This window comes from Pagrus pagrus, assembly GCF_965226575.1.
Source record: "Pagrus pagrus genome assembly, chromosome: 20".
NCBI lineage: Eukaryota > Metazoa > Chordata > Actinopteri > Spariformes > Sparidae > Pagrus > Pagrus pagrus.
The window spans coordinates 21,255,986-21,391,225 of record NC_140207.1 but is presented as its reverse complement, the minus strand read 5'-3'; the positions used below and the strand labels follow the sequence as shown (position 1 = coordinate 21,391,225).

The window sequence follows — 135,240 nt, the reverse complement described above, 5'->3', positions numbered from 1 at the left end:
ATGATGTCGTGTTGCTTAACTGGACTAATAAAAACTGCATGGTTTGCTTCGTGAACGAATTGAAGCCGGTGCAGTTTCAACAAAGAGCTCCTCTGAATGGAACAGAAAACTGAGGAAAGGTTGTCCTGAACAAGGTGAGATGAAGATTTTCAGTTGACCTTGTGTCGTGACGATGGACCTGGAAATTGTTCCGAAACACATTTTGAAAACAGACGGAGTAAGTTGTGAATCGACAGAAACAGAACAAAGGTGAAAATGGTTTGGATCAAATTAGTAGAGCTGTCGGATCATTTTGATGAAACATTTCTGCAGAGAGAAAATTACGGTTGAGGCTGCTTTTAATGGTGCAAGCCCATACAGTGTTCCAGTATGAGATGTATGGATGAATCATTGTGTAATGTAGACTGAGAAAGGATTTTTCATGTTTCCGCCTGCAACTGATTTATCACTGGGTGTGAAAGCTGTCTGTAACATGGAGGGAAAGCGGATGTGAAATCAGTAGTGGGGGACATGCTCACACAGAGGAACACATATTTTATATTTTATCTTATTTTTTTAAAATAATTACATTTGCTAATAGTTACTTAATCAAACACCACCTTTCTGCACTTTAACATCTGACAGCAGCTCCGGTCCTGTGCAGACAGTCATTTAGTGGGCTCAGTTATTTTCTGTTTATGTTCCAGTCATAGAAAGTTTTACCAAAAGTCATTAAATCGTGGATCTTTTAGTGTTAAGGTTTGGCAAACAAGGTGAGGACCCAAATGCAGACAACACATGGGAGGCAGGATTAAGGAACAAAAGGAGAGCTTTAATAACTAAAGCTGAAGAAATCAAGAAAAACCAAAAACGAGTCACAATGGACAAAGAGACAAAGTAGCAACTAAAGAGCTTAAACAAAGTGCTAACAAAAGCAAAGTACGAATCAATGAAAACACAAGGAACAAAAATCAGAAACATACCAACGGGGAGACACTGGATGGCATCACAGGAGAACACAGCACAAACTGACAAAGACATGAGGGAGAACAAAGACTATACACACACACTAACGAGGGGATGAGGTGCAGGTGGAGTGAGGAGGGAGAAGGACAGGTGAGGGAAGGAACGGAGAAACACTGGAAGGAGGGAAAAACACAGAGAGAGGAACTGAAAAGCAACACGCGACACATGAGGGCAAAATTTCATAATAAAACGGGAAATAAGACAGCACAAAAAACTGGGATCATGACATTTAGTTGAGCTGATAACATCTGGGTTATTATTTCCTCACATCTTTTTTCTTTTGGGATGAGTACACACCTGCACTTCCAATACTGTCTCCTCTTTAACAAACAATCCAAGTCCAACAGCAGAAAACACGTTCTTTTGCAGTGAAAACAGTCCGACAGATCATATTTAGCAAAACTACATGTAAATCAGATGAACACTAGCTGGCCTCATTCACACCTGTGACAAATATTACACAGGGGACAGACTTAATGAATATACCCTGATGTTCCACTGGAGCGTCATCAAAACATCATGTTCTGAGTTCAGCTGAATGTAAAGGCAGTCATTTCCATCCCCTGGATTAGCGACAGTAGCTAACCACATCCCGATCTACTTCTGGAGCTACTTGCAGGCTGTGTTAGGTGTTAAGTGTTTTATTTTTTTACTGTCCGTGGATTCCAGGCCATGGCTCCCTGAGTAGCAGTTGAACACAAAATGTCTTAAAATGGTCTGGTACACATCCAGAAGAGAGAGCTATTAATAATAGAGAGCACATTAGAGCGTATGGCCCCCATTATCTCTCTGGACAGTCTTGTGGGGATAATGTCACGGCGAGTGGATGAGGGTCTCCTGTGCAGCTCAATATTCATAAGTGCATGCAGTGATAGTGGCCTGAGGCACTTCAGTAAATTTAGACAGGTGCCGCAGAAGTAGGTAAGAAGTGTTTTTCACAATTAGAAGCAGAGGAAAGCTGCCGGCCTGTTATTGGACTTGAGTTCTTCTGCAGGTTCTTTTTAAGGCTGTGGATGTCACCCACTGTGTGCTCCCAGGTCTGTTATATGACCTTTATATGACGAATATTTATCCTACATGTGCCCTTTTAAATGAGAAATAATGTAAATGATCAAATTCATTCATTCATTATAAAAAAATAAATATTTTACACGATGTCTGATGCATCAGAATTAGGACACGCGTAAGTAGATTTTAAAAAACGGAGTACTGTACATACACGTTGATATAGTCATACCTACCTACACACACACACACATATAGTCATGATATAGAAAAATACAACTGTACACATTCTGAGTTTAAGTTTCACTCTTTTACCAAACTAAAACGAGTTTAATTTGCTGAGTTTATTCATAAAACACACTTCATTCAACTGGACATAAACTAAATCAACGTCACTGGAACAGTGTTGGTTTGTCTCCACAATCACCTCTCTGGTCCAAATGAATCCTCATCTCACAGGGTAAGATGTGAAAATATTCTGGCTCTACACGTCAGTTTTGCCCACCATTCTTTTTGTCACAGTCCTGGTCAAAGACGCTGTAAATCGCCTCCTTCTGTATCTCCAAACTGACCTCTGCTGGTCTCGGAGGCTGTGTTCAGTCCCAGTTTAGTGTTCACTCTCGAGCTGTTAATCCTGGTTGAGCTGAGCCGTGTTGCCAGTGTGGTCGGAGGTCTCGGTCCAGACAAACTCCAGGGCCACTGGCTCCACAGCTAACTGAGCCATGAACTAATTTACTAATGGAAGCTAGCAAAAGCCGAGGATAGCTTACAAAGAGCAGCATTTGTCGGTTACTCTGGTGATATGCTGCTTTTTAAGCTATGTTTTAATTCTGGCCATATTCTATAATTATAACTTTGATCAGTGTTTATATCACACTGTAATGAAAGCAGATGCGAGGACACTCTAAGAGTCAACAGTTCTAACTTGTTCTCTGAAGACATAAGCAGGATCTGCAAAATAACACAATATACTGCAGGTCAACATCATAAAGTCAACGCACCACTGAGTCCTATACTTTATACAGTACACAAAAAAACATGAAAACAATAATATGCAGGATGCTGATATAATGACCAATATCTGCCTCATTTACAAGTAAATTGCATCTTATCTCTTATTCCGAACACGTCGAACATGTGTTTTCCAGCATCTCACTATCATCCGACATCTGACATTTTTTTCTGTTCTCTAACTCATCGCTGATCATTGTTAGATAATGGTCCTTCCTTCCACTTTTAGATTGAAAAACAGGGTTCAGCTCAGGCAACCTTGTCAGATTTCATTGAATCTATTCTCTAAAACTGGTTCATGGAGAAACTAGAATTCTTGTTATGTCGGTTAAAGGTGAAGTCATGTGGTTTGGCATGATTATTTGCAGAAACAGAATACCTTCCTGATCCTGTAACCAGTTACTGATACTGTGTGTCATAAAGGGAATAAAGCGTGGCGGCAACTTTTGACCTCAGATCCCCTTACACCTGAACCCTGGTCCACTGGGATTTGGCCGTCTTTTCCAGAACGTGAAGGGTAAGTGTTGTGTATCCCTCCCTGCAGCTCATGTGTACATATTAGAGCTCGACACCACTCCCTGTCGTCCGTGGCTGTCTGCAGATAGACATGATGTGTTGTGTTGACTTTAGCTGATACTATACGCTGTATAATTAGGATTTTTAGTGGCAACTGTAGCAGTCAGAATGAGTCATGGTCCCTGTGTACAGGAGGTGAGCTGAGGTGACTGCAGCCCCCCCCTCTACACTGTTTCCATCATCTAGCGCTAACATCATTGTTTACCCATCGACAAATGAAACGCACCTCCACGCATTCATCTCCACATTCATTATTGACACACTCCTAATTGAAGTTGTGGGCTGTGGGCACTGCACTGATACAACTAATTGGCTGCTCATATAGCTGCAGGAAACGAATGGCTGTCTTAAATTCATGCAGAATTTACATCAGGGAGAGGCCGCTGTAATATACTCAAAGTGATGTAAAGCAGAGAGGAGAAGCAGAGGTATAAAGCTCATTACAGTGTGTGCACAGGAGGTAGTATCAGGTTCCAGCGACAACAAGTTTATCCTGCCTGAGATAACAGGACGGCCCTCACAAGGCATTGAGACCACAGTGGATTCAGGGGGACCAGTGACTTTTTTCGGACTCTGTGGCTTCATTTTTAGTGCATGTGTGGAAGTCTGTAGCACCAGGACTCAGGCAAGCAGCAGACTCTGTAGAGAGGCGCTGGGAGTCTGTCTGGACCTGTCTTTCCTGCATCACAGGAAACTAAGGCACTGTTCACATTGGTATCACCATCTGTCCTGAGTGGACAGCTTTAAGTACAGGTGTGAACACCCCCAAGACACATTGAGGACGCATTTTGATCCAATTACTCAGCACACGCATGTCCTGGGCCGCACTGAAGGACCGCCTACTCAACTGACGTCCTCCGCGAAACAAGAAGGAAGAAGAAGAAACGGCAGCAGAATGGATCACACACTGTCTGATCTCACTGTGACGTAAATGACGTGTTTGTTAACCTGACAGCGTTAGCAGCAGATGTTTGTGAGCACACTGCCTGTTTCAACTGATGCAACCATTTACACTCACTTATTGAAAGAAGACATTTTATTGACGTAAACATGTCAAATTTTACAAGTGCAGTAAACAGGAACTATTAAAAGCTACTTCTTTGTTGTCTGTGGTGAAATTCCCCAGACTCCCTTTAAAAAAGCTCAGTTTGAGACTCGATGAGTCAGGAGAAACTTTATAAACGCTGTCTATGACACATTATTAACTATTTGGGCCTGTTTTTTAATTCTGCAAATGTTCTACATGAAAGTATTTCTCTCGTTGTGTGTGAAATATCACATTTGTTTGTCCCAGTGATGGACGTTTATTTTTGCACATCACAAGAGGTCACACAAGACGTATGTCGAGATGCAGGTGTGAACTGAGGGATGGAGGCTGTCCACTTGTGATCAGATCATTCAGGACGGATGGTGATAGAACTGTGAACAGCCTGGACGGACCTAAGGCATGTCTTTACAACCCATCACCAAAATAAATGTTGGCTATGTATGTTTCTGCAAAGCACAAATATGTTGAAACCTTACATTTCTTTATGCTGCAACTGTATGTTTTTATGTTGTGACAAGGCTGTGCTTATGATCTGGTCAGGTTTAGGCACAAGATCACTTGGTCGGGTCAGGAAAATATACCTGTTTTGGTCGCCACAAACACAGCTGGAGATGTCAAAAATATCAGTTATTTGTTCTGTTCTCTACAGAAGCCCTGAGGGGCAAGAGAGAATTTGTCCTGGTGATCCATTTTCTAACTTCTAAAAGAAAATCTTTTCATGTGTGAAACAGAGTGAAAGAAAAATGTATTTTTTCACAAGAAAAATGTTTTTTGTTTGTTTCTGTAATACTCATTTTGACCACAGGAGGCTGCGTACGAACATTGACAGTGACACAGAGGTGATACATTAAAGCCAGATTGTAGAAATTAAACCAGAGAGGCATTATTTTACACATAATGATGCATCTCACTTTTAATTTCACTTCATATCAAATGTTAATCGAAACCAGTAGTGTCACTCGTGTACTTGCACTTCCGTATTGGTGCTCGTAGTGAAGTGTAATAATTATTCCATGAGCACATTTCAGTTGTAAAAATATCAGACAACTCAAATCTTAAATCTTCGTCCTCGCGATGCTAAAGGACAACTTGAATGGAAGAATTAATAAGTGTTTTCAGCCTCCATCTCAGACACATACAAGTCGTTTTCTGAACCTTTGTCTTCCTCTCGGTTGTGGAGATTCACTGTTCAATTGAGTGCAGAGAGAAATGAAAACTCCCCTGGAGGAACATGGATGCTTTTCATCTTATTCAGGTCATGAGAAGCCGTGCACTTCAGCCTCTTGTGGTCAAAATGAGTATTGCAAAAGCGAACACTAAGAAAAATGAGCCTTACTTTCCTCTTGAAAAAAAATCTATTTCACTCAGTTCCACACATGAAAAACAAAAATGTTTTCTCGCGGAGAGAAAAAAAAAATTCACTCCGTTTCACACATCAGAACTTAACTACTCACTTGCCCCTCAAGGCTTCTGTAGTTTTCTTAATTGATTAATAAAGTTTATAATGTATTTAATTGTAAAACAACTATTCACTGAAGTTTTTTATAAATATTACATATTTTTTTATGACAGTTCAGTCTAAGCAAGTCGCCAAAAGACAAGTCTTGAGTTCTCTGCAGCAGTCTGCTGTGAACAGCTTACAATGTGCCAAACACACACGTGCAGATGTAGGTCACACAGTGTAAAATGAAGATGCCGCCATGCTTGAGATATCATATTTAAGTCCATATGTGATTAGAGAGTAGAGTTATATCAACCTCAGCCATGCATAAAATTAACTTCTCTACTCCTGTCAACAGTCAGATTGTCAGGCTCATATCTTCCTCCTGCTGAATGCACAGAGGTTAGCACATTTAGGGCTCTAATATTCAGTTAGTAAAATATTGACCGGGGCAGCATTCGGGCCAGTGCACACAGCTGTGTATATGCAGCTGGATCACAGCAGCACTCTCCAGGAAATAAAAGGTATTAGCTTTGTCACATGTGCAAAGATATACTGGAGTCTGAACAGAGGTTTGATGACTGAATTAAAGAGGCACTGCTTCTCCAGACCGCCCATCAACACTGATGAACCCAGTGGAGGTTTGAGTCCAGGTCAGGACTCTCGTTTGATGTCAGGTTCCTGGTCTTACCTGTAAAATACTCCCCATCATTGGTTGTCCAGGCAGAAGTAGCAGCGTGAAGCTGTATGGCGATGATAGCTCTTCATTCTGATGTTACCGACAGCTGTATTAAAAAATAACTTTAACTTATAACACGTATCTCATCAGTCCATCTGCATCAGCAGCTCATCAGCTGGCTTTCCAAACTGCTGATAGAACAGTACCATGACGTAACCACTCTGCAACTAACTCTGCAAACTGGGTCGTCCCGTATAAAATCTTTTTTCAATTCAGTTCAATTCAAGATACTTTATTTGTCCCCGGGGGGCGTACAGTTTGTATCCAAAAGGGCATTTTTGGTACAGCCCACAATGTAATGAGTCTATCCTCTGTGCTCACAGTGTGCCAGTACAGTACCACTCCAAATCTCCTCTACAGATCATTTCAGTTTAACAATTTGAGTGAAAAGTTGAATATTTGAATGAATTTTAGGATATCTCAGTATCTGGTTTCTCCTTTTTTTGTTTTAATGGCAGCATGCACTCGAGCTGCATGGACTCCACAAGTTTGTGAAGGACACTTTGTAACAAACTGAATTTCCATCTTTTGTTTTGAATTGTTAAATCCGAAGGATTTAACAATGAAGGATGTTTTTTTTATAGAACTTGCCAAACCTGCAAAAACCCGCCATGAAAAAGTCAAGCTGTTGTAGTAAGTGCTGAAAAATACGAATATAATCATGACCTGACAAGTGAAGTCAAATCAAATCTTGGATTTTTGGAGAATTGTTCTTACTCCTTACACATATCTGCAATCACAGAGAACAACATGAGGACAGTTTGATTCCTTTTTACTTGTCTGGAAACAAGAAAGAACAAACTAAATTAACTGCACAGTTTGCAGTCTGCATTGTGACTCACACCGTGTGTGCTTCATCTTGCTATATTTGTATTTATTATTCTCGGATGAGAGGAGGCAGTGCACTGAGCTGAAATAAGGTAAGCCCACACCTTGAGGAGCTGTAATGATGTTCGAGCACGATGCCGGGGAGAAGACTTTCAACACTTCCAGCAGGCTGGTGAGGTGAGGGGCGGCTGAGACAGCATCCATGACATCACACCGTCCCCTGGACACATGAACGTCTTGTTATTATCAACACCATCTCTGTCTCACAGGTGGTGGCGGCGCCACTTGTCACCACCTCTAACTACCTCTTGGCTAGTAACGTTAGCCTCCGGGCTGATGTTCACCTCTTCAGCCTGGCTGGGAGCAGCTTCTTGAGGTTTTTTTCACTTGTTTATTATTTGGGTCTGCCAGCTCCCAGTTTTTCTTCTCCTTTCTTAGCTGATGTCAGAGTAATTTTTCCCATCCTGGTGTCGTTAGTTTAGATCAGTAAATGGTAAATTTTCAGGACAGTGTCTTGATCAAACAGCAGGCTACCTTAGGGCAGTGAATCTCTGGCAATCTCACGATTCACTTTTGATTTGGATACGATTCAGAATTGATTTCTACTTTTTTCATTCAAAAATTGATCATTGAGTAAATGAATAGTAAGTGGGGCTCCATTTTCAGTCTGTTTGCTCCAGTTTATTGTGTGCTCAACCATTAACTGGGGTCCTTAATGTGAGCAGAGACGTCGTAACATCTCGTGACGGCATGAAAAGTGTTCACAAACACATGGCCTGCTTGATGTTCACCAAGAAACGCTTCCAGCTGCTGCCTTGTTTGAAGATTTAAGGTAACTCTAGCATGTGCGCACTGTAAATTGCCCAGGTGCTGCACTTCCCTCGCAGTTTAGTTCCCCATTTTTCGTTCCGTCAACATAATGTTACTAATTAACTTAATTAATTTTTCAAAACATGTGAATAGATTCTGAATCGTAGGAGATAAGAGTCGCAATTCTCATGTGAATCTATGTTACTTTACCCACCCCCAGGCTTCATGTTACTAAAGCAAGAATAAATAATGTTTATTTTTTGTAACACTTACAGGGGAAAGGGAGGACCCAAATGCAGAAAACACTCGGGAGTCAGACAGGATTCAGGAACAAAAGGCGAGCTTTATTAAACAAAAGCTGAATGAATACACAAAAACCAAGAATCCAGGTAAACCAAAACTAAGTCAAAAGACACAAAAAGACAAAGTAGTAACAAAAGAGCTTAAACAAAGTACAAATCAATGAAGACACAAGGAACCAAAAACATACCACAGGCAGACACTGGAGACAACGCGGGTGCGAAACTCAGCACCAACACAGAACAAAGACTTTAGACACACACACTAACGAGGGGATGAGGTGCAGGTGGAGTGAGGAGGGAGAAGGACAGGTGAGGGAAAGGAACGGAAAAACACTGGAAGGAGGGAAAAACACAGAGAGAGAGGAACTGAGAAGCAACACGCGACACATGAGGGCACAGTTTCAAAATAAAACAGGAAATACAAGAACAACAAAAACCGGGATCATGACAAGTTTTATTGTTTTAATAAGTAATGGTGGGTCTTTTGGTTCAAAATAAAACTAGGATTTTATATTGCTTATATTAGGATGAACATAAATATAGCTGGGACCCATTTCCACTTTTCCCCCTGTCTGGGCAGCCCTGAACAGTAGAAGCAGTAGTAGTTACAACAGTAGTAAACCAATGATGGTAGTAGAAGTAACAGCAGCAGGAATTCAGTAAAAGTACTAGCAGTAGCACTAATAGTTTAAGTTGTCACAGCAGTAACACAGAGTATTGGTAGATTAGTAGTTATAGTGGAAGTTGTTCCACTTGTAATAGCAGCAGTTGTAGTAACTGTGCCTGAGAGTAGCAGCAGTATTTTAGTTTAGTATTACCAGCAGAAGTACTGATTGAGTAAAACTACTGAGTAGTAGTGGTAGTAGTAGTAGAAGCAGCAGCAGGTTTCCTAATATTTAAAGCAGTAATAGATATTATAGCAGTAGTTATGCTATTAGAGGTAGTGTTAGTACTAGTTCCAGCAGTAGTACTGGTTGTATTAGTAAGGGCAGCAGTTGCATTAAAAGTGACATTAGTGGTGGTGGTACTTACAGCAGTAGTAGTTGTAGCGACAGTATGAGCGGCAGTGAGAGTATTAGTAGTCAGCCATTCAAAGTGTCAGTATAAAAGTACTGGAATGAGCCCTGTGAGCTGGTATCAGTGGAAGCCCGTTTGATTGTGTCACCTTCACAGAGACGCAGGGTTTGAGACGGAACAAGACAAATACAGAAGACAGAGCGCAGGGAGGAGAGCGAGGTGAAGCTGGTGGCACAACAAGATGTTTTTGTTCATTGCAGCAGATGCTTTGCCGTGCTGCCGCCGGCCAGTACAGACAAGGCAAACCAATACTGCGACGAGTCACACTCACGCACGCACACACACACACACACACACACACACACACACTCACACTCCTCCTTCTTATGTAAATACAAGATTGTGCACTGGTGTGAGAGAGATAGATAGATAGAACCACACGATGTTACAGAGAGCACACAGAGATCCTTTTCAATACTTCAAAAACAGAGAGGGAGAAGCTGCAGCCCGCTGGCTGCGCAGAAGGACCACACTGCCCTCTAGTGCAGGAGGAAGGTACGACGGTGGGAACACTGCAGATGACTTCATCCCTCCCACTCCAACGAGATAACAAGTGGTTTCTCTCTATGACACTGTTTTTAGTCCGCCTTGTTTCTCTCTCTCTCTCTCCGCAGGCTTATCTTCCGTGGGTTTAACAGTGTGGCATCTCTATAAAGGGATGCTTCTATAGTCGGATACGCATTCTCCAGCATGGCACGTCTGAATATACACTATAGAAGTGTCACAGGCTGCCCGCTTCATTTAATTGTATTTACCACATGGCTTTATGTAAGAGATATGTGGGCATGCAGGCGAAGAACTATAGTGATGGACACAGATGAGTTAATTGTGTTGAGATCTGGAGACTGTGAAGGTCATCCAACAATTAACCCTCATGACCTGTGTACAAGTGTTCAGTGTATTTCTACAGTCATTACGTGTATCAGTTAGTTTACATGCATTTATCACTTCGTCCATATGTGAGCAGATTGTAAAGCAACACGACAAATAAGATCTTCCTGCCTTCTCTGTTGTCTATACAAGTCCGTGGGCGACGTGGTTAACCCTTCTGGACTGTGGATTTCTCTGTGAAGGACTCGGGTCAGATTTTCTTCCACAGTCCAAAGGATGTGACTGCATTTGTGTTCTCTCCGCTCCGCTAATAGAGAGCTAACGCTAGTTTAGAAATGGAGTTCCACAGAGAACCTGTAAAGCTGAGCTATGTATCATCCTGCTCCTAATACGATCTATTGCCTGATTAATTAAAAGCTGCACTCATCAATATTTTTCTTGTTAACTATGGATCAAATATGTAACGTGTAACGTGTCGAGCATAGACTGGATCACTGTTTTGCTTTCTCCAGCTTACAAGGCAGCAGCAGGTAGCACCTTTTAGTGAAAAGCTCAATAACTTACTGTCTGCTCGCCTGGCTCCAGATGTCTGAACCATCGCCCACATCTCCAATTTGTTCTGCAAAATGAGTTCTTTTCATTTCTACTACTGGAGACACAGGCAGCAGATCACAGCTTTGTAGGCACGATTAAGAATGGGACATTGTCTTCCCACAAGATAGCAGGCTACCAAGCCACGTTTCATTAAAAAATGCCAACAGGCTCGGATGAAAATACTCTCAACTTCTGTGTTGACAGAAAATGATGCTGGAGGGACGGATACATGACTTGTTACTGATTAGCAGGGCTGCTGATAGGGCAGGGGGGGCTCAGTCATTATCTCATCACCCCCGTGCTGATAGAAGTCAGGTGAAGTCCACGAGACATTTCTGGAGCTTCACGGCTTCTACTGAAGAAGATGGGGACTTTTTTTAAAATGCAAAGAAACAATCAGGGAAGAAAGACGTGAATTGGCTCAATACAGCTCTTCTGGTAGAATCCAAGTCCGTGGAAGGCCTGAGATTCCAAAACACTCAACTTGAAAAGATAATATCTACACCCTGGACACATGGTCGAGCTCGTGCAGTCTAATGACGGAATTTTACTTTGTGGGTGAACTGTTCCTTTAATGCTAATGTTGGGGGCCACTGTTTTATATCTTCATTCTGTATTACAGTTTCAACCACATCCTCAATCGTGCTGAACAAAGAAACACAGCACGCTGTGAGATCATTTTTCCATGAAAACAAAGTCTACGTCCATGTCAGTCTGTGTCGGAACCACCAGTTTGATTTACTTCAACTGTTTAATTCGTTCACAGTGAGGTACACAAGCCTGTGCTCCCACCTGACAGCTCTGTTGGGTGATGATGTCTCAGTGTTGTGTATTCAGCTTGTTTCAATTCACTCAAGTGGCCAAAAAAATATCAATCAGTGCATCTTTATATAAAAAAAATATTCAAAATCCCCAAAACACCACAAAAATCTAATATTAACATGAAATGACACAACTCATTACTGCCATGATTAATTACGCAGCTTTGAACTTTTTCAAAACCCCCGAAAAATAAACCCGAAGTTTTCGACTCGAGAGCCCACGTCTGTCATCAGTGTTCGGTTGAGTGTATCCCCAGGTGCCACCCGATGGCTCCGCGAAACCTCTGGAGAACTGACTCTCTAATAAGGAAGAGAGAATGCGTTTTAATTACCCTCCACAGTGCTTTGCATGGGCAGCCCAAAGCAGAATTTACAGACGATAGTGTCAGTTTAAAGGTAAACAGCTGCGACTGCTTTGACTGCGCTCACATTACTGTCACTGCTGTAATTAAAGCCAAAATACCTCCACGGTGGTCACATCAAGGGCCCTCTCCACCTCACTGCCGTTAAATCGGGATTTCAATGAATTACAACGTAATATTTAACTGTCAACAAAAGCAATGAAATGTGTTTTTACAACTTTTTAATGAGACTGTATCGCCCACATATGCAGTATTAAGTATTTGGATCTTTTTCATGAATTATTCTTTTTTTATTGGATAACTGACCAGCAGGAGACGGTGTGACATCACTTGTAGCTACAGAGGAGTTTAATAGCAGGAAACGTTACATTAATAAAACATTATGGTAAATGGCTGTTGAAAGGCTCTCTGGGAAACACTCCCTTTGGAGTAGATGTGTGAAGCAGGTTGAGGAAAAGAGGGCTCACCATGTAATTATCCTACTTCATCACAATGTAAATCCTACAGTATGTTAATGAGTCATAGCAGCGTGCACTAAGTTTGCCTTTAACACTCTGCTGGCTCTCTGCAGGAAACTCTGAACATTTAAGGAGATGTATTGATCTGATTACATATAAATATGCATGAATGTGTTTTATGAGCAGAGGTACAGTGGTTTCACTGGTAGAAGTGATGGCGGTCACCGCGATGTTAATCACAGCGCTACCGTACCGGTATTAATTAGCATTAGTAATTGTTATTTACCAGGAATGCACCGCACAGTTGTTATTAAGGAAAAGGCAGACTGGCTGAAACATTCAAGATCAAGCCGTCAATATGCACTAGACCAATGTATAATAAAGTGTTTACTAAGAACATACAATAAAAGCTGCTCTGCAGTCTGCTGGTAGAGCAGCAGATACTTCTGTATCTGTTGTCAGACAGCAGCAGGGTTTTTATTGCAGCCACACAGCTGCAATAAAATATAATATGATATAATGGTAAAGGGACTCTACAGTGCTTTTCCAGTCTACTGACCGCTCAAAGCTTAATGAATATACCCTCCTGTTCCACTGGAGCGTCATCACACTCAAACCCAACATGCTGCTACTCACTGTGTGTCCATTCATACTGCTCACTTCTCACATTCACACACACACTGATGGCAGAGGCTGCCATGCAAGGTGGCAAATGCTCATCACAATGTTCACACATTTAAAATAGTAGTCATAATATTATGAGATAAAAGTTGTAAAATTCTGAGAAAAAGTCATAACTTTGCAAGTAAAAATCAATATATTGCAAAATTAGATCAGAGAACATTGTTATTAAAAAAAATCTTAGGAAAATGTTTACCAGCAACCAAAAATGATGTGCTGCTGATGTGCCAAAAGATGAGGTATTTCCTTCATTGTGAATCCTTACTACAGTACAACCTCACGAGACACTCCATATTACTCGTTTTAAAGCAGATGGAAGAAGAAGAGCAGGAGAATCTTTACTTACGTCACACGTCATATGATTTACTGCACAGTGAAACTGGTGCTATGCATTTAACCCGTCCCAAGGGAGCAGTGGGCAACGTTCGTGCCGGGGGACCAACTCCAGCTCTGAGCCCGAGACTGAAGAACTAACCCAGTGCACATGTTTTGATGGTGGTGGGGGGGTCCTATGCAACATGCAAAGAACGTGCACAGAATGACACATAGCCTAAAACTACAACTATACTCTCGTAAAATTACAACTCTCTTGCAATAATACAACTTTTTTTCTCATAATATTACAATTTTACTCTTGTAAATGTATGACTTTATTCTCACATTATGACTTTTTATTGTAAAACTATCCCTTTATCATTATAATAAAGTGATAATTGCACTTGTCACAACTGTAATACTCTGAAAGTCTTAAATATTCACATACATTTAAGTTTAAGTATTCATTGTTGTGTTGTTGGAGGTGTTGGAGAGGAGTCAACTGTCTGTTTGTTGAAGTACAAGTCCAACCTCCTGATCAACACACTGTCTTTATCTCTGCTCAAATCAAACCCAGTCAGGCAGTCGCAGTATCGGGTGTGATTGTGTGGCTATTGGACATCATGAAAAAAGTAATCCTGACTTCCCCTCCTCCTCCTCCTCCTCCTCCTCCTTCATGTCTCCGTCGGTGAAAAGATGAATAGGCAGCTGTTGCTCCTTGTACTTCAATGAATCAGCCGTAATGGAGAGGAGCTGGCTGAGGGGCCGGGGAAATGAAACACATAACTGGAAGTGGGAGGAGGAGGAGGTGACGGTGTGAGCCTGAGGAAGAGAAGACTGGGAAGAAGACAGTGAGTGAGTGAGAGGAGGTGAAGAGGAATGAGCGGCAGTAGCAGATAATGTGAGGGGGTGGAGTGACAGGGAGACGGGCAGATTTCTGAGGACAACGAGCGCAGCCAACCAGGAAGATGTAAATGTTGCTCACTCATTTACATTCATATGAGCAGATTCTGTCTCTCTCCCGCTGTGTCCTCCTCGAGCTGCCCCCCCCCCCCCCCCCCCCTACACAAAGGCACAGGCACAATGTAAACCCAGTCTTCACACAGTGATCCTACATGATTGTAAAGGTCATCATAAAACAGTATCTCTACTGAAAGAATCCAGCTACATTTAGAGTCACAGACAGTGTTATAAACCGATCCTGGTGGTTTCAACAGAAGAAAAGATGTTCAGTGATGTCATACAGAGGCATTAACAGCTTCTGTCCAGCAGATGTCACCAGAGGAACAGTCCTCTGTCTCTCTCTGGTCTCTGCAGGAAAGGACTACAGTGGTCAAATCTCCTCTTGCAGTCGTCTGAGGCCGTGGCTCCCAGCACGGTCTGATCACGGGCTGTATGCCTTGTAAGCAGTCTAATGTTTACATATTTTACAGGCCTGGAGATGTGACCTAAAGAATGGCTCATTGACATTGTGATTTACCTGAAAGATTCATGGAATACCGTCTGAAATATTATGTCACATACAGGAACAGTTTAAATTACTCTGAGTCGCTAGGAAAGATTTTTTTTTTTGTGTCAAGATTAGGACAACTTGAAAATAACCAAATGTTATACTGTAATAATATTATACTGTACGTGTATATATACAAAAATATTACATTTCATGTGTTTATTTTCCACATAATCTCTTTTTCTGCTTTGTGCTCTATAAAATTACATAAAATAAAATAAAAAAATGAAATGTATTGTCATTTTTAAAGCTAACTGTGGTTTTAAATGTGCAGAACTAGTAAACTATGACATCTGTGTGAAGCAGAAATTATCAGGGTGACCAGGCGTCAGGGGCCCCACCACAATTTTAGATATCTGGAATTTTTACATTCCTCTAATTATGTAACAGATCATGTCATGTCCCTATCTACCATGGTTTTTCCAAAAGTTGCCAAATAGGTTCTCAACAGCACGCTTACACACAACATGGTTTCAATTAACAGCATTTACCCTGATTGGAGATTACTGAGCTACAGAAGCTGATTCATTGAACTCTTACAATAATCCCCCATTATATATGTCATATCGCATTATTATTTTCTTTTCTTTCCCCACATGACGCCATGGTTACAGGTCACCATGTATCCACCCAGATCATCATGGGGTACGACCCCCCACTGCAGTATTGTTAGTGGCAGTCAGTCCTGACAGTGTTGCTGCTTTTTGGATGTGGGCTAATGGTTTCACCATTTACACACTTGCATAAAGCAATGTACTGGATTACATCCGTCATGCTGCCATGCTGAAGGGCAATATGACTGATGACAGATGCATGTGAGTCATTGAAGTAGTCTTTAAACTGGCATCAGCTCCTCTCTTGTCTACCAGGTCCAAAAACACACAGGTTTCCAGCTGTCAGAGATAAGACTGTCACTGTCAGAGCTTAACAGTACTGAAATAGAGCAGGTTCTTCTCTGTGGTTCTTTTAGGATCCATCATCGACACCTCTTAACTGTACACTATCTATTGGAGGCACAAGAAGGAACCCTCCCCTTTAACTTATTAAACTGTTTGATGTGGTTTCTGAAAGCAAATAGTTTGGAACAGATTGACTGCTTTCTTCTGTCCTAACACAAAGAATAGCAGACACTTGAGTAGATTCAAGTGCTTTGTGCTTGTGTTCATTTCCTCTGTAAATGATCTTTCCATTAAAGATGGAACAAACAGATGGAGCCACAGTTTGCTCAGAAGCACCTCTCTTGATGCTCTGCCTCTCTGGGACTCTGTCTGTCGCTCCACCATGTTTCTGTTTGTCTGTTCTGATCCGTTCTGTTTGTTTCTCCATCTCTCCTGGTTTCTCTCACCCTTCTTCTGGACTCATTCCTCCTCCTCCTCCTCCTCCTCCTCCTCCTCATTAAAATTGATTCAATCATTCAATTAATTATTTTTTCCGTAACATTATTACTCTGGCCTTGTCTGAACATAACTGATGTTTCATGAGTTGTCTTTTAAAAGGCCTAACTTTCTGTGACTAACTTGTGTGTTTGGTTCTTGAGACACATATTTTGTATTAAAAATAACATGTGTAATTGATGGTGTCCGATGTGTTTGTGTGTGAGATTCATTCAAGTATGGATTTGAATCAATTCTCCGTGATGGAGGGCCTGATAAAAGTGGGAATAAAGTCATGTTTCACAACATTCGGAAAAAATGCCTCCTGCCTCTTGTCTCCTGTCTCTTGTCTCCTGTCTCTTGTCTCCTGTCTCCTGCTCCTTGAAGGAAAACAGGCAGGAGAGGGACAGTGATGTGGAGAATGACTGGCGCGTGACACTACGTGCGCGTGTGTATGATGCGCGTGCACGTGCGCGTGGTAGGTAGAGGGAGGCAGAGACGAGGAGGCAGCGCAAGCGAGGAGGAAAGCGCGGTTTCTGATTGGCTGTGAGGCATTTGGTACCCAGCTCTGTGAAGTACGACAGATTTAGCGCCAATGTAACCGGAAGTGACGCCTTCAAAATACGAGCGTGTTCGTTAAGGAAACAGCATTTCAGATGAAGCTCGCCCTCACCCTTGTATTTGTCACGTGTTAATAACAGTATATGTATTTTACGGTAAAATATCGACCCAAACGTGTTGGAAACGCTTCCAGTCACGATGTTGTGGTGGTTTATTTTGGCAGAGGGCGGAAGTGGGTGCTGTATTGTGGCCGGCTTCACTGTGGTCCAGAGACCGAGGAGACGATGTGACTACAGCCTCCGTCGTGTGCCTCGTCGGCCCTCTGCTCGCTCCGCTGGTTTGTTTGTGTCCCCCCCTGCCTTTTTTTACCGTCGACATGGAGCTCGGTGGAAACTAGCAGGCGTGTAGCTTCAAGTCTTCAGCCTTACATCGGAGAATGATCCACCGGCAGGTTTTTTTATCCCAGGTAGGTGGCCCTCCATTGTTGCTGTGTACCGTCAGGTGATGTAGCGTCTTCGGTCAGTCTCAGCAGCGGCCCAGCGCTCGGTTCTGCCCCAAACATCGACTGACTCACTGAGCTGGTCGGTAACAGGGTTAAGGTTAACCCACGACTGACGGGAACACGGTTCCGTTCTGCAATATGGAGCTCCCTGCATCACTGGAGTGAAATTGCCTTAACACGGTTCTCCCGTAGCATCATTTATAACGTTGCTAGCAACCACATAACCCCTAAAAGTTGGCATTATCCCGGATAAAAAGGGTCATTTGAGTCATTGTGAGCTATCAAATGTGTGCCGAAACACAGAGTCGAGACAAATCTGAGAAAATCTCGAGTCATCTTTCATGTACAATTCTCATCTGTCTCAGCAAGACACGCAACATGAACGTAGTTAATTTTGTGAATGGTGTTTGGCGTGATGTATGGGCGCTGTAGACGTCAGGGCCATGCAGCTTCGCCCTAGTTCCTCTTGATTTGGGGATGTACTACGAGTCCCAGAATGAGGAGAGGCTCCCCCTCCCTCTTTGTGTTGGAGGTTCCCATCCTCAAAATCCTCTTAAACACTGGAGCGGCACGGCACGGCTCTGTTTCCTTTTGTCTCTCTCTGTGGAGCTGTCATCAGTATAACCTCACGCAACAAATCACTTTTAATGTCTGTGACTTTGGGTGACATATCACCAGTGATGGGGGCTTGTCAGGTTGTCAGGAAGGTGAGTAAATCATAACGTCCTTCAGCTGGTGACCATCACACATCACTGTCAACACACACAATATAACACTGTGTTTCCACATATGGAGCGTTTCCTTTAAATGCCTTTTTGTGTAATCACACATCTTGTTAATATTTTAGGCTGTATTGTGTTTCTTATTCAGCAGAACTACATAAAAGCTTAAGGTGCATCAACTCAGCTCCACCAACAACAGGGAGAGTAATCTGGGTTTGGTGGTTTCCTGTCCCACTCCATTCCTGGATGAATTCCCACTCTCTATTTTTAACCCTCTTATAAATATGCATGCAAATGTTCATTTGGTGCCAGTTAAGGGTGATAGCATCCAACGTATGCAGAGAAGCTGTAGTTTTGGTGTTTCTGAGGACGTATAGCGTTGTGTGTGGAGCTCTGCAGTGGTTGGCTAAGGTCCCTGAGGTGAGCTCAGGTAGTCTATGAGGACTTTAAAATACGAAGAGCATTTTAGCAATCTGCTGTTCAAGTAACAGTTTATCTCCCATGTAACTCCGAACAGATGCTGACCTTTGACACTGCTGACATCATATGTGAATAGAACCTTTCGGCACACGTAAATCTGGTCGACTTTTAAACGAAATCCATTTTAACTAAATCATGACGCCCTGAGCTCTGTAGATTAGATTTGTGTGCTGGTGCTGCCTTCTCTGTGAGCATTGTTCAAATTGAAGCCAGCAGCAATTTGACATTGACGGACTGTTTTCTTTGAGTGACTCAGCCTCCTGCAGAGAAGATATGAGGCTGTGATATTTCTGCCACACTGGCCCTGATCAGACAGATGCAGACCAAACTGACAGCGCTGTTTTCCTCTGTTAATCACAGACAAATCAGACTTCTTTTTCCTACAATCGCTGACAGCCCCGAAAATCTGAATCTAAATCTGTGAAATGACGAGAAAACTGTAAAACAGTGTCCGACAATGGCGACCACCAGTCCAAAACTCAAACATACTCATGTTCAGTCAGTCGATGTTATTGGCCCACAGTGGCATATCAGAGAATTTTTACAGGACATAATGCAGAAAATGATGCTTGGAGAAATTCATAATTATTTAATTTCCAGTAAGTTTATGGTTTCAGTGCACTGTTGTAATTTCGGACAGTAAAGTTAATGGTTAAACTGTAAAATATGCTGCATCCCTTACATCTGTACCTTTGTCAGTAACCTGATTTGAAGGATCATTGTTTAAAAAAAAATGTATGTGTACATTCTGTTAAAAGAAGACTGTTGATATCAAGACTATATTAATTTTGATTTTTTTTTACTCCTCAATAATGATGTCCACATTGGCCCCAAAAATCCAGTATCGCTCCGGCTCCCTTCTAAAAATCAGCATTTTGACTCCTTTGAGAAAGGAACAAAAAAGAAGAAGGGAGCTGTTTCCAGCAGTAAAGTGCTTCATGATGTAGTGCTGTGATTACAGGCTGAGATGGATGACATAGGATGGCTTCATACTGAGCGCATCGGTCGTCACTGTTGCTGAAATGTACAGATCTTTGATTTTCTCCAGCAAAACAGTTCCTTAACACTAGACAGAGGAACGCTTTCAGTGTGCCCATATAACTGGGTGGATTTTTCTTCCAGGTCTGCCTCAATGACACCCGACAATTGCTCACTGTTAAATCACATGTTAGTGCAGAGCCAGAAAAAAAGCACTGCAGAGACAACAGATGAATTTTGTAGGATGCTGTCAGTGCAAAATCAGCATTGCCTTCAGCTGCTCCAGAAAAGGTTTTCCAGGGAAATAAGTGGTAGTCATCTCAGAGAGTTTAGAGTGGTTGGGTTTTCACTAGCGTTAGAATCTGGTCTAAATCCAGACATGTTCTACTACTTTTTGGCAGTGTTTTAACTCAGGGTCCTGTGGATATCTGCTGTAGTATGGGTAAACAAGCTCAACAGACACATTTAAGTGAAGCAGCAGCCTTTACTGAACAGGAGAAAACACTCTCTGGGTCCATCCTCTGAAATAAGGTCATCTGCCACATTTGTCTAATATGATTATATATATATATGTTTATATGACAGTTTATATAGCTGCAGGCAGCCTCACAGTGCACACTTTCTGAAGTGATAGTGTGCATCATCTCTGCACTGAAAGTGAACCACAGCACAGTCTGTTGAGAACTTGCTCTGATGCTGTTGAGACGTGACAGAGTCGTGTTACAGAGAAGGCTAGCTACTGTAAGCTGCTGGCTGCAGTCATCACACAGTGCTGGATATAGAATTTGTATTGATTCACAACACAGTATGTCGGTCTGTGGAGAGACAGACAGGAGACAATCTGAAGCAGAGTGGCCGTCCAGCTGGCTGCTGGATGACTGATGAAGTGTTACTCAAGTGTTTTATGTTTAAATTCATTAACTATTCTTTGTTATTTTCAACAACAGGGTCCCAGATTTGATTTTACGTGATCTCAGGTGGATTATTAACAGGAAATACTTGCGTTAGCACCTGTATCTCTGACTACTTTTTCCCCCCAAAGGTATCCTCTGTTCCATACTGGGAAACAGCACCTTTTGATTTGATTTAATTGACTTTAAAGGTGCAATATGTCTAAATGTAAGCTGACTCTGTCCGGACTTGGAGCTCGTAGCATTGCAGAGGGGTTGGTGTTGTTTACTATCAGACCATCACATCTTTAGGTCGATATCTCTGCAACACAATACATAGACGTCTTCAAAATAATGTTCAGACTGTTATTTCTTGATATTGTGATGATAATTTCTGTTGATTTTTAATGTTTAAACTAAAATTCTTACATGTTGCACCTTAATTATGATTTTATTTTACTTTACTTTCTGCGGAGGTGGCCAGGCTGAGACCAGGGGTGGCACAGAACTGTGTTTTTATTAGTCATGCTAGCAACATGTCTCTGGGATTGGACATGTCCATTTGTGAGTCAGTCCACCACTCTGGTCCAGACTGAAACATCCCCATGACGACTGGAGTGATTTCCATTGATGTCCTACATTTTTAGGATCCCTTAACTTTCCACAACATCATTTCTAAATTGTCCACTATTGTCCAATATTTTAGTCACGACTGATAACTGCAAAACCACTGGCGTTCCCATCAGCTGTCCCCTGTGTTCTGTGCTCTTTAAAAACGTTGGCATTGTGACACAGTGCAGACTCACAGAGCTGCCAGCATCACTGTGGTCTTATTTTTACTGCATGGTATGGGACCAAAGGCCAAATCTTCTTCTGTAGGCAGCAGTGTCTGCTACATGAGAACTTGCTAGCGCTCTATTGGTATTATTCTGAATATAATGGGCCTTATGATGTCACATTATAGCCGCCTGTGTTTAAGAAATAGTAGTGATGACGAGTTTGTCCATTTGAATGACTTGAGTCAAGAACTTGATGTATGTTGTAGTGAGTGTTGTCTACAGGTGATCCTGCTCTGTCTCTGTCTCTGTCTGTGTCCTCTGTTAGTCTCTCTCCCAGATGTGCTCTCAGTTACTATAATTTGACAGCATTAACTGCTGGTCAGTAGTTCTCATGTAATTCTGCCGGTACCCTTAAAAGAGTTCAGTACTCAACCCTGATGCTAGCTTGTTTTTGAGGATTTTTTGTACTTTCAGCTGTCATAGTTTACAGGGAGGTCATTTGATATTGAATTAAATATAATCAATTATTAACATGGTCTGTTACTATATGAATTAAACTGCTTTTTGCTGCCAGCAGCTGATGTCCCCTCTGCAGCTGTGGTGGTTGCTGCTAGGCTGAGCACTGCATTAGATAACAGTTGGGGCAGAGGGGTGATTTTGGCAGATGTTCATGTAAAGCTCTTTAAATGCAAAAGCATTTCTTTTGATAAATGAATCCATCCTCTATGCATTGAGGTCTCGCGCCGTGCCGGAGGCTGTATGTCTAGATATCAGGCCCCTGACGCGGCGTCTTTGGAAATGTTGACTGTAAAGAAATCAGTTTCAAAGCAAAGCTAGCTTAGCTTTTAGCCACTTCCTAGCTACTGCAACATAACTGTTTGATTACATCAACCAGTACATTTAATTTTCCAGGCTTCAATAAATGTGTCCAAGCTGTGCGCTGACATTTTAGAATTCATTCACACAGTTTCTATCTTATTGAGTATCAAACAGCAACGTTAGCTAGAAAGTGGAAGAATGCTAACGGTTGCTGTTGTCTCACAGAAGTTAAGGGGATTTGATCAAATATGTTGTTTCAGTTCGAAATACGACCCGATGTCAGTCAGGATCTTCAGTTATTCAGGGTTAAAAGATTGGGGTGTTTTTCTATATGATCATGAAAATGTGTATGATTCTATCACAACACTAACTACACAATAGATGGACTACCAATGATCCAACTATCTCAGCAGAACCTTGCTGAGGGCGGGAGCCACCACTGGCAGCATGTTTTCATCTTTTTCTGGGGGATTTTTTTCATGAAACACAGAGTGCGTTTCACTTGAAGTGTTCCAGGGTCAAGGATTCATGAGGACAGTAATGATGCGATCATACAGCAGCGAGGTAAGGTGAACAATAAGCGTGAGGGGCGGTCAGGGGATCATTAGTGAGCCACAGTACTGGATCATTTCATGTCTCTACTATTCTGCCTGCCGTGCATGTGTGCTGAATTATGAATCCTGTCGTCTTGAACACAATTATAGTGGTTAATTATGCAAGTGTCAGAACAAGTAGGAAGGACAACTGGGGAGATCTCCCTGGAGATTACAATGCATGTCTGTTAGTGTAGATAGATAGGGCACCATGCTAATATGGCACTTCACGACTAATGAGGACTGTAGGGACTGAACATGAGTGTGAAACATGAGTTTGTTTAGTTTTTGTTTTTGTGCCTGTGCTCGTAGATATTTGCATATGAGTGTAATATTGTGCACACAGCTGTGCCTACACAATTCCCACCTCCTCTCTTAGTAGTAGCTACAACAGCAGCACTGCTGGAGTCTGTCATAAATTAGCTGAGGGGACGTATTCATGCTGGTCACTCTGTCACAGTAAGCTATCACAAAAAATATGAACATGCGGACAGAAGTCAGAGCAAGGTGATAAAAATCTGACATTCTAGCTGTGTTGTTTGATGAGATTTGACCTGATCAGTTCACTGGCATAAGACTGAGTTGGTGAAAAGCAGGGTAGCAAGGTGATGTGTCATTATACAACACAGGGTTGAAAAACAAAATGAGAGTCTGTTGTAAGACTCAGTAATAGGGATTGCTCAATTGCCCAAGGCAAGTTAAACAGAACTAAACAAATCATTTTTTTCCAGAGCTGAGCCATCTCGCTTCCCTCGCTGGTGAGAGTTGAATATGTGCTGTACCGATCAAGTGTTTGTAAGAAAATGGTGGCGGGTGAAGACGTTTATGAGCTGAAGCACAAGAAATCATTTCAGTTATACTATAAACATAAGTGTTGTTGGGTGGCGTGGTTTTAGCTTTTGAGTCTTAGCTTTTTTGCTTGAAATGCTCATCTCTCTTAGGGCCAAGTCAAAGTGGACTTCTTCTTTCTTACCCACTTGCTCCACCAGACAAGTGAACAAACATAACGTTGAACCTGAATAGCAATTTCTACCACATTCTATCGCAGTTAAAGCCCAAAACATTAAGGTAAGCTACCCCCAGCGTTTACATGTAGCAGCTCCATTTTGTGAAGCACTGTGGCAGTGATGAAGTGAAGGCAGTGATGGTATCTGCTGTTTGCAGCTGTGATCAACACATCTGATGCCTCTCTGTACGAATGGTCGGCCACATGATTCAGTTATTTTAATGTCAGCACTTTAAACCTCTTGTGTATTTTGGGATGACAGACAGCAGCTGTGTTCTCTTTTTAATCTCTGATATTAGCAGTATTGGTGATCTACCAGGGCAGTTGTTGGGAAAACAATAACTGGATGAATGGACTGTATTTATTCTGCCACTATGATAAAATACATACAGTGTTATGGACTACTTTCGTGAAAGGCTGCAGTCTTGTACAGTAGTTGGGTATTTTGTTACTGCATGTCATAGATCAGAACACTGCTGTTTGCTCTGTATTAAGTTTAAAAGTATAAAATATACATCTTATTCTTAAAATATGATTCTAGCTGCTCTGAATGAACTAAGAGTTAAGGTCCTCTGAAAAACAGCCAGTGTAGTGTTGATGAATGCAGCCAGCATCATGTCTTTCTTCCAGAGGTGAATCACACTCACTGAAGGACATGACATCATATTCCTGCTAATATGTTCTTCCTTTGCAGGCATGTGACCATCCATAGATGCACATGAACACCGATGAAACATCATCAGCTGTGTTCTGATGTTACGTGTGTTCATCGCTGTGTGTCTCTGTTCTCCATGTGTCTGTGTGGAGGTCACGGTGTCTTTGTCTCTCTGTGTCGGTCCATCAGTGCCTCCGCTCCTTCTCAATAATTCATCTTTTTATCTGACAAAGATGAAGTATGAAAGTATGATGATGCTGTTTTTTTTGTTCCCCGTCTGACATGAGTGCACACGGATGCCATACTTGATTTCACCTGCTGCATTCACTGCGTCTGCTTTTTGTTTCTGGTTTGTAACCCACCGCCCTTCTCCTCCCACTTCCCTCAGGTTTTGGTCTGCTTTGGGTTGACTGGTCATTATGCTGATGCAGCTCTGTAGTATCAAGGTCAGTGCCCCCCCCCACCCTCCATCACCATCATCCACCATGTTCTCCATTTGCCTGCTTATCAGTACCCATCAACCAGTTTATCTGCAGGAATATGGGATTTTGAAGGCTTGTGACGGTACAAATATATATTTATGGACAGTGTAGGCTTAATCAGTAATGGTGCTGTCTTACACTAACATTCGTATCATCGTACAAATTACACTGTGCGTGCAGAAAGCCCTTGTTCGTCACTAACTGCACGAAGCGTTTCAGCATTTAGACCAATGCGTCAAGGCTGGCTGAGCGGTGCCCTGCAGCTCCTTTCTAACTGGAGCATCCCCTGATCTGATCTGAGATCCCAGGATGGAAAACCCTCCATCCAATTCGGACCTGCTGGTAATCACAGGGCCCATGCTCAACAGACACCGAACTCTTAGTGGATCAGGCTGCACCTTTAAACAACATTTGCAGTTGCTGAGAGGTTTAGAAATGTTCCTATGATGAACTGAATCCTGATCAATACAGTTTCTTCAAAGCAGGACCACCAACCAAGAAACTGAACCTTTTTTATAGTTCTGTGCTGTTATGGTGGATACTATTGTGTTAAAGTTATTCTGCCATGCTGTCCACCCAAATTCGGAAAATGAAAACAACAGAAATGCCTTTTTTTATTTGTACTATCAGGTGTTTCTGTTGGTGCGTTTCTGGTCTGGTCTTGTATTTCAAGGTGTTTCAGAGTCATCCTACAACTCTGTTCTTAATTTATCTATATCTGCTGAAATGATTGTTAAGTTAACACAGTTAACATTAACTCAGTGTGTTAGCTTAAAACTCAGATTTTAGATGGCCTTTAAATATTTACATGGGACTCTTTTCTAAGTGCTATACCGTAACAAGTTACAGGAGACTAATTTGAACACATAACTACACAAAAGGTTCTCAAATATGCATATGATGTCTATGATGTGATGGTAAAAGGCTGAAGGCACATGTTCTGTAGGTTTGAGGAGGAGGACAAATTTAATGCTGTCCTTGGTAACAGGTTTGGCTGTGAAGTGTAATCCAGTCCTGACCCAGGATTTAACCTCTAATCCCTAAATATCATGTAGCTAGCTAAATATAAGTAATTATGCTCTTTGGCTTTTGAAGTAATACAAGGCAAAGTCTTCTGTCTTTATGTGGTCCTGTAAATGTCTAGTTAGCTTTCTAACGTTAGTGCAGACAAGCATGCAATTAAATTAATTTCTTTCACTCTTCTTACAAACAACACCCTTCAAGTCATTAAGAGTTTCTGTCTGACAGCAGCCCCGTGCACAGCTGCAGTATGTGGACAGTCCAAACCCTCGACAGACCTTCCTGCTGGGTTGCTGTTGTTAATTTCTGACTGGACAGTCACTGTTCAGAGGATAGTTCTGACTTAAGAGGATAAGTTTCAACCCTGTGTGGAAAAGGCAAACTGAAAACCACTTTGTAGAGAGACAATTACAATAAAAACACACTGAATATCTACTGCTGAAAAAGTTCAAATGATGTTTAATATACTGACATTTTGTGGGATTCTTACCTTTGAGCTTATCTGTCAAATGTTGTAGTATTTTGTTGAATAAATTAGGATATGCACTATTAAGTATGTGAACCAGTCAAAAATCTACTTTTACACCGGTCAATTCAGATGTCCTGCACAATTTGAAAAGTCTATCAGACTGTATTGTTAAAGGACCGATACAGCAGAGGTACATTTACTACATTAGGTAACATTAATGTTTCTCAGTGCAGCAAAAGGGAAACATTCAAAACTAACAAATTAACGATAATGAACAACTGGATCATGTGGATTTATGTTTCATTCCTCCCTCATCCTCATTACTCCATTCCACTTGTGTGACTCTACGAACAGGCCTGAACTAGTTTTCTTTAAAGCAAACAAACTTTTGGATGTTGTAAAGTGTGATGTACTAACGGTTGTTGAAATCTCCATCTTCTCCCTCAATATCTCTCATCACCACCACGTCTCTGAACTGTCTTAACGATGGTCCTCTACCCATTTCATATCTTTTGTGTGCATTGGTCCAAAAGATGTGTTGATGCATGTTTGTTCTCTGTGTGTTTGTACAATCAGAGTGATTGTCCAAATGATTTCTCTGCCAGTTGGTGCGAATGCTCTCTTTGCTGGCTCTTATTTTAGAAATGATATTTTTTTCACTCCTTAGAATGAGTTGTTCACGTAGCTACATCTCCATTTGATGTTGTTATTATGCTTTTCAAACCTTTTACCCTCAAAGCATCAAGTACCAGCAGCAGTGTCATTGTGAGTGTCTGGAAATGATACCGCACTCGAATAATAGACCTTTCCATCGAAAAACAGTGTACAAGTACAAGTACACAATGACAGTGATCTCCTGGTGGATCAGCGCAGGGTGTCAGATTGATGGAAGTGTATCCCTGTAAACATTTATCACTTATAAAAAGAACTGTTACAGACATGAAAGTAGAACTTCATGGTGACATATTTCCAACGCATAAAAGATGAATTTAATAGAATGTTTTTCAAATATTGTAAATATCAGCAGTGAATTTGAGAGACAAGAAGCAGACTTTATAGGTCCAGCAACAGTATGTAAACCTGAATAGGCTGGGAGGATGAAAAGATGTCAACTATTACCAGCATGTCAGCTACTGATATCATGAACCATCATGACAGACCTTCTCCTGCAATACATCAGCCTCCAGACAAACCAGACAAACAAATATCTACTTCCAGCTGCTGACACAAATCTGAGGAGAAAACAAACTCCTCCAAGGACGTCATGTTTTCACCCGTGTGCTGGTTGGTTGGTTTGTCAGCAGGATTACATAAAACCTACCAAACTTGGATGGAGGATGGGTCTTGTCCCAGAATAGACCACATTAACTTTTGGTGCAGATCCAGATTAAGTGGATCAGTGATTTTGATTTTATTTTAAAAATGTATAATTATTACTAAATATTAAGGATAATCCATAAATACTGAATGTTAAAATCAAGTTCTTACTTGACAAAGGATGCAGTGATGTGATCGTCCCAGGGTACATCATATATTTCCCACTGGATTTTCTCAGGAAAAGGAAAATAACGGTTGCAGCGTACAATGACACCAGGAGTGTGTGGACATGCAATGTACTAACTCTCAATGTACTCACTCTTTAACCTATAATGGGCCGGCATTGAGTCGAAAAAATGTGGTCAGAACAAAATTGAACTCTTTGTTGGTCTAAAAGCTTTTTGCCGTGTATTGTGTTGTAGAACTTGTACCAGAATCGGTTCCTGGGCCTGGCGGCCATGGCCTCCCCAACACGCAGCAGCCACACCCGCCAGCGCTGTAAGGACGCGGTTCGTCACAGCTACGGCCCAGAGAGCTACGCTGTGAATGGTCTGAACCAGGAGGCCTTCATGCTGGGGCTGTCACGGTCTACCAGCGACACCGATCTGGTGTCCCCAGATGCCCGCTCCACCCTCACCATCAGCTCTTCCCACTACACCATCGGCCAGTCTGAAGACCTGGTGATCACATGGGACATCAAGGAGGAAGTGGATGCTGGAGACTGGATCGGAATGTATCTCATTGGTAAGTGACAATTAAACATGTTCTGCTTGTTTCTTTTGAACGATTCAGATTGTATTTAGACACAGTTTGTTCCACTTTGCAATGAGCTGACACTTGAGTTTGTAACAGTAAGTGTAAAAGAGTGTTGAGAACATGACGTTACAACGTTTAATGATTTATTTTATGTAGAGTGGTTGAAATGACCATCTAACAGATTTACAAAGAGTCTTTATCCTGTAACATCTTTAGACTTTTTTGTATCCTCGCTGGAAAATGGTCTTCTTAGCACAAAAACCAAGACATCATCCCTCACTGACTCCCCTCACTGCTGGCATCCTCCAGCAGTGTCAGTTGTGGTCACCACATGGGCAGACAATGTTTTTTAATTCATCTGGAAACTACAATTAACACTAAACAACTTCTCTGCACTGCCAGAAGCTTAAGCACACACACACTGTAGATCAATCTACTGACTGAAGGAGGGTGCACACACCGAACAGAAGCATGGACTCATGGCTCAGTTTTTTCCTGTGAAGAATCCAATGCTGTTTTACCATTACATCTGCCGGCCTGGCTCTACGCGGTTTGACTTGGCGAGGCAGCCTGGCGCGACCAGGGTTTTGCTTGTCCATCACAGCTGGTCCACCTGCTTGAAGGTGTGTCTTAAACCAATGACAAGCTTGTCACAATCCCAGCAGTACTATCAAGAATCACCGCTTACAAGAAAGTGTTTTCAGCAGCAGTAACTAAACATGACTCCTGACACAGCTGAAAGTGAACACGGTGAAACAGTAAAGCAAATCAGGCACAAGTTTACTCAAACAAGATGACCGTGTTGTCAACCAAACTGACAAAAAAAACACCCACTCCAGCCTCAGTCTGTTCACCCTGCTGCCATCTGGTGAAAGATACAGAAGTATCTGCTGCCAGACTACAGAGCAGCTTCATTTCTCAGGCTGTGAGACTCCTCATCAACACTTTTTACAATCTCACAACATTTCTTGTGTAGCATAAAGGGACTACAACTTACATTTAGTTGCACAATTAAATAGACTCTGAACCTTGAAAAAGAGACAAGTAACAAGAAAACAACTACATACGTTGCAACTCACTTTCATTAAAGGTTCAGCTAGATTTTAGCTGCAAAATGTCAAATCTATTCCAATAATGTTAAACAAGCTCACTAAAGTATCTCTACCACTAAATATCACTAAGTATTGGACCTTTTGACAGCAGCCAGGGTAGGATATTCAACCATCCACTTCAAGTGCAGACAGCTGACAGCTTTGTCCAAAATTGTCAGAGAGTCAGATCATTGATGACGAGGTGATTAATCTGATCCCCCTCATACTAAACTGATGATTACCTGATGTGATCAAATTTATATTTTTATTCCCTGTATTCAGTCAGGGGTCAATGGTGAATTTAACACAGGTTGTTATAGAGGATCAGACGGAGGCAGATCTCTCTGATTAAGGTCACTGACATGAAACAGACCTGTCAGCTGAGTCCGGCTGATCAATGCCAGATTTCAAACCAACATCAACTCAGTGCACACCAGCAAAATGTGTCCAGCTGCTGATGCTTATTGAATCCTGTTGTTTGACTGACAGCTGTCTGCTTCTGCGGAACGTTTTCCTCACACCCAGCTGACTGTGACTGACTGCACCACTCACTCTATTTATCCCCACTTTTAAAATCCAGAGGGTTTTACATATTTATTTATTCATTTTGTGACGTCACTATGCGGTGCTCTGATTAAGTACGGCAATGTAAACATTTTATGTCATTGTCAGATCCTGACTCGATCCATCTCAGAGTAGATTGTGTGTTGCGGCTCAGATTTTTTTTTTTCTGGGAGTTCATGTGATCAGACCGCCTCTACACGACTGATGTTGTTCCATTGTTGAAACTCCTTCACAGCAGAGCCAGCAACATCGTGACGTTCACCGTCACACATTGTATTTCTGCTGCACAGTCATAATGTAAATACCTTAACACCTTGCAGTATTGGAAATATTGATATATGACACTTTTTTTTTTTTAGCACATTAAGATTTATACCGATACAATTTTGACATGGCACACCTGTAGATCATTGATGTTTCTACGTGGAGAGTAAACTGCAGTTGTTTGTTTCTCTAATGTAAAGTGTAACTAGAAGAATTGTGGAGGGTTGGAGTATTAGTGTGGTTTCACCAGGTTAGTCTCTCCTCCCAGATGAGGCTTTGTCTGAGAACTTTCTGGACTATAAGAACCGAGGCATCAACGGCTCTCACAAAGGACAGATCGTCTGGAAAGTCGACTGCAGCTCCCACTTCAGTGACTGTAAGTAACAAAAACTCCTGTTTCCGAAACTGTTACAGTTCTTCAGACAAGTTATAGCAATGATATACAGTCACATCAGAGTTTGCATATTCATAAGCCATTAAAACTAAACTGCCAGTGCCTTACTCTTAAAAATTACAGTGTAATTGTCTTCAGAAATATGGAGACACTCACTCACTCTGCTTAAAGGTGCTGTACAGTAAATGTAATGATGGGATAAAACATCTCTGATCTCTGTGTGGAGCAGCTCAGTGGCACAGAGCTGCGAAAAAACAGTAAAAGCATGTAAGAAACAGCACTAAAATAATGGGGGAAAAAGCAGTTCACATTCACACTCACATATTACAAACAACAGAAGTAAACATGAAATTGTCTGTGTTTTAAGGGGCAATACGTCAGATATGGCCAACATTTTTGTTTAAAACATTCAACAAACGAACCAACATTAGAACATTTAGAAATAACAGTGTTGGCTTTCTGCCAAAGACGTCTATGTATTGTGTTACAGAGATGTCTACAGAAGTTAGCATGCTAACCGGCTAGCCCCAGCCCAGATGTAAAACAAAATAAACTCAGGAAAATGTCAAGAAAAGAAGTATTTTTATATTGTCCAAGCTAAACATAAAAATACACCGTCCGAACTCAAGTTTCTTAAACTAAAGCGGCTGCGGGAGATAGTCACAAATGGTTCACAATCGCTGTGTTTAGGGACACACACAGTTGTGTGTATGAGTGAGAGAGACGTGGCACGTGGCAAGTGAAACAGAACACATTCATCGGTGGAAAGCCTCCAGCTTATATCAGAAGCTTTAGGCTTTATAAGACCAGAACTGTGATGTTGAACTCTTCCAAGTATTCATTCTTCCCTCAAACAACTAAACTATTGATATGATATAATATAATACAAATGCCTCTCCCTGTTTATATCCATGAGATCAGATTGAACAAACATTCAGATGAGTTCAGTTTAAGGCCCTCCAGTAGACAGAAGTTTTCTTTCCTTTCCAAACCAAAGTGCTGTTGTTGTCTGAACATAGCCGCAGACGGAATTTGCCAACTCTGGACCGCCCACCAGTCACCTGACCACTTTAGTGCAGTACATAAATGTACAGTAGAGCTTTATTCACTCCCAACATAGTCCAAGTAATAAGTGAAGGTAATTTAGACGAGACAGGGTTGCCCGGTGCTGAAGCTGTTACGATGATTATTATCTTTAATGACCAGAAGCAGTGAACCAAACTGCAGTTATGACTCGTACAAACTGTTCTCACTGTTGTACATTTAATTTATTTCACTTTGTCATCAGCAGGTAATAGGATCCCTGTTCTCATTTAAAGGGTACTTAAACTAAAGACTTTAATTGTTTTCATCATGTGAGTGTTAACAAGACATTTAGGGCTGTCCAAACAGAAGTGACAATATTTTTGGCCCTCTCTCTTTTAGACTCCAGGCACACTTGTGTTCATTCAGTCAATTAGGTGCAGTGCTGCTGTGTGTTCCCCCTCTTCTGGCCAAACATGTAGGAAAACATGGAGCTTTAGGATGACCTTAATCTCCTCGTGACCCCCAAGCCTTCTGCTTTTTTATCTCTACTTTCCCTATTCACCAAAAGACCCAGAAATGATAATTTTTGTAATTTAGGTGCACCAGTACATAATTAAGATGCATCCAATAATACATTTTAATTGAATTTCTAACAGGAATAAAGGTCCAAATAAATGTTTTGTCTACATTTAAATCACAGCTCAGGCAATAACAAATTTCGACAACCTAATTTTTTCTGGAACCAACTGTTCCATTCAGGCCAAACAGAGTCAAGGTGCTGCTATTGTGCATGTTGGCTCACTACAAAAGTCTCCGATACCCTAAATGAAACGGAGCCTTCATTAATTGTCATTAATTACACCTGTGTTTACCTTCTATTTCATGTCAATATGGCTGCCGTCTATTCCATGGGATAACAAGCAGGAAGTCACTGCTGCAAAACCATTCTGAATGTAAATAAATGTGACGTAAAATAAGATTTAAACAAAAAAAAAACTTTCAGTATCTTGTTGGGAAATAAAATCAACACCATCAATCATGGAGGTGAAAGGAAAGTAAGCCTTTGATTTTCTCTCTCTCTCTCCCTCAGCTGAGACACAGGTCTGCTTCAGGTACTATCACGGTGTCACCGGAGCACTGAGGGCGACCACACCCAGCGTGACCATCAAGAAGGGCTCTGCACCGGTGAGTGTCACCACACCTCACAGCTTTATGTCGACATATGCACCTCTCTGGCAGTTTTGGGCTTCATTGGGCACTCCTTCGTGGTGAGGATACTTAGTCATTTGTAATAGCTGTTCTTCAAGTGGGTATGCTGCAGCTACACCTCTGATGAGAAGACACAGAGTATATCTCAGTCAGAGTTGCAAATAGTTATACAGTTGGAATTGGTAGAAAAAGACTCTCTGCTCTCTGAGGGAGCTTTCAAAGAATCTGAGCAGCGAGGAGGATTGAGCCGAGAGCTAATCCCTGAGGATACAGTGTCAGATGCAAAAATTCACATGAAGACAGAGCTCAGAAAGATAACAATGCTCCAGCTTCAGTCACAGGAGGAGGAGGTGGGGACGGTGGAGGGAGAGAGGGAGCAATCAGTGTTGGCATTAGAGAATCAGCACAGTAATAATGAGCTGACAGGTTGTAAAGGCTGCCTTTAACACTTACATGAATGTGATTGGATGATACTGGTCAGCTGGTAGCCGAATATATGATGCATCAATAAGATAATGACATTGTGACTGCTGATGCTGATGAGCTGAGGTGAGCGTGACTTCAGTGATCTGCCACAGCTAACACATCACTCCAGTCCTACACACACATACACCACACACCCCAAACCCAGAGAATCAGCTGTGACATCGATGCAGCACAAATGGGTCTTGGTCTTCCACTGGTCCATAAACCTCTGACAAAAACAGTCTTGTTACATTCCCAAAGGTCCACTCGATCTAGTCCAGTAAAACACAATGTTACATCCATAAACAGTGAAGAACTGCAATTGTGTATGTTGTTATCTGTCCAAATCTGCCAGTATTTTGCTTTGTCACTCTGTGTATCCATTGAGTTTCAGTCATATTTCTGGCTGAGTAGAAAGGAGGGCAGCTCTCTCTTCCTGAGCCACTCACAATCCAGTCACTGGATGATTGACACATTGCGTAACCATTGAAATTTCAAAAACAGCAATATATAATTTTATTGGGTTGTCTAAGGCCTTAACTCTGACTGCTTTGTATGCACAAAGTTAGTGTAAATCGGGTAATTAAAGAACTACAATGTGTTTTAGCTTCTGTTAGTCTCAACATGGGTATTTATTTGGGGTCACAAAATTGCCTTTGTTGCCAGGACCATACATATTTCCTTAGATAAACATGTGTAAAGTGTTCATTGATATTGTTATCAAATTAGAACGTGGACCCTGTAAGGCTATATAATGTGGTCCCATCATGTTTTTCAGTTAATAGGTCATCTTCAGTCATATTTTTGCATAAAAAAGACAAGAATAAAACCCTTTTATTTCTGTGTTCAAACTGCTATAGCTCAGTGCCAGACTTCAGAGTGTAACCTTTCAAAAGCCCAAAGCTGCTCCAAATTCAAGAACAGCTTTCAGTTTGCTTTGGGTATGACTGGCATCAACGTTTTAGGATAATTTAACATATATTTCCAGGAATGGGTGCAGGAAATGCAAAACAATGCAGGTCCTTTGTGAAATGTTTGAACTAGTAATCATCTTGTAATGAATGTCACTTCAGTTCTACTTTCTGACTGAGTATGAATTATCATAAAGACAAAGAATATGTAAGCACTGTAAAAGGTTTTGCCACACTCAACGGACTGGCTTCTCTCCTGTAGGATTTCTCATGAGTCTCTTCAGACCTTAGAACTGTGCATGAACTATGTGTGAGCTTCTAACTGCTAATTGAAGCTGTGTGTGACCTTCTAACTGAACTCCGTTCCACAAATTGAAAGGAAAAACTAAAAACAGTATAAAACACAAAAACAGTAGGACTCTCTCAAACAGTGCAAACAGAGACTGACCAAATTTCTCTTCAAGCATGACACAGAGCTGAAAGCTGGCTACAACTACAAGATATTCTAGGCTATTACGTGTATTGTCAGTCGCAATAACGATGCCATGGTTTGGCCTTTTAAGCTCTCGGCCAGTGACAGCTGCTTGTAAAACTTTGGCTCTGTTTGCCTTTGTGTGGGATTCAAAAAGGGGGCGAGTCTACCATTTCCCAGGCATTTGTCAGTGTTGTCTGGTGCGGTTGATTTCAGTAGAGAGCTGTGGTGGTTGTGTAGGTGTCTTTGCACAGTGCTTGTGTTAGCCACAATGTACGGCACTATTTCGTGTTTGGATGCTTTCGACCGGGTACCCAGAGTGCTGCCACATGTGCTTTCCACCTCGACGAGAAATATCATGTTTTAATATTTGTCACACCCCTAGTAACTACAGTATTACAGTTACATCACACAGATGTAAATGTGTTCTCACTTGTCAAGGAACATGAAGGTTGCCATCAGTTAAATTTGAATTGACCTTTAGGGCTTTGGCTGAACTGTCCCTCGATAATTAGAGTCGATGTGTGGAGACAATAAGCACTGCCACAAGTGACATTAAGAACCTTTTACATGAAAATTAAAATTGCGGTGTATCGTAAGAGGGCTGCTGTTGATCACTATTGAGGTCAGGAATTCCCACAGGTAATGTGATGCACTGTAGTAGTGTTCATGCAGTGCCTGTCAATAAAAATTGCACCTCTGATATTGACCTTTAACATACAACCCATAATAACCAAAAAATAAGATGAAATCAAATTGCAGCTTTGACAGCCTGTTGACACTGATGTTTCTGTTCTATTTTTAAAAACCTTTAGCTAGGTGCAGTCATTTCTGAGTGTTTAACCCTCAAGAGAAAACAAGATATCACAATGTAGCTTTTGGTCATGTTGAGTGCAGCATAAAACAATCTGGAACACTTAAAGGGTAACTCCGCCAATTTTACACATTAAATTGTGTTTACAGGTGTTGGGGAGTACTGCTGCATATGTGAAAAGCCTTTAGTGGCTCCAGAGGAAGCTGCATGTGATCTGATAAACTGCCTCCAGTGATGCCACTCAGTGTCTCAGTTGCATTGTGGGTAATGTAGGCTTCAGGTTTTTAAAAGGAAGAAGGCTGTGTCGTTTGTTTTTGTGCAATCACAGACCAGCGGACTGCTTTTCAAAGCCTGTTGCCTACATTACCCACAATGCAATACATTAGGAAACATTACATGCCGCTTCCTCTGAAGGCATACAGACTACTTTTTAATATTTTAAAAATGATTTATATTATTTTTTAGCATTATGTGTTTGGGGTGTCCGTCAGTCCATCTGGGCCATTCTCGTGAATGCGATATCTCAAGACCGCTTTGAGGGATTTTAAGGATTTTTAAGGCTTGTATTTTAGACATTTTTATGCAGAAATGTTCCATATTAGATCTTTAAATGTATCAGAGGTATAGCCTGGTGGCTTGTGCCTGGCCTTGAGGCTGTGTGTCCAGTGTCATCTGACTCTTTCATAACTCCGATGTCCAAACCAATCAAACCCAAACCTCTGTCTGTAACCCTCCCATGCTGGCCATTGGGTAAGCAGGGTTCCCAGTGCGTTCACATGAACAATTACGATGTGGAACTCTTGAGATGAAAATGTTTTTGAGCAGAGTTACATATCAGCATATCAGTGTTGTCATTGCCCTTCTGAAGCCTCTTTCAGTCAGACAGTTATGAGGAGGGTGTCCAGCTGAGCGATTGTATTTCAGTGTTTGCCTTCCCATTCTGCTGCTGTGGGCCCCTGGAAATGCTGATGGGCCCAGAACTTGATCTGTACTTGCTTCCTGAGGACAAAGGAATAAAAATAACTGGCATTAGGAAGGGAGAGAGGGAGGAGTAGAGATAGCAGAGGAGAGTCCACTCCAGGTAAGTCATTCAGGTTTATGGAGGTGAGGGGTGGAGAGCATCAGGTCAAACTGCGGGAGGCAGACCCAACAAAGAGAGATCGAAGGAGACTAACGGAGATGGACAGACAGGAACGCAGCACAGGGAGATTTGTCTGCTTCGCCTGCTGTTTACTGTAGCTCAGACGCTGCAGACAGAGAAGACAGCGTTTTTGTTTGTGTGTGATGGACGGCATGTGTTTCCAGCTTGGACTGTTGTCTCCCAGTCATCCTGAGAGAAGGAGCGGCAGGAGGACGAGGCTCAGCTGGATAGCCTGGGTAAATGTAGATATTCACTCAGTCATCGCCTTTCTCTCTCCTTACACACACGTGTAATAACTCGTTCAGCCATCTGTGTTTTCTGTTGTTTTCCAGCAGACAGACGGATTGAATAGGTCATCAGGTTTACACTGAATCTGTTGACTGGTGACGTCTCAACTTTAATATGCCACATGATTAAACACATTGTTGATAATTGCTTTAAAAATATAATGTTACCTTTATGACAAACTGGTGCATTATTTGGTAGTATCTACTTAACTTGATCATTCTGATAAATCTCCTTGCAAATATAGAGGAATTGATAAAAAGACCAGATTAAACATTAAAATGAGTAGTTCAACTTTTTGCCAAATTTCTAGCTGTCTCTACTAGAGTGAGGTGAGAATGTCCATATCAGTCACTGTGTGTTAAATACAGAGCTGGAGTCAGGACATGGTAAGATTAGTTAGGCACAATGACAGTAGGAGCAGCCTGGCTCTGTTCCAGATAGAAAAAATGCCTGACAACAGCTCAAACACTCACTGATGGACATGTTTAATCATTTCTATTCTTGAAAACAACAATTTGTTGGTTTAGAGGGAAATGCGTGAACTTTTCCTTGACAACAGCAGGTGCAGTGACTGTACTTGTCATGAATTAGGTTCCCAGGTTTGGCTTTTACAGGGAACTTTCGGTCATTAAATATCAGGCAACAGAGACTGAGATGTTGAGCAGAGTGCTGGACTGATAGATAAACTTCTGCTTACCATCACCTTCATAGATAAATAACGATAAATATTGAATGGCAATAGATTTCATTGTGAACTTGAGTAGAAATGTAATGAAATGAAAAGAAATGAAATGCATCATAAAAGTTGTTGCACACTGGGTAGGAAACAACCAATAAAAAAGTCACCACCTGAATTTAACTAAGCAAATAGGTAAGAGGCTTCCATTGGCTCATTACTGCAGTGACTAATATGTTTCAGCTGGCAACAAGTTATTTAACCCTAACTGATGCAGTGTGATATTTAAGAAATGATAAGCTACTCTCTCATTTCTTAAACAACCATGTTGGAAGACAAACCCTGTGGTCGTGGAAAAGATGTTACTCTGTTTCAGAAGGGTCAAATTACTGGCCTGCATCAAGCAAAGAAAACAACTAAGGAGATTGCTGAAACTACTAAAATTGGGTTCAGAACTGTTCGACACATTATTAAAACCTGGAAGGATAGTTGTGAACCATCATCTTCCAGGAAGAAATGTGGTCAGAAAAAAATCTTGAATGATCGTGATCGGGATCACTTAAACGTTTGGTGAAATCAAATGGTAAAAAGTAGAAAAAAAGTAGAGCTCACGGCTATGTTTAATAGTGAAAGTAAGAGCATTTCCACACACACATGTGAAGAGAAGTCAGGGGATTGGGACTAAACAGCTGCGTTCTTAAGAAAACCACTTATCAGTGAGGCTAATCGGAGAAAAGGGCTTAAGTTTGCTCTTGAGCATAAAGATTTGACTCAATGCAATGGAAAAAGGTCATGTAGTCTGATGAGTCCAGTTTACACTGTTCCAGTGATGGGCTCAGCAGGGTAAGAAGAGAGGCAGGTGAAGTGATGGACCCATCATGCCTAGTGCCTACCGTACAAGCCTGTGGGGCAGTGTTATGATCTGGGGTTGATTCAGTTGGTCAGGTCTAGGTTCAGCCATGTTATGTGCCGAAAAAATGAGGTCAGCTGACTACTTGAATATACTGAATGACCAGGTTTTTCCATCAATGGATATTTCTGCCCTGATGGCACGGACATATTCCAAGATGACAGTGCCACAATTCATCGGGCTCACGCTGTGAAAGAGATTCCAGACCTGAACCCCATTGAGAATCTTTGGGATGTGCTGGAGAAGATTTTCCGCAGTGGCCCAACTCTCCCATCATCAATACAAGATCTTGGTGAAAAATTAATGTAACTCTGGACAGAAATATATGTTGTGATGTTGCATAAGCTTATCAAGCTTATTCGCCACGGCAAATGTGTGCCGTAATCAAAGCTAAAGGCGGTCCAACCAAATATTAGAGGGTGTGACTTTTTTTTGGGCCAAGCAGTGTTTTTTGTTTTCATTTAAGCAAAAAATACAACTCATGTTTAGGTCGATATCCATCAGAGTTCCTAACCTGTGGTTTATATACACCCGAGCAAAGGTGGATGATTGGTATTCCATGGCTCTAATAAGATTTGTTCTGTTAAAACTTTTTTTTTTCTTGTCTCTGAACCCTCTGAACATGTGTTGTAATTTGCCATCGTGTTGTCCTTGTCTGAAACAAGTGTGTAGATGCTGGGCTTGTCACAGCCTGTCCTCATCAGAAAAACAACCAATTATGTCGACTATACGAGCAGCTTATTACAACCCATAGTTATGTTCATTGATAGGCAGTGACCTCTAGTGGCTGTAGTAGTTATTATGGCAGCAAAAGAGGAAGTGAGGAGAAATTGTATAAAGACAGCAAAGTTTACAAAGGACGGAAGTTAAGGTGGATGATTGGGTAAAACAAACACAGGTTCTCACCCAGGAGACCACAGTTGGTGTCCAGTGTGAAACCAGAAGTCAACAGTGAGTTCTTTTAACTTTGTAACATAATCAATCCGGTATGTACATGTAATCATGTTAAGCTATGCCATAAGCACTGTAGTTATTTTAACCCAAAATGCATTCCTTATTAACCCTATCCAAGTAGTCCCTTGCGTAAACCCAAGCAAACTGTGTACATACGAAGAAGGTGCAGCACACCTGGCACTGTTACGCTGCAACTGTCATGTTTTTTCAGGAACAGTGACAGATGTTGTTTTGGGAGTCACTGGCAATCACCCTGTTGACATTTAAGTATGAGGATGTGTTGCTTGTTAATTAAATGAAAGCAGTTTAGCTTCATATTATCTGTTCTATTTATAATTAATTAAAGCTGATGATACAAAGTTCCCATCATTAGCCCAATACATCTATCATCCCGACTCCTGTTCTCGTCATTCCCCTTTACGTGATGACTTTTGTTTCATGTGTCATCCTGTGGTGATGATTCAGAGGATTCATAAAAGATGATGTTACATAGGTATGGTGATGAACAAACTCACACTGTTCCCTCATCCTCTGTCTCATGAGGACATTTAACCATCAGGACACCTAGAAAGTAAATGCTAATGATAGTTTATTTAAGATTCTAGATGATAAATACTCCATGTCCCAGACTACCCCATGGTTATCTCCACTGAATGACATACAGCACCTGGTCCATGACTGCTGGTGACTGATGGACATTAAATTAAGACATTTGACAAAGCACCCCGACAGACCTCCTCTTAACACTGAGCTGAGTGTGACATAACCTCCTCTACGCTACCCTGTATCTCTGTCCACCACTCTAACTCAGTTAGATCACTCAGCCTCTCAGTCTTGAGAGGCACTGACATGTATTGAAATATCTTATACCCACTCACACAGAGGTGGAAGCCTCGGTGTATCTGACCTGTAATCAGATGTGGATCCACTTTGTACATGTAAGCTGTCTCTCTCAGGCTCGTCGTGGTGGGGGGTGGGGTGCTTTATTGTGTAAAATCCCTCTCCTCTTACATCATTTAAGATTCTTGCAAGCCTTGAAGGATGCTCATGAATTGAACATACAGTTCCTTCTATATTTTAAAAGTGTCTGTCTCTACTTCCTGCAGTAGGATTGGAAGATTATATAAAGTGTGTTGCAGATGCGTGAAGTTGTCATTTGGTTTATCTGTGAGATTAGAATCATTGAGAAGACCCACGCAGGCACTTTCCTCTCTGACGATACTCAGCAAGAAAGATTAGCATCTCATTAAAATGAATTGGTCCAAACATCTGTCACTTCCTTTATCCCTTTATCTTGTTGTTTCCACCACCAGATCATTTTTTTCTTCCCAGCCAGTTGCATAAGCATTCAGAGCTCATGTGGAGCGTTAGAAGGAAATACTGCAGCATTTCTGAAAACTGTGACACACTGCCTGTTTACATGTTCTTTTACTGGCTGCATTTAGCTGCCTTGACTTCCTGTGTCATACTGCTTTACATCGGTAGTTAACAGAATTATCAATGGGTCCAAGATGATTCACTATGAAAATAAAAGACATCTAACTCTAAATCTTCTTTTCAATAGAAATGAAAGCCTGTGTCACATGTATCATTTTTGTCTAGTTTTAACCTGGGTGAGGATGTACCAGTACTGTATGTACATTTGTACGTGTAATGGGCTACGTACGTAACGTAATGTGTCATATCCTGTTAACAGTACATGTTTATGACCTGTCATATTAGGAGCTGGAGGGGATGTGGGTGGAGTTACAGGCTAGAAGGCTGCCAAGCCAGTGACCACAGTTGAAGACTGTGTTTTGAAAGTGCAACACCACTAGATATTTTTAAGTAGACCTCTGGACAGTTTCCACATGTGTCTGTGGCAATAAAAAGCAATGTTTTGACAGAAGGTCTGGACATCTCCAGTAGAGCCCGACCGATATATTGGTTGGCAGATTTTATTGGCTGATATTGGCCAATCACAGATACACCAGTTGTGGTATAGTCAGGTCATTGACTTTGTATGTAATCTAGTCGCGCAAATAATTTGCGTCGTGTTTGGTCTGAATGCAGCATTACCAGACACCATCATCATGATTCTGAAGCTGTTAGTTTAAGGTCAAAAAGTTACATCATGTTGCTTTAATGTTTCAGCGCACTGATGCCATTTCGACCAATAACATTTAAACTATAAAATATCCTGCCTCCGTTACATATCTCTGGTTGCAAAGACTGTCTCTTTGTATATATTCTGTACATAAACAGTCTATATTATATATCAGGATTTGTTCCGGTGCCAGGGTTAGGGTTAGGGATAAATCCAGTCAATCCTGGTCGGGCTTCTAATCTCCACCCACTCGACAACATCATGTTTGTGTCCCAAACCAAGTTGTTTTTGTGGGTAAACCTAACTAAACCATCAGCACAGCACTGTCACAACATTTATGCTGGTGATTGGTTGCAACAGAGTATTTCATCAGAACCCCGGCTAGATTCTGGTGATCTTTGGTCTGAATATTAGTTTCCCCACAGCATCATTTCTAATACTTGTTTATTTTTCCCCTCGCACCACTATCATACCAACACTTATTGCTAATAGCATTTTGTTTCATGAAAAGATATCCACAAAGGTTCATTTGACTTTTTCTCTCACACCAGCAGGTGAATATTGTTTATCCAATACTTTGATTTATGGCCGATCACCTGCAATCATTCCCATCAGCCTCTGCTGTACTTTGTGTTCAGTGCTAATTAGCAAATGTTAGTATGCTGAACACAGGTGGTTATGAACATGGACAACATTAGACCTGCTTAGTACCAGCATGTTAGCATTGTCACTGTTAGCATGTTAGCACACTGACATCTCACTCAAAGACAGCTGTGGTAATAGAGCGTTACGGAGCTGTTAGCGTGACTGGAGACTCTTGTTCCGGATAATTCAGGAAGAAAATTAAATGGGTTATCTGAAGCCACTTTCTTTAACACCATCCTAAGAACATGTATAAATATTCATTGATTTAAGACTGCTAAAGCTCCAAGAAAACATGAGCTCTTGTTTGCGTTGATAAGGCGTGTACTTATCACAGAGGTGAAAAGAAGTCCAGAGGGAAGAATCCATAATGTGCGAGACTGAGGATTATGACTGTAATAATTCAGTGTTTATCCTCTAAGAGATTTGCCACCATGTCTGTTTTTTCTGCCTGGTCATATGCTACTGGGTTCAGTATGTAAGGGACATCAGGCTAAATATTTCCACTGCATGGTGGAGCTGACACATGACAGCAGTATTTCCATCTCCCTCCACCCCACATGCTCCCCCTCTTCCGGGCTGCAGAATCAATGTCAGGATAATGAAGACAGCGTATTGATCGCAGGATGCTGTCAGGCTGACTGAAAGTGGAGCTTTAAAAAGGCTGTTGAAATGAGATTGGATGTTTTGTCCCTGACTCAAACATACATGTATCTGAAATCATGTCTCAGTATCTCTAAGATCAGTCATCTGTCAGTGTTTTACCCTTAAATCAATCATAAATGTAGTCACAGTGTATTTAATTGACGTTTGTTTTTGCTGTTGAGTTTTCACTTGGATTTCTCTCTATTCTCTCTTGACTAGAAGTCTTTTATGTGTTGCTTGTATACCATTATTTGGCTGCAGTGACCCACTTTCCTCCTGGGCATCATTAAAGTTTCATCTTACAGCAACGGAAGGAAGACGGCGGTGTAGAAGAGAAGGAAGGACTGAGCGTGTTTTCATGTTCGTTTCATTTGAGGACAGTTCTTAACTCCTCGTGTCTGTCTGTGTCTGCAGGTCTTAAAGCCAGTGGTTAGTCCTGAAGTCAACCATGGACTGGGCAACAGGAGACTCATTAACTTTTCCCTGTCAGGTAGGAGCAGCTGTCTTCTTCTTTCCATCCATTCCTGTGTTAGTTTGCTGCTACACTCAATGTGTTCAACACACTGTCCTCATCGGACCCGCCTAGTCCTAGTAGTAGTCTACTAGTCCTACAGCTCTCTCCGTCAATGTCTGTCCTTTTACTGTTGTCCCACTATAACCACTGTCACAGCTGGAGGATCCACTATTAGCCTGTTAGCATTTAGCCAGACTCAGCATGCACCACAACAACGTGGGTGTGTTTGATTTGTGTCACTTAGTGTGCTCGCCGGGTGGTGTATTAAACCAGTGATTAATTTAGGTTGATGCAACCTTTCTCTTACTATGTTGAGGTAATAATGCTAACCATCACATACCCCATGATGATGTAATAATGGAATTGCATGGGATGGTTCACGCTCAACATGTACCTTCTGTCTCCTCTCTGGAGCTCAGCCCTCCTGCAGCTGCAGACACACCACCAGCTCCTCTTCTGCAGCTGCAGACTCTTCTGCACCATCCTCACAGTTTATCTGGACTTTTAATATGGATCCTGTCTCTGTAACTGATGCAACTTCAAATCTAGCAACAAGTAAAAGTACAGAATGTTAGCCTTAAGTGAGGAACGATATATTGAAATGTGTCGTTATCACTTTTGAAGAGTTTGGACAACATGTCTGTGTCCTTCCCTGCTCCTTCATTGCTTCTGTGTCCCCCTCTGTCAGACCTTCAGGCAGTTGGTTTGAAGAAGGGGATGTTCTTCAATCCCGACCCGTACCTGAAGCTCTCCATCCAGCCTGGAAAACACAGCATCTTCCCCTCGCTGCCTCACCACGGCCAGGAGAAACGCTCCGGAGTGGTCTGCAACACAGTCAACCCACAGTGGAGCACAGAGGTGCGTGTGTACACACACATGTATTGACAGATTTCCATGCTACATTTAGACATATGAATGTTTCAGACTACATTTTCTGTATCTATACTGTTGCTGTGTGCAGTCAAATTGGAGTACAATGGGTGGACATGTGAAGGGAGGACAAGAAAGACGTCATGAAAACGTGTAGCTGTCTTTTGAAGGTCTATAAATGAAGTTGAAATGACGTCACAGAATCTTTCCTTCCCGCCTCTCAGCGGATGTCTTCTGAATGCTGGACAAAGAGGCTGAATTGACGTCTTTGGATGTTTTGCTCGGTGGGTTGTGCCGTCTGTGTTCGAGGCTTTGTCAAATGCCAACTCAAAGCCTCACAGACCTTTGCTGAAAGTCATCCGCTGTCAATGAGCATGAAGTGGAGAAAAGTTTCACATCACAAAGAACAATTTCCTCGGATAAAAAGTAAAGGTCAGGACTAGAAAATGGAAGGTAGAAATGTAGCGGTAATATATAATAATATATATGTGTGTGTGGATGTGTGTGCGTGCATGTTCTCTATCTGTAGATAAGGATTGTCTCTGAATGTGAAAGGAGAAATTACACAGTGTTTTATTGGTAGTTTTAGCTTCTGTCCTTTTCACATCTACATTGTTTGATCCTGTTCGGTCACATTAGTTTACCTTTTATAAATGTCACTATGCAGGATACATATGTTTCGTCATAGTTTTTGTTTTCATTTAGTTTTTCTTCTGTTTCTAGTTTTTGACATAGTTTCCCCTGGTCCTGGTGTGTCGATGTGATTCCATGATGTGTCATGTGAGGGCAGTTCAGAGATAAGAAGCCAAACCTGGAATAGATGTTTTCTGCTCATGGATGGAAAGCAAACGATGGTTCTTAACAATGTTGTCCAAGATAAATTGTCTCAATATTGGATTTAAAGCATTTTTGGAAGAGACGGCAGGCCGTAACATTCTGTCCATTATGAACCCTGTACAGCAGAGCGCACAACACACAAAGGGGGTGATTGGTGCTTCTTTTGTTTCTGCAGTAGAGTAAGAGGATCAATGTAATCCATGAAAATCATGTTTGCTGTGTGGAGAACAAGATCAGCCAATTGATTTTCTCATTTAGACTTTTTCTTGGAAAAAAACCAGATGTTTGTAGAGAGTTTGTCACCATCAGTCATGTTGTGGGTGCAGCAGATTAGTGGCATGAGCACACAGGCTTATGTAATATTTTAAATATACAATGGTGATAAAAATGAAAACGGTGTCACAACATACCGTCGTGATTGGACAGATATTGCTCTGGTCTTCAAATCAGATTCTCCAGACACCTCATATCATATTTTTAGGTTTTTTTCAGCAAAAATGAAATGAAAAAATTATCATTGCCATGGAAATTGTGACTCATATGGCAATATCTGTCAAATAATGGCAATATGACTTTTTTCTTTGGTACATTAGCACAATCTTGATACAGTCGTGATTTAAAAGCTGCAGAAAAAGAGTTCATTATAAGGAAGAAGGTCTGATTACTGCTGCTGATGACCCAGATCCAAACACAGCCGTTGGGTCAAATAAACCACCTTTATTTTGGCTGATGTCCAATGTTTTCTCAGGGCCTGCTGCAGTTTGTCAGCTGTGGAGTCTATTTTATGGCATTAAAGGTAAAAAGTAACAGCCTTTATCGGTGGCATGTTCTTTATTGTTTGCTCAGATGTTGAGTGAGAGTGTGACATTGGAGGGACTGATGTTGGAGTCTCCATGTTTTGTGTATGAAATGACGTGGAGTTGTTTTGTGTCTGACTGCGGTGTCTCTCTCTCTCTCGTGATGCTTTTCAGCCCAGTCTCTACCGTTCAATATGTCCCTCAGGAGACTCCATACACTGATTTAATGCAGAGTCCCTCCTGGCAGCATCCACTCAGCTCAAAGCCACTTTCCTTTTCCAAACGGCTCCCATGTTGAGTGGAGCTCGGTTAGCTTGGCAGTAATGTACTGTATAGCTCTAATGGGTCTCCTTAGCATGCTGGCTCAGTCAGCGTCCTTCCCATACTGCAGTCCAGTACTGGGCAGATTTAGGAGACGAGTCTGCACCATGATGAAATAAATTGATGAAATATCATTAGTACGATAAAAAAATGAGCTGTGATAAGAATGGATCCCTGGAGACTGCTATAATACAGAGCAGTGCGTCCCATGGAACTGAATTCTTTCTGCAGATTTACTCTATAAATAGTGAGGCTGTAAAGCAGTTTGAATAATAAATGCAGGGTTATATTTGCCATCATGTTAGATCTAATAGCTTATATGGTGTGGTTGATTGTTGATGATGATAATCAGTAGAGTTTTACTCCTCTGGAGTCTGAAAGATGTTAATGTAGACATGGGTAACAGTCTGTAATAGTATGCTATGCTGACAGTCCAGGAGCTGTGGACATGCCCCAGTGGGCCCACTTATGATTGTCTTGTTTGAGCTTCTATCAGTATCACATAGTCTGTATCAGAGAAGCTGTGCTGGTTGGGTGGCAGTGACCTTCTCCCAGTTGTCCCAGTGTCATTAGATTGGATTTGATTAACATCAGTATCACATAATGTTCTGTGTGACTTTTATTCAATATGCTCCTTCTCCTCAGGGTATCTGCAGGCCTAATGGTCATATTTGCAGATAGATTTTTCTGTGAATGTTTTGGAAATTGGTTCAGCAAGAAAAGCCTGCTATTAGATGAAGTTTACAAACTATTGTTATCGGCGGAATTCGGCTCCGATAGTTGCCGATGGCTGCGCAGCCTCCAGTAACCACGCGGGGGAGTACTCGCCATTTTACATGGAGGATACGCTGAGTCACCATCCATCCATTCATGAAATGAAACCGCACACTTTAGGATCCTCCTTACCCCGGGAATATGCACAAACATTAATGGTTTGTAAGAGTGGCATTTAACAATGTAAGGGAACGTGCAACAGAAGTAATCCTGGCCAGTTCAGCCACAGAACAGCTCATCGTCCACTGTAAGTAAAACAGATTCCAATGATGTAATCCACTAAATCATGTTTCCAGATCTTGATATCAAACAGACAGCTACTGCTAGCTTTTCAACTGGAGTTAAAGACTGTGTCCTGCACATCTCTAAAGTTACATTGCAAAAGTTAAAATTATTAAACTTTTAGCAAAGAATGTGCTTGTGTCATGAGGAGAGGGGCAGAGCTGCTGCTCAGAGTTGCCTGGCTCTGGAGGACAGTCGGTGCAGATCCAGACCTTCTGGAGGAACAAACACCCGGAGTCACATCAGATTCTGCTCTGATCCGGAACTGTTTACTGACAGGAGGAGAGCGCAGTGATTTAACTTTTAGGGTTAAAGAGTGAATTTATCTTCTCTCCTGTTGATCAGATTTATACATACTTATGTACAGTAAAGTATTCTGACTGTTTGAGGCAAAACCAATATTACAGTATCCACGAGAATAAACACAACCCAGACAATCAGAATCAGACTTTATTCAGCAGGTACCTGCGTACAAGGAGTTTGTTTTGATGCAGGTGTCAGAAAAGCAAAATGAAGAAATAAGATAGCAATGATAAAGAATAAGCTTATGAATATTATAAAAATATACAAACACACCTAGAGGATACTTACAGCTGGTTTACAGGACATAAGGTTCTGTGTGATGGGTTACATACATAGAGTGCAGAGATACTGCTCATGTTGAAGTTCAGTTCAATCAGTTTTTTTGATAAACACACAGTACAAATATTCAGTGTTCAAAGTATACAAAATGGAAAATGGAATTATGATTTTAACATGCGAGACACATACAGTACATATACATTTTATAACAATCAACCAGACCAGACCACAACCTGTTCACCTTTTATAAATGTGATGTGCCTATAAACATATATATGCATGTCCAGTGAGCAGCTCAATGCAAATGTCTATTCCTGTGTACGGGTCAATACCTCTCATGTGGAGAGAGGCATGATACTGATACTGTGTGTCATCCTGATCGAACTGTGACTTGTGTCAGCTTCACTGGCTTCACATGCACATGTTGTCATGCTAATGAAACAGTGCTCTGTACCCACGAGCATACAGTACAGTACCAACATCAAAAGATGAAAATATAGTGTTAAAATAACTACGTTTGTGCAAAAAAATAAGCGGTAACTGATGTGAAGTGATAACCGAGTGGTGGGCTCTGTTACTACTCAGAGAAATGCGTCCTGAGCTGCGCGCTAGTGTGAAGTTAGAAACAAGTGACCCTGTGGGCATTTCTCAGGCAGTGGGGGTCCAATGAAGAGACAGCTCTGTCAAGTTCTTTTGTCAGGCTGCATTATGGGAAATGTAGGCTCCCGTGTTTCTAGAATTTGACTGATATCAGGGACTGAAAGTGAGGATATACTGTGTCAGCCTCTGCTGCACAGATTTGGACCAATCATCTGTAATCTTGTCTTGCACAACTGTCCCAAATTTGTGGCAGCGGAGGTTCCCTTTTAACCTTGTCTCTGATTGGCTATTTCTGCTCTGAGCATGCGTGTGCCTGATCACATGATCCCATGAGCTGCTTTTAAACGTTACATCTTTACTTTGCTGTCAGTCGCTTGATACATTTGTCTTGTTCTTTATCGGTGAGGAGCTTTTTTTACTCATAAATTCTTAAAGTAAATCTCACAGCTTTTATATGATAAATAGGCTCAGTTTCCTTTATCCCTCTTGAGTCTCTTCTTCGTCCTATCCCTTTGTCTCCTCCCACCCCTCCTCCTCCCGTCCCTCCTGTCCTCTGGTCCTCCTCTACAGCTTCATTACATTCCTCTTCCTACAGCTTCACATTGTGTTCTGCTGCTGCGACAACACACTCCCTCCTCCCCCTGTATCTCCTCTCTCTCTCTCTCTCTCTCTCCTGTACATCTCTCCCTCTTTATTGAGTTTGTTGTGCATCCTCCACTCACAAACACACGCTTTTGCTCTGTCTGCTCCCTTCTGGCTCATCTTGTAAATTATTCACTCCGACTCCTTTTTCATCCCGCACGCTGATTTTTCCAGCCCAGCCTTTCTCCACCTCCTCTTCTCATCCTCTCAGCACCACGATGTCATTTCATTTCATCCCATACAGTTTGTTTTTTATATTTCAGTGGCCTCCTTTCCTCATTTCTTGTCCTGCTCCTCCCCATCCATCTTCCTTTATTTCTCTTTGCATCTGTCATCTAGGATTAAAACCAAACACAGCCCATATGATACATATGATACGCCGACTGTGATGTTGATGCACTGTACATGCACTACTTGAATCAATTGTTAGTGTATATCATTTTGAAGGAATTGGCTGATATATAATTTAAATGAAAGCCAAACTGAGGCTGGTTGAGAAGGAAAACATACAAGAGGAATCGCTAAAAAAAGTCACGTGCATGCAATAAAAGTGTAGCCACTGTCAAGAATGATCTCTTAAAAGCAGAGAAATGCGATATACTGTACAGCTTTTTTAAGTTTTGTCTTCAAATTTTTGTCCAAAATGTCACTTAGTAGTTCAATAAATGATGGTCATTGAGTATCTGTGAGGCAGAGACTGTGTGTTGCACCAGAAACTTTTTTGTGCACGCCACTGAATGAGGATTTATGCTCTTTGTCTCTTTAAAGTACAGATTTGTTTGGCTCAGCAGAACTAATACAATTTACAAGAAAAATAGGGTAATGCAGCCGGCAACCAGATTACAATAATATGCCATAAAGTGAGTTATGTTTTTCAGTTCATAGACACCTGAAAAAACGCTGCTTCCGCTCCAGGCTAGTTCTGTACCAGAGCTGTCTGCTGCTGTAAAGCTTCAGTATGGTTCCCTAAACACCACGCTCACATGTTCACACATTTATGAAGCTATAAAAATACCTTTCATAAAGGGCTTGGTGAAAATACATGTGAGAACTGAGGTGTCCTTTAAATCACTGTAAACAACATATGAAATGGTTCAAGTCAGCTATGATACATGACTTCATTAGATTTACCTATCTGTTACCTGACCTGCTTATCCTGGTTATTTACCAGTCATGGTAACGACTCGGACACAGACTCAAACTTGGTAATTTTTGGTCTTTTCATGCATTTGCTGATATCAAAGTGAAACAATGGAACACAACCTTCTTCTCATGAATGAATAATTGAATTCAACACAACACAATAAACCCCTGCTCAGTTCACTGCACTGAGGGGATTGGCTGCTACAGTCCTACTTGGTCTGGTCTGATCAGTAGCAACTGCATTTCTTCTCAACATGTGCCACTGTACTACAAAACTTCATCTGATTTCCCATCAGCATGGGGGGCAGGAGATAATTACTGAATTTTCATTATTGGGCAAACTGTTCCTTTAACCTGTTAAGAACTAGCCTCTACTTTGTGTCTGGGCTAGATAATTAACAGAGTGTATATCTGCAACTACAAGGTCTATTTGAATAATCAAGGCACCATAATAAAGGAAACATTTGAAATATTTGTTCAGATGTGTGTAAGTATATATGTCACTGGGTCCGAGTAAATGAAGTTGGCACACAGCATAAATGAAAGCATTTTTTTAAAAATTACAGTTTTAGTATGAATATCCCTGAGGAATGATGCAGCTGCAGCTGCAAATCTCCAGCAGCCCACAGCATCAGAACAAAATTAGAGAGGCACTCAGGCAGAATCTCCAAATGTGCCATGTTGGCACATTTTGGCACCATCTGTGCCATTTTAAATTTCTCAGGTACTAAACTATATATTTAACTTATATGTTACCATAGGTGCTCATAAAATAGCCCGCTCGGGCTTAACAGGTTAAAATAAATGCTTTTACACGAGGCAATCATTATGTAATAATTGCCATTGTAACCACAGTGGCCACTGTTCAGCAACAGTTACACACTGTAGTCCAGCTTTAAGGAAAATAAAGAATATGACCATTAACCCCAGTGTTGTCCCCATACTTTACCAGGTATCATGGGGCTATGAATAGTATGGACGAAGCAGCAGTCGCTCACCAGAGCCAGTGGCTATCAGACTGAGCTGTGTTGTGACTCCTGCTTCAGAATGCAGGAGGACGTTTGGAGCAGTCATGAAGGAGAAGTGAGGATAAAGAGACGAGGAACAGAGATCTGTGTGTGGAGACATTCACTTATGTACAGTATATTTGTACTAAGGGTTGTTTCACTATGGATATTTTTGGATTAAAGCTGCTAATAGTTTATAATTAGAGCCGATATTAATTTAAGCGTTAACAATTTGAATGCTGTAAATGTAGAAGCATGTCCCAAAGGCCTTTAAGCTGCACTCAGTGTTTCTGTCTGAATTATATTTTGGTCGGACTGGGAAACGCTGTGGAGGATTTAGACATGCTCTGAAGCGACGATTAAGAGGCTTGGACAGCGATCAGACCCCCGCTCAGAGAGACAGAGGGGCACTGAACGGGAGAACGAGATAATTTATTTCGTCCACACTACAGCTTTAATTAAAGAGACCGTCAGCCAGCTGTAAGACAGGAGATGTGAGAGTAAATTTTACACAGAAGAGGAGAGGCATTATCAGTCATTATCTCCTCTCTCCATGCTGATGGAAAGTCAGGTGAAATTTCGTAGCCCACAAAACATTTCTGGAGCTTCAAAGCCAAACAGCGTTGCAGCATTCTCCTAAACAACTGAAGTAGCTGGGGACTTGGGGGAAAAACAACCAAAAAATATAAAATGGTTCCATACAGCTCGTCTGCTGTAATCCAAGTCTGCAGAAGCCCCGAGATCACAATTTGTAATCCCCAACTGTAATGCAAATGACAGGGGCTCTTTGGGCTCTCTAACCTGCCTGTATTAGCAGCTGATGTTTGAGAACACTGTTTTCACAGATTCAACCGCAGTGTCCCCAGACTCCTTTAACAAATTGCACAATATTGAGATTTGTCGAGTGAGAAGAAACTTAACAAACTATGTGAAACTGCCTCGACAAATTCTAAATCATCGGTGCCTTCTTGTAAATTCAGCATTAAAAACAAAACATGAAGTTGTTTGTCTCCATGTAAAAAGTGTCAGTTTGTACCAGCCTGTCTGCTTCTGTGTCTAAAGTGCTAAAGTCTTACCTGCCAACATTTAGCAGCTGTTTGAACACACTGTTTACACTGATTTCACCATTTACACTCAATTTATGAAAGAAGACGACATTTTATTGATGTTAAACATGTCACATTTTACAAATACGCTAAACAGTAACCAATATAGGCTACTGCTTGGAGAAAGTCCCCAGACTCCCTTAAAAAATGTCTCAATTTAGTGAGTTGTTGAGTAAGGAGAAACTTTATGTACTTGTGAAACACTGTCTCTGACTAATTCTTCATTATTTGGGCCTTCTTGTCAATTCAGCAAATGTTCTACATGACCTTCTTTCTTCTCCTTAGACTTTAAAGTTCGGATTATTTTGTCTTTGGCTGTTTTCCGGATGCATTTGTAGTCATCTTCCTGATCCACTGACACTGAGTGTATCATCTTTACAACGTCCTTTCTCTTTGTCTGTCTGTTTCTTCAGAGGTTCAACTTTGTGTCTCTGCCCACTGACGTCCTGGAGATTGAGGTGAAGGATAAGTTTGCCAAGAGTCGGCCAATCATCAAGCGCTTCCTGGGGAAGCTCTCCGTCCCAGTCCAGAGGCTGCTGGAAAAACACGCCATTGGGTAAAACGCGCACACACATACAGTATACTGCACATTCATGCCGCGGTTTATTGTTGTTTGACTGTGTTTGTCTTCAGAACAAATATTACTGTAGTGCTCGATGATTCAAGTCTGTGGAGCTGTAGAAGGATTCCTACACACGTACATGAGCCCACACAGACAGTGAATGAGTTGATGAGATGAAGGATGTGGGTGTATGTGGCCTGTTTAAGTCTCATGTGACCATCTGATGTTGGCTGTGATATCATCAACCATCTGTACAGACAGTCTGCATCTTCTTCAGCCCAGGTTCTTGCTTGTCAAAACAGATATCATAGCAGCTTCTGCATTTTCAGTTATCTCAAGTCTCTAAAAGCTTCCCTGCTTCACACACTCATTCTCCGGCTCTCTGTCTGTCTCTGTCTTTTGTCCACAGGGATCGGGTAGTGAGTTATTCACTGGGTCGCAGGTTGCCCACGGATCATGTCTGTGGCCAGCTGCAGTTCCGCTTTGAGCTGACCTCTTCTATTCACCCAGGTACATGAGGCGTCATGTCTCTTAGCAGCGTGGACGGGTGTTATTAATCCTGCTGCTGGTTCACAGTGAGAAAGAAATCTGGTTATATTCACACTGGTGATCTTGCTTTCAATTGATCTATTTCTGTTTAGGAAAATTGCATAAACTATTAAACTTAATTACGTACTGTTGGAGACAGAGTTGCATTGTGGGTAATGAAGGCATCAGGTTTTGACAAGGAAGAAGAATGTGTGGAATTAAAATATCTCAAGTTCTGCTGTGTCGATTTTGATCTTTATTTTGTCACTCGTCAGGTCAGAGTCAGGTGATTTGTAACATCTCTGTGTGTTCTTGTCTCAGATGATGAGGAGATCTCTCTGGTGATAGAGGCAGCCTGTCCTGAGAGGGAAAACGCAGCCAATCACAACCATGTTCTCGAAGCACCTGATGACGACACGCTGAGTGTGGGACCTGACATGCCTGACCTCCCCCTGGATGCTCCCCCAGACCCTCAGACCTCCCCGCCACAGGCCTCCACAGCGGAAGCCTCCGCACCTGAGGGGGCTCAACCTGCTGAGAAGGAGGAGGCCGAGGAGACACCCGAGGTGGAGCAAGGGACCGTGGAGGAGGAGAGCACAGTGAGGGAGGAGCCCCCATCTGCAGAGCCCCAGGCGGAGCAGGAGGAGGTGGCCTCTGCTGAACAGCAAGCGGAGAACTGTGGAGTGGCGGGAGAGGAGGGAGAAAGGGAGGAGAGGCAGCTGGTAGAAGACGTGGAGGAGGAGCAGGTAGCAGAGTCTGCGACCCAAGCTGAGGAGGAGGTGACCAGAGAAGAGCAGCAGGTCAGGGAGGAAACACAGCCAGAGCCAGACTCTGACAGTCCTGCAGCAGTTACCACAAACAATGAGACTGCTGCTGTGGAGGCCCCCACAGAGGAGAACGCCACAGCCCAGGAGGCTCCTGTACAACCAGCAGAAGGAGCCCCACAGGGGGTAACAGAGGGAGGAGAAAGAAGCTCCGGCCCCTGCAACTGCCAATCCCTCTTCTCAAACTATAACTCCCAGGGTCCCTCACGCCGCAAAAACCGCCCCTGCTCCCTCCCGGTGTCGGAGCTGGAGACGGTGATCGCGTCAGCCTGCGGTGAGCCGGAGACACCCCGATCACACTACATCAGGATCCACCACCTCCTCCACAGTCTCCCCTCGGCCCAGCAGAGAGCTCCCAGCCAGGAGGAGGAGGAGACCGGGGAGGGAGACACCACCTCCACATCACCAACACTTAAAACCTCCAAAGACGAGGAGGGGCAGGAGGACGAGGACGACGAGGACACAACACTGTCTCCCTCTCAGGTACAGCCTGCAGCCACAGTAGCCAATAATAAGTACATTACACCAGAATAAGTTGAAGTAATGTAGAAACAATATGTAGAAATGATCATGTTGATCAATGGATGGATCAGTGGTTGCTTGCTGCAGTGTTGTTACTCATTCAGATAATTTGGATATAGATGTCCCATTCCCAGCTGGTATCACGGACAACCATGATCGGGTGTGAGCCCACAAAAATCCAGGTCTTTCCAACCAAATGAAGACGATCTTATTCACATCAGAAGACAAAGAAGAAAAGAGTGCGCCCAGAAACTTATTGCCTTGTTGTTGTCTGTGTGTCCCTGCAGGTCCCAGAGTGTCCAGGCTCCTGCTGCCGTCGCTCTCTACCCCGCAGCCTCTCCATCGAACGGCTCTCTGAGCTGAACCAGCTCCTGGAGGGCGGGGGAGTCGGACATGTAGTCAGGAGGATCTCTCCCTCCTGCCTGGAGAGCGAGGAGGGGGATTCGAGTAACGGAGGAGGAAGAAGAGTCGGCGGGAGCGCCCTCAGACCTCCAGGTGAGAACGAGTGTGAGTTCTGCGACACCTCCTGCTACAGCACCTCCTGCTACAGCACTTCCTGCTACAGCACGTCATGCTACAGTAACTCAGGCTACGAGGGGAGGAACCGCTTCTGCAGCCACACCCGCCTCTCCTCGGTGGACAGCAACAGACTCTCTGGCAGCACCGTGTTCTCCTCCCAGGATGAAGACGAAGACGAGGAGAGCGCCTTCGAGTCGGTACCTGACATCGGCCAAACGGCAGAGGGCCAGGAGGCGGGCGGGTCAGGAGGAGAGAGGAGGACGGGCAGGTGGAAGGAGGCCAGGAGAGGAGAGCAGGGGGAGCCGGCTGTGGCGGGGCCCAGCGACAGGAACAGCTTCGGTGAGACAAAACATGATCCTGTTATTGGCTGTCTGCTAGAGTCTCAGCTTCACAATTCACACGTTTAATATTGCAACTTTTAGAAAAACAAAGTAAGAGACATAAATGTTTTCATGTTGGTGGGAAATTAGCTCTCAAATACATAAACTTTTGGCTAGTTTTATCTTTCTTTCTATCTTTTTTTGTGGAAATACATGGGGTCTGACTACTGCCTGGAAACAATCTATATAAATAATTTATAATAATGACCTATTTTACTACTCCAGCAAGTAGACAGAGACGGTTTCTAGTCCCTGTTTAGTCAGCCCTGAGCTGATATTAATGCTCTGGTGCTCTGGTGGGATTTCCCAAACTAAATAAATACCACACGTACAATGACAAAAATGCTTAGCTAGCTCTTGTTGATGAAGGTTCTCAGTCATCCAGGCCATGGTAAATCTAAGTGCTGTATCGTAGGCAGCTGGACATGTTTCAGTTTGTTGAAGACGTTTCAGCTCTCATCCAAGAGGCTTCTTCAGTTCTAACTAACTGGAGCGGAGCTGCAGACTTTTAAACTCTGAGTGGGAGTGTCCTTACAGAGTCGTTAAGGACACCTGTGGGTCATTGACCCAACCGGCCTTCATGATGGTTGCTAGGGCTAGGTGAGCCCAGGTGTGAATGGTTGTTAAGCTGCCTGGGGAGAGAACTCAGTACTGAATTGTAGGTGGGTGATAAGTAATGTCTGAGCCCACCTCCTCTGTTCAAAGAGGAGTTTATGGAGAGGTTGTTTGTCAATATACAAATCTTAGCTAGCTCTTGTTATAACTAAGATATCTGCTGAAAAAAGATAATTTTCCACATCCAGATTCAGCTACTGCGTCCACGAACTTCACATTTATCTTTAACCTAGTAGTGCGATCCACCCTGCTCCCCTGCACAGCTGATGAATGAAGTGTCTGACATCAAGGCCAAACGGTTTCAAAGTGATCCAAACATTTCCAACAACTCCAAACAAAAGTCCAAATTAATTGAAATAAAATGATGTAATCATTTCAAATGTTCACAGCATGTTTCTATATAACACGCTACCTGCATTAACGTGGTGGTCTAACAGCAGTTTAACAGCACCATAAATTACATTCATCAAAGAAAGGTCATCGAATAAAAAATAAGACAAACTCTTTTTACCCAATGAATCACTTTACAGAATTATATTGGAGAGATCCTGCAAATGCAGTAGTTAAGTTCAAGTTTTGAAATAGTTTTAATAAAGATCATAATTCTTCTACACATGTTACTGTATCAGCTGACAGAAACAGCCAAACTGAATGTTAGAGTCTAAATAGTCCCACTGTGGTTCCAGATTTATTTTAATGACGTCCCACTCTGATTTTTTCACAATTCTCACCCTGTGTATCACAATAAATATATTGGCTTTGCCTCCAGATCTGGCATCAAATAGGAAAACTGCAATTTCTCAAATATTAACATTTTATTAAATGAAATGGCAGTGAATACTTTGAAAGGCCTATATTAGAGAGAGCTTCCAATTCCTAAATCTCTGGCTCAATGCAAACTAGTCGTCTTAATAAATCCACCACCTCCATCAGTTAGGGCTAACCCTAACCCTTCTTTATTGGGTTTAATAAATAATGACAGTGATGAAAAATTTATCACTGTTATCACTGTGAGAAGAGAAGGGGGACATTAATTAATGGAGGCCCCTGTGTGAAAGCCCCTGAAGCAATTAACATTTACAAGATAGATGGAGCCAGAAATGTTACATGTTCCAGGTGTGAAAGGAGGTTAAACTGACAGACACGTGGCTGTGAATGTTGAAGCATTTGATCTTGATTTATAAATGAAGTACGGAATACCAGTTGTTGTTTATACAGATGTTCTTTATTAGATAAAAGTGAAAAATAAAAATATAGAAAATATATGAAATAACCTCATTAAAAATGAAATATACAAGCAAGTCAAACAATGCCAGTAGAAAACTTGTTTTCAGCCGCTGTGTTTGTCTGCAGTCTGACTGTTTGACTGGCCTTCCACTGAATATGGCTTCATGTTTGTACATTGAACATGACGACTGATACAGACTGTGATGGAAAAGTAGGTCACACACACACACACACACTCACACACACTCTCTCTTGCAGAAAACAAAATGAAATTTCCCTCCTGTGAAATGCAATCAGCACACTGCCAGACTCCCTGCCAGGTTTATTCTTTCACATGGTTTTCTTCTCTTGTTCCCGTCCCGTCCACGTCAACACGCATCACAACATACTCTAGCTCAAGGTGTTTCATATTGAGAACAATGCTATTTCTCACAATGTCCACACATTTATTTAGCTACTTTTCATTAAGATTCTGATCTGGTTCAGAAAAGGATTTTCCGATATTACTCATATGATTCTGTTAGATTATATATTTTAGATCACTACAGTGCATGTTTATAGGGAGCCCTTGCATATATGGTCTTTTAAGCCAAATATATATTAAGATACAAGACTTTTACTCGTGTTATTTTGAGCATCAACTCCAAATGTGCTGAGTTTAAGAGTCCTTGTTAGATTGTAAATGCAAATGATTTTGAACGTGGGTGTGAGGAGGGTCAGATTTGGGGTTTCCACCTCCGATAGTGTGACGTAAAAATGGTAGAAGACCCAAATGCAGCAGAGTAAACAGGGACGTGTGTGAGTAATGCTGTGGTGAGTCCTGAGTTGTGGCTATTTAAAGACATCTGCAGAGTGAGTGTCATTGTGTAGGAGTTATTTTTGGTCCTAACTGTTGGAGAGTGTGATGGCCCGGTGGGTGTGTGCTGGACTGCAGCTTTGCTGGAAAACATCCGACTGATTTAAAGCTCTGTGCTGAAGTTAGTATGTATATGTTATGTTATGTCTGTTATTATTACATTACTGTCTTTGACTTGTGTTAGTATTAGTATAGGTATTATATAGTGTCAAAGAGACAGTGGCAGATAGTCATGAACAACATTCAGGCTCAGGCTGTGGCTTTATGGTGACTGACCTTTGCTGATACTGGTCAATATGTACAACCTGATGAGGTGACTCACACCCATGAACAACAGTGATCATATTACACCTGGTATCTGTGCTCATTTTTACCTGGTCTTGTGGACGATGCTGGTGACATTACTCACAGCCTGCATTTATTTATTTGTTTGTTTGTTTATTTATTTATGCCAGGCCTTGTGTAGCTGATGTGAACCTTCCTCTGCTGGTAAACATTACTTCAGCTGTTTGGCTTGAGTCATGACAGTCTGTTACGTTGCAGTGGGCGGAGCCTGTGTTATGTTAAGTGTTCATAATGGTGCTTCTTCTTGCCCGCTGTGATCACAATGATGTTTGTGCCTTTTTCAGTCATGCATCTACTCATGAGTAGACTCATGTGCGCTCCCCTTTCACCTCCTGCAACAGTGTCTTTGGTGATTCCACTCAGTGGGCAAAGGGAATGCATCCTCCTCTGTGATAGCGTTGTGTCGATTAAATCTCCAGCAGACTCCAGTTGATCTCACCACAGTCCCCCCCTCAAAACATGTTGTGTTCTTCCATCAAGCATTAACACACATTTCCTCTCATCTGGCAGAGTTAGCATCTTATTAGCGGATGGAACTGTGAGGAGCCAGTGAGAGTGCATGTTACAGTGAGGTGATGTGGCGTGAGTGGAGTATTGTTTCATGTTGAGATCGCTGGTTCTTCAGTTAGTGACGTGACAGCAGACACTATCTGATATCTGCATGTGCAGCTGCAATAATCATTGTTGTTACATTTACATTGGCTCATATGACTTTTGTGATGACGATGATCGTAGTGATGAAGGCACAGAGGATTCTCAGTTATCATTACTCCGCAGTTCACCTCAGCTCTAGTGCATGTGTTAGCCTCTTTCAGTTCATTGTTTTATTTAACATATTGTGTTTCAGTCTCAGTGCTCACATCCACATCTTGTCAGCAGGCAGCTGTGTGTGAAAAACCCACTGTACAGACACAGGTAGAGACCAGCTGGTGAACACAGTGGAGCATTTAGCAGCTGCAGAGCCAGATAGTTTTGTCAGAGCTAGAATCAGTTTTGGACCAACATTCAGTTATTGAACACAAACACCACTCCTAATGACTGCTGTGTCTGCTGGATGTGTCAGTAGGCAACTGTTCACTACAAAGTCATTTGTAGTGAACAGCTTTATGAGGTGGTGATTTGTCAATGTGTTTGCCCCTCGCTCTGCTGCCCCCAGGTGGCTCCAATCAGTCCCAGCTGCTTTACGGTCAGGTCAGTGGACCATGGTTAAGGTGAGGCAACTGAAACACTTCAGGGAAAAGTTAGGGAAAGATCACTTTAATGGTTTAAAAAGGCAAATGTTAATTGTGTTAACTGTACAAATGCTCATGTATGATACAGCCAATGTACTACAGGCACATCCACCACACGGATCTCCACACCCTGGGCCCAGTCCCAATACACCCCCTGCCCCTAACTGAAACTATTACCTCCTGCTCAGCTCGGCTGTACGTAACACTACATGTTAATGTATTTCAATGTTGCACTCCCCCTTTGAGGCAAATGACACCTGAAATGTAACTGATGTCCAGCAGTGAATTTGCATCTCTTGGTTCCACTCCTCTTATAACGCACCACCAGTGGCCAGATACTGAGGTAGTGTTCATTCTATTTGATGACTTGATTGAAGTGTTGATTGTTTGCCTCCCTGCTTTTCTATCTCCACCAGATAAATGAACAATCACAGGATTGCCATGGTAACACAAGAGAAATCACCACAGCTGAAGACGGCATATAAACGCCATCCACGACTACTGATGACTTATGAGGGTGCTGATGGGTTGTCCTACAGTGTATCATAAGGGGAGATTTGAACCACTTACCCCTTGTAACTCTGTGCTGAGAGGCATGACAAACTTGAGGTGTAGGGGTAAAAAATGTAAATGGGATTGAGCATTACTTCCACCTTGCAAACATGAAGGGAAACTCCTTCCTGCTTTGGCATTCAATGTCGTCCGCTAGACAAAAACCTCCCAGTATGTCCATAACTGCCAGGGATACTAGGCTGGAACTACACGGTCAAGTGTTTCCGCATCCAAAGTGTGCGACGAGCAGTCCTCTCCTCGTCTGACAGCTGTTGTAGTGCATCCCCAGCCTTGTAGTGATTGATACCATCCTGTCTCTCTGATGTCCTGTAGGCTCAGACCTCTCCCCTCCTGTTGGCCATCTTCCAGTCCTGCGACCCAGCCATGACCTAAACCATTTTCCTGCTGCCACTGACCCAGCCTTACCTCCAAGTAAGAACCTCCACCTCCCAGTCTTACTCTGGAGTCACATCCATGCCTCGGTTTGTTTCTGTGTTTGTTTCAACCACGTGCATGCTGCCATGTATGTTTGCTCTGCAAACATATTCCATCTCCTCTGTGTTCCCCTCATCATCTCATCCTCGCTCCTGCACACCTCTTTGGGTTTAGATGTGCAGCTCTATACTGCTCCCTGCTCTGTGGTTCATGGTTGGATCTGCACTCAGTATCAAAGGATTCACTGCAGGTCTTTGCTGATTCAGATCGAGATGGTCAGCTGAGGGAATGCCCAGACTCCACTGAGGATCCGTATCCACATAGGGTTTTTTTTCAGACAGTAAAGTACTGGCTGTGCTCTCAGGAGCACTGAGATGAATTATTGTGCACTGAGAGAAAAAACACTGCAGGTGCATCTTGTCTCCATGACAACAATATCTTGACAACCGCCGCTGTATGACAGACACTGATCCTTTGTGGTTTGAGGATGTAGGTGGTGACATAATGGGAGACAAAAATACGGTGAATATTTTCGCCTAGGCCAGGAAAAAGGAAAAGAGCCACGGTGACATCACCAGCGCCTTTCTGAAAAGATGAGAGATTTTCAACTCGAAGCGCTCGGAGTGGCCGCACAAAAAAAAGGGGGAGCGCCCGGAAATAAGACGCGGGACCTGCACCTTTTCTCTGGGCGGCCGCCTGCTGCCACAGACGCTTGCTCCTCATTGAGAACGGTTGTCACTAAGAAAAAAAACGCTATGTGGACGTGGGCCCTTAGCTGTCACATTATCATGCTGTTTGCCTTACATGGGACTTTTTAGCACAAAACATAAAAAAATGTATGTTTTGTGATAAAAAGTTTTTATTTGTAACATTCATTCAAGTTCATTCCTGCTGGACTTAAAGAATGTGGAGGTCAGTAGCAGTACCATTGAGTCAAATACTTTCCATCAGAGAAGCAGTGTGCTCATCTGACACCATGGAGTGGATCTGAGAATACTAACTCCCCATATATGGACTGTGTGTGTGTGTGGGTGTGTGTGTGGGTGGGCAGAGGAGTCGTGACAACTAACAGAGGGTTTTTCTGTCTTGAGTCTTCCTCCTCCATCAGCAGTTAGTCATAGATGGTAAAAGCTGCTACGGTTGCTGTTTCACACATTCACACTGTGTGTGTTTCTGAGCCAACTGAAAGTGTAATTGTAGCACATCCGTTAGCCAAAACAACAACAGCGCTCTAATTTCACTTCCAACCTGCTAATGTTTCTGCCCTTCAGCAACAGAAGTGAACACAGATGACAGAAATAACACTCAGCACTGAACAGAAGCTGCTGTCAGTTCCATTCTTAATCACAAACAGGGATGTAAACAGTATCAATATTTGTTCTTGCACTATTGCTATAAGCTGTTATAGATGTTGTAGTAGTGTGAGGAATCATACTAAGGTCTAAGGGAAATATTAACAATGTGGGGGAGGGAGGGCCTTACTTTTAAGACAGTAAAACATAATGTGTAGCTCTCTGCTTACCCCAACAATCTTCATACTGTCCTGAACAAAAGGTCATTAGTGTCCAAAATCAGATCTGATTACAGCCAAGAAATATAACACATGATTATTGATAACTCTTCGTGTCATGATAAAATATTTGATCATGTTTTTATTTTATAATAACAATGAGTCAGATGTGTTTGTAACAAGCAGCGCTCAGTGATGAACTGACTCCACAGCTCTCCTCGCTTCGGTTTCACAGCTCACACATTTACTGTTACAAGTCTCCAGTAGCAGAAGACAGACACATTTAGAGACAAGCTGGTACACATAGTGGAGCATTTAGCAGTCAGAGACAGATGTTTCCCCTCGGTCAATGGTGGAGACCCAAAGGAACCTTAGAGGGTGAGTAGCTACTGGACTTACATTCATCAGGTGATAACAAAAACACAACTCTGCACATTGGCAGCAGCTGCAAACTAGATTGCCACAACACGTTTATGTCAGGGATAGAGCCCAACGAGGTGTTCATAATCTCCATGTCGTCCATTAATTCCTAATTATGAACACCTCAAAGAGTATCATCCTGCTGTTACCATGGTGACCTAAAACAATAAGACCATTCAGTCATATTTCACAACCAAACCCCCCTGGCAACACCTGAGGATTTGGCTAATACCAGGAACAATAATTAACTCCTTAAAGGTTTTTACCCAATGGAGACGTTGTTCACTACTCCAGTAAATAGGACGGACCCTAAATATGACTTAGCAGCAGGAGATGAACTAGTCCGCTCGGTTGTTGAACCCTTCGGCTCAGCTGTTAGCTGGAAAGCTAAAATTATTCTAGCAAGATGCAAAGCAAATGACACTGTACGGTTGACAAACAAAATATAATCTGACAGTATGTGTAACAACTGTAAAGACTGGCTGACCATTTCATTGTCCCCTGGTGATGTCCATGTGTGCTGTCGGCCACAGCCTGAAGAAGTGAGTTGAATAGTGAATGAGATGTGAGATGATCACAGCTGCATTTTTCATCCACATACTTTTGGTATCGTAGCCTGTACGTAACTCCTGGTAACTGAACCTAAACATGAGATCTGCTTTGTGTTTCCACCGCAGACAGATCCTTTAAATGTAGGCTGGCTTGTTGCCGGCCGGCTACGAGTGTAACCCCTTTCACTTCTCCAGCAGTTGGATTCATCAGAAGCTGCTGATATACAGTACAGGTCACGTACTGCACATTACTGCCCTACCACAAGGCTGCAGACAGAGGCACTAAAGACCGCTTCTACATCAGAGCGCAGACGATGAGACGGCAACATTGTTCCGACTGACCTAACTGACTGGTCTGCCGTGTTTTAACTCCACTTTCTAGTGTCAGGGGTGAAGAGAACAGGAGCGCATGGAGTGGTTCTTTTGGTCTCTTTTAGGTTTCCACATATCAGGAGTTAGTTGACACCCTGCAGCCAATCAGAATCGAGTATTCATCACCCAGGTCAGGTTATGTTTCCAGCATGTTTCAGAATGACTTGATAAAAAGAGTTTGCTGTTCTTAATGATGATGTGTCTCAGTATGCAGGTTTCATCAGTTGTGGACACGGAAAGTGTTTCAGCCGCTCTTACATTTGCTGTTTCTGCACTCACGCAGCAGGTTTAAGATTTATACTGCTTTCACAAAATGCAGAGATAAGCATATATTATCCAATCATTTGCTCCGCAGGCTTGGATCCCACCACCAATCAGCTTGTCAGAACAGACCTGAGAGTCCTGGTGATCTTCAAGGCAGGCATCAGAGCATGCCTGAAGGGATTAGTCCCGCACTCAGTTTTGGTTTTATGATGTACAGCATCAAAGAGGTGGGAATACGCCCTGCCTCCCCATCTCTCTTTAAAGTAGAAACTCAGTCTTTGTGGGAGGATGGTGGTGGAAGCGAAACAGATCTGAGACAAAATGCTGTCTCTGCATGTGCTATTTCTCAATAGCTGTATGAGAGTTTTTTATGTGAACTAAGATAAACCAAATGTTTCAAGTAAAGTAAGACAACAGTGTGCCTCCTTGAAGCCCATGCTTTTAAGTAGTATATATTTTAGTTCACAAAAAGGGAAACTAACAATTTGGCCAAACACTAACCAGTTCAAATCATCCAACTAACTGAAATGTGATGGAGAGTCACATTCCTCACAGTGGACTCCTAACGTAGCTAATAACTTTGTGTAATTCTCCCCCACCTCTCTGTCGCCACAGACTGGGAAGCTCGTATCGACAGCCACGGCAGAGTTTTCTACGTCGACCACGTCAACCGCACCACAACCTGGCAGAGACCGAGCCACAGCGGCAAGTGTCACCACGGCATCCCCCGCTCAGGATCCACCCAGCAGATGGAACAGCTCAACAGGAGGTCAGACTGGAAATACAGAGAGACACACGGACAGAGAGACAGAGAGAGAGAGAGAGAGAGAGAGAGTCAGACAGACAGAGAGACAGACGGACAAACAGACAGACAGAGAGACAGACGGGGTCTTTACAGCATTAAATCTTGACTAGACTAAAGGTTTCTAAGGTAGCAGATCGTGTGACTATGAAACTGTTCACAGAAACTGGATCAGTCGTATCCACAGTGATCGCACCATCAGAAGATCAATACATCACACTCAGCTCACTGAGAGATAGATGTTACTAAATAAACAACACAAGCACCACAAGCTGAACCAGGATTAGCAAACACAAATACGTCATTTTTAATGTACAGTGAAAAATAAAATATAAAGACACATACAGTAAACAACGTGTGATAAACAGGTCAGACTGTTTCTGTAAATTGTAAGCACAGATATATAAAGTGCAAAGGTGTGTAAGAGTGCACAAACTGCTTTGCACAGTGCATGTACATGTACAGTACATACAGCCTGCTTACATGTCCTTCTCACACTGATGGACTCAATAAGTATTTAATAGAAATACAAATTATATATTTCACACAAATGGTTCTTACATCACATGATGAATGCAACTGTCCCATGCTAAATACAAAAAAGAAAAGAAAACTGAATATCAAATAACATAATGCCCCAAATATAGAATTTAGTGTACATGTGATTATTGACGATCATTTTGAAGTGAAAGAGCTGAAAAAGGAAGATGAAGCAGGAAACAGGATGGAGTGGATGCACAGTGTCAGTCAGTAGTCTGAGCTGCATACGTATAATGAAGTGGTGTTAGGCTGACATCTGCTGACCGGAGAGGAAACTCAAGTTCAGTGCAATGCAAATCAAAAAATACGATCATAAGAAATACAGTTTGTAGTAACATTATGCAAAAAACCTCACGACTACAAGTAGCACTGAGTTGGTGAAAGCTGCAGATACCCGGCGATACTTCAAACAAATAAAACATGTTCCATCGTCTCCTTGCTGTGTGTGCAGGTACCAGAACATCCAGAGGACCATGGCCACAGAGGAGGACGGTGGGGGTCCGAGGTTAGAGCGGAGCAGCAGTACAGAGACTGACTCAGATGGTCCTCAGACAGGTGCAGAGCTGAGCCTCCTCAGTTTAAACTACATCATCGTTTTCTCACTCTGTCATTTATAACATAGTATGATATTTATTAATTGTACACACTGTGTCATACCTCGCTCCAAATCTCCCTCAGTAAACTGTTTAAATACTAAACAGAGAGAGTGATACACCTGCTGTCTGTGTGCAGGCCCCGCCTCTCCTGTCAATCACCAGAAGATCAACCATCTCCTCCAATCACCTGCCGTCAAGTTCATCACACACCCTGAGTTCTTCACTGTGTTGCACAGTAACTATGTGAGTACTACCTGCTGTTACACTGGGAGACATGTCCCCCGTACAGCATCTGGTTCAATCTGCTGCTGAAAATAGTCCCAAACAAACACACCACTGAATATTTCTTTTTTTATTATTTATTTATATTGTCTTTTTAATAGAGAAGGACCCTCTCTATTAAAAAGAAACCGTAGGTGTTAGAGTGTCAAAACGAATACAATGAAGACTTTTAAAACGTTTTAAAATGTTTTACAATACAATGTGATGAGATAAGATATCTTGACAAAAATAAAGTTGTGACAAAAACAAAATGTTGCCTGATGGGATCCATTTTGAAAAGACTGCCTGCATTAAGTCAACACAAGATAGACGACAACTGATAGTCTCTCATCATAAACTAATAAAATTATGTCATGTAGAGGACACTGAAGGCTTTCAGTTTTGTGTGTTGCGGTCTCTGTTCAGTTAAATGGTAAAAACGCAGTAGTGATTAATATTGTGCCAAACCAGTTCATAATAAAGAGACACAGGCACATCAAGAGTATTCACTGTGGGAGTGGTGTCACTACAACATAACACTGATTCATTCACCACAAAGACGTGAATATAACAGATGATTATAAATTCACTGAGGAGCACTGTCTGTTCACACAGATACACTCACACACACTGTGACACATGCTCACAAATCCATAACCAAAACACGGCAGTACTTTATTCACTTCTATGATTGTAAACTTGGCTGTTGTGTCTCCAGGCAGCCTACCGGATGTTCACCAGCAGCAGCTGTGTCAAACACATGATCCTGAAGGTGCGGCGCGATGCCAGGAACTTTGAGCGCTACCAACATAACAGAGACCTGGTTGTTTTCCTCAACAAGTTCGCAGACACTCAGCTGGAGCTGCCGCGAGGCTGGGAGATCAAGACTGACCCCCAGGGCAAGGTGGGTCACATGTGTGGAATGACCCTTGAATGGATCTGTTGAGAGGACCTGAAATGCCTCCGTAGCTAAGGACAGAACACTGACTGACAGACTGACACCATGTTCAGCTGTTTGTTAATGTCATGTTGAGGCAGTGTGAGCCCCAGAAAACACACTGTACATACAAACATACAGACCACAATATGAAACCAGTACATGCACTAACAGTTTTTCGTCTTCATTTTGGATTTAAAAGCAACAAACACATAATATGTGTGTATTATGTGTTTGTTTAACCCTTCACAAAAAGACACTGGATATTCTTGTCATCTTTTACTTCTCTCTGTAAGTCCTGCTCTGCTTCAACAGTTCGCCTCTTCAAGAGGAGGATGACTAACATGAGAGGTCATGTGTCATGTACATGCTCTACAGTGTCCATCCTTTTTTTCCTGTCTTCCAGTCGTTCTTTGTGGACCACAACAGTCGAGCCACGACCTTCATCGACCCTCGCATCCCTCTGCAGAACGGCCGGCTGCCCGGCCACCTCGCCCACAGACAACATCTGCAGAGACTACGCAGCTACAGCGCCGGAGAGGTACTCACACACACACCAGCACGGTCAGCGGTTAGAGCTGCAGCAGCAGTTGTGACACACAGCTAATGGAGGCAATTAAAGAGCTTAAGCCACTTCATCTCTGAAGCTAACTCATCAGAACTATTCTTGGAGTCAGTGTGACTTCGTCCATAAATATCCTCTGAAATCAAAGAAAAAACACCTCAGAATCATCCATCAGCTAATTCAGCTAGTCTCAAAAAGTTACACTTTCTATTTCCATGTCTCAAACATTATGTGGGGAGAGTCTGGGTTTCTCAGTAACACCTGTGTCCTGATGCTGCTTGTCCCCAGGCCTCTGATGTGTCCAGGAGTCGTGGGGCGTCTCTGATGGCCAGACCTGGAAACAGCCTGGTTGCCGCCATCCGAAGCCAGCATCACCCCGACCAACAACAACTGAGCGCTCCATGTAGGCACCGTCATAACCTCTCATCATTCATGTGAAGCCACAATGAAACAATTGAACTGTGACTGATTCTCTCTCAGAGTCTGGCTGTGTTGATGTCTGACAGCGTCTGCCTCTCTCTCTCCAGCTTACAATGACAAGATAGTGGCGTTCCTTCGACAGCCCAACATATTTGACATGTTGCAGGAGAGACAGCCCAGCCTGAGCAGGAACCACGCACTGAGGTGTGTTTCTTCTTCTTCTTCTTCTCCTTCTTGATCAGAGAGCGCAGGAAGTAAAGGAGAAAGTGTCTCAGTACCAAACTGAGATTTTTAGCTGTGTTTACTATTTGAATTCAAATCAATACATTCAAGGAAGAACTGATCAGGACTTTGCCTTGTTGACTGTTCAGGGAGAAAATCCACTACATTCGGACAGAAGGGACTCAGGGGGTGGAGAAGCTGTCATGTGATGCAGACCTAGTCATCCTGCTGAGGTAAAGAGCACACTAAACCCTGTATACACATCAGGTCTGTACCCGACTCTGAATCCTGTCAGTCGAAGCACATTCAGCTGTTCAATAGGAAGATTGGACTGTTTGTTCCTTCCTTTTTTTCAAACAGATGAATCTGCTAATCTCTGCGATGTGAAAACATCAGATTTCCACCGAGTCAAAGTCAAAGTGCTCAGAGTTCAGTTCTAAGATCCCAGCTCCCTCCTGCGGGGCTGCTGACTGAGCTGTCGGGTGAAGAGTCGGTCACTGTGGACGGCAGTAGAGGAGGTTTTATCACCGTCTGCTTTAGAAGCGCTTTAGCTGACTTCACTGACAGTCATCACAGCGTCTGAGCAGCTAACAGACTGAAGTCATGCTGGCTGCCTTCTGTTTACATCACCCCTCTCTGCCTCCAGTGCACTGACTTCTGTAGTTTGTTGTCATTTAAAGACTCTGACTTGCTGCCATGCTGTTGCTCCGTGTACAGTGATGCAACTAAACAACAACAGTGTCTCAGTTCAGCTGACAGACTACAAGTCAACTCGGGGTCTTCAACTTGTAGTGTGCAGCCACGATACAATTGGAGTGTAACAACAACTCTTTTTGGTTTCCAGCAATGTTCTCTTAAAGTTTACACACACAGCTGATGCTAAAACTCTGTGCAGTAATGCTTTCATAACGTCTTCTTTGCCTCTCTGTTCTTGTAGTTTATATGAAGAGGAGATCATGTCTTATGTTCCCCCTGTCCCCATCCATCCTGGCTTCAGCTTCTCTCCTCGCTGCTCCCCCGGCTCCTCACCACAGAACTCTCCTGGTAGGTCCTGCAGACTCCAGACAGTCACAAACAGTCTGAGCTCACTGTTTCTTTGTCATTATTCTTACATTTTCGTCTTAACCGAGCCCGGGCCGGACAGTTATCCATGTTCTAATCACGGAAATCAGATCTCTGTATACACTGTGGAGTCCTGTGGACAGTAGGGCTTTGACATTTGCCCAAAAAATCATATTCGAACTTCGTTTGTTTATTAATATTAATATTCGAATATATTCGAATATTTATTGATAATATTTTGATCATTAAATGCCTCCAGTAAGACCTATATTAGTATCAAAAGAAAGTCGTTTTTCTGTTGTTCTATGTTCTGTCCACCAGAGGGCAGTGTATCAATCAATAGACAGAAAAGTGTTGACAGGTGGGCTCTCAAGTTGCTGGTCGTGGAGTGGTCGATAAGTTTAGTCTTACATATTTTACAAATAACTTTGTCCTTTCTCATTATTTTTCCTTGTTTCAGGAAACCAAAGAAGCGCCACACATTACTCCTTAAATTTTCCGGCGTGTATAGTTCTCCTTCCGCACTCGCAGCCTTTTGCTCCGCCATTGTTTTTCTGTGAAAGAGTGTAAACAGGCGTCAGGCGCTAACGACGTGATAATGTCATCAGTACAGAAGCCCCAGGTGATCAATGCTCATGAGCTCGCGTTTCACAAAACAGGCTGAAAAAAGCCTCGAATCTGGATTGAAAACTACGTTTTCAGGCAAACACATTTACCAAAAATAATGCTTATTATAGGTTCGAATATTTAGAAGCTGCCCGATATTCGTTCGAATATCTTTTTTTTTTTAATATTCGAATTATATTCGAATACCGAAGTTCGATGTCAAAGCCCTAGTGGACAGTGAAGATCCAATCTAACAAGCTATCTGAAGCACACACACACACACACACACACACACACACACACACACACACACACACACAAACACACACACACAAACACACACACACACACACACACACAGAGGACCCCTGTAACAGTAATCATTGCTGTTTGACAGAGCCTGCTGTGCTATGTTAGGGTGCACTAATGTTATCCTAATGAGCTACTGTGTGTATACGTGTGCGTGTGTGTGTGTGTGTGTTATGAGAGGTTCTATAAAGAGGAAGTGGGTCACAGCAGGGAGTCCTGGCTTGTAATTGGTCTTCATTCATTAGCTGTGTGTTATTGTCTGTGAGAACCTGAAGTGGAAGAAAGAACAGAGTTATAAATGTTGTGAACTGAGCTGAACTGCTCCACATCATCAGTGTCACTGTGGGACAGAGCCTTCAGAGCTCACTGCATCCTTATTGATTCTTGACATGTGGTTGAATATCTATTTTGCCTTAAACATTGGCAGTATAAGAAAGATAATGAATGCTTGACTTGTCCAAGGCAGACTTAGTGTGAGGTGTTCATCAGTTCTCACTGTGCTACAGCTGACCCTGCAGGTAGTAAGTACACATGGCTCGACAACACTTTTTCATGTCCGATTATGATAAGACAACACTGAGTATCTGCTGATACCGATATCAATCCTGTACTACGGGTTGGCTGCAGCCACAGGACGTCACCGCGGCCCAGCCTGACCCTACTCTGGGGCAAGTCCATCGCCGGCGCAGCGTGGCTCAACCTGCCGCAGTAAAACTGGTGATGGAAAAACAGATTGCTGCGGGACAAAAAGTGCCAGTGGGAAAACTGCATTGGTTGTTTCGGTGTGCTTTTCTCCTCGGCACTCGTCACCTGAATAAAATCGATATACTTCTTCCTGTGGTTTCTGCAAGTGTTTTATCAAGTTTGTGATGTCTAAGTTTCCAACGGTGCTGCCACCCCTTGAATCACTTGCATTGCATAAATTGTACTCCGTTAGCTTAAAGTAATTCCACACAGCCGACATGATGAGAGTCTCCCTCAAGCTCGCTCCAGCTAGTCACGTGACACATGCTGCTCTCTTTACGGCATGTCGCACAGTTTAAGCATTTATGGGAGAGTTTAGGCTAATAAATCTGACCGGATTATACATTTTCCCCTGTCAGATATCTGATCCAATGATTTTGGCCAATATTGGACCAATACCGATACTGAATATCAGATCGGCGCATCCCTAGTAGTACCATTCACATGTCAGGTTATTTCTATGCTAAAGGTAAACACACAGCAGTTAACTTAATGAGGGCTGTGGTCTGTCTCTGTGACCCAGTTAACCATGTCAGTGTGCCAGTGTAAACAACAGCAGGGCCTGAAACTGGTGAAGTGAAATGGAATGCAGCCATTGTTACTGTTGATAATTGCACCTCTGTTGACATGTCAAGATGTCTGCCGTTAAAAATGTCAGTTATGGGTCAGTTGTTGTGGTTGTCAGGTGACTGATGTGTCACGTCACTGTACAGTCAGCTCACACCTTCACTGCTGTCAGTCAGGAGACTGTTTCCTGTCTCCAGCTCATATGTCACGTAAATGTGAACTTTAACCAAAACACTTTTACTAGTATTTCTTTTATTACACACGGTTGATGATGCCTCTGTTCTTAAATAAAGACTACATTTTGACCAGAGGAACTACTCTGACACATGGTTTAGTGCTTAACTTGAAGGTGCAATATGTAAAAATTTCAGTTTAAAGGTGCAGTTTGTAAATCAAGGCCGGAATTTTCGTTTAAAAACATTCAATAAATTAGCTTACATTATGAACAGAAACAACAGTGTTGTCGTTCTGACAAAGACGCCTGTGTCTACTGAAGTTAGCATGCTAACCAGCTAGCCCCGGCTCGTCCTGTCTCCTAACACCACTTTGTTCCTCAAGAGGTGATCGTTAGATTGTAAAGCTAGTATCTAAAGCCAAAGATAACTACAGCAAAGAGTAGAAGGTCCAGTATAGGAAGCAGCAGTAAGCAGTTCTGATGACCCCTGTGGTTCTGGAGGAGCTACCTTCAGATTCAGGCCATTTATTACAAATAAAATACATTTTAAACATTTAAAATATTAACTTTTTAGCGACCATGTTGTGATGAGATCACACCAGCTGTGACACCAGTCAGCATGTACACTAGTTGGTGGTATATTATCACAGGAGACCACACCCACTCTGACTCATCCTTCACTGTGATCTAAACCACACACCTGTGAAGTTTCCTGACTGCGTGCTTCACTGTTGTGATGCAGTCGTGCTGACGGAATCTACTCACAGACACACTTATTAACACCACATCACATTAAAAGGGCCAACTTTGACTTCATTTTACACAAAGACCTTTGGCAGTGTTTTATATGGACTTATGGTGATGGTTTCTGTTCTTTGTGTGTCTGTGTATCTGTGTGTGTGTGTGTGTGTGTGTGTGTGTGTGTGTGTGTGTGTGTGTGTGTGTGTGTGTGTGTGTGTGTGTGTGTGTGAAGGCTTGCAGAGGGCCAGAGCTCCAGCTCCTTACCGCAGAGACTTTGAGGCCAAACTAAGAAATTTCTACAGGAAACTAGAAGCCAAGGGATACGGCCAGGGACCAGGCAAGATCAAGTAAGACATGAAACCACTTACTGTACCATCACTGTAAATATCCCGATCCTGACACAGGACACATCCTCCCCTCTGAATAGTTCTATGAGACTCATAAACTGCTCCGTTATCTATCGTGTAAATACATATTTTTTATTGTAGTAAACAATACAGTACATACTGTTTTAGTATACTGTATGTTCACTGTGCTTTTTCCACAGAGACAGTGAGGTGATGTCTTCGGAAAGTTGTGTTCCAGCATAGAATTGATTTACATTGAAAACGTTTACATATTCACTACTATAGAGACAGTTTGAGTGTGTGATGTGTGAGCTGTGCTGGTTGGTGCAGGTTGCTGATCCGGAGAGAACACCTGCTGGAGGGAACCTTCAACCAGGTGATGGCGTACTCCCGCAAAGAGCTGCAGCGGAACAAACTCTATGTCACTTTCCTGGGAGAGGAGGGGTAAGACACACACACACACACACACACACACACACACACACACACACACACATGAATATGGATGTAACATAGCTAAACGTGTCACAGTGCAGTGTACTCTGCTATTCTTATGAGCTTTTGCAGCCCAAATTGAAATCGCCAACTTGTTTCTAATAGTGTTTACAGCAGCTCGTCTGCTGCCCCCAGGTGGCCAAAAAGAACATCAGTGAATATGGCTTTCAACTGTGTGTGATTAAGCATTAAATAAACCATCCACCATGAGCCAACCACCCGACAAATATGCTTTTAACCAAAAGTGTGTCCTCCCTCTGTCCTCCTGTGTCTTCAGGTTAGACTACAGCGGCCCGTCCAGAGAGTTCTTCTTCCTCCTGTCTCAGGAGTTGTTCAATCCGTACTACGGTCTGTTTGAATACTCGGCCAACGACACCTACACCGTTCAGATCAGCCCCATGTCAGCATTCGTTGAGAACCATCTGGAATGGTAAGATGTGCAATGATTAAAAGACACGCGCAGTTAATCAGTGTTTTGTGAAACATACTGAGCACAAACTGACATGTGAGGCAGTGTTCGTGGCAATCCTCAAGCCAGTACTAACTGTCACTAACTGTCAGTCATAGCTTCAGTTTGATGAAAGAACACATGAACAGACATGACTCAGTCTGTGAAGTAGGAAAGCTTTTTAGACAAATGTGTTGCTGTAATCAAAAATATGTTCAACTGGTTTTATTGTTGATTATAGTGTTTTATATTGTGTACGTGCGTGTGTGTGTGTGTGTGTGTGTGTGTGTGTGTGTGTGTGTGCACGTGTCCAGGTTCCGTTTCAGTGGTCGTATCCTGGGCCTGGCTCTGATCCATCAGTACCTGCTGGATGCTTTCTTCACCAGACCCTTCTACAAGGCTCTGCTTCGACTGTCAGTACTCACACATACCATAATATTCTTCGTGTGTCCTTTACTTCTTTCACATGTTCAACAACAACAAACAACAGAAGTAATGATGTGTGGCTATATGTTTGTTTTTCTGGAGTCTTACATACTTGTTCTTACGCGTGCACAAAGAGGTGCACGTATGCAGTGTGCGCATGATAACACTTCTGAAAATACAATCTGTAGAGTATTATAGAGCAGCACTGTGGAGCTGTGAAGTGGGAGGAGTGATTTTGGGTTCTGGAAGTTAAAGTTGAATTTATTTTCTGCAGTCAGGAAACTCTCAGTACAAGTATTCACGGGTATTCCCGACAACAAAGCTTTTCCTTTACTGTTTGGCCTTTAGTTCACTGAAGATGGACATTTTGGAAAACAGTTTTCGATAGACAGATTGACACCCATGTCTGTGTAATCAGGTCTTATCAGGATGTTTTATTGTCTATACACAAAACCTAAATACACAAACCAACACTGCTGGAAAAGAGAGACAAAAACAGTTGCTGGCAGTGTTTGAATAAAAACAGCATTAGCCAGACCAACCAGAAGAGTTCTGTGAAGAGATGTGTCACTGCCTCATCATTTTGTCCTGTTTTCATGAAAGATGTAATGTAAAGTAAAAGTTGAAGTAACAAGGACAGTAAGTAAAGAGTGAGTAATAGTAAAAATGTTCACATGCGCACACCCATGGCCGTGTAACCTTCATCTGATTAGGAACACTGACAGTAGTTTCCTTCACAACAGCTGGTCCTTGTCCTATTTTCTGAGGTTGACATGAAACTGTGTTAGCTAACTGCTGTACACTGTGTACTGTACATGTGATGTATGTGTGTGTCGTTCAGGCCCACTGACCTGTCTGATCTGGAGTATCTGGACGAGGAGTTCCACCAGTCACTGCAGTGGATGAAGGACAACGACATCACTGACATCTTGGACCTCACCTTCACTGTTAACGAGGAGGTCTTTGGACAGGTCAGCGTGTGTGTGTGTGTGTGTGTGTGTGTGTGTGTGTGTGTGTGTGTGTCACTGTGGATAACAGAATCAGCTAGCCTTATTATCTAAGACACGTGCATATGGTCTGTTAAATCTCCTTGTTTCTTTATGATTTATGTATATGTGTTTCCACAATGACAAGCTCCGCATACTGCTCTGATGACTCAGACGGTTGCTTCCTGTGTTGCTAGGTGACGGAGCGGGAGCTGAAGTCGGGTGGCTCCCACCTCCAGGTGACCGAGAAGAACAAGAAGGATTACATAGAGCGGATGGCCAAGTGGAGGGTGGAGAGAGGAGTGGTGCAGCAGACGGAGGCGCTGGTCAGAGGCTTCTACGAGGTAAACGACACTGTTTCACTTCATCATAATACACACATGTATAAACACGTGCAACAAACAAAGCAACCACACACATCTAAAGATAACTGAGACATGTGTGTGTTGTTGTTCTCCGTCAGGTGGTTGACTCCAGGCTGGTGTCTGTGTTCGACGCCCGGGAGCTGGAGCTGGTTATCGCTGGGACGGTAGAGATCGACCTCGGTGACTGGAGAAGCAACACCGAGTACAGAGGAGGTGTGTGTGTGTGTGTGTGTGTGTGTGTGTGTGTGTGTGGATATTTTCCATTCGTTGCCCTGCAGACCCTTTATAGTTACACATAATCACATTCAGTTTCTTATTACATACAGTATTTATAATGGAACTGGTCAGTACTAGGCTTGTGAAGGCAAAGCCCTCAATCTGAGCTGATTCTGATGTCACATGTTAACTCCCAGGTTACCATGACGGTCACATAGTGATGCGTTGGTTCTGGGCCGCCGTGGAGCACTTCAACAACGAGCAGCGTCTCCGCCTGCTGCAGTTTGTCACCGGGACGTCCAGCGTGCCCTACGAAGGCTTCGCCTCACTGCGGGGGTCCAACGGCCTCCGGCGCTTCTGCATCGAGAAGTGGGGCAAAGTCACATCACTACCCAGGTTTGTAACCCCGTTTTATATGAAGACATGTTCACACTGTCCTGCTCACATTGTGTTGGCTCGGCACTGTTTAGTGTGTGTGTGTGTGTGTGTGTGCATGAATCAAGAAATACTCCAAAATGTAGCATTTAGTTTTATTATGTATTCTTTTATTACTGGCCCTGCAAGCTTCACATACAGTGTAAATGCTCAAAACAAGAGCTATTTTGGTATTTCCCACTCTGCGGTGCCGGTGTATCTGATAATGTCCGAGGTGTGTCCCTGTGACCTTACAGTAGGACATGAATTTAGCAAACAGCAGTAAAAATGTGAGCGTGCTCAGCAGAAACAGAGAGCAGGACTCAGGTGTCAGTGCAGAGCAGGAGCAGTGTCACAGTTTGACTTTGTGGACAGTGTGAGCATCAGCAGTCACTGTTTACTGTGCGTGTACAATGATATGAGGTTTGGAGATGTGTGTGTTGACACAGCTGAGGTTGTATAAACCATCTTCAGTACATTCAGGGGGTTTCTGCTCCAGCTTCAATGGTGGCTAACGCTAGCTAATGTTAACAAGCTGTAGATAGATATTACTGTGCAATGAACTTTACAGAGTCATTTTATATCTGTTTTCTATCATTGACCAGTACCCTGTAGTTGTCAGTTGAGGCCACAGTGAGCGCTGTTGAGCTGAGTTAAAGCGGCTCACTGTGGAGTTTCCTTGTAAACAAACCAAGTTCTGTTTACATCAGTGTGTGTTTGAGCTCTGACAAATGTGTTGAACACGTGTCACTCAACAAAATACTCACATACAAGAAATGATCCATTGTAGAACTGCAACAATTTATCAGTGGTTTTAACTGTGTATTCACTGACACCTATTTGTTTTACCTTTATTTATACAGCATCATTAAAACAGAGTTTACAAAGTACTTTGGCAGACGAAGCAAAAGCTGGAAACTCAACAGACAAGCCTTATGTATGTTAGGGCAAGATAAAGATGGGCTTTAAAAGTCATCAGCAGTATCCTAAAATTAGTGGTAGACTGAATATTGGCCCTGGTCGATTATCAGGTCGATAATTAGCATTTTTCTGATTATCTGTATCTGTGATTCTTCTTTCAGAGTGCTGATAAAATAAACTATACAAAGAATGTGCTACTTTAGCTATGATGCAACATCTGATGTCACTATTAATGTCACTATTAATAGCCTATAAACAATAACATAATCTGAATCTGCAAAGTAACTTGTAACTAAAGTTATCAAATAAATGTAATGGAGAGGAAGTATAAAGAAGCAGAACATGGAACTACTCAAGTAAAGTACCTCAAAATTGTACTAAAAAAACAGTTTGTGAGTAAATTGTACTTTTATTTCAGGTTTATTTCATCAATTGACAATGAAAATAATTGTTCTAGAGGTCAAAAGCAGGGAAACTTTAAAGGCCTTTCCATCATTCCTCTTCTTTTTCAACAAGTGTCCGTGTGGGTTTAAATGTTTAGGAGGTCACATGCACTGTAAACATGACAGTGGTATTAACGTGGGAAAGAAAGAGAATGAGCATGTTTCCCAAAAATGTCAAACTATTTGTTCTGGTGTCTTTTGCTGACATGTCTGCTTTGATGCAGCAATCCCAACATACTAGGCAAATATTATATGTAGAAAACATGATGAAAGGATTCCACCTTCCAGCTGCCTAAACCAACTAATGTATACGTTTTACTTCCAAGATAGAAACATGTTCGTGCTGGTGTCCCTGATCCTCCTCAGTGTTTTCAAAGTGAAGTTAAAAAGAACAAAAGTAAAAGATGTGATCAGACTCATGACCCTCCATACTGTCTAACAGCTGCCTGTCTCTGCCTGTCTCTGTCTCTCTGTCTCTGTCAGGGCTCATACGTGTTTTAACCGCCTGGACCTGCCTCCGTACCCGTCGTACACCATGCTGTATGAGAAGCTGCTGATCGCAGTGGAGGAAACCAGCACGTTTGGCCTGGAGTGAGACAGTGTGTAACACTGTCTGGGCTGTGACGGAAAAAACAAGCAGCAGTCGTGTGCTTAATATGTCGTATAGATACCTGGATTGTACTGGACAAAGTTTTGTGGATACGTGTACATCACTGTCATGGTCCTATGTGTTCGAGTCTCTCACTTAGCTTTGAGGATCTCATGACAGCAGGACTACCATTATTTTTATATTCATCACTAAGACTGGAGAATATGAAACACTGCAACAGCGTTTTTTAAAAAGATTTCTATTTATATGCATACAAAAGGGTATGGAAATGGAATCAAGATCGTTTAAAGTTGCATGTAGCAAAATGCATCGTCCATCCAACAATGAAAATACTTGCAGTGATAGAAACTACTGGCAACAATGAGAAGTTACACAACAGCACTGAAAACAAGGACTTTATATCAAATCTAAGACATTATTATGACATCTAAATACTTTGAATGAATACTGGGCTGAAATGTTGAATTTACAGAAAAGATTTAAGTGACAAAGTAGTAAATTATAAAACCTACAGAATGCTCATATATTATAAAATACAGAGAGAAACAAATAGAATAAATCAGAGAGAAAAATAAAAGAAATACTAGAAGTATTTAATATAAACAGAAAGTACTACAGAGCAAATACTGCAGATATACAAAGCTCCAGGTCTGCACCCAATCAGAGCTGGAGATGATATATTACAGTTACCCTTCTTAAAATGTTGTTTATCTAGAAACATAGGAACTCTAATTGAATATGTTACAGAGTTACAGCAGAGTTTTGATGGACACATCTGTGCATCTTTTCTGTGAATTCAAACTTGAATACGTACGATGTGTGCACATCACAGCACAAAGATTCTCAGGTGGTTTGCTGCTCTTATAAATTCAGATAAATCTATAATCTATGCGGCTTTAAAGAAGTCGTTCAAAGATTTAAAAGAGCTCATCAGATGAATGCAAAGCCAGAGAGCCCTGATGCCAAAGGAACAATCATGTCTAATCTGTAATCAGCCCTCAAAGATCAGTATGTATTTTAATCTGTGGCGGGCCGGGAGGATCCGAGACTGGAAGTAGAGAATTAAAGCAGTGTGATGTCGTTTGGTGCCAGACACCAGCCATCTCAAGGCCACGAGGCTGAACAGCTGAACCTTACAATCAAATCTAACGTTATACCCCATGTAAAGAATTATGTATTTGTCTGCGCAGTCAGAGGACGTTTGTACGACAGACAGAAACATGCAGAGCTGCAGAAGCAACGGGATAGATTAGTTTTCTAAACCACTTAGCATCCTGGTTTAAGTTGAAGAAAATGGGCAATTTAGGAATTCCTGCAGTTTGCCAGGGGATTAAGAAGAAAGGCTGAGTTATCAGGAAACAAACGGTGTGTTGGCAGATTACACTAACACTAACCCTAGTGGGAGAACAGGAGCTGAACCACTGAAGTGATGCGTCAGTAAGAGCTAAGCCATCTCAGTTAACTATAGCAATTCTTTAACAAGCAATGTCAGTAATCTGAAACTCTTCAACAAGCTCCTCAGCAATGAGCAGAGACACAAGAGAAGTGCTAAAGTCATTGAGGAATCAGAGGATTTGATTGGAAATAGGGTGTAATACAATTCAAAAAGATCAGTACAGGAACACTTGATGAACTCTAACAACAAGTCCAGGCAGAGTGTGATATACCTCCTTACACAGGAGGCTCTGATGAGCCCATACAGACTCAACAACCACTACAAGACTTTGTGCATGTCTGATACTCAACAAGTATTGATGTGGTATGCATAGATGGGGACAGCTCTGTCTCAGTCCACAGTGAGGACAGCGACCGGACACAGACCCTCCATGTTCTCGTCTCAGTGGACAGAAATGTTACGGACAAAACTCCAAACGGTCTGTCGGAGCTCTCTTCTTCTGCTGTGCTTCTCAAAAGCAGACACAGTGATGTCACTCTATCATAGTAGCCATCATTGCCAACACAAGGGCTTCTGGGAGTGTGATCATGTTGACAGGTGGACGTTGGACGTTGAATCTCCAGCCGGCTGAAGGACTTCCTGTGATCCCGTTGGCAGAAGCGGTGCTTCACCTCTCAGCATCTCTGGTCCTGCTGATGAGCTTCTCTCTGACTGTGTACCATCACCGTGGTGTTGCTCTCTTCATGGAGCAGGCACTCCAACATCTGAACCTTTACCGTCTCAAACAATGTGACTGGTGCAAAGCAGCATGTAGGTCTCCAAGGGCCTGATCGGGCCCCTCTGGTATAAACTCACGATGTGTTCTAGGGCCCTTGGACAAACCAGTGTAATATATGCAATAGTTAAGACCTTTACTCCGATCTGTTCACAGTCTACCACGATCTTCCAGACAATGACCGACTGCAGTGTACCCTCCGCATCCCCAGCCTCTTGTCTACATTTCTAATCCAGTAATGAAACTGTGCCTCAGTTACTTACTGCCTCGTGTGTGGCCTGTGGGGTCGTGGCGCTTAGCGGGTAGAACTTGAGCATGACAGAAGGAAAGTCCTGGGTTCAGAGATATGAGATGGTCCTTTCTAAAAAACAGTTTGCATGTTCTCCTAACATTTGGGTTGGTTTCTCTCAAACTCCAATCACAAGTTACGTTCATAGACCGTACTCTCACCGTGGCCATTTTCTTCTGACATCACACTCAAGATAGGAAGCTCAAATGTCACACTGCTGTGTTCCAGGTTGCAAAGTCACATAAACAGAGGGAATCTGACAAATTGTTAACATTTCACTGCTTCCTGACTGATCAGCAACTGAAAAGACAATGGAAGGGTCTGCAGGGACATCGGCCACATTTCATAATAAAACAAAATATTTGATAACCCATTAGCTTCTGGTGGACAACAGCTAACGTTAGCAAGGCCTGGAAGTGGAATCAATCACGCACTGGATGTAATCAATCGGTTATGTTAACCAGGAAGTGGTAGAATGCTAACGTTAGCTAATGGGTAATCATATTGTTGTTTTATTATGAAATATGGTCTGATGTCAAACAGTGGAATGATCATTTGTTTCCATTGTGTTCACTATTTGTTACCTGTAACACAGCAGCAATATCATTCCAGCATCCTGAGCACGACATGAGAGGAAACTGGCCACAGTGTGAATATGGTCTATTGCAGACTGATACCCCATTTACACTTTGCCACCTCGTGCGTCTGGGCAGCTAGCTGTATCAGAAAGTATAAATAGATGAGTAGGTATAACAAAAAATGAGTTGAACCAAGAAGCAGTGAAGCTGATTCAAATCCACCATTTTATCTTAGTGTGGAAAAGGGAAAAGACTTCATCTTTACTCCTATGTCGTTTATCTGTTGACTAAAGTTAAAGGGAGACGTAAAGCCTTTAGCGTCTCCAGAGGGAGCTGTGTGACCTCATGTGATGTCACTTGAGTCAGCATCGGTTGCATCTGAAGAGTGTGACAATGAAAAACATGTTGGTGTGAACTTATCAGACCTCTGTAGCTGTAAGATTATCGCCCTTATCAGATGACCCAGCACCAACATTCAGTGCCCTTTATGAAGCGGGCGGACAGTAAGGGCCTTAACCAATGTTGATTTGCCGTGACGACAATCTGTCCCTCACTTTGAGCAGGCTGTACTTTCCAGGTGATGATATTGTACAATTGTTAAAACTTGCCATTGGGTGTAAAAACAAAATAAATCCCAAAAATATATATATATATAATATCTCGAGCTTCACGTAACATTCAGTATGGACGCTCTCATCTGGCAGTGGGGTTAAGTTATGATGCACATGAAATGCCAAGTGTAAATGGGGCCTGATTTGACCATCATTACCCATCAGCAGCCTGTCAGGGTCCATGACAGGGTCTGATACTGTTGAACAACAGTTGCATTCACAGGTTCACCTTTTCTTTTCTTTTCTTTTTTTTTTATCATTTTCATTTTAAAAGAATAATTAAGACGAACATCTCAAATGATGTGTGGTGTCAGCTGAACAGTGCTTTGTCTGTGTGTTAGCTCCAGAGATGTTCATCTTCTCTCCTGCTGAACTCGCTCTGACACCGGCACTCAGATCAGTTGTACTGCGCTCACGGTCGGCAGTGGCGAGGCCTTATCCACTCATCTGTGCGAGCAAAGAGGAAACGGCTGTGATTATGTTGCATCTCCCCTCTCTTTTTTTCTACAATCTTTTCTACTGTTATTTATACTGTATCGTATTTATAAGTGAAGGGAAGCCCTGAAGCTTTCCTTGAATGTTTTGTTTGTTTGCAGTTTTTTCGACGTCGTGATAAGAAGCATCATTCAAAGAGTTTGCCTTCACTTTTGAAGCCTTTGTGTTTTGATATGTATCTATATCTTTTTCTATTATCTATTAAGCTGGCTGGTTGGGAGATGTGCTACCGCAGAGTCTGTTTCTGTTTTCCATTCAGCTCAAAGTATTCCTCTTTTTACTCTGGTGGCTCCATCAGGTGCGTTGTTGACATTCTGTCTTTTTTCAGGATTTTATTATTATAATTTTTTTTCATGTCACAAATGTCTAACTATGTCATATATTTCAGAGCTGCATGTCTCCAGCGAGTCATGTGTTGGTTTGGGCTGTGGTGGTGGGACATGCATCAGAAGAAGAGTTTTGTATGTGATTTGTTGAAATTGTACAGAAGTCAAGTTTTTATTGTTGACTCCATACACTGTAGATCTGATATTTATTCTGGAAAAAGAATGGTTAGGACCACTCCCATGACACTGATGTGTAAGTGCATTGATAGCAGCTATATATTTAAAATATTTAAATAAGCTTTTGGAGGAGTGAAGAATGATGGGGCGTCTTCAGAGAGGTGAGGTGGGGGCCAATTGTAGCAGCTGTTTGTGTCTGTGTCTTTATTTATTTGTCTATTTATTTTTCATTTTTAAAAAATGGAACGTGATTGGCTGGGTGGTGGATGGTGCTGGGAGGTGACACTGAAGCATGCGAACTCTCTGTCTGGTTTCTAGTTGTGTGTGTGTGTGTGTAGATATACACATGTGTCCATAATGTTGAAAGGTACAGTTCTGATTTGTCTGAGAACGGGTTGCTAAAATACTCAGGCTGTGCTACCGCTCCACCACACAACACAACTGTTTATGAATCTCAATAAAAAGCTCACTTTGTTACTCCGCTGCCTTCGTCTCCACGTGTTGTACAAACTGAAGCTAAAGAAGACACGAAAAGACATGTTGTTTGTGGTCTGTTGCGTGTCTTTGTGTCTTTGCAGTCGTGCCTTTTTAGTTCTCTATCTGTTCCGTATCTCTGGTTGTTCTGCTGCAAACAACACAAAATAGTCCTCAACTGTAGTTTGACTGGAGTTACATTATCAAACATTTAAAAATATAAACATGAGAGAAAAGTTACTAGGACTAAACAATAAAACAATAGAAATGAAGAGATGTGTGTGAAGTTGCGATGTCACACTGTCATACTAGCTTCAACAGGACATTTTAATGTACAGACCTGCAGACATGAGCTCTTTATAGCTGCTCTTCAGCTAACAGCCGCTCAGCAGACATGTTTCCTCTCAGGTACGGACTGTCATGTATCTTTGCAGCTGTTTGAATTTCTGTTCCCCTTTTCTAATAAGCAACCTGAAGCAGACATCTCTTCCTCGACACACAGCTGCAGCTGCAGCTCCACTGTGTGTGAGATACAGCTGTGGAAACAGTCTCTCTGTTGCAGCCTTCACCAGACATTTCTAGCAATGTGCAGCCGTGTGAAGTTGAATTAAAGAAGGGTCAGTTAGGATTCGTTGCTGTTAATTTGCAGCAGCAGCTGGTCGGCTGGTTCAGGATTGTTTTGCATTACTGTTGCTCCAGTTATCAGGAGCTGACTGCCCACAGTTAGCAGCAGTTGTTCTTGTGAGACTGACTGATAACATAAGTATCATCAAAGTAATATTCAGAAATAAAAAGTCACATGACATCAGAGGTGTCTTTGGCAAAAATGGCTTTACAGACTTTAATGTATGAAAGGAAATCTGTAATAGAAGAAACTGAAAACAAAGAATTTGTCAAATGATTCAGAAGGTTAGTAGTTCTTTGCAGTTGTATTGGATTTATTAAAGGAGCAGTGTGTCATTTTGTTGAAGAAATGAAAAAACTCTCTTTGTTTTCATGACCGAATTAACTGATTAAACAAACTGACCTTAAAGGACAAAGGACCGTATTTTCCTCTGAGAACAGCTGGTTTAAAGTTTGTATTGTTACCTCATTAATATTGTAAATACTAAAATTCTGAGTTTGAATTTCTTAGTTAGTTCCAAAACTACACAATGCTCCTTTAATGTGATATTTATTTGCGTGTCTGTTTGTTTGTTTATGTATTTGTTTGTCTGTGTATTTGTGTCTTTGTTTGTTTGTTTTATTTGTGTTTCGTTATTTGTGTATTTGATTGTTTATTTGTTTGTTTGAGTGTTTCTTTGTATTTGTTTGTTTATATGTTTGTTTCTTTGTTTATGTAGTTGTTTGTTTCTTTGTTTTCTTTGTTGATTGCAGGTTTGATTGATTGATTGATTGATTGATTGATACTGAGTATTTTGGAGCTCTTAAGTTTCGAAGTCACAACAAAGTGGTCTCCTGCAGCAGAGCCCCGCCCTCCTGTATGTCTCCCTGTGATTGGCCGGCCGGCCTGTCACTCAGCACAGTTGCCGCGGTGATGGAGCAGCGGCGGTGCGGTGCGGTGCGGCGCGGTGTGTGAGGAGGTGACAGACTGAGCGGAGCAGTGAGGAGCAGAGCAGCGGACCGGACCAGAGCGCACTGATCACCTTCAAGATGAGCCCGTCAGCTGTGGTACCTGTCTCAATATTCAGCTGTTCGGATCATTTGAGCTCTGCTTCAGACCAGCACTGATAGGCTATAACTCGGATGTCCTGTGAAGCCCTCTCTCAGTGGGCTGTGTAGTGTCATATCAGTGTGTCAAACTTTCACCTGCTGAACAAACCTTCACTTAGAACCGCGCCATGATCCCTGAATGTCCACGCGCCGGGGAGGCGAGGAGCCGAGCCCGCCTCCAGCACAGCCCGGCGGCCGCAGAGCCGAGCCCGAGCCCGAGCCCGAGCCCGGGGCGCACCAGCGGCTTCAGCGGCTTGTTGTCCGAGATCAAGACCGCCGTGAACCGGGAGCCGTTCACCGACCACTACACCATCATCCCCGGGAGAGAGCTCGGGAGGTAAGAGCAGCCGGTCCGGTCCGTGAGATGTTCTGACTGTTTATTTCTCTTTTCAAGGGTTTTATCTAGAGGTCAAGTTACAAAGTGTGTGTCGTAATACAGTAACATGTTAGAAAGTAATCTGTTACTTTCTAACATGTTACTTTATGTACTTCCATACTTCATAACATGTTGTAAAGTATGTGCCATGATCCCCTCATCATTTGGACTGGTTGGTCCTGGTCAGTGTCTGTGTGTGCGCGTGTGTGTGTGTGTCTGTGTGTGTCTGTGTGTGTGTGTGTCTGTGTCTGTGTGTGTGGATGTGTGTGTCTGTGTGTGTGTGTGTGTGTCTGTCTGTCTGTTTGTGTGTGTGTGTCTGTGTGTGTCTGTGTGTCCACTCCTCATCACTTAGACTGGTTGTAACAGACATGTTTACTGCAGTTCTTCACCACAGGACAACAGCATGTCCTCTCTGCTGTCTTTAAAGTGAGCTGCAGATGAACAGCTGATACGTGCAGACCTTTAGTCTGTTCTAAGTTTCTCCTCTAAACTTGGCAGGTTACTTAAAACATCTCCTGCCTGTCAGAAGTGACTGTGCTGATTTAAAAGCACCATCAGTAGCAGATTATAGCACCTGCACCACTGTTATCAGCTCATTATGGGATTGGTATTTTGTGATCTTTTTCTAGACGTGTCAGTGACTGAATACAACTCAGACTCCGTAACAGAATGTGAATAAAGTCAGCCCGTTGTCATCAGATCAAAAAACACATTAGTGGATTTATCTGTGGTAAATCCATTCTTTGATGCCGGGGATCTGACTGTGAGCAGCTAATGCTCCACAGGATTTCTTCTGGGTTAATTATTGGAGGAAATGCCCTCCGAACGTCCCCGTGGGCTCAACTGATCTGGGATGGAGCCTCTCACAGAGTCACAAGGCCAATCCCTTTTTGATTACAATATGCTGTTACCATGATCAGTCACACTGTCACTGTGAGCTGCTTCTCTGTCAGCCCGGTGATACACCTGACAGACCTGTGTGTGACCACAGCCAAACCCTCTCCTGCTATACAGCTGTGTGTGTGTGTGTGTGTGTGTGTGTGTGTGTGTGTGTGTGTGTGCGTGTGTGTGTGTGTGTGGCTTTGCGTCGCATGACCTGACATTGTGACTGAGATTAGTTGCCACAGAACTACATGAAAGGTTATATTAATCTACAGCATTGTGTTCAGCAGATCAGCTGACACCAAACTGTACCTCTGGCTCCAGCGTCTTGTCTTATCGTATTGTTTGAATCAAAGCATGCTCATGACTGTAGATGTGGTTATATAACTCACTTGTTTAAAGGCTTAGAGCTGTGTGTAATGAAGGCTGTGGGCACTCTGAGTGACGGCCAGCCCTGAGGTTAGGTGTCACTGAGCGTGACCTCTCAGCTGTGTTTGTGGTGTGGGTGCCTGTTGGAGGAGTTTCATGCAAATATTGGACAAGTAATATTGCGATTGTTGATTCTTGTTTTGGCAGTCAACTAATAAATTAATTGATTTAACATTTATCAGAACTGAACAGAGATAAAAGTTTTCAAAGCAACATTTCCTCACGTATAGTGTCTCAGTGAAAGTTGTTTTGTCACCATAAATAATACTTAAAGAAGTCGTACAGTACTACGCTCATTGTCAGGTTCATCGTCCTGACAAGTCCAGTCTGCTCTGATTGGTCTGCGCACACAGGCCTGAGCCAGCACCACTCCCCATGCATGAATCTACTTTATAGACCTGAATACGACGGCACCGCTCACCCTCGCTTCCATTTTCTCCTAGTGGACACTCGCGGTATTGCAGCTAAAAATTCCCCTGTGACCCAAAAAGCATTTTCACTGCAGGGCTCCATTATAAAAGACAACCTGTAGAACTGTTGACAGGATATCAAGAACTCCAAACAAGCTCAGGTGTGAATCTTTCTGTTTAAATTTTTGATCCATGGAAGTTTCATATTTGTAAAGAGACACTGCTGCACATGTTCAGAGTGCTGCAGAAACAGGAAGTCAAGCCAGAGGCTAGAAACCTTCTTTGTGTATGTGCAAGATGAGCAATTATCATGAGACTGAATAGACGCCGTCTTTGCCTTTAGTATCAGGTTCCATTATAAATCTGCGTCGCTGTGTCCCCGGTCACTTCTGCAGCTGTTTTTAGCCTCCAGTTAGCAGAACATTTACTATGAACAGCACCACACGAACAGCTTTCGAGAGGAGCCACATTAGCATCATGCTAACGCCTGATTCAACAGGTGTGTGTGTGTAATAAACAGTAAAGCAACATCAAACATGGCAAAACTTGCAGCTCCCCAGTTTGACGTCAGTGCCGCAGACAGCTGGTGTGGATGGTCCAGTTACTGGCCCACTGAAACCTGACTGGATGTCCTATTTCACAGTTTGTGGGTTGGCAGGCACCCCAGACACCAGAGTGTGTGTGCACAAGCACTGAAACATGTTTTTCATAATAAATGTGGGTCTGCCTTACTTTCATATGAACTCTTTGGTGATGTGTTCAACTGAAGACTCATAGCTGGCGGATTACTGGCTGCAGCTGCTGTAGCAACAGCTTCACTCTCTTGTCTGAGTGGTAACATGAGGCTCCTTCAAATCAGACTGGGCCCAAGTCAAACCAGACCAGTTTAGGATCTGGTCCCTCTCAGGTGATTCTTTCCCCTTCAGTCAGTGTGCTGCTGGCTGTGGTCCTCAGCAGGGACATTGTTCTGGCTGTTAATCAGAGTAATAACAGATGAAGGGGATGCCATTCCTTGGTGTGTTTACTCCCCGGTGACTCTTGGCCACTGTGCTGGTTGATCCTTCTGAACTCAGCTGAGGAATTCCATTCATGAGGCTTTTTCAGATTAAAGCCTTGGCCTTAAACTTGGCTCAGTCTGCTCAGTGTGTTCTCAGGTTTTACCTGAACAAACATCATCAAACGTTCAAAAAGAGATTAAGTGCCAGCTGGAACGTAGAGATCATTTATTTCTTCATGTGTGATTCACCTGAAAGTCAAGTTGTTGTTTTTCTTTGGTGGGTTCTGTCACGTTATTCCAGTCTTTGGTGTCTCTGCTGGTGGTATTAACAGATGTATAGACGGGCCTAAAACTGAAACGGGATTATGAAACAAGCATGCAGAACATTCTGTCTGTAGCACAGTGTTCTAGCACTGTGTGTGTTGATAAAGTGTGATGTGCACGGTGAGCAGTTTATGTGGATAGATGCTGCCCAGCTCACGTCACTCTGCCCGGCTGCCCTCCCATCACTCCTGCTCTGTGGGGAACCCCCTGTATGTAGACTGAACCACAGGTTTACAGCTTCTCACAGGACAGGAGCATGACCAAGGTCCCAACAAGCCCTCAGTTTGTAAGTACGTACAAACTGAGGGCTTGTTGGGACCTTGATCATGCACACCTCCTCTGATCAGTGAAGACATTTTCACCCTTCATTCTTACTGGAAAAGAAGGTATCAAGAGAAAGAGAGACGGACTGAATGGCAGGGTCAATGAAAAATGAAAGTGTTGGTAATTCTGAGATTTTACACTGACATCTGTGATTAAAAAACATAATATTCACAAGTTACAGTGTGTACTGTTGTAAACTCTATAAAACTGTGGAGCATTAGAAAGACTGCTGTCTCCAACCGGCTGCTTTCCACATTTGGGGGCTGAGGGAGGATGAGGATGGGGGAGTTAAGGTAATACCCTCTGTTAGGTCTCTACGGTGGGAGTCCCAGATGGCCGGCGGCCAAGCTCCTTTAGCCACTACGACAATGGTGAAGCTGTCATTGAATTCCATATGGTTAAGACCCAAAGCTTTTTCCACGAGGGGTCTTAGTGACAGAAATGGCCACTCTCTTATTAGCCCATATGGTCCTGGGCAGAGCTCTTAAGTGACTGCAGGGGGTGTCTCACTGAGCCCATCATCATGGCTGTGTTACAGTGACTGGAGACTACAATCACTGATTCACTCATTATTTTAGGTTTGGACTTATTCCATTTTAGATGAAAATAGTGACTAATATTTTGAGTTTAGCTCTTTTTAGGTAGGTGATTATTAATCAACTCTGTATGCTGCAGTTAAGTATGATAATGATAAGTGACAATACAAGGCCAGTGTTCAAAAACAGTGCACGGCTTAGAGGTGAAATTATTGTTTCCCTTTGATTAATTAATCAGTTAATCCTTTCAGCCCACTGGTCAGGCAGCACGAGCATTGGATTGACGACCAGCTACTTTGATATGTGTTGACATCTATTACAAGACGACAAGAGTAATAATGGATCCTGAACCTACATTAAGCTGCGCCTAGGCCAGTCAGTCGGATACATTGGATGTGTTAACCTCCTTAAATTATTTTTGTACTGTGCCATCATCTCCTTTTCATGGCCAGGTGTAGTGGGTTTAATAATGTGTGTAAAATATATCAAGATGTTGTTGATGAAGGTTCTCATCAGGCCATGGTAAATCTAAGTTCTGTATCGTAGGCAACTGGACTACAGAGTCGTTAAGGACATGTTTGAACTCTGAGTTTCAGAGTCGTTAGGTCCACTTGTGGGTCATTGACCCAACCTGCCTTCATGTGGGTTGTTAGGGCTAGGTGAGCCCAGGTGTGAATGGTTGTTAAGCTGTCTGGGGATGGAACTCAGTACTGCATTGTAGGTGGGTGATAAGTAATATCTTAGGCCACCTCCTCTGTTCAAAAACGGTCGTTCCAGTTTAACATAGATGGATTCTTTTACTCCTCTTTCAAACCATCTGTCTTCTCTGGACAACATGTTTACATTGTTGTCCTCAAAGGGATGATTTTTCTCCTCCAGATGTCAGTGGACAGCAGAGTCTTGACCTGAGGAGTTGGCCCTCCTGTGTTGTGCCATTTGTTTATGGAGAGGTTGTTTTGTCTCCCCAATGTACAAATCTGTGCAGTCCTGGCTGGTGCCTTTCATGGTTTTTGAGCTGTATAGTGTGTCCGTTGAGTACTGTCTGTGATGACTCCAGGCTAACTGTAGGTCTAACCTACAGTCCCTGAGGTGTGACCGTCCCCTGGAGGAAGGACACAGTGTCACCAGTTGATCAGTTTTTGTTCCTACAGAACTGCGTCTCAGTCATCCTGCCTATGCGTTTGTGGCTTCGAGCCAATCTTGTTGTGCACATGGGGAATTTGTTGATGTCAGTGGGAGTGTTTGGCTCAGGGCCAGTGAAAATCTCTATTACATTAAATGCATCCAGGGCTGCTGGCAGCTTGTCACAGAGGCCAGCCATGAAACTGCAAACAGCCTCCGCAGTCTACACGAGCAGACCCAGGGATCCAGACATGGTTTTATAAAGCTGATGCACTGGAGTACAGATAGATAACATGCTTTAACCGGTGGAAACACACTTCAAGCGCATGGGATACTTACCCCTCATCTAGACAACATGCCCTGTTTTTTGTTTTATCTCTCCACACTGTGCTCTGGTTTGTGATCCCACAGGCTCTTCGCTTCTATTGGCCTGTTTGATCATCAGCCATAACTGACATAATCTACACCCCTCATTAGTTCGATGGAGACTGCAGACTTTATAGGTACAGGAAGGATGATTGCAGTCTTGAGGCAGAAGGTCTCCTGTGAGAATGAGATGTTAAAAATGTCAGTAATTACATCAGCTAGCTGATCAGCATGTTTTTAATACACGGCCACAGTTGTTATCAGGACCAGCAGCTTTACGCATATTCAGTCCCAGAAAAACAGAAAGTGTTCGGTTCCTCTGGAGGCAAATATCAAAGGAATCCGCACAGTGCACAGAAAGTCTAGCTGCTCCTTTGCTGCTCAACTCTTTAAAATGCACGAACAAGATGGAACTGGTGCAGACAGACAGTTCAGTGTTGTGTCAGCACTGTGACACGGCGGTCGAGACACAGGGTTAGATTGTCCATCAGTGATGAATTCAGTTCAAACTTTATTACAGACTCAGGGTCCAGATAGAAGACATGACATTTAAGATTAGCAAAGGCTTCCTATAGTCAGCCACCCTCATATATATACTAGTCATACCATAATATGACATCAAGTGGAATTTACAAGGTCATGTTCATGTCATTGACGCAATATGAACTCTGCTACGATTCCAAAAAATGTAGGACGCTGTGGAAAAAGTAAATAAAATGTTCCAAACAGGTGTTTTTCTGAGCATTCAGCTTCTTCCACAGTCTTTAGTTACTCGTGTCCCAAATTGTTTGAAACTTGTGGCTGACATTTCATTCATAACGAGCATGTATTTACAAAAATCAATGAAGTTGAAGGTGTGAAGGCATCTGCACATGATTAAGTTGCTTAAGACAGCTGAACTGGGAAATATCTCTGCAGTTTAAATATTTACTCTCATAATCTCGCTCAATATAAGAACTAGTTTGTGTGTTGCAACTCCTTTAATGCATAACTCTTCTCTTGGTAATCACCTGCACTTTGTCTAGGCCATGTTGAACCTCTGAACCGCTGGTGCAACCTGCTGCAGCTGCCCATCAGATGCATTGTGTTCAGATCTTTTCAGCGCATTAAAGCACGCTGAGCACTCTGCTGCAGCGACCTCCCAAAGCCGACTCTACCTCCATCACACTACTCCTTTACAGCAATTGTAACCATGCCATCACCTCTGGCTCAGTTTGTGTGCACACACACATGTAAACACACGCGCACAAAAGCCATCTCTGTCAGGGTGTAGTCTGTGAATGAGGCTGCTGGCTTTGGAAATGTGCTGACGCTGCTTTAGAAAAGGCTGTGGTGGCCCAGTATGGTTTCCAAAGAGCAGGCCCGGACCATCTATCTGCTGTTCCCAGGCAGGACCACACCCACACCAAAACACACTGCTTCACTGCTTCCAGTGGGAGAGTGTGTCCTGTTAATGTTCTACACTCCAATACTACTAGTACTCAGTCTTTACAAGCTGAGACATTCCTAAAGTTTAATATTGCATCCCAACTGTGTAAATCTGGGTTGCAGATGTGGAGAGGGGGGACAGTTTCCCAAGGCGTCTGTGTGAATGGAAAAGCCGGCAGCGTGGAACAGGAGTGTGTCGGTCTGATGGCGTTCACAGTCTGACAGCTAAACAGATCCTTCAATCATCGAATAAGTGTACTGCTTGGTTCAGCGTGGACAAACAAAGGCGGAGAAATGGCGAGCCTTGGCTGCACGGATAATGCAGAGTCTCTGTGTGAAAAGGGCTATTGATGGCATCTGACCCAGATGGATCGTCTGTCCTCATCCTCTCCTGTCTCCTCTGCATCCTCCTTCTATTCATTTTTCCTTCTTCTTTCTTAATTTCATTTCTGTTGCATAAAACTATTGCTAAATTATTGTAGACTAAACTTATTTTTTTTTAAAGCCGGTCAGTATCGTCAGATCTGCTCCGACATCTGTTTACCGTCCAAGTTTGAATAAATGAAGGATTGACTAAATGAAAAGGAAATGCCACAGCCGCTCAGTGCACAGAGAGGCCTCTGTGAGAGTCGGATGTGAGGAAGGCGTCATTGTAACATAAACGGCCTCCTTCAAAGTGTCCAGTGAAAGGAGAGTGCAGTGGGCCTTCATGGATTCTCCAATGTTTAGAGTTTGTTAAAAAAAAATTAAAATGTAGTCATTGATACTAATGTCTGCCCCGTCGCCAGAAGAAGTTTCTACAAACCACTGATGAATTCAGATTTGTATGTGTCATATCTACCATAGTGCCATTTGTACGAGACCTGTACTGTCACGTTCAGATTACATGTATATGGTGATGGTGATGGTGATGGAGTTACAGGTGAGAGGCCAAGCCAGTGACCACAGTTCGAGACCGTCCTTCAACATTGTGAGGGCTAAACTACTAAATAACATCTATTCAGATCAGTTTGTGATCTCGGGATCTTCTGGAGACTTGGATCACAGCAGGCGAGCTGTATGGAGCCATCCGACTTTCCATCAGCATGGGGGGAGGAGATGATGACTGGATTTTCATTTCTAGATGAACTTATCCTTTAATGTAGGAGCATGTAGCTCAGGGCTGGATCAGCCCCATGACTCTCACATGAGGCCCAGCTGAGGATGAAGCGGCCCGGCGTGGTGCTCCGGGCCCAGAGCTGCTCCTCGCGCTCTGTGCCCTGATACAGGTTCTTTATTGCTGCCACACAGTCTTCTTCATTGTGTTTTGATCTCACAGCTGCTCTTCTTGCTCTCAGCTATAATTTCATTTAGAAAGGAATGAAATAGTCATCTCAGACGTCTGCTTTTGTGTTCTAACTTTGGATCATGTTTTAACCGCCCCTGTAGCAGTGTAGAGTGAATATAATACTCTTCTTTGTGAAAGTCTTAGAGACCTTCAACTTTTTGTTGGTTTATTTTTGAATCCAGTCACTCTGAACTCTTAATGTGTCCTGCTGGGTTTCATGGCATTCTGTGTTCTCTCAATAACTCCAAACATGTATCAGTCAGTGGATAATAGTAAAAGAGACAATCTCTGAAAGCTGCAGTCTTGACTTCCGGTTATGGCGAGGTGCTAGGTGGTCATAACTTTTAAGCTCTGCTGCTAGCATGTAATTGATATCTCCAATTTGATCAATCTCTAAGATAAGACAAAGATGGCAAGGCCAGGTACTGTCTGCTCCTTATACTGCTCATGCCAGAGGAGTCATATAATGTGATTGGAGACCCTGCTGGTCGATATATCATGGTTCAATGTACGTATGTGTGTGTGTGTGTGTGTGTGTGTGTGTGTGTGTGTGTGTGTGTGTGTGTAACTATTGTGGTGTATAGGGAAAGTATCAAATCAACTCTGGATAACAACACATTTTAAACTCAAAGGGGCAGCATTCACCGGGCTGGACCCTGAAGTTGTGTAGCCAGCTAAGGTGTTTGACACAGTCAGTCCAGTCAGGTTCATACATTTGCTCTGAATCGCCACGACAACATTATTACCTTGACAATTTGATTTAGTTTACAGAGTTGAAGATCTGATTTAGGGGTTGTGAGGAACTTGAAGTAGTTGAATATTGTGTGTTATGCTTAGCCTAAAAGTTGCAGGTGCAAACACTGAATGTTCGTCTTAAAATGTTAATTGTTTGCATGTGAGGTAAAATCACACCTAGACATCCCTTTATCTCCTCAAAAGTGTCATTTTTGTTATTAAAAAGAAGAAGGAAATAGATCAGTGAAGAAAAATTAGAAATGCTCCTTTAGGTCTCAGCTGACTGGAGGGGGCGTGTCATTGTGTGTGATTGACAGCAGCTGGCAAGCTGCCAGAGCACCGATGTCACACAGAGACACAGTAAACACACTCGTGTAGCCTACATGTCATGTCAGTCAGTGTTAGACCCACACCAGCATTGAAACAGACCCAGGTGACATTAGCAGGGATGTTTACTGCTGTTTAATGTGCTGCAGCCGAGCAGCTCAGTGAGGTGGCAGCTTGTCTCACACAGATCTCCTGCTGTTTATATGCATGCAGCCCGCTGCTGTCCTCCGAGCTCCTCAGGACGGACAGACAGACGAGCAGAGGCTGGAGTCAGTGTGGACTGAATAGGTGGAGTGCTTTAGGAGCACACTCACACTGCTCATGTCCAGCTCTTCATGTGGATTCCCAGCAAGAAGACAAAGCTGCTGAACTTGAATTTAAAGAGTAACCAATGAAAGCAGTTGAACTGTGTACAGAGGTCAGACAGAAGCTGATTGGTTAACTGTAGAGGAAGTCTGCTGTTGTCTGCTGGAAGGAACACTCACAGAAGCCTGAAGGAATGAAAAGAGAAGGGCTGAACAAATGTTTTATTAGAATTTCACAAGATATTCTGTCCTGACAGACATGAACTTTGTGGTAGAAATATGCACATTTATAAAAGCACTAATACTGTACAATAACGGCCAGATTTCACACACAGTTTACCTTGAAACCAGTGAAACCACTGCAGCCCTAGTTTAGACCGTATGCAGTAGCTGACCTGAATGGACAGCAACCAGTCCAGTCTGAATGGAACAATGGCTTTGTACCCTGCAGACCTCTAACTGGCCGCCTGCTGCGCTGCTCCACATTAAACTCTGGATGTTTAACAAGCCTAACATTCATTGACACTTGACTCTACCTCTCTTTAGTGGCACATAGGCCGAGAAAACATCCATAATTGACAGATTAAGTTTCTTCCCTCTCTTACACCTGCTCTATTTACGTCTGTTGTAAGGAGGTTGGACCAGACTTAGTGCATCTCTGCTTTTCCCACCTTGTGAAACTGTAAAGAAAACACTTTTGCTGTAGTCTTTATATCCCATCTACCTTTATATCAAGTCACAGAATGAATGGCAGCCAGATGAAAAGAAGCAGGCCAAGCAGCTTTGGCGTGTCGCTGTCAGTGAGTCTTGGCTTTGGATCGGTCAGGTTCAGCCAGGGTGCTGCTGCTGATTATTGGAGCATGGACTGCCAACAGAAGCCGGAGGGAAGGCACGATGTGGGCTTGTCATCTCCATCACCAGCTGCATGTCAGAGGATTTCCCCTGGGCAGCACGCACATGTGTGCACACACAGCGCTGTGGTCCTCACATGGGAGCAACTTCCAGCCTGGAATAGAACTGGGTCAGGCCAAACGCCTGCGATAGAGGGAGAGGGCAACACTGCCAACAACATCCACAGCCACGTCCACCAAATGTTTGACTGCTCCAAAACCCAGCACTTACGCCAGTACTGTACCCGTCTGTTTCACACTGATCCAGAGCCAAACTAACCTGGACAGCCGACTGAGGGGCCAGGAAACAGTGTGTCAGACAGGTTGTAGACAAACAGCAGGTTAATGAAGCGTCTTCAGCAGATAACCAAGAATAAATGTAAACAGTGTGTCTGTCCTAAACATTTATTACCGTTTACAGACAAACCTAATGGTTCAACTTCCATTTGTGACCTCAGCACTTAACACGTTACTCTGTGATTGGTTCACCAGGGCTCGAAGGTGCCACATGCATCCAAAAATCTGTCAAATGCAACTAAACTTTTTCGTCAGCTGCAGGAAATGTAGCTGGTCTGATTTTTTATATGTATATATATTTAATGTAGCCTATTATTTTGGAGGTCGTCACAATTAATTTTTTGTGCATGCTGTTTAATTACAATCATTTACATAATATGTTGTGAAATGAAATGAAAATGTATAACTTGGTGCACCTACATTATGAGCTGGTGCACCAGTGCAACCAGTGTAAAAAGGTAAGCCCTGATTTGATTTATGATTTTCTGTATTTCAGTCTGGATCAGTTTTTCAATCTAAGTTGTGGTTGGTTTGTGTAGACAAGAAAACCTATTCTTTATGGTGGAGAGGATGAGTTCAGGAGTCTCACAGTCTGGGGAGTGAAGCTGCTGGTGATGGTGGTTTGGCAGCAGATACTTAGCTGACTCTTTTGTCAGATGGTGGCTGGGTGGGTGTTGTCTTTTAGTATCTTTGGGCTGTATGAAGACGTCTCACTTCACTGATGTCCCTGATGCTCTGTAGATGGTACCAGTGATGTTCTGGTGGTTTTAATCACCCGCTGTTGAGCCTTCCTGTCATGGGCTGTGATGGACATCACGTCTCATGAGGTCAGCTGACCAACCAGAGATCAGAATTCTGACGACAGATCTCTGGTGTCTCTATGAGAAGGAACAGCCTGTAACTGTGTTGATATTAGATGGGATTAAATGTCAATCTATGCTGTTCGCTGTGGTACCTGTTAGCACGGTTACATCCTTACCCAAACATGGCCTCTGTGCGTACAGTACTCATGTATTTCTTGTCTTGCAGGGGGAAGTTTGCTGTGGTCAGGAAGTGTGTCGAGAAATGCTCAGGCCAAGAGTACGCTGCAAAGTTCATGAGGAAGAGACGGAAAGGCCAAGACTGCCGGACGGAGATCATCCATGAAATCGCAGTGCTCGAGTTGGCCACAGCCAGCCGGCGGGTGGTCAACCTCCACCAGGTCTATGAGATGGCTTCTGAGATGGTGCTGGTCCTGGAGTTGTGAGTATCAAACCTGCACAGCACGCCAAAACACTCATAGATGCCTGAAAGATGAACACCTACCAAAATTTCAACCTGAATTCCTTTGGATGGGCTGTGGATCTTCTGGATACACACAAAAGCTGGTTAACTATAAGTGCATGTTCCTATACAGCCATTAAGGTATTTACATGAACCGTTTTTAATTACAAGCAGATCAAGAGAACCATGAGTGGAGTTCTTATAACGGCTGGAGAGGAGATGATAAGTTTTCTCTTGGTTGTATTTATTGGTTTGCAGCTGTCCATTTTGTTGCTGAGTTACAGTTAAGTCTTATATTTTTACAGTGTCCAGGGCTGTTCTTTAGAATATGGGCCTTAAGTGTTTGTTTGACTACTCTGAGATTTGGTTTGCCTGTGACTAAACATAGAAAACCCACAGGACATGAGCACAGTGATGTTCTCAGAGGAGAAATGTGAGAGGGGATGTTTTAGTCCTGCAGAGCTCCAGGCCACACTTTAATGCTCCAGCAAACACTAACTATTCCAACAATGTGCCTCGCCTGTGTCCTTTTGTATATACACACACACACACACACACACACACACACACACACGCGCACACACACACACATGCACACACACACGCAGTCTTGTAAAATATGGTGGATGGGGTTTCCTGTGGGTCAGACTGAAAGCAGTTTGATGTGTTAAATCCATCAGTAACACTGAATAATGACCAAGTGGAGCACAGCTCAATGTGACCCAGTGTGTTGCACACACACAGACACACACACATGTGATCCTGTATGGTGTTGACTACAGTAGCCGCACCAGTTGTCAGTGATCTCATCTCTCTGGTCATGCCTGGGCCATGCTTGACCTGGTTCCCATAGTGCGTGTGTGTGTGTGTGTGTGTGTGTGTGTGTGTGTGTGTGTGTGTGTGTGTGTGTGTGTGTGTACATGTGCATCAGTTTATGGCACGCCTGGCTGAGTGAAGGTCTCTTTCACTTCCTCTCACCCTTCACATTCCATATTGGATTTTGCCTGCATCCCTCACCATGGTGACACACACACACACATACAAACATGTTAGATGTTATTGACATGCTCTGAATCAGCTGTCGTCTGTGGTTTCTGTGACACTGTAGTGCAGTGTCCTACAAGCCTGTTAACATTACCTTGTTGTGCTGGACACCCTTCACTTCTGCTCTGTTGGTTGGATGAAACACACAACTTAAAGATGTTATCTTAGGCTCTGATGAATGGTCATGAACATTATTCACTATTTTCTGACAGTTTATTGAAAAAATGATTACCAGATTGATTTAAAAATCATTTTTTACTGTAACCATGCTCTTTATTTATCAGATTTAAAGGAGCAGTATGTAGTTTTGGAAAAGAAATTCAAACTCGGAGAGGTAATATTTACAATATGAATAAGGTAATGATAAAAACTCATAAATGTATTTATCTGAAATATTTATTTGATTTTATAAATAAACAAGCTGTTCGCAGAGGAAAAAAAGGTCCCAGAACACTGTTTGAAGTGAGAAAGGTGGCAGGGTCCGCCACATATAAACAGTAAATCAGTATGAAATTGTGTTGTTTATTCAGTTTATTCAGTCGTGGTAATCAATGAATGCACATTTTTCGTATCTGATTAAAATTTCTTCCCCAAAACTACACAGTGCTCCTTTAATTATTTCAACTGTATTTCTTTAATCATGTTTTTTTGTCAGTTTGGCAAAGTGGACGCCTTTATACTATTATTGTATTATTAATACTGGAGAAGAGGCCAGGTGCAAATGGTGCAAATCAGAGTTGCAGCAAATTCCCAAAGCTTGTTGTTGCAGTTAAGTATGAAACACAGCTGTGAAGTTTCATCCACTGACCCAAAATCAGAAGCTGCTCCACATTGTGTGTTTGTAGCAGGATGCTAACTTTGAACTGATGATCACAGTCACTTTAAATTGTCGGTGGAAGAAATGAGACTTTTACTGGTGGAACCGATGACGCTCTAAATAGCTCCTCCCACTTCACAGCACAATTAACTTTTCCAAGTAACATCAAACTTCAACAGTCAGCTGTGTGCCTCCACTCTGTCTGCTTGCAGTGAGACACGAAGAGAGGGCAGAGGCTGCAGTGTTGTAGGGTTGTAGTTTTTTACAGGATTATGTGCTGTCAGCAGCACATGCCATACAGTGCAATCTGTCCTGTTAAGGAGATCCCATAAATGCTCCTTTAAATGCTCCAGTCAGCCCAATCCTCCCCCACCTCAGTCCATAATCCCAATCCCAGCCATTGTTCATAAAAAGGATAATCCCTGAATTAACTGCTGGCCTGAACCAGGATAGTGCTCCTTTTCAGGGACACACACAATCGACAGGCCCGTACTCTCGTTCACACACGCACGTACGTGCACAGACCAAGCCATAGTAACACAGGAAGAAGCCACAGTTTGGCTGTGTTTGAAAAGTTTGAAAAAGTTCCTCAAATGAAGGAATAACCAGAAGTGATTTATAGTGATGATCATTGTAATCAGGCAGTAAGACAACAAACGGTACAAAATTCATACAGGAGGTGTGGCAGAGGGCTCCACTGAGTATCAGCCTGCCTCAATAATTACTTCTATCGTCATGTTCTTCTTCTTCTTTTAATTTCTGATCAAAAAAATACACTTTAAAATGTGACACAGCTGCCTCTCGTTGTCTGTAGTCACTGGGTAGTCTTGCTCTCCCGCCCACAGCTGATACTGTTGACCACGATACTTTAATTGGACGTCTTACAGCCATTGGGTTTTCCTGAACAGGCAGTTGGATGGTTTGCAAACTGCCTCTCAGAAAGAGCCCAGGCTGTTCTGTTGTAGGGTACTGCCTTTGAGGTACTGCAGGTCCACAAGGGGGTTCCACAAGGCTCAGTCCTGGGCCCTTTATTAATTACCTTGTAAATAAATTGCCTTGGACAGAACTTTCCTTATTCCTAACTTAACATTTCATTTTTATGCTGATGATACAGTCATTTACTGCTTTGCACCTACTCCTGCAAAGGCTTTTGCGTACCCTCAGCATGCATTTGATAGAGTACAAGAACAACTTTGTCAAATTCAGCTCATCCTAAATGCAGATAAAACAAAATGTATGTTCTTTACCACTTCAAAGACAACAAGATCTGCATTGTCTGAGACAAACAACAAATTGAGCTAGCATCTACGTTTAAACACCTGGGGATTTTAATCGACCACTTGGCTTTTTAAAGTCACATATCCAGCATATAACAAAAGGTTGTCTGTGTGCAAAATGTTTGATCTGATTATTTGAGTGTGATTTTTCTGTTAATTTGCTGTTTTAACTGTGTGTTGCTGCCATTCTTGGCCAGGTCTCCCTTGTAAAAGAGATCTGTGATCTCAGGGACTAACCTGGTTAAATAAATACCAAATAAAAAGACAAAATGAATAAGAACATCAAATCATTGCTCACCTGATCTTGCAGAAATAGTTAGTGTCATTCATTGCCTTCGCACTCGTGCTGTGTGTAATGTGTGCCTGTTTGGTACAAGCAAGGACGTCACAGTAAACCTGGACACAGAGCTGGAGGCGTTCATTCCTATGGAAGCCTGGTGCTCTTCATGGGCACTTGGATACGAGCACATCAGTGCAGTTATTGTTAAAATCTTTTCTCTCAGGGTGAATTCACTCTAAGTTGCCCTGAATGTCATCACACATGCTCGCATACAGCATATGACAGTGTGTACAGTCATCAGTCTGTGATAGTGTGTGTGAGTTGTTTGAGATGGAAAATAAAGACAGTTCAGGTCTGTGATATGATGATGATGATGACATGACTCAGATGACCAAGAGTGTCACATGGAAGCACCTCCTGTGTGAGTGTAAGAGCTGGTGGCTGCAGCGTTCACTCCTTCTAACCCCCTCTTTATCTTCCTCTGTGCTTTTCTTCATAGCAGAGGGAAATAGAGCAGAATGCTTTCATTCTTTTCGGGAGGGATGTTGACAACATTCTCCTTTTTTTTCACCCCTCTCCATCTTTTATTCAGCCGACAGCTGACAGATATTTCGGGCAGTGGGGCAAGTGGCGATGACGGAGGATTGCTGGATAAGTGGAAGGAGGAGGGGGCAGATATTCTACGAATGAGGGTCAACCTCACATAGAAAGCTATTCATGCCATGATGGGGTGGGGGGGGGTTGCGGGGTATTGGAGTGGAAAAGAGGCAAAGAGGCCAAAGTTTTATTTGATGCTGGATGGGAGAGAAAGAGAGAAGGAGATGAAGAGTGAGGAGGGAGGAGGCAAGAGCAGTGTAAATGAGAGGGTGATGGAGAGAACGGTTAGAGAGAGAGAGGAGGCCGTCCACACAGAATGAATGAGAGCGACACACAGCTCCGTGGCCTCATTGCTGGCTGAGCTCCAGCCCAGAGTTCATTATGTCAGTTGAGCCGCACGAGCGCACGTGACCAGCCAAAGCATGGCCGCTCGCCCGGAGAGAGAGTCATACAGTGAAACAAACACGGGAGTGACTGGATGCTGTATACGGACCTGATACATTCACACTGACTGACCGTGGCTGTACAGATTCTGTTATTGACTCCTGTCTTCATTTATTCTGGCCATCCAATCTGTGCATGGGTTTAAAGGGACAGTTCACCCAAAAAGTCAAATCCAGTCATCATCTCCTTCAGTTGTTTAGGAGAATGCTGCAACGCTGTTTTGCTGTGAAGCTCCAGAAATGTTTTGTGGACTATGAAACGTCACCTGACTTTCTATCAGCATGGAGCGAGGAGATGATGACTGAGTTTTACTTTTGGGTTTAGGTGGGTGCAGTAACCTGTAAGATAGGTGATCATCTTGTTATTAATTTAATCTCAGTGTATCTGACACACTCTGAGCTGCAGGTGCTTCTATTTAAACGTGTTAGTATATGAGGGCAACAGACCAAGACCTTTATTATTAAGTTAATTAAGTTTTCCAAAAGCCTTGTTTTTGTTATAACCACCGAAGCACAATAGAGACTAAAATGTTAATATAGAATGTTTCATTAAATGCTCACATTGCTTATTTATAAATAAATAAAGTTGAGAAAAGGTCTTCAGCATTGAATCCTGGTAAGTTCCTGTGTCTCTGGGCAACACGAGTCTCAGAGATCATGTGTGGTGGTTTTGTCAGTCGGGGCACACAGTTCATTTTTGCCCCGGAGCCCCATAGCAGGTTCATTTGACCCTAAACGTAGTAAATGGTGATGTCAGATTTCAGGCATTTGGGAGAATGTGGGTTCACCACCAACACGTTCCTGTGTCTGTGCAGTAAATGGAGCCCCCAGCGTGTGGGAAAGTCCAGTTTGCTGGACATGAATACATGATGAGGGCAGGATGGAGGGCTGACCTCACTCTGACTTTATCGTCCCCCTCTCTCTGTCACGCACATTCGTCTCTTTGTCCCTGCTGCCCTGTGGAGAGGCTCTCCTCCTCTCGTCTCTTTCTGCCGCTGCGTCTCTTCATCCTTCACTGCGATGGAAGAGTTTCATTTCTCACACACTGGGCCCCCTCAGTGTGTGTCGTATGTGTTAGTGTTGATGGTGTGTAAACTGGAGCAGGTCAGATATGAAGCTGGTTATTTAGGTCAGCTGACGTTCATGTTTTGATCTGTTTAGTTTTTTTTTTCCATTGTAACGGGCGGCTGATCAAAGCTGAATTGATCCATTCCCACAGCGCTGAGCTGACACTGATTTCATTAATGACATTAGCAACTCGCCAATCAAACTCTGACTGGTCTCTGGCCTCGTGGACCACCGACAGGCTGCCAGACTGCTCCTGTTTGGGATGGTATCAATGGGAAACTTTCTTCAGGGTGTGTGAACGTTGATTCGGGGTAGCCTGTTGTTACCATGAAAGCTCTGTTTCTTTATCTTTTCTTCCTCTGCTTTAAACTGTCGTCACATGAACATCAGTGCATTCAATCTCACAGTGTAAAAAAGCTTTCTCCTAGAACTTCTGTTCAGAAACGTGTCCTGGAGCTCCTGCCTGAAGATCTGAGGCTCGGAGAATTAGTAACATAACTGAAATCACATCTCAAAACTTTATTAAACATTTGGCCTTTGTCAAAAAACACACAACCTTTCTCTCCACCGTGGTGACCTGGAAGAGGGCAGGCCACACAAGATAATTAGCGGTAAAACAGAAAACTGTCAGAGTGAAGAGGTATCACATATGACAGAAACACAGATATAAGGAGATGGTAAAACAGAGGAGGGCAACGATCCAGAAGAGCCCGGGGTACGATCCAGATCTGTCAACATGTGAGTGTGTTGTTGTGTATCAAAGCATCCAAAGGCGAGCGAGTGCAGTCGGAGTGTTTAATTGTTTGTCAGACTGGATTACTTTCTGTCTGATCCTCTGAAGAATGAACATTCATACCAACAGTTTAATGCACGTGTAGGAAGGAGCCATGACTGCAGGTGTGTGTGTGTGTGTGTGTGTGTGTGTGTGTGTGTGTGTGTGTGTGTGTGTGTGTGTGTGTAATGGTGTCACGGGTTAGAAACCAACCACTGCTCACACACAGGCCCCCAGCTGACCTAATTATTAATCATAGTCATTAAAGCAACAGGGCGTCACGGTCTACACTACACTGACTTACTTCACATCCATCTCAATCTTCAGCTAAACTCAATGAAAGGTTCAACAGTGATGCTGTTTTTAATCTATGAGATAACAAGCTACACTGATTGAAGTCTCTCACGTGTGTGTAATACACAAAAAACAAACATTTTGAAATTCACAGATGTGGCATTTAACAATGTATTTTATGTTGCAGAACTGAACGTGAAAATTATTTCAGATATCTAACCAAAAAAACCAACAGGGACAGACACTCATGTGTTGCTCATGATGTCAGACCGCTGCAGCTGGCAGAGCAACACACTGTACACCAAAGAGACACACACGTCAGCACTGCTACGTGCTGCTTTACATGACAACTCTTAAATGAGCTGTGAAATCCTGGCTCACTGCACCTGAGCCTTCTTCTACTCTCAGGCTTATTGTGTGTCCCTTGTTGATAAAACAGTTTGACGGGTCATGGATGAACTTGGTGAGTACAGTGTTGTAACAGATCATAATCCTTCAGGGAAAGTTTGACCTGACTGAACTGAGCACCTCCTGTACTGCGTCAGGTCAAAGCTCCACACTGTTTTCCCCTGTTTTTATCCTCTTCAGTTGGGTTAAAGGCCTTCTTCTTTCACCTTGAGAAACCAAAACACACCCGCCCGCCCCGCCTCTTCCTCTGCCTCTCCACCTTCCTCTGAGATAAAGCCTACTTCAGCAGCACCCTGAGGGGACGCCTTGTCTATTCCTGACTGCCCTCGCTTTTTCTTTCCAATCATGCGCCCGGTCTAATTGAGTTTATCCATCAGAGTTTATGTTGGGTCAGAGGAAATGAAAGGCACTTTAAGGAGGGCAGTAGTGTGAGTCTCTCTGATCGGCTCAGATGTTTTTTATTTATTTATTTCGTTTGTTTTATAATCACAAGCCTGTTTGTGATGTGAGAGCTGGAGAGGAAGTGATCAACAGTGCCAGCGGCCTCGTTCAACGCAAGCTCATAATTAGTTTGCTATATTTGGAGGTGTTCTACTATTTCTGCTGCCTCCTCCAGCAAGTCTTAACACACACTCACACATGCACACACACACTCACATGCATTTATAGTTTGGGGCTCGTGGGATTGTCCATATAAAGCCTGACGTAGGACGAGTCTCATGATGATTGTGGTGAGCCTGTGGATGAAGTGGGAATACAGACTGTAGTTTGGGTTTCCTGCGGTGCCACTGTTTCCTCCCACAGTCCAAACACACACTAAAATTACACATTCATGTGTACGCCTGTGTCTGTGCGTGTGCGAGACAAGCGACCTGTAGCACGTGGCCCTCCTCAGTGCATGCTGGAAAAGGCTGCAGCTGACCGAATTTTCATTTTTGGGTGAACTTTTCCTCAAATTGTAGGAAATGAGCACGTATCTGCACAGCTGACTGATCTACGATGTTTTTACACAACAATGTTCGCGTTGTAGTCTGATGTCCTCTCTTTGTGTGCGTGTGTGCAGTGCGGCTGGAGGTGAGATCTTCAACCAGTGTGTGTCCGATCGGGAGGACGAGGCCTTCAGCGAGGAGGACGTGAAGAGGCTGATGAGGCAGATCCTGGAGGGAGTCTCCTTCCTCCACCAGAACAATGTGGTCCACCTTGACCTGAAGGTCAGTGGACACACGCACACACACACACACACGATCCTCTGTTACTTTATCTTGCCTTTATTGTATAGTCATATAGACATTAGTGACATTAAAATATGAATATTAACAGCTAATACGTGACAGTCAGTACTGTGTATGTCTTAGCCAACACATGTCAGGTCCACAGGTCTGATGACATCACTGATTGTACTGTAGAGCATTGTAAACACTGAACACTTTGTAGCTGATGATGATGAGATGCTGTTCAGACCAGCTGACCGACTGAAGCTCCGGTCTTCAGAGAGGAGAACGACTGTGAAACATGTCAGAGGCCACACAGAGGCAAATGTATATCATCTATGGCAGTACAGTGAGGTTCAAGCACTTGTGCTGTACACTTGAATGTGTAGTAAACTGATGTTATCACTATTAAATGTTACTCACAGTAAATGTGACTCTTAATGGGAACAGTGATTCTGAGTGGCACCACTGACTTCCCAAATGAGTTTTATTTTGATTCACAAGGTTCTGATTGATTAGATTTCAGATTTTATTTGATCCAGTTGGATTGAATATTGATGCAGTGGAGGATATTTCAGTTCCAGAGACAGCTCTTCTTGGATATGAAAGAAATTCTGAGAGGAGTAATGAAGTAAATTGTACAAGGAACCCTCTAACCTGTCACATTATTCTCAAATATTAATGTTCACATTTATACTTTAATTAAACGGTTATCTGACCATAAGGATACTGGATAATGTTCTGATTTTAGCATCTAATTATTAAAACTTGTGTAATGACAGAACAGGAGTAATGACGGATGTGTTTGAACAAAGGGTCAGCTGTAAGTCTTGCTGTAGAGGTTTACTATACATCACAACAGCAACTCACAGCAGCCACAGAACAACAGAAACAGAGTGAATCATGAAATGAAAGTCGAGTGCACTTCCTATGATTTCATTTATAAGTAATAAAACAGCTGATATGAATACAGACAGACTGGTACATATATACTGGTACAGATACATAAAGGAGAGAATATATCATGGTGGTTTCCTGTCTGACACTTAACGTGTGCTGTGATGTCCCGTCAGCCTCAGAACATCCTGCTGACCCGCTGCTCTCCTCTGGGGGACATCAAGATCGTGGACTTTGGTCTGTCCAGGATGGTCAGCAGCCATCAGGAGCTCAGAGAGATCATGGGAACTCCAGAGTACGTCGGTGAGTCGGTGCTGATCTTCACTTCAACACCTGACGCTCATATTTTATTCTGAATAATAACTAACAACACTGTGTTCATTTTTCAGCTCCGGAGATTTTAAATTATGAGCCCATCAGCACAGCAACAGACATGTGGTAAGAACACTCCTCTGTTTTATTCTGTAATTATTGAAACATTTCAAACTACCAATCTCAACCTACTGCTGACACTCTGATCAGCAGAGTGTGTAGCAGTCCATCATTTAGTTTAGATATGTCAGTCCGGACCCACTGAATGAACTAGAGCCATGTGACTAGCATGGCTAAAACTGAACCCCCCATAGAGAATTAGAGCGATGCAGTGACCACATAAACATTTGTGCCCTAACCCTTCAATGACGCATGTGTGTGTTCAGGAGTATCGGCGTCTTGGCCTACGTGATGCTGACAGGAATCTCTCCGTTCCTGGGCGAGGACAAGCAGGAGACGTTTCTCAACATCTCCCAGCTCAACGTGAGCTACAGCGAGGAGGAGCTGCAGCAGCTGGACCCGGCCGCCCTGTCCTTCATCCAGATGCTGCTCCGCAAACTGCCACAGTCAGTCCACAAGACACATGCACTCATCTGCTGCTCTGTTCCACTGCTCAGAGAACCAGCAGGCACACACTGCCCATTTTTTACTTTAACACAAAGTGGAACCAGTGGCATTCATTAATGGAATCCCCGATGGTTCTGTTTAGAAATAAACCCATTCAGCCTGTGATGTGTTCAGTTCAGAGACAGAGGTGGTGGCGTTTCAATCAAATCTTTAGTTTTTTCTTGGTTTCAATGACATTTTTTATATTATATTAATATAAATCAGTAATAACATTTTCTGTTTGTCTGTATTGTGTCGTTTCACTCTGTTGTTGGATTGTGGTACAGTTTTACATTCGTAGCTACCTGGGTGGTCAGTCTGACGTAAACCAGAGGTCGTCAGAGCTGCAGATAAAATCATGACTTCATGATCATGAAATCATCAGACGAATAAACAAATGTACAAGTTTAAAGAGAGCAGCTGTGCTGTGGTGTGATACTGACTTTAAAATGAGCGATGATGGAAAAAGCTGATAGTACAGCCGATAGTATCTGTTACCGTCTGAAGACACACTTTATATTTATACTGGTCAAACAGACAAACAGCTGCTGTATAAGTGTGGCAGCTGCTGTATTAACTCTGTCTAATAAAATCAAACATCTACCTTATGTTTACTTTGAACACATCACAGAGGGTCATGAGGCCCCTTTGGCTTTAATAGAAATAAATTAAATTGTGAGACGTTTTCAAAAGTTTTTCTTTTCCTTTCGCTCCAAAGAAGAGGGCCTCATGACCCTCTGTGATGTGTTGGTGACGCCTAGTGGGCGTCTGGGCACTTGTGTTGGGAGGGTGAGATCAGTATTGAATTTCATAGATGCTGAGGTTATCATGCATGCATAAGTGTCCTCACATTGGATTACCTCAATGTCCAGTTAGATTGATAGCTCCACCTTTTTCTTGCCAAATTGTGTAATTCTAAGAGTCGCTGAGTTCAGAGAAACTTTATAAACTTTGTGAAATGGCTATGACAAATTCCAAATCATTGGTGCCTTCTTGTAAATTGTAAACTCCTCGTAAAAAGTGTCAGTTTGTGGCTGCATGGCTGTACCAGCCTGTCTGCTTCTGTGTCTAAAGTGCATCTTACCTGCCACATGTCACATTTTACAAATACACTAAACAGTAACCAATATAGGCTAATTCTTGGAGAAAGTCCCCAGACTCCCTTAAAAAATGTCTCAATTTAGTGAGTTGTTGAGTTACGAGAAACTTGATAAACTTTGTGAAACGCTGTCTGACTAATTCTTCATTATTTGTGCCTTCTTGTAAATTCAGCGAACGTTCTACATGAACTTCTTTCTGTCTTTGTGTGAAAACATCGTGTCTGTTTGTCCCAGTGATGGACGGGTTTATTTGCATATAGAGCAGGAAGTGACTTCTGATCACAAGTGGTCACTGAGACGCAGGTTAACGTGGTTGTGTGTGTGTGTGTGTGTGTGTGTGTGTGTGTGTGTGTGTGTGTGTGTGCAGGGATCGGGCCACAGCGGAGCAGTGCCTCAAACACCCCTGGCTTCAGTCCTCAGAGCCTCAGGAAACCCAGACGGTGGAGGACATCCTCCCAGTGGAGGACCAGGAGGCATCCAGCTCCAGCAGCAGCTCCACCAGCAGCCCTGAACCTCCCAGCAGCACGACCACAGCTGAGGAGGAGGAAGAGGAGGAGGGGGAAGGCCCGGTGACGGAGGAGCTGATAGTCATGGCTGCCTACACCTTGGGGCAGTGCCGCCAGTCCTCCACCTCAGAGAAGGAGGCGCTGGCGGCTGAGCAGAAGGCCATCTCCAAACGCTTCAAGTTTGAGGAGCCGTTCAGTGCCCTGCAGGAGGTCCCAGGAGAGTTCATCTACTGACCACGCCCACCAGGACCAGTTAGTGTTGTCATGGTAACAAACATAGACCTTCTGATTATCCTGTATGTGTATAATCAGACGCTGTTTCACAGTCAATCTGATATTATTTAAGCAGTTGGGTTTTAAGTGCTTTTTTTCAGGTACCCACTTACATTTTCTCCCACAATGCATCACTTTGGTTGACACCCACACAGCCCAGCTCCTTTAGCAGTTACAGCAGGTTCATGTCTCTTGTATTTCACTTGGTTTGCTGGTGTATTCTTCTCAGCCCTCTGCCACACGCAGACAGTGTGACACGCTGACATCTATCCTGACCATCCACACCAGCTGTTGGTGTTGAAGAGTGACGTCTTCTTTCTAGAGGCAGAGAGAAAGAGGCTGTAGGCAAAGATCCACTTCCATGCCACGACTGCTGTCAAAATCACGACATGTAATCTGAGTATTTTTCTGAACGGGATTCACATTTAGTGAATTTACACATTGTGTGCGATGTAAATATATAAATAAACGCATAAATGCATAAAAAGTTCAAAACATTGATTGAGATTTAACTTTTGACCTTGAGAACAGCAGTTGACTTAATCTCACCACAGCTTTCGATCACCTCACGCAAGCTTCCTCAGCTTTCATGGTAGAAACAAAATGTCCAGGAGGAAGTCCTCCAAAAAAAAGGTCAAATTTAAACTGCAGTTCCATGTCAGCTGGCAAATTGGACCCCCCAAATATCGAAATTGTGTCTTATTGTTTGACACATGAATCATTATTATTATTAAGGGACATAGTGACATCAGGATTCCACCAGAGACAAACTTAGAGGGACTGTTTCATAGTTGAGCCCTGTCAGCCAATCAGAATGAAGGATTGGGGATCTGAGCTCTGTCACACAGGTGGCATCAGTTCATCACGTTTTGATCACGAGCAAACTGCATTCTGGGAATCAAGACATCAGTGACTAATGTAGAAAAAGAGAAGAGTCCGGCCACAGACACCAGCTGATCTGTGGCCGATGACTGGAAGTGTAAAGCTCTCTACAGGATGTAAAGTTAGTGTATATAACACGTAGTGACACAGTTCCAGTCATCATATATGTGCATGTGTTCTGATGACTGAAGGGTTGATTTGCAGCTGGGACTGTTTGTCGCACAGTAACTCACCTTTCTTACTTTTTCATGATTTTTTGAATTCAGAAGCCAAATCTTTGTTTCTTTGAGTCCATTTCCTCGTCCGTGCTGCTCTCCTCTGAACACAACCAGCTCCTGTTTGTATCTCGTCTTCTTTTGTATTTGGTGCCATGCTTGGAGAAAATATTTGATTATCATAGCTCTTGCCATTTTTTAAACATTTTTCATTTCAGGTGTTTCTGTTTATTATTGCCGACATCTCTGAGGAGTTTCTAATTCTGTGTAAATAACGCAAAGATCTGTGTTGTTTTAAGAGGTATATTCAACAGTACTGTGTAACATCTTCCTCTGACATCACTGACTGACCCTCTCTCTACTGAACCACACTCCCACTGGGTCTGTACTGTAAATGTATGTTTATGAAACAATAAGCTGTTACTGTGGGAACAGATTTGTACATGAATGTCTTATGCTGTAAATAAATATTTCAAAAGTGAGTGGAGAGTTTTGACTCATCATTTATGATCAGAGACAAACAACCAAACAGCTTCCGGATACGACAATCCCAGCAGTGACACACAACTGGTACACAGTATGACCGGTCTCTGTGGATTATTCATTTCAGAAAGTTTTTAAGCCTGTTGGCAAGCACTTTTGAAATAAGTTTTTTGTCTGTGCATAACAAAGCCGCTGAACTGCACACCGATAGGATGCCAGTATCAGTCCTGTCTGAGAACACTCCTGCAGCGCCTCGCACAGGTCGGCTCCCGAACACTTCCAGAAGTGCTTATAAAGATCTGTAGGCAGTCCATCCAGTCCAGGAGCCATCTGACCCACAGCAGCAGTGAGCTACTTCAGGGAGAGATGTTAACATCCAGGACAGCTTTGTCCTCAGAGCCCAACTGAAGAAGGCCCCTGCAGCCCCTGCTCTCTGTTACAGCCCTCCAGCCTGAGGCGGGCGAGAGACAGACTTCTCCAGGTGCCAGTGTGAGCTGCATTTAGTGGTTGGTGAGATATGAAAATCTAAAGTAACTAAGTGATGGTCAGTGAAACCTGCTGGATAAATGTCCAATAACCTGTTGTTAAAACTTGACATATAGGCCTACACGTGACATTAAAATCCTGTCCAGCCTGGCTGCGCCCCATGTTCCCATCTAACACCCTAACCCATGTGTACTGCCTAACCTGGGTGTGTTTGACCCTCCATACATCCACTACACCTGACTCCGAGATCACCTGTGATAAAGTGACACAAAGGCTCTGATCACACTGTTTTAGAAAACCTTTATTTTCTGAAAAATGTCCAGCCTGTCTGAGCCCTGATTTGGAGCATAGATGTTAATGAAAAATAAAGATATGTCCTGTAGTTTCTTCTCTGACCACTAAAGCCCTGCCTGTCACCCTCTCTGTGGTGGAGGAGACATTAACGTCAAACCCTGGGAAAAAGAGAAGGGCTACACCTGCAGAGAAATTAGTCCCATGAGACAGTATATACTGGCCCTTCCACCCGGCCCCACTAAGCCGGCCTGTGAGGACAAAAGTAGCCTACAGAAGGACAATATTTTGTATTTGTACAGAAAAAAGATATGTTACAGCAGCAAGAGACACCCAGATAGCAGTGGACTCGGGCGGATCCTCCCTCAGGTCGGCACATCCGCTCTACTGTCTCAGTGACTTCGGCCATGTAAAGAGGCTCTACAGGTAGCGCACCGTCTAAAGCCTAGTTTATGCTTCTGCGTCGCGCCGACGGCGTAGCTACGTCATCAACCCTACGCCGTCATTGAGCATTCGAAGTTCTGCATCGAGGGAACGCGTTGTTCTGCAATTCACCGCCAACCGGTGTTGTTATACTGTTGACCGGAAAAGCAACTGCCGGAAATGACGGTCTGAGCGGACCAATCACAGTCCTTGCGACGCGTAGTCAGGATTTTTTGGAGGCGCACGTCAGGCTACGGCGCAGGGTCGGCGTAGGGGTCTGCGTCGACGATGTAGCTACGCCGTCGCCGCGACGCAGAAGCATAAATCGAGCTTAACAGCGGACTCAGTGCGGGCATGAGGCGGACCCGCACATCTACGCGCCATTTTTTTGAGGACTAGAGAGACCGGCAGGACAGTAAACACAGTAAGTAACCAATGCAAAATATGCTTTATTTGTACTACAGCTGACTACAGCCAGTAAAATTATAACGTTATTGGTCAAACTAGTTCTTTGTTTGGTTTTGTCGTTTCTAATTAAGAAGTGTGTTATTATGGCGCTTAAAGATAACAAGCCTACATTTGTAGGCCTACTGGATTTATTTCTGTCTCGGAGGATGGCTTTCACATTAGCTAGTTACCTGCCCTGATTAGTTTAATTCAGTCACAAGCACATGACGTTATGTACTTTTTACCCCTTTAATGTAAACACTGCAGGCGAAATTAATGCTGACATTATCGAATGTTACTCAAACGGGCTGTTGAAGCTAGGTTATAATATGCATTTGGGCAATGTTTTTAGCCAATATGTTCACATTTTGGCAAATCGAGGGCATTAAAAGTCTGCTTAATTTGCCATTAACAGCTCAGTTTTGCTATGTAGCCATGGATGTGCCGAGAAGTATTACTTCAACTTAAACACGACGATTCTCTCTGAGTTTAATCACACTGAAAGATGCACTGCGTTTCATGTCTGTTCTGTATGAAGGCTTAATTATAACTGAGAGGTTAGCTACAAGGACTTTTCTTTTTAAACTCAAATTTAACTTTTAACTCCAGCTCTGTATAACCAAATTGCATTTGGCTTGAATATATAGCCTAGTGATATTTACATGTTCCTCCTTTATAGTTTTACAGTCAACTAAATATGTTTGCATTGTGAACAAAACAAGATATTTGAGGACCACATCTTGGGCTTTGGGAATTACTGATTTACTTTTTTAAAAAACATTTTCTGACATTTTCTAGACCAAACAGCTAATCGATTAAACGAAAAAAATAATCCACAGATTAATGAATGATATTAACAGTTAGTTGCAACCTTACTATTTATCAAATTTTGTCAGATTTAATTTTCCCAGTAATATCTGCATGTCTGTAAACATCATTTAAAGTTCGGATCCAAGTATTTCTTGAAACGTGTACTTAAAGTTAGAATGCCAAAGAATAAAATAGTTATTGATTCTATTTAGGGTCGCATTTAATTTTTCCAGTAAAACAAGTTAAATGTACTTGCATTTTGTAATGACCTCTCTTAAGTAAGGGAAAGTTCCCCAGCTGATTGTGTAGTTTTATCTGATAACTGATCGCTCTCTTACAACTGCAGAAGAGTTGTATTATGTTATAAAAAATAAAAACCCAACTTAAACACCTTTACGGTGAAAGCATTTAACTGAAGAACGACAGGGTGGCTTAAAGGATAGGCTCCTATTTTTTCAAGTGGTGATTGAATTGAATCTTTATTAATAAAGCCAGACTTATAATAAGTTAAGTATAAAGTATAATAAGCTTATAATAAGTATTTGGGCTTTTATAAAGAAAATGAGATGTTGGGGTGAGCTTTTTTGAACAATGGATCTGGAATGGGTCTAGAACAAATAAGCCACTCAAGTAACAGAGCCAAATCAGATCCAGGTCGGGTAAGCCACTTAATGAATGGATCCGAGTGAGATCCAGGCCGAATGAGCTGCTTTATGAGCGGATACAGGTAGGGTCTGGGCCAGGGCCGGTCTGGATCTGTGATCCTTATCTGTTCCGGGTCCGTCTCATCATGCAAGTGGACTCTGATCCAGATCCACTTGCTATCTGGGCAGGCTGAGAGATAAAAAAAATGACAAATGAAGACATTTCTGTGAACACTAGACCAACACCAATCACTGCATCCACTGGAAAGAGGTTGAAAGTCACACCTGACGCCATCTTAAAGCTGTGACAGGTTACCATCTCCACCCATATACAACCACCAAACGAGCAACTCCATCTGCTGATAAAGACCACGAGACGTGACTGAAAAGAAGATTTCTAGTAAGTGGAACTTTATCAGGTTCTATTATTGAGGTCAGTGATGGACCTCAAGTTCAACCAAAATATATTATTGTGTTTTGTTCTGTGTGTTGTTGTTGTTGTTGTTGTTGTTGTGTGATCTCATTCTGTTCACATGTAAGGACATGTAAGGACATGCTTTTACACATCCAGACAGTTGACATATTGCAAAGCTGCAGCATTACCTCCACTGACCACTAGATGGCATCAATGGTATTTATATGAAGGACCATGTGGAGGACGTCATCATGTACCTTCCACTGAGGTACAAACTGATTTCACAAATCAAAAACAGTGATGCTTTTGGCAGTTTAACTTATGTAATGTCTGTTTTGGTGAACGTCTGTTATACTAGAAGAGAATAAAGTAAGTGGGGGCGAAGTTATAAGTCAAATGCTGATTCCAAACTACTCCAGGGCCTCAACAACAGTAAGAGAATTCATATCCACAGTATACTGTAAATATATGTGTCTTTGGAATAATATATTTCCTCTGTTCTGCCTGACTTTCTCCTCAGCTGGTTTGTTGTTGTTGTTGTTTTTTACTGGATTATGAACATTTAGCAGTGCTCTATGTTTGGAAGGCTGACCTCCTTTGTTACTAACTGAGTGGTCATAGTTAGCAACAACTCCGCAGCAGTTGTTTGTGGAGAAGAGAATGTAAGTCACAAGTTTTTTTTCCTTCTCCTTCCTTCTCTTTTTTCCCCTCCTTATGGTACACACTCACCTCCCTCTGTATAAACACTGAAGTAGACTCCAGATGTGGCAGACATTGCTTTCACTCCTCATGCGATGGTGGTATAGTGGTGAGCATAGCTGCCTTCCAAGCAGTTGACCCGGGTTCGATTCCCGGCCATCGCAAAAGTGAAGTTTTTTAAGCTTTATTCATGTCTACTTCCTGAACTCAGTACTGCATTAACATCAAGTTTGTGCAGGAAGATGACAGTCTGCCCATATCTTGGACTATGCAGTACACATTGAAGAAGACAGAAGATCTACACACACAGACTAATACTTGTTGTTTGACTCTCATCACCCACTGGAGCACAAGCTGGGGGTCATCAGAACGCTAAACCATTGGGCTGAGACCGTGCCCACAAAGACAGAGGGGAAGGAGAAGGAACAGAAGCACATCAGGGGAGCACTTAAAACCTGTGGCTACCAGAACTGGACCTTTGTCAAAACCTCTAAAAGATCCAGAGCAGACAGAGGAGGAGACCAGAAAACGTAATGTCATCATTCCTTATGTCACGGGAACATCTTAGAAACTCAGGAGGATCATCAATAAATATCGTATCCAGGTTCACTTCAAACCTACCAACATGCTGAGGTAGAAACTTGTCCATCCTAAGGACAAAACACCCAGCCATAAACAGAGCAATGTAGTTTATGCTGTGCAGCCAGGACCTCTTCCTCCCTCTGTACAAACACTGATGTAGAGTGTTAATGTGGCAGACCTTCCCCTGTTTCTCATGCGATGGTGGTATAGTGGTGAGCATAGCTGCCTTCCAAGCAGTTGGTTGATTTCCCCGCCGTCACAAGGAATTAACAGTAGGAATCCAGTTAAGCACAGCAGTGGAAGTAGCTTTATGACAGCCAGTAAGGGACAGTGGAATATGGTACCCCTACCATAGGCCATGGATATTGTCACTACCTGGGTGGGTTGCCACTGTACACTGCAAGAGTAGGTAGAAGAGGAAGAATGCTCCATGTGGCGGGAATGGCAGTTTAATAGTCAATCATGCGGAACAGTGGTCAGAACAACATACTGCATGTTAGCTGCTAATACTGTGCTACTGAGTCTTTTTGGGTGAAGACCATCGGTCTGGAAGAGGGAAGGACAGTTCCAGAACAGGCCGAAGTTGTCAATGAAACCAATAATGTGGATTCTGCAGTTGGACCTGGAGCCAGGTGTTCAGACTGAGGATTCTGGAGAAATGCCCAGCTCCACGGCCGGGAGTTGGCAGAGGTCTGCTGAGCCAAACATCCTTTCCACAGCTGTTTAAGAAGCTGAAGAGGGCATTAAAGTCCTTTTTAGTCAGCTCCGACTGCCGGCGAGCTGTGTCATTGGTTCCGACATGAACTAGAACCTGGTTAATGGATGATGGGAGAGAGCACAGGAGGTCGGGAAGCTTATCCAGGATAACTGGCACCGTGGCTCCTGGAAAGCAGCGTGTGGCTGCGTTGAAAAAGCAAATCTTCCTAGTGATTGAGTCTCCTATGATGAGTGTGGTTGGAGCGAAGAGGGGACGAGGAGACAATGGCTGTGGGCTTTCAGTACTCTGTGTCTGAGCAAGGGAGTGCTGTGGCCGTGTAGTAGCTATGTACCTCGGAGAGGTATCGATAGCCGGCTTGGTGTGAGGAAGAGCACTGGAGCTTCCCTCAGGATCCGGTGCAGCGAGGAGGAGGCTTTGGACCTGGATGAGAGCCGCTGGCTCAGGCCCGGGCGAGGAAGGTCATCTGGGTCAGCAGGCATCGCCATTGGGGGAAGAGGAGCAGCCGTCGTCGTCGTTGGGCGATGAGGAGCCGCAGGGGGGGGTCATCTGGATGAGCCGGGTTGTCAGCCAACAGGGCTGCATAGTGGTTTGAGAGGTGCAGGCAAGGCGGAGAAGCAGACCCATCTAGGTCCCTCTTTTGACCGCGGACCAGAACCTCATTCCAAGGCAGCTGCTTGGGTGTTGAGCAGGAGGAGAGTTGTGGGCCAGCAGCTGGGTCCCAAACAACCGTGTCCCTGAGGACTGCAGTAAGCAGGGTGATCTCTTTGGATTGTACGGATGCTACATCCATGAAGTTGGATAACAGTGACTCTTTCTTCTGGAGTTCATCAGAGAGCCGTCGGATATCATCCTTGAGGTCAGAGATCTTTTTGCTTGCTTGCTGTAGGAGTTCACAATCAACACCGGGCATGGTTAGCAATGTTGTTGTGTTTAGCTTAGCCGTGACACTAACAAGCGACACTGGTCAGGTGGTTAGACTCTTAGAGCAGTCCAAAAAGTCAGGTGGAAAGAGTGTCCAGAGTATCCTCACTGTTTGTGTGTCTGTTTGTTAAACTGTGGCTGTACGCTGCTGAAAATGCCCAAATAACTTGCCGCAACAAAAAATTTGGCGCTTGTTTCTCGGTGTGTCGCAGTTTGGTGACGTGGTGATGTAACGAGCATGTGATAACAATAATTGGTCAACTCATGGTATACATACATATAAATGTGTATACGTATCTTTGACTTGTAAATGTGATTGGTTTGATTTGCTGTGATGATGTTTCATCTTCAGTGTGACTGAAATCCATGTAGACGTATTTGTGGCCTTGCCCATACGCACATGACTGTTATAACAAATGTTGTCCTTTGCATTTTACATCACTAAAACTGAGGATTTTTAAAAAACATCGTCTAAAGTGAAGATTTTTCAAAAGCCCAGTTTCTGTGTATCTATGACTTTATGATTTATTCTTGTCATCATCTGTTCAGTATTCAATCAAGTGTTTTGCAGCCTCAGTTCTATATTCAACATTAACGCCACATTTAGTTATAGATATGTTGAACTGCCTCTTTTTGCTTGTTCTTCCTCCCTCTTTCTCTTTCTCCCCCTCCTTATGCTACACACTCTCCTCCCTCTGTACAAACACTGACGTGGAGTGCTGACATGGCAGACATTCCTCCTTTCTTCATGCGATGCTGGTATAGTGGTGAGCATAGCTGCCTTTCAAGCAGTTGACCCGGGTTCGATTCCCAGCCATCGCAACTGTGAGGTTTTTCCGGCTTTATTCATGTCTACTTTCTGAACTCTGTACTCCATTAACATCAAGTTCATGCAGGAAGAGGAGACAGGCTGCCCTTTTTGGACTGTCCAGTACACACTGAAGAAGACATAAGCCTCAACAATAAGGTGTACAGAAAACCTGCACACATCAATATAGAGCTGTGCGATATTACTATATATATCGTAGTGCGATATAAAAATGTCTACCGTAGGATATAACCCTCTGTTGTCTATATCGTCATTTTAACGTGTAGGCTACTTGTTTAGCACTGTTGCTACACTAATGTTGATGTACACTACGGTTGTGATTTAATACGCCATGTAAAGCACAACTCAACGTCGGAATGACCGTTGGATATCCAAATTTCAAAACAAGTTCATAGTATGAAGGCGAATGTAACTGCAGCAACGCTACTGCTTTGTGGTAGCATTTTTACGTCACCCGCAAGGGCTCGTTTACGGCACTGGTCGCTCGGGAGTAAACAGAGGCAAAGCAGCATGGTGGAGACGGAGGAGAGCGCAATGGAAGACAAAAATAACGTAACTAGTAACGTTACATCAGACGCGGATACAGAAGCAGAACCCCAAGAAGATTTGGTGCGGGATATATATATCGTTATCGGGATATAAAATTAGCTATATCAAGATATAAAATTTGTCCATATCGCACAGCACTACATCAATACTTACTGTTTGATTCTCATCACCCACTGGAGCACAAGCTGGGGGTCATCAGAACAGAGCAGAGTAATGTGGATTATGCTGTTCAACGCAGCCAGGACCTATTCTTCCCTCTGTACAAACACTGACGTAGAGTGCTGACGTGGCAGACCTTCAACTATTTTTCATGCGATGGTGGTATAGTGGTGAGCATAGCTGCCTTCCAAGCAGTTGACCCGGGTTCGATCCCGGCCGTCGCAAGGATATATCAGCAGGCATTGGCGTCCAGTTAGTCACAGCAATGGAAGTAGCTTTATGACAGCCGGTAGGAGACAATGTACCATGGTAGGGGTGTTGAGCCATGCAGAGTGTCAGTGCCTGGGTGTTGCCACTGTATACTGCAAGAGTAGGTAGAAGAGGAAGAAGGCTCCAGGTGGGGGGCATGGCAGATTAATAGTCGCTCATGCGGAGCTGTGGTCAGAACAACATGCTGCTAATACTGTCCTACTGAGATTCTTCGGGTGAAGAGGGAAGGACAGTTCCAGAACAGGTTGAAGTTGTCAATGAAACCAATGTTGTGGATTCTTCAGGCAGACTGAAGTCGGGTGTTCAGACTGAGGTTTCTTGAGAAATGCCCAGCTCCACGAGCCAAACATCCTTTCCACAGCTATTTAAGTAGCTGAAGGACTAAAATTCCTTTTTAGTCAGCTCCGACTGCCGATGAGCCGTATCATTGGTTCCGACATGAACTAGAACCCGGTTAATGGATGATGGGAGAGAGCACAGTAGGTCGGGAAGCTTATCCCGGATAGCTGGCACCGTTTTCTCTTGTTCTTTCTCTTTTTCCCCTCCTTATGGTAAACACTCACCTCCCTCTGTATAAACACTGATGTAGACTCCAGATGTGGCAGACATTCCACACCTTTCCATGCGGTGGTGGTATAGTGGTGAGCATAGCTGCCTTCCAAGCAGTTGACCTGGGTTCGATTCCCAGCCATCGCAACTGTGAGGTTTTTCCGGCTTTATTCATGTCTACTTTCTGAACTCTGTACTCCATTAACATCAAGTTCATGCAGGAAGAGGAGACAGGCTGCCCTTTTTGGACTGTCCAGTACACACTGAAGAAGACATAAGCCTCAACAATAAGGTGTACAGAAAACCTGCACACATCAATATAGAGCTGTGCGATATTACTATATATATCGTAGTGCGATATAAAAATGTCTACCGTAGGATATAACCCTCTGTTGTCTATATCGTCATTTTAACGTGTAGGCTACTTGTTTAGCACTGTTGCTACACTGATGTTGATGTACACTACGGTTGTGATTTAATACGCCATGTAAAGCACAACTCAACGTCGGAATGACCGTTGGATATCCAAATTTCAAAACAAGTTCATAGTATGAAGACGAATGTAACTGCAGCAACGCTACTGCTTTGTGGTAGCATTTTTACGTCACCCGCAAGGGCTCGTTTACGGCACTGGTCGCTCGGGAGTAAACAGAGGCAAAGCAGCATGGTGGAGACGGAGGAGAGCGCAATGGAAGACAAAAATAACGTAACTAGTAACGTTACATCAGACGCGGATACAGAAGCAGAACCCCAAGAAGATTTGGTGCGGGATATATATATCGTTATCGGGATATAAAATTAGCTATATCAAGATATAAAATTTGTCCATATCGCACAGCACTACATCAATACTTACTGTTTGATTCTCATCACCCACTGGAGCACAAGCTGGGGGTCATCAGAACAGAGCAGAGTAATGTGGATTATGCTGTTCAACGCAGCCAGGACCTATTCTTCCCTCTGTACAAACACTGACGTAGAGTGCTGACGTGGCAGACCTTCAACTATTTTTCATGCGATGGTGGTATAGTGGTGAGCATAGCTGCCTTCCAAGCAGTTGACCCGGGTTCGATTCCCGGCCGTCGCAAAGATATATCAGCAGGCATTGGCGTCCAGTTAGTCACAGCAATGGAAGTAGCTTTATGACAGCCGGTAGGAGACAATGTACCATGGTAGGGGTGTTGAGCCATGCAGAGTGTCAGTGCCTGGGTGTTGCCACTGTATACTGCAAGAGTAGGTAGAAGAGGAAGAAGGCTCCAGGTGGGGGGCATGGCAGATTAATAGTCGCTCATGCGGAGCTGTGGTCAGAACAACATGCTGCTAATACTGTCCGACTGAGATTCTTCGGGTGAAGAGGGAAGGACAGTTCCAGAACAGGTTGAAGTTGTCAATGAAACCAATGTTGTGGATTCTTCAGGCAGACTGAAGTCGGGTGTTCAGACTGAGGTTTCTTGAGAAATGCCCAGCTCCACGAGCCAAACATCCTTTCCACAGCTATTTAAGTAGCTGAAGGACTAAAATTCCTTTTTAGTCAGCTCCGACTGCCGATGAGCCGTATCATTGGTTCCGACATGAACTAGAACCCGGTTAATGGATGATGGGAGAGAGCACAGTAGGTCGGGAAGCTTATCCCGGATAGCTGGCACCGTTTTCTCTTGTTCTTTCTCTTTTTCCCCTCCTTATGGTAAACACTCACCTCCCTCTGTATAAACACTGATGTAGACTCCAGATGTGGCAGACATTCCACACCTTTCCATGCGGTGGTGGTATAGTGGTGAGCATAGCTGCCTTCCAAGCAGTTGACCTGGGTTCGATTCCCAGCCATCGCAACTGTGAGGTTTTTCCGGCTTTATTCATGTCTACTTTCTGAACTCTGTACTCCATTAACATCAAGTTCATGCAGGAAGAGGAGACAGGCTGCCCTTTTTGGACTGTCCAGTACACACTGAAGAAGACATAAGCCTCAACAATAAGGTGTACAGAAAACCTGCACACATCAATATAGAGCTGTGCGATATTACTATATATATCGTAGTGCGATATAAAAATGTCTACCGTAGGATATAACCCTCTGTTGTCTATATCGTCATTTTAACGTGTAGGCTACTTGTTTAGCACTGTTGCTACACTGATGTTGATGTACACTACGGTTGTGATTTAATACGCCATGTAAAGCACAACTCAACGTCGGAATGACCGTTGGATATCCAAATTTCAAAACAAGTTCATAGTATGAAGACGAATGTAACTGCAGCAACGCTACTGCTTTGTGGTAGCATTTTTACGTCACCCGCAAGGGCTCGTTTACGGCACTGGTCGCTCGGGAGTAAACAGAGGCAAAGCAGCATGGTGGAGACGGAGGAGAGCGCAATGGAAGACAAAAATAACGTAACTAGTAACGTTACATCAGACGCGGATACAGAAGCAGAACCCCAAGAAGATTTGGTGCGGGATATATATATCGTTATCGGGATATAAAATTAGCTATATCAAGATATAAAATTTGTCCATATCGCACAGCACTACATCAATACTTACTGTTTGATTCTCATCACCCACTGGAGCACAAGCTGGGGGTCATCAGAACAGAGCAGAGTAATGTGGATTATGCTGTTCAACGCAGCCAGGACCTATTCTTCCCTCTGTACAAACACTGACGTAGAGTGCTGACGTGGCAGACCTTCAACTATTTTTCATGCGATGGTGGTATAGTGGTGAGCATAGCTGCCTTCCAAGCAGTTGACCCGGGTTCGATTCCCGGCCGTCGCAAAGATATATCAGCAGGCATTGGCGTCCAGTTAGTCACAGCAATGGAAGTAGCTTTATGACAGCCGGTAGGAGACAATGTACCATGGTAGGGGTGTTGAGCCATGCAGAGTGTCAGTGCCTGGGTGTTGCCACTGTATACTGCAAGAGTAGGTAGAAGAGGAAGAAGGCTCCAGGTGGGGGGCATGGCAGATTAATAGTCGCTCATGCGGAGCTGTGGTCAGAACAACATGCTGCTAATACTGTCCGACTGAGATTCTTCGGGTGAAGAGGGAAGGACAGTTCCAGAACAGGTTGAAGTTGTCAATGAAACCAATGTTGTGGATTCTTCAGGCAGACTGAAGTCGGGTGTTCAGACTGAGGTTTCTTGAGAAATGCCCAGCTCCACGAGCCAAACATCCTTTCCACAGCTATTTAAGTAGCTGAAGGACTAAAATTCCTTTTTAGTCAGCTCCGACTGCCGATGAGCCGTATCATTGGTTCCGACATGAACTAGAACCCGGTTAATGGATGATGGGAGAGAGCACAGTAGGTCGGGAAGCTTATCCCGGATAACTGGCACCGTTTTCTGTTGTTCTTTCTCTTTTTCCCCTCCTTATGGTAAACACTCACCTCCCTCTGTATAAACACTGATGTAGACTCCAGATGTGGCAGACATTCCACACTTTTCCATGCGATGGTGGTATAGTGGTGAGCATAGCTGCCTTCCAAGCAGTTGACCTGGGTTCGATTCCCAGCCATCGCAACTGTGAGGTTTTTCCGGCTTTATTCATGTCTACTTTCTGAACTCTGTACTCCATTAACATCAAGTTCATGCAGGAAGAGGAGACAGGCTGCCCTTTTTGGACTGTCCAGTACACACTGAAGAAGACATAAGCCTCAACAATAAGGTGTACAGAAAACCTGCACACATCAATATAGAGCTGTGCGATATTACTATATATATCGTAGTGCGATATAAAAATGTCTACCGTAGGATATAACCCTCTGTTGTCTATATCGTCATTTTAACGTGTAGGCTACTTGTTTAGCACTGTTGCTACACTAATGTTGATGTACACTACGGTTGTGATTTAATACGCCATGTAAAGCACAACTCAACGTCGGAATGACCGTTGGATATCCAAATTTCAAAACAAGTTCATAGTATGAAGGCGAATGTAACTGCAGCAACGCTAGTGCTTTGTGGTAGCATTTTTACGTCACCCGCAAGGGCTCGTTTACGGCACTGGTCGCTCGGGAGTAAACAGAGGCAAAGCAGCATGGTGGAGACGGAGGAGAGCGCAATGGAAGACAAAAATAACGTAACTAGTAACGTTACATCAGACGCGGATACAGAAGCAGAACCCCAAGAAGATTTGGTGCGGGATATATATATCGTTATCGGGATATAAAATTAGCTATATCAAGATATAAAATTTGTCCATATCGCACAGCACTACATCAATACTTACTGTTTGATTCTCATCACCCACTGGAGCACAAGCTGGGGGTCATCAGAACAGAGCAGAGTAATGTGGATTATGCTGTTCAACGCAGCCAGGACCTATTCTTCCCTCTGTACAAACACAGACGTAGAGTGCTGACGTGGCAGACCTTCAACTATTTTTCATGCGATGGTGGTATAGTGGTGAGCATAGCTGCCTTCCAAGCAGTTGACCCGGGTTCGATCCCGGCCGTCGCAAGGATATATCAGCAGGCATTGGCGTCCAGTTAGTCACAGCAATGGAAGTAGCTTTATGACAGCCGGTAGGAGACAATGTACCATGGTAGGGGTGTTGAGCCATGCAGAGTGTCAGTGCCTGGGTGTTGCCACTGTATACTGCAAGAGTAGGTAGAAGAGGAAGAAGGCTCCAGGTGGGGGGCATGGCAGATTAATAGTCGCTCATGCGGAGCTGTGGTCAGAACAACATGCTGCTAATACTGTCCTACTGAGATTCTTCGGGTGAAGAGGGAAGGACAGTTCCAGAACAGGTTGAAGTTGTCAATGAAACCAATGTTGTGGATTCTTCAGGCAGACTGAAGTCGGGTGTTCAGACTGAGGTTTCTTGAGAAATGCCCAGCTCCACGAGCCAAACATCCTTTCCACAGCTATTTAAGTAGCTGAAGGACTAAAATTCCTTTTTAGTCAGCTCCGACTGCCGATGAGCCGTATCATTGGTTCCGACATGAACTAGAACCCGGTTAATGGATGATGGGAGAGAGCACAGTAGGTCGGGAAGCTTATCCCGGATAGCTGGCACCGTTTTCTCTTGTTCTTTCTCTTTTTCCCCTCCTTATGGTAAACACTCACCTCCCTCTGTATAAACACTGATGTAGACTCCAGATGTGGCAGACATTCCACACCTTTCCATGCGGTGGTGGTATAGTGGTGAGCATAGCTGCCTTCCAAGCAGTTGACCTGGGTTCGATTCCCAGCCATCGCAACTGTGAGGTTTTTCCGGCTTTATTCATGTCTACTTTCTGAACTCTGTACTCCATTAACATCAAGTTCATGCAGGAAGAGGAGACAGGCTGCCCTTTTTGGACTGTCCAGTACACACTGAAGAAGACATAAGCCTCAACAATAAGGTGTACAGAAAACCTGCACACATCAATATAGAGCTGTGCGATATTACTATATATATCGTAGTGCGATATAAAAATGTCTACCGTAGGATATAACCCTCTGTTGTCTATATCGTCATTTTAACGTGTAGGCTACTTGTTTAGCACTGTTGCTACACTAATGTTGATGTACACTACGGTTGTGATTTAATACGCCATGTAAAGCACAACTCAACGTCGGAATGACCGTTGGATATCCAAATTTCAAAACAAGTTCATAGTATGAAGACGAATGTAACTGCAGCAACGCTACTGCTTTGTGGTAGCATTTTTACGTCACCCGCAAGGGCTCGTTTACGGCACTGGTCGCTCGGGAGTAAACAGAGGCAAAGCAGCATGGTGGAGACGGAGGAGAGCGCAATGGAAGACAAAAATAACGTAACTAGTAACGTTACATCAGACGCGGATACAGAAGCAGAACCCCAAGAAGATTTGGTGCGGGATATATATATCGTTATCGGGATATAAAATTAGCTATATCAAGATATAAAATTTGTCCATATCGCACAGCACTACATCAATACTTACTGTTTGATTCTCATCACCCACTGGAGCACAAGCTGGGGGTCATCAGAACAGAGCAGAGTAATGTGGATTATGCTGTTCAACGCAGCCAGGACCTATTCTTCCCTCTGTACAAACACTGACGTAGAGTGCTGACGTGGCAGACCTTCAACTATTTTTCATGCGATGGTGGTATAGTGGTGAGCATAGCTGCCTTCCAAGCAGTTGACCCGGGTTCGATTCCCGGCCGTCGCAAGGATATATCAGCAGGCATTGGCGTCCAGTTAGTCACAGCAATGGAAGTAGCTTTATGACAGCCGGTAGGAGACAATGTACCATGGTAGGGGTGTTGAGCCATGCAGAGTGTCAGTGCCTGGGTGTTGCCACTGTATACTGCAAGAGTAGGTAGAAGAGGAAGAAGGCTCCAGGTGGGGGGCATGGCAGATTAATAGTCGCTCATGCGGAGCTGTGGTCAGAACAACATGCTGCTAATACTGTCCTACTGAGATTCTTCGGGTGAAGAGGGTAGGACAGTTCCAGAACAGGTTGAAGTTGTCAATGAAACCAATGTTGTGGATTCTTCAGGCAGACTGAAGTCGGGTGTTCAGACTGAGGTTTCTGGAGAAATGCCCAGCTCCACGAGCCAAACATCCTTTCCACAGCTATTTAAGTAGCTGAAGGACTAAAATTCCTTTTTAGTCAGCTCCGACTGCCGATGAGCCGTGTCATTGGTTCCGACATGAACTAGAACCCGGTTAATGGATGATGGGAGAGAGCACAGTAGGTCGGGAAGCTTATCCCGGATAACTGGCACCGTTTTCTGTTGTTCTTTCTCTTTTTCCCCTCCTTATGGTAAACACTCACCTCCCTCTGTATAAACACTGATGTAGACTCCAGATGTGGCAGACATTCCACACTTTTCCATGCGATGGTGGTATAGTGGTGAGCATAGCTGCCTTCCAAGCAGTTGACCTGGGTTCGATTCCCAGCCATCGCAACTGTGAGGTTTTTCCGGCTTTATTCATGTCTACTTTCTGAACTCTGTACTCCATTAACATCAAGTTCATGCAGGAAGAGGAGACAGGCTGCCCTTTTTGGACTGTCCAGTACACACTGAAGAAGACATAAGCCTCAACAATAAGGTGTACAGAAAACCTGCACACATCAATATAGAGCTGTGCGATATTACTATATATATCGTAGTGCGATATAAAAATGTCTACCGTAGGATATAACCCTCTGTTGTCTATATCGTCATTTTAACGTGTAGGCTACTTGTTTAGCACTGTTGCTACACTAATGTTGATGTACACTACGGTTGTGATTTAATACGCCATGTAAAGCACAACTCAACGTCGGAATGACCGTTGGATATCCAAATTTCAAAACAAGTTCATAGTATGAAGGCGAATGTAACTGCAGCAACGCTAGTGCTTTGTGGTAGCATTTTTACGTCACCCGCAAGGGCTCGTTTACGGCACTGGTCGCTCGGGAGTAAACAGAGGCAAAGCAGCATGGTGGAGACGGAGGAGAGCGCAATGGAAGACAAAAATAACGTAACTAGTAACGTTACATCAGACGCGGATACAGAAGCAGAACCCCAAGAAGATTTGGTGCGGGATATATATATCGTTATCGGGATATAAAATTAGCTATATCAAGATATAAAATTTGTCCATATCGCACAGCACTACATCAATACTTACTGTTTGATTCTCATCACCCACTGGAGCACAAGCTGGGGGTCATCAGAACAGAGCAGAGTAATGTGGATTATGCTGTTCAACGCAGCCAGGACCTATTCTTCCCTCTGTACAAACACAGACGTAGAGTGCTGACGTGGCAGACCTTCAACTATTTTTCATGCGATGGTGGTATAGTGGTGAGCATAGCTGCCTTCCAAGCAGTTGACCCGGGTTCGATTCCCGGCCGTCGCAAGGATATATCAGCAGGCATTGGCGTCCAGTTAGTCACAGCAATGGACGTAGCTTTATGACAGCCGGTAGGAGACAATGTACCATGGTAGGGGTTTTGAGCCATGCAGAGTGTCAGTGCCTGGGTGTTGCCACTGTATACTGCAAGAGTAGGTAGAAGAGGAAGAAGGCTCCAGGTGGGGGGCATGGCAGATTAATAGTCGCTCATGCGGAGCTGTGGTCAGAACAACATGCTGCTAATACTGTCCTACTGAGATTCTTCGGGTGAAGAGGGAAGGACAGTTCCAGAACAGGTTGAAGTTGTCAATGAAACCAATGTTGTGGATTCTTCAGGCAGACTGAAGTCGGGTGTTCAGACTGAGGTTTCTTGAGAAATGCCCAGCTCCACGAGCCAAACATCCTTTCCACAGCTATTTAAGTAGCTGAAGGACTAAAATTCCTTTTTAGTCAGCTCCGACTGCCGATGAGCCGTATCATTGGTTCCGACATGAACTAGAACCCGGTTAATGGATGATGGGAGAGAGCACAGTAGGTCGGGAAGCTTATCCCGGATAACTGGCACCGTTTTCTCTTGTTCTTTCTCTTTTTCCCCTCCTTATGGTAAACACTCACCTCCCTCTGTATAAACACTGATGTAGACTCCAGATGTGGCAGACATTCCACACCTTTCCATGCGGTGGTGGTATAGTGGTGAGCATAGCTGCCTTCCAAGCAGTTGACCTGGGTTCGATTCCCAGCCATCGCAACTGTGAGGTTTTTCCGGCTTTATTCATGTCTACTTTCTGAACTCTGTACTCCATTAACATCAAGTTCATGCAGGAAGAGGAGACAGGCTGCCCTTTTTGGACTGTCCAGTACACACTGAAGAAGACATAAGCCTCAACAATAAGGTGTACAGAAAACCTGCACACATCAATATAGAGCTGTGCGATATTACTATATATATCGTAGTGCGATATAAAAATGTCTACCGTAGGATATAACCCTCTGTTGTCTATATCGTAATTTTAACGTGTAGGCTACTTGTTTAGCACTGTTGCTACACTAATGTTGATGTACACTACGGTTGTGATTTAATACGCCATGTAAAGCACAACTCAACGTCGGAATGACCGTTGGATATCCAAATTTCAAAACAAGTTCATAGTATGAAGGCGAATGTAACTGCAGCAACGCTAGTGCTTTGTGGTAGCATTTTTACGTCACCCGCAAGGGCTCGTTTACGGCACTGGTCGCTCGGGAGTAAACAGAGGCAAAGCAGCATGGTGGAGACGGAGGAGAGCGCAATGGAAGACAAAAATAACGTAACTAGTAACGTTACATCAGACGCGGATACAGAAGCAGAACCCCAAGAAGATTTGGTGCGGGATATATATATCGTTATCGTGATATAAAATTAGCTATATCAAGATATAAAATTTGTCCATATCGCACAGCACTACATCAATACTTACTGTTTGATTCTCATCACCCACTGGAGCACAAGCTGGGGGTCATCAGAACAGAGCAGAGTAATGTGGATTATGCTGTTCAACGCAGCCAGGACCTATTCTTCCCTCTGTACAAACACTGACGTAGAGTGCTGACGTGGCAGACCTTCAACTATTTTTCATGCGATGGTGGTATAGTGGTGAGCATAGCTACCTTCCCAGCAGTTGACCCGGGTTCGATTCCCGGCCGTCGCAAGGATATATCAGCAGGCATTGGCGTCCAGTTAGTCACAGCAATGGAAGTAGCTTTATGACAGCCGGTAGGAGACAATGTACCATGGTAGGGGTGTTGAGCCATGCAGAGTGTCAGTGCCTGGGTGTTGCCACTGTATACTGCAAGAGTAGGTAGAAGAGGAAGAAGGCTCCAGGTGGGGGGCATGGCAGATTAATAGTCGCTCATGCGGAGCTGTGGTCAGAACAACATGCTGCTAATACTGTCCGACTGAGATTCTTCGGGTGAAGAGGGAAGGACAGTTCCAGAACAGGTTGAAGTTGTCAATGAAACCAATGTTGTGGATTCTTCAGGCAGACTGAAGTCGGGTGTTCAGACTGAGGTTTCTTGAGAAATGCCCAGCTCCACGAGCCAAACATCCTTTCCACAGCTATTTAAGTAGCTGAAGGACTAAAATTCCTTTTTAGTCAGCTCCGACTGCCGATGAGCCGTATCATTGGTTCCGACATGAACTAGAACCCGGTTAATGGATGATGGGAGAGAGCACAGTAGGTCGGGAAGCTTATCCCGGATAACTGGCACCGTTTTCTGTTGTTCTTTCTCTTTTTCCCCTCCTTATGGTAAACACTCACCTCCCTCTGTATAAACACTGATGTAGACTCCAGATGTGGCAGACATTCCACACCTTTCCATGCGGTGGTGGTATAGTGGTGAGCATAGCTGCCTTCCAAGCAGTTGACCTGGGTTCGATTCCCAGCCATCGCAACTGTGAGGTTTTTCCGGCTTTATTCATGTCTACTTTCTGAACTCTGTACTCCATTAACATCAAGTTCATGCAGGAAGAGGAGACAGGCTGCCCTTTTTGGACTGTCCAGTACACACTGAAGAAGACATAAGCCTCAACAATAAGGTGTACAGAAAACCTGCACACATCAATATAGAGCTGTGCGATATTACTATATATATCGTAGTGCGATATAAAAATGTCTACCGTAGGATATAACCCTCTGTTGTCTATATCGTCATTTTAACGTGTAGGCTAGTTTAGCACTGTTGCTACACTAATGTTGATGTACACTACGGTTGTGATTTAATACGCCATGTAAAGCACAACTCAACGTCGGAATGACCGTTGGATATCCAAATTTCAAAACAAGTTCATAGTATGAAGGCGAATGTAACTGCAGCAACGCTACTGCTTTGTGGTAGCATTTTTACGTCACCCGCAAGGGCTCGTTTACGGCACTGGTCGCTCGGGAGTAAACAGAGGCAAAGCAGCATGGTGGAGACGGAGGAGAGCGCAATGGAAGACAAAAATAACGTAACTAGTAACGTTACATCAGACGCGGATACAGAAGCAGAACCCCAAGAAGATTTGGTGCGGGATATATATATCGTTATCGGGATATAAAATTAGCTATATCAAGATATAAAATTTGTCCATATCGCACAGCACTACATCAATACTTACTGTTTGATTCTCATCACCCACTGGAGCACAAGCTGGGGGTCATCAGAACAGAGCAGAGTAATGTGGATTATGCTGTTCAACGCAGCCAGGACCTATTCTTCCCTCTGTACAAACACTGACGTAGAGTGCTGACGTGGCAGACCTTCAACTATTTTTCATGCGATGGTGGTATAGTGGTGAGCATAGCTGCCTTCCAAGCAGTTGACCCGGGTTCGATTCCCGGCCGTCGCAAGGATATATCAGCAGGCATTGGCGTCCAGTTAGTCACAGCAATGGAAGTAGCTTTATGACAGCCGGTAGGAGACAATGTACCATGGTAGGGGTGTTGAGCCATGCAGAGTGTCAGTGCCTGGGTGTTGCCACTGTATACTGCAAGAGTAGGTAGAAGAGGAAGAAGGCTCCAGGTGGGGGGCATGGCAGATTAATAGTCGCTCATGCGGAGCTGTGGTCAGAACAACATGCTGCTAATACTGTCCTACTGAGATTCTTCGGGTGAAGAGGGTAGGACAGTTCCAGAACAGGTTGAAGTTGTCAATGAAACCAATGTTGTGGATTCTTCAGGCAGACTGAAGTCGGGTGTTCAGACTGAGGTTTCTGGAGAAATGCCCAGCTCCACGAGCCAAACATCCTTTCCACAGCTATTTAAGTAGCTGAAGGACTAAAATTCCTTTTTAGTCAGCTCCGACTGCCGATGAGCCGTGTCATTGGTTCCGACATGAACTAGAACCCGGTTAATGGATGATGGGAGAGAGCACAGTAGGTCGGGAAGCTTATCCCGGATAACTGGCACCGTTTTCTCTTGTTCTTTCTCTTTTTCCCCTCCTTATGGTAAACACTCACCTCCCTCTGTATAAACACTGATGTAGACTCCAGATGTGGCAGACATTCCACACTTTTCCATGAGATGGTGGTATAGTGGTGAGCATAGCTGCCTTCCAAGCAGTTGACCTGGGTTCGATTCCCAGCCATCGCAACTGTGAGGTTTTTCCGGCTTTATTCATGTCTACTTTCTGAACTCTGTACTCCATTAACGTCAAGTTCATGCAGGAAGAGGAGACAGGCTGCCCTTTTTGGACTGTCCAGTACACACTGAAGAAGACATAAGCCTCAATAATAAGGTGTACAGAAAACCTGCACACATCAATATAGAGCTGTGCGATATTACTATATATATCGTAGTGCGATATAAAAATGTCTACCGTAGGATATAACCCTCTGTTGTCTATATCGTCATTTTAACGTGTAGGCTACTTGTTTAGCACTGTTGCTACACTAATGTTGATGTACACTACGGTTGTGATTTAATACGCCATGTAAAGCACAACTCAACGTCGGAATGACCGTTGGATATCCAAATTTCAAAACAAGTTCATAGTATGAAGACGAATGTAACTGCAGCAACGCTACTGCTTTGTGGTAGCATTTTTACGTCACCCGCAAGGGCTCGTTTACGGCACTGGTCGCTCGGGAGTAAACAGAGGCAAAGCAGCATGGTGGAGACGGAGGAGAGCGCAATGGAAGACAAAAATAACGTAACTAGTAACGTTACATCAGACGCGGATACAGAAGCAGAACCCCAAGAAGATTTGGTGCGGGATATATATATCGTTATCGGGATATAAAATTAGCTATATCAAGATATAAAATTTGTCCATATCGCACAGCACTACATCAATACTTACTGTTTGATTCTCATCACCCACTGGAGCACAAGCTGGGGGTCATCAGAACAGAGCAGAGTAATGTGGATTATGCTGTTCAACGCAGCCAGGACCTATTCTTCCCTCTGTACAAACACTGACGTAGAGTGCTGACGTGGCAGACCTTCAACTATTTTTCATGCGATGGTGGTATAGTGGTGAGCATAGCTGCCTTCCAAGCAGTTGACCCGGGTTCGATTCCCGGCCGTCGCAAGGATATATCAGCAGGCATTGGCGTCCAGTTAGTCACAGCAATGGAAGTAGCTTTATGACAGCCGGTAGGAGACAATGTACCATGGTAGGGGTGTTGAGCCATGCAGAGTGTCAGTGCCTGGGTGTTGCCACTGTATACTGCAAGAGTAGGTAGAAGAGGAAGAAGGCTCCAGGTGGGGGGCATGGCAGATTAATAGTCGCTCATGCGGAGCTGTGGTCAGAACAACATGCTGCTAATACTGTCCTACTGAGATTCTTCGGGTGAAGAGGGTAGGACAGTTCCAGAACAGGTTGAAGTTGTCAATGAAACCAATGTTGTGGATTCTTCAGGCAGACTGAAGTCGGGTGTTCAGACTGAGGTTTCTGGAGAAATGCCCAGCTCCACGAGCCAAACATCCTTTCCACAGCTATTTAAGTAGCTGAAGGACTAAAATTCCTTTTTAGTCAGCTCCGACTGCCGATGAGCCGTGTCATTGGTTCCGACATGAACTAGAACCCGGTTAATGGATGATGGGAGAGAGCACAGTAGGTCGGGAAGCTTATCCCGGATAACTGGCACCGTTTTCTCTTGTTCTTTCTCTTTTTCCCCTCCTTATGGTAAACACTCACCTCCCTCTGTATAAACACTGATGTAGACTCCAGATGTGGCAGACATTCCACACTTTTCCATGAGATGGTGGTATAGTGGTGAGCGTAGCTGCCTTCCAAGCAGTTGACCTGGGTTCGATTCCCAGCCATCGCAACTGTGAGGTTTTTCCGGCTTTATTCATGTCTACTTTCTGAACTCTGTACTCCATTAACGTCAAGTTCATGCAGGAAGAGGAGACAGGCTGCCCTTTTTGGACTGTCCAGTACACACTGAAGAAGACATAAGCCTCAACAATAAGGTGTACAGAAAACCTGCACACATCAATATAGAGCTGTGCGATATTACTATATATATCGTAGTGCGATATAAAAATGTCTACCGTAGGATATAACCCTCTGTTGTCTATGTCGTCATTTTAACGTGTAGGCTACTTGTTTAGCACTGTTGCTACACTAATGTTGATGTACACTACGGTTGTGATTTAATACGCCATGTAAAGCACAACTCAACGTCGGAATGACCGTTGGATATCCAAATTTCAAAACAAGTTCATAGTATGAAGACGAATGTAACTGCAGCAACGCTACTGCTTTGTGGTAGCATTTTTACGTCACCCGCAAGGGCTCGTTTACGGCACTGGTCGCTCGGGAGTAAACAGAGGCAAAGCAGCATGGTGGAGACGGAGGAGAGCGCAATGGAAGACAAAAATAACGTAACTAGTAACGTTACATCAGACGCGGATACAGAAGCAGAACCCCAAGAAGATTTGGTGCGGGATATATATATCGTTATCGGGATATAAAATTAGCTATATCAAGATATAAAATTTGTCCATATCGCACAGCACTACATCAATACTTACTGTTTGATTCTCATCACCCACTGGAGCACAAGCTGGGGGTCATCAGAACAGAGCAGAGTAATGTGGATTATGCTGTTCAACGCAGCCAGGACCTATTCTTCCCTCTGTACAAACACTGACGTAGAGTGCTGACGTGGCAGACCTTCAACTATTTTTCATGCGATGGTGGTATAGTGGTGAGCATAGCTGCCTTCCAAGCAGTTGACCCGGGTTCGATTCCCGGCCGTCGCAAGGATATATCAGCAGGCATTGGCGTCCAGTTAGTCACAGCAATGGAAGTAGCTTTATGACAGCCGGTAGGAGACAATGTACCATGGTAGGGGTGTTGAGCCATGCAGAGTGTCAGTGCCTGGGTGTTGCCACTGTATACTGCAAGAGTAGGTAGAAGAGGAAGAAGGCTCCAGGTGGGGGGCATGGCAGATTAATAGTCAATCATGCGGAGCTGTGGTCAGAACAACATGCTGCTAATACTGTCCTACTGAGATTCTTCGGGTGAAGAGGGAAGGACAGTTCCAGAACAGGTTGATGTTGTCAATGAAACCAATGTTGTGGATTCTTCAGGCAAACTGAAGTCGGGTGTTCAGACTGAGGTTTCTGGAGAAATGCCCAGCTCCACGAGCCAAACAGCTATTTAAGTAGCTGAAGGACTAAAATTCCTTTTTAGTCAGCTCCGACTGCCGATGAGCCGTGTCATTGGTTCCAACATGA

General features: G+C 43.2%; 2 protein-coding genes across 6 annotated transcripts; both read left to right on the top strand.

Moving 5' to 3' along the window:
- The first annotated feature begins 17,640 nt into the window (after nt 1-17,640).
- Nucleotides 17,641-80,762, top strand: hecw1a (HECT, C2 and WW domain containing E3 ubiquitin protein ligase 1a). 5 transcript variants are annotated; one of them, XM_084340988.1, is made up of 30 exons: nt 17,641-17,814; nt 25,161-25,218; nt 28,483-28,804; nt 31,004-31,111; nt 33,246-33,340; nt 43,783-43,858; nt 44,571-44,740; nt 53,257-53,399; nt 53,815-53,915; nt 54,255-55,240; nt 55,567-56,137; nt 61,339-61,437; nt 65,173-65,326; nt 66,351-66,454; nt 66,632-66,738; nt 67,475-67,660; nt 68,100-68,234; nt 68,547-68,661; nt 68,786-68,882; nt 69,050-69,133; nt 69,838-69,944; nt 73,337-73,451; nt 73,782-73,895; nt 74,224-74,376; nt 74,709-74,807; nt 75,662-75,791; nt 76,004-76,150; nt 76,270-76,384; nt 76,585-76,783; nt 78,649-80,762. In XM_084340988.1, the coding sequence occupies exons 2-30, from the start codon at nt 25,192-25,194 to the stop codon at nt 78,758-78,760; spliced, it is 4,971 nt and encodes a 1,656-aa protein (XP_084197114.1). In that variant the 5' UTR covers nt 17,641-17,814; nt 25,161-25,191; the 3' UTR covers nt 78,761-80,762. The 5 variants fall into 5 exon arrangements, with proteins under 5 accessions (XP_084197114.1, XP_084197113.1, XP_084197117.1 ...); XM_084340987.1 differs by lacking the exon at nt 25,161-25,218; XM_084340991.1 differs by lacking the exon at nt 61,339-61,437.
- A 4,686-nt stretch (nt 80,763-85,448) lies between these two features.
- stk17a (serine/threonine kinase 17a) lies at nt 85,449-111,431 on the top strand. Its single transcript, XM_084340655.1, has 7 exons — nt 85,449-85,946; nt 97,714-97,926; nt 106,011-106,158; nt 107,232-107,358; nt 107,445-107,493; nt 107,754-107,933; nt 109,441-111,431. Exons 1-7 carry the CDS (start codon nt 85,738-85,740, stop codon nt 109,811-109,813), a joined length of 1,299 nt encoding a protein of 432 aa, XP_084196781.1. The 5' UTR covers nt 85,449-85,737; the 3' UTR covers nt 109,814-111,431.
- Nucleotides 111,432-135,240: the final 23,809 nt, after the last annotated feature.

What these genes read in the sequence shown, in the direction of transcription:
- hecw1a (XM_084340987.1), top strand. Translation starts at nt 17,785, where the DNA reads ATGATCCACCGGCAGGTTTTTTTATCCCAG. An exon ending in CAACACTGTCTCCCTCTCAG is followed by an intron (nt 55,241 to 55,566) that starts GTACAGCCTGCA and finishes GTGTCCCTGCAG; the next exon opens with GTCCCAGAGTGTCCAGGCTC. An exon ending in GTTGAGAACCATCTGGAATG is followed by an intron (nt 74,377 to 74,708) that starts GTAAGATGTGCA and finishes GCACGTGTCCAG; the next exon opens with GTTCCGTTTCAGTGGTCGTA.
- stk17a (XM_084340655.1), top strand. Translation starts at nt 85,738, where the DNA reads ATGATCCCTGAATGTCCACGCGCCGGGGAGGCGAGGAGCCGAGCCCGC. An exon ending in CCCGGGAGAGAGCTCGGGAG is followed by an intron (nt 85,947 to 97,713) that starts GTAAGAGCAGCC and finishes CTTGTCTTGCAG; the next exon opens with GGGGAAGTTTGCTGTGGTCA. An exon ending in CTGCTCCGCAAACTGCCACA is followed by an intron (nt 107,934 to 109,440) that starts GTCAGTCCACAA and finishes GTGTGTGTGCAG; the next exon opens with GGATCGGGCCACAGCGGAGC.